General features: G+C 42.7%; 1 protein-coding gene and 2 long non-coding RNA genes across 13 annotated transcripts; 1 reads left to right on the forward strand and 2 right to left on the reverse strand.

Annotated features, from left to right (window-relative positions):
* Positions 1–36,642: 36,642 nt before the first annotated feature.
* On the reverse strand, positions 36,643–37,869 carry LOC311444654. Of its 2 annotated transcripts, XR_014697986.1 has the most exons (3): positions 37,772–37,869; positions 37,535–37,666; positions 36,643–37,234 (listed from the first exon to the last, which is right to left on the reverse strand). It is a non-coding gene; the product is annotated as an uncharacterized lncRNA (long non-coding RNA). The 2 variants fall into 2 exon arrangements; XR_014697987.1 differs by lacking the exon at positions 37,772–37,869 and having other exon boundaries at positions 37,535–37,739.
* Positions 37,870–37,977: 108 nt separating this feature from the next.
* On the forward strand, positions 37,978–52,678 carry LOC311444656. The gene is made up of 4 exons (XR_014697988.1): positions 37,978–38,097; positions 44,602–44,678; positions 50,320–50,467; positions 51,838–52,678. It is a non-coding gene; the product is annotated as an uncharacterized lncRNA (long non-coding RNA).
* Positions 52,553–98,867, reverse strand: MACROH2A1 (macroH2A.1 histone). 10 transcript variants are annotated; one of them, XM_084535935.1, is made up of 11 exons: positions 98,765–98,867; positions 95,443–95,502; positions 92,437–92,509; positions 90,397–90,597; positions 76,478–76,584; positions 74,763–74,960; positions 72,790–72,897; positions 66,343–66,442; positions 60,816–60,905; positions 57,535–57,709; positions 52,553–53,271 (listed from the first exon to the last, which is right to left on the reverse strand). In XM_084535935.1, exons 4-11 carry the CDS (start codon positions 90,566–90,568, stop codon positions 53,106–53,108), a joined length of 1,116 nt encoding a protein of 371 aa, XP_084392061.1. In that variant the 5' UTR covers positions 90,569–90,597; positions 92,437–92,509; positions 95,443–95,502; positions 98,765–98,867; the 3' UTR covers positions 52,553–53,105. The 10 variants fall into 10 exon arrangements, with proteins under 10 accessions (XP_084392061.1, XP_084392069.1, XP_084392068.1 ...); XM_084535943.1 differs by having other exon boundaries at positions 72,790–72,900; XM_084535942.1 differs by lacking the exons at positions 66,343–66,442; positions 92,437–92,509 and adding an exon at positions 64,779–64,869.
* Between the last annotated feature and the right edge of the window lie 45,312 nt (positions 98,868–144,179).

Consider the following 144,179-nt stretch of genomic DNA (forward strand, 5'->3'; position numbering starts at 1 on the left):
ATAAGTCAAAAACTGCCCAAGCTGTTCCCAAGTGTCTGAATTCTGTTGCTTGAGTTTGCTACTTTCTCAAATAGCTGTGGGCATTTGAAGAGAATATTCCACCTTGTGTGGAAGCTGTGGGCAACTTTTCGTGAACCTCCAAGATTTCTGTTGGGGTGGCCAGAACCCACTCTGGTGCCTGAGAAATCTCCCAGGTTCTTGAGAGTCAGTGATCGACTGTTAGCAGTAAATTAGGATAAAGCTGACAAATACATAAAAGATTGGTGGAATCGTGGTGATCAACATCATTCTGGAAGCTCGTTTTATTTGCTATACTTATATCTGATAACAGAGTAAAACTATTTAACCATAGTTTATTGGACATTTCTCTGTAGTACAGGTGCTGAGCTCCAGATAACTGCGTTATGTGGCTCAGTGCTTAACCTTATCATTCAGTCATTTTTAGCTCAGTTGACAGAGGGATCACTGGTGTAGCTGTAATTGGAGTTTACAATGTTTGCAAGTATTAGGTGACTTGTAGCTTAATGCCATAACTATAGGGACAATAAATTACATGGTCATTAGAGGGCTTTAGGTATTCATATAGTATTAAGCATAAGGAGGACAGTAACATTTCTCTAATAACACATAAAATGTATATTCCAATTAAAACCATAATAGGATAGACCTGGCATTATATTACAGCCTCTCATGAATTTCACTGCTTAGAAATTATTACCGTTAAAATCACGGTTTCAAAGACTTGCACACAGGGATAATAAATTCTCCCAGGCAGGTTCAGACAGAAGCATTGCGCCCCATGGAGGAAAACCGTGTTTCAAAGCTGTGAAAATTCGGCTAGTGAGCATAGGGTTGAAGGGCTGGATTCCTTGCTTCCCTTTTTGTTCTCCACATTTGCCTGGCTCTCCAAGCCAACTGAGGCTTAATTAAAAGCAATTGAGTAAACAGAAAGCAGTCAAAAATATATTTAGAAGCTTTTATCTTCTTCTCAAAGCAGTTCTGCCACTGTATGTTAGTGTATACTTTGCTGTGTTCTTGGAGATTCCTTTGAAAGGCTATTGAAACCATCTTATTTTCAAATCCCAGTCCGTATCCTGTCCCTGGTACGTGCAGTGTTTCTTTTATGAAGAGGCAGATCCAAAGAGGGTAGTCAGGAGTGGGCTTTGACTGGGGAACAGTTTCATGCAATATATTCTTCGGTTTTAAAAGACAAATTTTTTACCTCTCTTTTCACTCACCATTGACATCCCCAAGGACAGCACACAGCTGCTACGTGTGTGCATTCAGACCTCACAGCTTGTTAAATTCATTATCCCAAGGGTATGTTTCATTTATGTTTGAAGGTTCTGAGTCCTATGAAACTCAATCATTTGCTTCACTGCAAAGAAACAACTCTGTGCTTATATGACCTTCCAGAAGAAGGCTGCTGGTCAGAATGGGACCCCCCTTCTTTATTTGAGATTAGGCCCCCTTGTTTGTTCATCGGTCACTTCATCCTTGTAAAGCTGTAAGAGATACGGAGCTGTTTGGAAGACAAACTGAACTGTGCTTCCTTGGTCAGTTCTTCACCCCTCTCTCCCTGCCCATCCTGCAATAACCTCCATCAGTCTTGGTTGTTAAAATGGTTATAAACTTGCTTGGAGAGATTATGGGTTTGCATCACAGTCATACAAAGATTATTTGAAGTGTGGTTAACATGGACTTGGAATTATCTCCCAAAGCTGTTTCACAAAAAGCAGAACTACTAAAGACCTCATTCCAGATTGTTAGGAGATTAGAAAGGAAAGTTAAATGGGTCTCCGGGGGGAAAAAAAAAAAAAAAATCAAACACCTTTTAGAAAACAAGAATGTTTCTTGAAACACAGTTGCAGCAATGATTAAGAGACGGGTTGACTATTTTTCCTCAGGCACGTTCAGCACTAGAAAGAAAGCAATGACAAACAGGCAAGGCTGAAGCCACCAGCAAGACAAAGAAAAATATCAGAGCCCTGTAGTGGATAGGAAAATGCTCTTCTCCCTAGGGATTGCAGCAAAGTGGTCTGTCAGGGGATTCGTGTCCTGGCAGCTCTGGCTTTGAGGCCCAGGTTGCTGACCCTGAGGACGCGTTTTGTTCACTTGGGAATGAAGACATGGGGCAACTGTGCCTCAGATCTCTTCAAGCACCAGCCTGGGTGCAAAAATTGTTCTTCTTGCACTGTTGAGGCCTTGGAGGAGCAGTGTAGGCCGGATAAGGCCAATCTGCTGCGAGTCACATCCCTCTGCCACATGTCTCTGTAATGGACCCCCTCCCAACTTTCAGAGTCGAAGTGCCATCTGCTCTGCTCTTTAGTACAAAAGTTTCTGGTATATAATAAAAATAAACAAAGTATAGTCTACAGCGCACAGGCCAAAGATCTTATAGTTGCTGTAGGAAACATACACAACTATCTCCCAATGGAAACAATGTGATGTCTTCTTGCATGTCCAGAAATTTTTCATCCTGTCATAACACTGTAGTCTCTCCACTCCTCTTCATAAGCCCTTCATCCCTCTTTGCTAATGGTTTACAATATAGGACAATTTAACTGTATATGTTGATGTAAATCATGTCACCTTCTCTGTGAATTATATAAAATAATTCATACTGAAGAACTCATGGAAGGGTTTTTAAAGCTGCAATTAATCTGCTCTTTTCCATTACTCCAGGCAAGAATAAAAGCCAGATACAAATTTTGCTTTTTCCCTCGGAAAGGAAAAAATGCAGTGATTTAATAACTGAAACGAGGAGTTCCGCTTATTCATAAATTGGACCGTGCAAGCTCTGAGGAAGACTTGTCAGTCCAGACAATCTCCACTGAAATCAGTGGAGACCACAGACAGGGCAGTTTTTGTTTTTTGTAAGGTGCCAGCTAGACAATATTAAAATAATTACAGATAAAGCCAGCTTCTTATCAATATTTTGACTTCCTGCCCAGTCAGAAAATCATTTTGTTTCACACCAAGTCTAACCTTTTGGTGCCTATACACTTGGAAAATGCCCCTTTTCCCATCCGTCTATGTATTAAAGTGGATATTAGTGAGGTTGCACCAGGCTGCATTTCATTCCTTGCCACGGGCTAGCTAAGCTGTACTAAAAACACAAGAAAATTTTGGGTATCTAAGACTCCAGCTTGTTGTCACTGCGCACAGCTCCAGCACCCTTGGGGTGGCTGTACTGAGTGGTACCAGCACGGCTTTCCAAAGTGCTGTGAGAAACACCCATGAATTCCCTCAGCAAAAGGAGGGAGGAGGTATGGGTTGTAGAAACTGCATTGCTTTGGGAGTAGGGAGCGGGGATCCTGCCCTGTGCTCAGCTGGAGGCACAGGGCTCAGATTGGTGTCGTGAGCTGACCAAGATCACCCACTTCCCTCCACCAGCCCCTGTGGCTATAAGCAGGAATGACCCTGCAGATTTCCCAGGCTGGGAAGAAACAATTTCATAATCTTTACATCCTTGTAGTTATTTGGAAAGTTTCCAGTCTTCTTTTAGAAGGGTCATATTTTATTCAATTTCTATTTTCCCAACCTCCAGTTGCCAACATTAGCCCACAAGGCTGGCAGATTTGCACTTAAGATCTGATACTGGAATACAGGCACTTAAGCAAGTATTGGGCATTTAAACGGTCTAATTTAAGTATATGAAATAAGACTTTCATACGTTTTTTCTCAACCTCACCACCCAAAAGTGAGATTTGGATACCCATTTAGGTGGCCACATCTGAGAAACTGGCACTCAAAACATGTACAAGCTCATTAAGGACGCAATTATGGTCACCTAATTGTGGTATTCTACACAGGGGCAATTGCTTGGATTTCCTGTGGGGAAAAATGAGCACACGTCCGCTACAGAACAGAACATTCAAACTGTGTGCAGCTGTATGCGTGAGCACAAAATGCATGGAAAACCCTCGGTGTGGGGCATCTCCGTTAAAACCAGAAAAGAACAGCTCCAGAAACTCAGGTATTAGGAGTTAATATTAAAATAGCACAACTTTTGAAATCCCTCCTTGTACTGTCACTTTAAATGTTTTATTGATTAAGGCCTAGATTACTTAACCTAAAGCCCTATATTTATATTTAGCCAAGGTAAGTTATGAGTCACGAGTAATCCTTTTGATCCAGAGGTTGCCATGGGTCACCAGAGAAATGAGTTGAGTTATAATATCCTAGCAAACTAGCTGTGTGTACAGAAGAATAAATTAAATAAACTCTCCTTTAGAAAGCCTCGGCGATACCATACTCTGTTTCTGTTTAACCAGAAAATGTTGTGTTTGTTTTCTTTTCTCCTCCCATCTAAAACCGAAATATATTTGTGATGACAGATGCAAATATGGTCGCTGATGTTTGTAGCCAGCTGAATTGTCTTTCTGGTAAGGGTGTCAGCACTTTGCTCTGGAGCCTTAGCTGCTCCAGCAGAGAACTGCAGCCTTCAGAAAGACATGTGAATGAATTTGACTCAGGTTACTTATTCGTCTTAAACTCCAAGTTGAAGTTGCATTACTCAGGTGTGTTCACATCTGTCTGCTCAGGTCTGCTGTCTACTACAACTGCAATTCGAAGTTGATCTTCCTAAGCTTCAGAACCTGTGAAGTATGTGAAATAGAAGCTTGGGTCTAAGTATTCCCCTGTGCTTTCAATCCAAATGGATCTGCAATGCACTAAGTTATCTAAGTTATTTCAATACTCAGGCAGGCCAATCCTGCTGACCTTAATGAGAATAAGAATTTTTATTTTCTTTATTCTTTTATTTTCTCTCTTTTTTTTTTTTTTTTTTTTTTTAGTCTTTGACCCCGTTAAGCAGGGTGGTGAGTACCCATAACTCCCCTTCAAATCCTGCAGGCCTGTTTTTGCATTAGCATCCCTGCCTTACAAAGACTGCCTGTGTCAGCACTGCATGCAGAGTGTACCCTCAGGGACTCTGTTGAGTGTGCTATGTGTCCGCACACCCATTCCCCATCCACAGTTGGACCATGCACATATAACTTTATGAGAAGACTGAGGTCTTTGCATACACTGGAGAAAGATGCAGAGTTACTCTGGAGCCCTGCATGAAGCTGTGCTTGCAGGTTCCCTCTGAACACATAGGAAATTTTGTCTAATGTTGCCTTGCTGTCAAGTTCCAGCGCAGAAATAACTAAAGTCATAGGTCTGAATTCACTTTGAACTGAAATTGGTATCATAAAGTAGTAGAGGCTTTTTGTTTACTTTCTTTGGTGTGATTTATTTTTAAAATGTATGCATATTTCCAAAAAGTATCTTGAAAATTTATTTTTATCACAGAAATGGAATGCCTCCTGGCTTTTTTGAGTGTCATAGCACAGGCTGATGTCCTTGATCAAATTAGTGTTGGCAGCTGTGTACAAAAACCATGTAGGAGAGATTGAAATTGATGTGACTTCCCTTCCAAATCATGTAGAGCTTGCCCATATGAAGCTGGATGTCCAGAAGCTCAGGGGACCATCCACTGGGTTCCTTTGACTCAGTCTAGTAACCTACTGGGAGGGACATTGAGCTTTGCTGGGCTTGCTCAAAATATGAGATTCTTTATCGTTGTCAGAAAACAGATGATGAGTCCCAGATGTTCAACACTCACGGATTACTAAGGAAAGCAAATAGAGAGAACAACTTTTCAGGACCTGAACAATAAAAGTCTGGTCTGGTTTAGGTTCCCATCTTGCTAAGGGAGTGAGTGCCTGCTCATATCCAAGTAAGTGTGGGAGCACCAGGCCTGTAAAATCATTAAATTAAAAACTCTCTGTGAGCTGGGACTATAGATCACATGCAAGCAGTGCAGCTGGCTGTGTATAACTTCAGCCTCCGAGTCTTTTCTTAACAAGCACTCCAATTCTGTAGCAGAAATATCAGATTCATGAAAGAATCTGCATCCCAAGAACCGGGGGAGATTGGGAGCACTCATGGACCACTGAAAAAGTGTTGGCTTCAAGGCTTTTGAAGGACATTATTATCAAAACTTCCGTTCATTTATTTATTTGCTGTTCCATCCATATCAGCTTGTGGCTGTGTAATTTAATGGGCTTAGTTGCACTTGGTCTTTAAGTATAACTCAGTGAAAGCCTTGACCTCGAGAGATTCCTTGTTTCCTAGCGGTCTGTTTCTGAAACAAGAGAATAACAAACCAAGCAGTACTTTAATATCCCACTTCAATGAATGGCTCCATAATGACAGACTCCAGTATCCAGAGATGGAATGTCCATTTTTTTATTATTATTATTATTATTTTTTTTCATATACCAGCAACATTTTCTTGTGCTGTCCATGGGAATCTGGGTATCAGCTTTAAACAAAAGTAAAATTGGTAGACCAGAAGTCTGGCAAAAGAGTCCCATGCTTTCCACCTTTGTGTACAGCCAAGGAGCTCCTCTGTTTCTTTAGGCAACTTCTATCTTTCTTTTGCATGTTCTTTGGCACCCGATTAGAGAGTCCAAGATTAAAATACAGAGTAAGAATTCAACAGATCTGATTTGAAACTCACAAAACTTTCTGCTTAGATGTGTCACTGAAAACTCTATCCCAAATCTGAATTTCTGTATTGCAATGTTCAGTTTTACTGGTTAATAGTTTGTTACTTGCTTGAACACACAGGAACTCATTGGCAATTCATCATTCTGCCTTAGCTCCTTTCATTGAATAGGCAGGTCCTGGTACATCTGACCTTTGCACAGGTTTAATGTTTCCCCTTCACACCTTCAAGGCTGAGGAGTTTGACTGACATCAATAATTAATTTTTGAACAAATACGACACACCTTTTCCTATGGTTCCTCTCAAAGATATGAGTCTTTGTGCATCGCAACAACAGGCATGTTACAAAGGAGGGAGTCCAAAGGACACTGGTGGGGACTGAAATATAAGACTCAGCCTGCTCACTTCTGCTATTCTGTCATGTCCTTTTGGGTGCTGTAGACAAGACAGAGAAGTGTGTGTGTGCACTGAAGAGTTCAACATAGGGCATTTTTCACCAGCTGCATGCATGGAAAGCCAAATAAAAAAAAAGATCCAGTCAAAACGTTCACAGGGGTAAAGGAGGACTCTGTGTGGAAGCTCCAGCAGATGGTTATGCCACTTCCTTTGCTATTCTATCTTAAATGGCTGGTGCTGGTTTGCAGGACCACATTCCAGGTGATGTAGATAAGATGTAAACCGATTACATGAAAGAAAACCCCAGTCTTCATGGACAGCATGATGGGAGCTAAACACTCCCATAAAGAAGTAGAGAAAAGGCGAGAAGATGATCCATTGAAACATAATGTTTCATTCTCCTAAATGGCTGACCATTCCTCATCTCTATTTTATTGATTTGAACTGGTCACCAGTATTGGCACAAACAAAGCTTTTAACTTTAGGAGTTTGAAAAACTTAGTAAGTATGAAGGCAAATGATGTAAACTTTGAAAAGCTTTTTGTTACGCTTGCCTTGTTGACTTCTCTAACCTATGTCAGCATGTGCTAGCATAAAGGAAAAAGAAGCTAAAACAAGAAAAAACACAAGTAATCTGTCACATCTTTTGTTGTTTTGGTACTTCTTATTCCTAATTCTGTTCTTATCAGGGACATTCAGACCAGACAGCCCGGCTAGCTCTAACCATTATTTTGTCTCTACAAATTTTGACTTGAGTCCTCCGTTCCTGTGTACTAAAAACCACTAAAGTACCCCCTCAAAAATTTGTCTAAGCAACTATCCTCAATGTTTTCAGCTTGCAGAATCTCGTGATCTGAATGCTAAACCATGCTGGGCATGACTTGACATTGAAGGAGACTGGTCTGGGGAGAAGGGAAGAATCTGGACAACAGGTGCTCTTGTCAGCATCCCTTGCCTTTGAGGAAAGCATAACTTATGATGCAATTTGTATTGCAACATAAATCATGGCTGCCTGTAGCTCAGTGTAAATCCTCTGGTGCAGAGTCTGCAGTTCATGTGATATGGTGGGGGCTGAGGGCTGATGGTGCAACAGATGTTGGTGAGGAGACCAGGGGACAAGCGATTGCCTTCATGGCATCCAGCCTCCAATAAGTGACGGACAAGGCCAGCTTTCTGACAGTGGCAACTCCTCAACAGAAGATGGGTCAAGAGCAATATTTTGGGACGACTTTAAGGTCCTTCAGTTATAGGAGGAGGTACACAGATGCTTTGGAACAGCCCATTCAGATTTCTACCTGCCTATTGAGAAGCTGTTAAAAAAATGAGACAAAATAGAGGAAACCTGAGATGAATAAGGTCAGCCTTTTTCTTCTGTGTTCAAAACAGAGGAGATTTTGTTTGGTTTTGGACATATAGCAACACGGCCCTTCTTTTTACATACAGAAAGGGAACATTACTGTGCTCAGATGTCCAAGAGAGCTTCTGAGCATGTAGCATGTGACATTATGGGATCTTTAGGGAGATGTTCAGTGAATTCTGTTGCAGGTGGCGATTTCAGCCTCCATGTGCAGGAAGTGGGAGAGGCCTTCTAAGTAGAAGGAGCCTGGACTGAACAGTCTCTGGGAAGAACTCTACAGCCAGGTCTGGTGAGGAGGCCTGTGCTGTTTCTGGTATTATGTCATTAGGAAATACCTTGCACATAAAGCTGGATTGTAGCAGAGGGGTCCATATGACTGTACAGTGTCTGTGGCTGCTTTAGAGAACACAGGGAAAGCCATCTGCTTCTAAACACTCTATATTTCCCTCTTGTCAATGCATACATATGAGTTTCTGGACAATCAGCACCTGGGTCTAACTGAGGTGCTCAAGCCTTCATACAGAGCAAACTCAGCATGAAGCCAGATCACACTGGTGACTTATAAAGCCCAAGATCCCAGTGTAAGACATTCAACCACCACCATTCTCTGTACTTGAGTATGACAATGCAACTATGCCACAAACCCATGCAACGATTTTGAGCACTGAGGCAGAAAATCCCTCTGAATCTTGCCGTCATGGTGTTTTGACCTCATTCGAAGTTAACTCTTGTATATATTGTTTGAACATGATGTGTTGTAATGTGCAGACACCAAAAGAACAGCAAAGGTTGATATTTCATGGCCTTTGTAGAACTAACTCAAACATACAGGCTATGGCTAGTTAACAACGACTAGTGTTATTTTCTTTCTTAAGAATATAATTCCAGAGGGCTGGAGAGGAAACTGAGAAGTAGCCACTACTCCTCTGGATATGAGAGGATACTTGATCTGAAACAGCTGATAAAATAGATGAGTGTTCATATAAAATAAATCCCAGCTTCTGAAGAAGCTGCAGAAAATGGATTTTTCGCAGCTTCCACAGTCTTAGAGCAAGAATCCAGAGGATGGAGGTGGGACATGTTTCTCATCTAGTCATGCTCTTAAGTAATGTTCTTGTCACAAAACCCTCAAAAAATGGCAGTCACCTGACACTGGAACAGATGTCATTGTTCTTCAGCCAAACTCAACTTCTAATACTTTTTTTTTTTTTTTTTTTTTTTTTTTTTTTTTTTCTTTCTTTTGTGTTTGAGACAGATTATAAGCAAAACAGAAGAGAGAAAAGAAAGTCTGGAGGAGCTTAGAACTTTACTGCACATACCACGAAGAGGCACCAGAATGGAAAGCTCTGCTGAGCTTTGAGGAGCCAGCAGGCCTGGAAGCTTGTAGGCAGGGTTGAAGGCAGCTTCCCCTTTTACTGGGACTTGGAAAATTCATTAGACCTGAAAATTGCCAGATCTACTCCGAAGGGAAGGGAGAAGGGTCATGTAAAGTTTGGAGAAAATTCAAACTGCTTTTTTTTTTTCTTTTTTTTTTTTTTCTTTTCTTTCTTTTTAATTTGCAGATTGTGAAAAATTGACCCGAGCTTCCAATTGTAAAATTTTGTCTAATAATAAAGCTGGGTGGGGCTGACCCAGGCAGGAGATACAATGATGAAGTGTTGCGCCTGGGCAGTTTCCACTGGCAGAGATCTTCTGGAAGCCAGACTGGATTTTAAAGCTCCCCGCAGGAGTGAAGCTGGCCACTAGTGCTCATTCTGTTCTGCTGCTTTGTCAGCATTAATCCATACATGCAGCAGCACCCCTGTTATTTATAGTTGACCTATATTTGAAAACTGGTTGCGATGGTGTATAAGAAAGACACAGAAGGTAACCTGTAGGACATCTAAGCCAGAGAGGTGTGCAGTGTGCGTATCCAAGGGGAGAGTACGGAACAGGTTGATAATGAGTTTCGAAGGCCAGGATTTGTTGGCCAGTGATTAACAAAATGAGAAACTGAAGTATAGTGCAATTAGGAGGATTACTGTGAGCTCATAACTCCTCCCCAGCTCCTGAGAGAATGATTTGTTAAACTGACCTTTTCTAGGGCTGGGCTGGAAAGATATAAATTAGCTCATAATGCGAGAATATTTTTGTTTAATAAAACTACCCCCAAATTTGTTTGGAGTTCCCAGGCTTCTCAGGAAAAAAAGAAAGAGCTATTATGTTCTACAAAAACAATGACATTTTACCCTCTGTATTTACTCTTCCCCATAGAAAATCTGCAGTAGGCCAAGGTCTGTATGACAACGATGCTTGGCACTTCAACCGTGTGCTTCACATGCCCTTACAAACAACCAAACATGCCTGGAGAAGCACTTCATTAACCAGTCACTGCTCCAGCCTTCTCTGCCATAAAACAAATTACTTGAAAGCCTTGATGGTAAATAAACAAGGGTGAAGAAGGGTGGACTAAACATAGATGGAGAAAGCCACTCAAAGGCTTAAGTATTAAAGCTTTAAGGTGAGCTATGAGCTGTGTGAAGCCATCCGTCCTCACTGCTTGCCCCAGCTCCTCTCGGCCATGGCACACACAGACGTTTTGGGAAGATGCTGGCCAAAAGGCACTGGCCAGAAATCAGCCTATTGCTTCTTCAATGTCCCCAGTTTAAACCCTAGTTGCTGTTTCAGGGCTCATTTTACAGTGCCTGAGAAGCGCATAGCCACAATCTGGCTGTGAAAGGATAAAAATGAAGGAGCCATTTTACACCTAGATGGAAAACAGCAATCTGACCAAGCCACAGGCTCTGCCACCTCAGTCACCCTTGCTGGATCAGGGCTGGCACAGAGTATACAGCAAGGTGCTATATGGAGAGGTGTTTTAGTAGCTTTGACAGCGGTATCAGTGTTTTATTTTGAGCACAGGGCAGGAGCCATATGCATAGACAGGCTTCAGGTGGGCTTCAGGCCACCACAGGCCCAGGCGGGGCCTGGTGTCACCATGGCAACCAGCGGCCTGAGGCGAGCCTGCGGCCTGTGCGCCTCCTTCTGGGCTCTGCCTTGTCTTGCAAAAGTTTAACTTTTATCGTCTTTGGCTGAGTAGTTGAGTTGTTTCTTCATTTCAGCATTTGCTCCATGCCCTTAGGAGGAGAGGTTGCCACTGCTTCCCTCTTCCATGCCATATCCATTGCTGGTGTGCATGTTCAGGGCTGTTAGCAGAAAATGGCTGCCTTTACCTCAGGAAACACAGGAAAGATGAGGAGAAACGTGGCATTGAGAGGGGTACTAAAATATCCTTTGTCCTATGAAAACCTCACAGTGTGGTTTGCTTGAGTACCAAGCAACTTAATTGTTGAATGTATTTAAAAAATATTAAGCTCTGCTTTTTTTTTTTTTTTCTTTTTTTTTTTTCTTTTTTCTCCCATGTTCAAAGAGAAAGAGCCTGTATTGGTATAATTCATTTTTTTAAAGCCTTTTAAAAGTTCTCTTTGGCAACACCTCTTTGAAGTCTAATCCAATTTGCAATATATGTCTTCCAAGTTAATCCCAATTTTTTCAAGGCAACCAGTAATGTTACATAAAGGCCTTCCAAAGAATAACAAGAGTGCAAGGCACAATATAGTTAAATCTCCTGATAAGGGGAACAATTTTGCTGTTATTTACAACAGCATAAATCAGTCGCTCAGGCAATGGTCTGCCCATGCAGGATATGCCTTGTGGAATCCGACATTTCTTACCTTTGCCGGGCTCGCTCTGTATTTACCACTCAAACTGAGATTAACTTTAAAATGTTAATTTTTAATGAGGCAGAAGTTTTCTTTTAGAAGGCTCCAGGAACTCGTTCTAGCTTGTGTTCATTGCAGAGCTTTATAGCTTTCCTTAGGATCCCACTAGACGTTTCATATGCGTTTTCTAAATACATTTCTATGCAGTCTGAGCTGTATTAAGTTTGATCACCAAAAAGGGAAAGTTAGGACTTCTTTTTCTGTACAGAAGAAGACACTGATTAAAAAAGGGTGGAAAACCTGATATGTGGAAAGAAAAATACATCAGAGGAAGTGAACTACAGGGCTGCACTACCAATCCTTAAATATCATAAGTAGAAACCTGTTTAAGTCTGGCAGACAGAACTCCCTGGCTCCAGACCAAAGTTGGAAAAATCAAAACTAGAACTAAAAGGTAAACTTTCAAATGCTGTAAAAATTGTTAATGGAACATTTTCCCAAGGGACACAGTAGAGTCTCCATCACTTCACTCTGGTTTTATTGTACATGACAGTTTTCCTCACACAACCTCCTTCTCCAGATAAGCCTCCAGAACTCCAGCTGATCATCTGTCTTGGCTCCTCAGATACCAATACTCTTTTCGCTCTTACTAACTAAATTACTAACATAAATATACCACAAAAAGATTTTCTCAGTCCACATCGAGCTTGATGTCGATTAGTTCTACAAGGGCTTTTGTACTCCAAAACTTCTCTGTTGTCTTAGCAAGACTATTTGGTCTAATGAAAAAATGTCTCCTGCAAAATACATGCATTGGTTAAGCCATGCTTTAGTGAATTTGGTGCAAAAATAATTGTTTTGAATGAAGAGAAGGACCATCCCTGTTATTGCTATGCTGCCTTGGTCCTTCAAAATGGACAACTCTTCACTCAGTGTTGATATCTGTCTGCCAGCCTGAAGGTTATTCTGGTAAGATTTCCCCCAAAGTACTTTAAGCACTGGACAACATTATTGCTTCTTTGTCATCCGAAAAAAATCTAGGCAAGAGTGGTGTCTGGTTCGAGGTGTTGCACATGTGGTTGTTGCACTTTATGTTCCTGAGTGGTGGGTGCAGCGGTATGTAATGCTTGTGAGCCAGCTTTTTCTGAGCCATAATGGCTTTCCAGGACTTTCATTATGTGGCCCATGTGTTCTACATTATAACTCATTTTTCATTCACACGGCAGTAAGAAGATAGGGCAGTCCTGCTTATAATTGTCTTTTTTTTTTTTTTTTTTTTTTAACAAATAATCTCTATTTACCCTTTGCTGATGGCTCATTTGCACCGTGAATGGTATGATATGTCTAGTAACATGACCCAGCAGATTTACTGCACAACTGGCAACATTAGAGCACCCTGAAACATCAGCCAAAAACCTATGACATCCAGAATAGATTAGGTAGATTGTTATTGCAGATACAATATACTTCTACAACATTGTTCTCAGGGTTCTTTCGGATACTGTTGAGTGCATTTGGCTATGAAGCATAAATCTATTTCCAATTTGTATTTACCTTGCAACATGTATATGCTATTTGTGTGTGCATTATACCCATGTACACACAAGTGGCTGTGTCTTCATGTGTTTGGGTATAAATACATACACATGTATATCTCTATCATTGAAGTATTTTTTTAATTCAAGAGCACCTCACATGCCACTGCAGTTATTCTCTTTTGAAGATTTGAAAGACATGTCCACTGAAAACACTTTATTTCCTGGAAGATGTGCTGTTGGTCTGCAACGTTAAGAGAAAGTAATAAAAATGACTATTGATGTGATTGAGAAATGAATGAAAAAAACGTATCATAGATTTTAGAAATAGAAATTAGTGATGTATGGAGCTGATAAAATACTGGGCAAGATTTTTCTTCAGAAAATGTGATGAAAATAAAGTTTCCATTAACAACATCTTGTTGGCAGGAACTAAAACATAACATTTGTACTTCTCAGCAGATACGTTTCAGTGCCCAGGTTTTCCTTTTTCCAGTGAAAAGGTGAAGTTTTTAGCAGAAGGAAAGCACTGTCCATGAATTTCCTCTAGTTGGAACAACATTTTTTTCCACAGAAATACATACTTTGATTTTATTTTATTTTCATTTTTAAATAGGACCTAGCTGTGTGGTTTTCTGGCTTCAGACAGCAATTCAAGAGCTGGCTTATACTAATATCTGGCTAGATGAACAAACCTCAGTTAGATTTAGGTCATATGTTGAATGCTTATTTCCCAAATTATTGCCTTGTGGCTTGTGAGACTTAATAATGGTTCACTAGCTCAATCTGATCCCTTTGTCAGACTGTTAAACAGCTCATTAGGTCATGCCACAATCTACACAGTGGGCTGATCCCTTTTTCTGGTCAGAAAAAAAAAAAAAAAAGGTCACTCGCTTGTGATAAGCACTTCTTTTATCAGTTATGGGCATAGTGAGTTTGTGTAGCCATAGCAGGGCTGGACATAACCCCTACTCCGATGGTTGCACAGGTATGATTATAGACTGGGAGATCCTTAAGTCTCTCCTGGGTGTGATTTTCCCAAGTACTTACTGCAGGACGATGTACGTAAACCTAGAAGTTGTTGGTACAGATCTTCTGGGCAACCAGAGGCTGCTGTGGCTATGAGAGTCCTTGAGTGGGACATGTTGAAGTCGAGAAAAGGATTAAAATACATCTCCGGTAGCATATATCTGTGTCATTGTCACCCTCTTCTCTAGACTTAATCACACCTGGAGACTTTTCCCAAATTGAAATAGCTATGGTTATGTTTTGCTTTTTTGTTGTTGTTGTGTTTTTCCTTTCTCTTTTCTTTTATTCTCTTTTCTCTTGTTCCTGGCTGCAAAAGACCAGGCCTTGCGCAAAGAGCAATGAACGAGTATCAGCAAAAGTAGTTGTTCTCCCTTTACCAGAGTTACATTTCCAAGAACACGGTCCCCAAAGAAAAGAAAACGCAACTTATCCTTTTAATTTTAAACTGAAAACTGAGATTCTACTTCACATTTTTAGGTCTCCTTTGCCAAGAAAAAAAGTTAGAAAGGCCAGTGGTTTGCAGACCTACAAAATCCACCCCGAGCTGTTCTGAAAATAAACAGCATCAAAACTAGATAGTTTTGCTGAAATATAACCCTGAAGTAATAAAACAAATGACTAACACTTTCTATTGGTCTACGTAGTATAGCACATGAAACATACATGTAAGCAACTCAAGATGAATGAGTCATCTTGACTTAATAAAGCTTACAAATACTTGCTAAATATTTGAGAAGTCACATGCCAGGAGCCTTCATCACTTGTTTTGTTAGACTCCTGCTTTGCCAAGTCAAAACAGTCAGAAATCATAAAAAGTAATCCACACAATCTGTCTGAAAATGCAGTTTTCTAGCATTATTTTCCTTGGTTTACAGCAGCAAGTCCTCCTTTCTGCCATCAAAATTTTGCAATAGAGAGCATGACTTCCTCTTCTCATAAGGTAAGCAAATGTTTTGCATTTATCAAGTTCCCAGAGTCTAAATGGAGATAGAGAGTCAGCAGACCTCACATGTTTATGTTTCTGTACTGGAAATGAGCCACAGGAAGTTGCAGTTAAAAGGCTGCTGTGTCTCGAGGTTCAAGGGACACAATAGACTTCAATGCCTTTAACATAACCGAACATCTGAAGCTCTACTTGCCTTAAATGTGAACTGTAAGTGCTCCGAACATCCATAAACAGGGCCAGAAAACAGAAGGCTACACTTATTTGTGAAGCCCACTAGTCCGTGTTGTTTCACAACCTCATTTTCCTCTTAAAAAAGCCCCAATTACCCATACATGCCACCCCCACCAACATAAACCCATCCAGTCTAGAGAAACACTCAATTGCTGTCTGGAAAGAAATAATGCAACATACCACAGAGGTGCATGAAAAACCTGCACTGGTAATGGGAAAAATCTGATACTTTGAACAATTTGGGCAGGTGGAGGGATTGAGGTTTCATTCAGTAATTTCCCTTCAAGTTACTGATTCAGGCTGAACCTGTTAGTCACTAAACAAATGCAGTAAGCAACAGTCAACCAGGCTGCTCTTCCCTTGCAAATGTACTCTATAAATCAGAACTCAGGTGTGTCCCTTTGGCAACAGAGATGAATACATGATTGAATGTCAGAGGAGCAAAACAATTGGTAGCAAGGACCAAAAGTTATACATGGAGTTGCTGGGTAATTAAATTGACTTAATTGACCGTGGACAGATAACATTTCTCTTGTGACCTGGCAATTGTGTTACATTTGCCAACTAAGGGTTTAATGCAGACTGAGCTCTCTGCTGTGCACATGCTCAGTGCCTGGGAGGAGTTGGTGCACTGCTGAGGGGACTAGCCAGAGGCCTGCAGTTATAAACAGGAAGAAATCTCATTTGGCTTTTACTATAAAATTTGTGTCCCACAGCCTTCCTCCCATCAGAATGCATCATTTGTCTCTGGCGCAAAGGAAGAGCTGTAACATTACTGGAAAAAGGAAAGAAGTTGCTCCTTTTTGGGGATGGCTTCTCTCCAGTTTTGCTCCAGTTCAGCCCTTGTGCATTGCAACAGCTGTATACTGAACTCCAAGCCAATTGTAACTATGAAAGCCAAGTTTCTAACTGATTGATCAGCTTTCTTTCTTTTTTTCCCCCTCTTCAAACCCCAAATGTTGCTAGTAATAATATAATAATCACCTTTATACGTGCAGATTGTGGCTTGTCCCACACGGTGCCTCTTGTTAAGGTACCCCTTGCAAATTAAGGAGGCATATACTCCTTAAACAACCTTGTGAAAAATAAAAATAATTGAAAAAAAAATTGGCACACTGGTGAGAAATAATACTTCCCAAGCCCTTATCCAGAGTGCAAATCATGTTTTCCACTACATCTATTCTCTATTGGGGTGCTGGTATGTGCAATGTTTTCTCTCTTGATTTGTTTTGGGGTGCTAAAGGAGGCCACAGGTTGTGCATTACAACTAATTCCCTGTGTCCTGCTCTCCGTGGTGCACACAGAGAAAATGCACAAAGTTAAGCAATGTGCAACTAGAAGAAAATGTACTGAAAACTGAAATTTATTTTCAAGGTTAAGAGTACCATGTTGGAGCTACATTGTCCTGTGAGGATATAGGGCTGCTTTCACTGCAGTCCATGAGCAGTTTCACTGCTCCACCTCTCCAAATGTTGTTTCCAAACACATTTGTTTTAGACAGCCATACACAGAGTCACTTCAGTGTTTACATTTTGGTGTTTCAGGCATTAAAAGAAGAACTGTAAATTTCTGGGCATTTTGGGAGGATCAAAAGCTGAACGCTAGGGATGCAAACAGGACAACCCTTTCTAGATAGCCTTCATCCATCGTGTAACCCCAGTCCCCAGGACCTTGCACCTTTCAGCACATACAGGATCTTTTGTGCACAAATCAGCTTTTTATTGAAGGGCTGCGGACCCTGTTCTTCGGGGGAGATGGCTAATAGTAAAGAGATCTCTGCCAGTCACACCCATACCAAATAAATTGTAATGGAGGTAATTGTGCCGGAAATGCATGTGGATCATACATAATTTTAATATACTTATTTATTTTTTAAAAGGAATACAAATTATGAGTACATGTTAAAAATCCCCTTTGCTTTAATTGGTGGTCAGCTCTTATGTGAACTTTCTCTTTTCCTGAACCCATTGCTAGTGTCTGCGGTATTTTTAACTTCCCAAATCCTTGCCTCAGGCTCTTGAAAAAATTGTGGTTTTGTACCTGTGGCTCGATGTTGTATCATCTCCTTTTAGCTGTAAAATTTCGCAGATGGGAATGCAAAGAAAATGGAAACGTAGCAGCTAAGCACTTTTGCCTCCTTCAGTGGAGGAGCTGTGTTAAACAACTGTGTGTATGAAATGAAGACAGCACAAAGCTCTTTAAGATGTATTAAAGTTATTGGCTTTTCCTTTTAATTAAAACAGGTCTTGGGGAGGAGGGGAAATGAGCATCACTAAAGCATCACAGTGCTAGAAGTATCTGTGGAAATGACGTTGGTTATTTTTTGCATAAATTATTATATGCAAAGGTGTGCCTGTCTGTGCATAGTCACGGAATGTCTACAGGAGGGAGAGATTTCCTTAACTGCACAAAAAGATAATGGGACACGAACGGGGATTTTAGCAAGAAGCACACAAAAAGAGAAGATTTTGTAGTCCCACCAGCTAACGGATCAGCTGGAACATGCACAGGGCGCTTTTGGAGCAGAAAAGCAGACCTGTGCACTATTTCTACGTGTCTTCATGGCAATTTCTATCTCCCAAGGAAATGGCACTGCTTGTGTGAGGAAAGGAAAAAAAGCAATGGCTTGTCCTTTTGGAGAGAAAATAAAATGTGTTCTTATTCCCATCTCTGTTTTCAACATTTAGAGATACCAATTCTACTAACTTTGTCAGTTAGTTTTAAAAAGCTTATGTGGAGAACACGCAGGCAGTTATTAAGTCATTTGTCTGTTGCAACAGAAAATTAGGAAGGGTTTGATCTTCACTCATGTAAGGGCATTGTCTTTACTCACAAAAACTTCCCTTTGAATGTGCAGGGGTTCCTAACCTGGGGCTGGATCACACCCCCACCCCTCTCCTACTAAATCCCAAGAGAGGTTTTCCTTGTGGACTTTTCCATACATCATCCAGGCAAGAGGGCAGTGGTTGCTGCCCTTCTCTTCCCCTCACCATTATATTTTCTCCCCTCACGGACTGAGCTGTAGGGCTGCTTTGCAAGCTCCAGCCCCACCCTGGGATCCAGAAAGGCCTGGTGCCTCCCCACAGGAGGCCTTTTTCTCCAGATCACCTCCAGGGCTGCCCAGTATATCTTTGCTTCGGAGCTGACTTCCAGAGGCTGCTCCCTGGATCATCTGGGGCTTTCCCTTTCCACTCCGGAGATGGAGAGACAATATTGGTCCATGCAGGAAGGTGGAAAAGCAGACCTTGTCTTGGAAACTGCCTCTGGGGATTTTTCAGGAATACTGCAAAGCTATGTAAACAGTTGTGGAAAGGCAACATAACCCCACAGCAACACAAACTCAATACAGGGATTTATAAACACAGATTTGGGAATTCTTTTGTATTTCGTGGCTGCTTTCAAGGAAATCACTCAGTGCTACATATCAGTGACAATGCATTGGCTCAATTAGGTTTTCAACTACTGAAAATCAGTGACCAAACCAGAGAGAGTAAGATTAACACAATTAGTTATTTATGAGTGTTGGAATTGCAGTGAATAAGACTCTCTTTCCTCCACCGGAATGCTTAAGTGGAACGATATTTTCCTTTTTGATAGTATCTGCCTTGGTGTCTCCTTCACTTCATTAACAGGGACACATCAAAGATTTTATACTACTGTAAAACAGTCTGAATTATATTAATACACAGTGCTGCTATATGTCTGGTTTCCTACCATTTTCAGAATATGGAACTTATTTTCATTTCTGAGTATCTTAAAAGATTTAGCACCCCTTCCTTTTCAGTAATCTTCTTTGCGTTTGCTGTGCACTATGTTCCTTCCAATAAAACAAAATATTCAGACTCCCATTTTACAAGCTTTTAAAAGAACACCAGACTCCAGCAACTTGGTAAAATCTCTTTTCTACCAAAGCTTTAAAAAAAGAGTTGTAGATAACTTGGGAATGTGTGGCATTCTTATTTGCCTTGAAAGCCTTTGATTTGACAGTATTTGCAACCAAGTTTTGTAGGCAGTTCTTCAAGACAAGCAGTAACGGGACTTGCTTATCTTGGGCTGTGCAGCTCCTCGGTGGGAATAACCCTCCTTACATCCAATCTAAGACATTTCGTTAGCAAAATGTGACTTTGCTCCTAATGTATACTTGCAATCAGCACAGTTACGTGGCTGTCAATTTTTACATAACGATGGTTATGTGTATAGTACGGTGATAGTATATTTTTAATTCAATTTTAATGATTTCATTGATTTTGTTCATGAGAAAGATCTTAAATTGGGCCTGAAAGGAGAACATTTTGTCAGTACAGCATTATTACCTGTAATATCATACTTTACATTTTTAAATTTCAAAATCATTTAAATCTAATATATATATATATATATATATATTATGTTATGGTAAAGTTGTGTAAGCCTCATTAAAGCCCAGTTAAATCTTTGTAACTCTTTAAGGTGACCTCAGACCCTAAAATGCTTCAAATTAGCTGGAAATACAGTGTCAAACAAAAAGAGACACAACGGAAGGCTAGCCAGCAAATTCTACAAAATCTAATGACTAGAAGACACATTTCCCATTTTCAACAATCTTTTCTAGCCACTTCCAAAATCTTTATTTGATTTTGTTCCTTGAGGGTTTGATTTCTACAAACTAAAATAAGAAATTTCGAAATTGAGATATGTTGTTAATTTTCACGGAGAGACTTACTTAAAACCTACTTTTCTTAAGTCAGTAAGAATAAAAAGATTGAGGCTAGCTGATCACATTTATCTTATTAATTTTACACATGGAAAGCCCCAACAACCAAATTGTGCTTTTTTATTTTTATTTTTTATTTTCTGTTTTATTTTTTTCTTATAACAAGAAATAGATAGAGGTTTTGAGTTAAGGAAATATTTTTTTTTCTATGCACCAGAAGGAATAACAGACAGAGCAACAGCTTAAATATCACTTGTGGATCATAAGACCCTTCTCATGTTAGTCCACGCAGCTGAACTGCATGATAGCAGCTTGTTAGCCCATAGGTTTTTATTGAAATGCCTATTGAGTAAAACATAATTCATGCTGCTGTTCACCCTTAAAACAGGAAATAATATACCCATTTAACTTAATCACAATTTATATTACATGTGCATATTTCTAAACAAGTGCTGTAGATGGAGAGTTTGGTAGCAATAATATTTATGAATTACACTTTTAGTTAGCAAAGGAAAATGTGTGACCTCTTACATTTTGTTTGACATTTGAATTTGGTATCCCGTATATGTGACATGGGTGATGGATGCTTATTAACACAGTGTATAAACAGGAAATGCTTCTAAGCTGACCATTTATTAGTGCTGTATGTGTTACAATTTGAATTTTGGTTGCAGTATCCTTCTCTGACGACTGCAGAGCTGAAATGTAAGGCAGGTTTCTTTTTCTCCTGCTTGCTCCCCTGATTTAACAGAGTATAAAACAGATTTAACAGAGTGTATTTTTTGTACCTAAATCAGCCTTCTTTATGGAACCTGAGTAAGTATATGAACACGCAGGTTTTCCTATGAATTGTCAAAAAATATAGTCATAAAAAGTGTAACTGCTGGAAGGATTCTGTTGAGTTCGTATTGAATTTTCCTATGTGAAATAATTAAATAAATGCTCCCATGTTCCCCTTTGTGCCCTGACGTATGCAATGAGCCATTTCCCCAGTTACTTCATTACGGCAGAAATGCTGGGAAGAAGTATCATTGACTTCACCAGAGCTTTGACAGTTGATCCACTTATGATCTATCTTTTGCAGGACTGGAGACATAATAATTTTTCATTCACACTTAATTATTTTTTCTTCAAAAAAAAAAATACAAAAACTTTCTGACAAATATCTATAAAACTTTCTCAGTAAAAGCTTCAACGCTTCATTTCATCAAAGCAGAAGTGAAAAACTCCACGTATTTAGAAGGATTCTTCCAGCAGGGAACAACAATATATAGTTTTTCTAGAAAGCAACCCCTCCCCTCCAATCTCCCTGATGGTTTACTGGGGAAAATATAGAATAATACAGAGAATTTGTTTCCCTTTCTGCATCCCATTTAAAGCCAATCCTCGGGAGGGAGATCTTGAAGTTACTTTTTCTAAGCACAGACTTAATATTCCAAAGCATTTGGATAAAATTATTTTTTTTAACAAAAGCACTACGATGAACTAGTAAAGTATTTCAAAAGAGAGATTTTATTTCAAATACCTCTGCTAAAAGAGGTCCACTGTATTGTGCAGTACAGGTCAAGAAAATTGTTCTCCCTTTAAAAAGCCTGCAGAGTATCTCCAGTCAGATATTATAAGTAGCAAGTATAAAACCATCTTGACTGTTACAATTAATATTAAATACCTTTACTAAATACACAGCTTTCCACGTTTCGGGACCCAATCACGGGAAGGTTAGCAACCTGGAAATTGAAACTGCCAGATCTTTAATCTAACATTCTGCTTTTCGATGGAAAAAACTAACGTCTTTATAGATGAGAGTCAAAGGTTAAATTTAGTTTGTATCAAATTACAAAAATATGCTTTTGGTGAGGTTAGATTCTCATGCTCAGAGCAATTCAAACTGTAATGAAAGCAAACATTGAAAGAGATAATCCCATTAAAGATGAACTATTCACTTTAACCTCAAATATTTGGTAACTAAAATAAAACCATCCTAGTAGAAGGAGGATGAAGTTCAGCTTCTTAAGGCTGAACTTAAGCCTTAAGGGAAACTGGAACTCGATGTTATACCTCAGACTGCACGAGAAACAAAACAGCACTCCTGTTTCTAAAAGAAAAACTGATTTTGAGGGAACAAATTAATCCATGTTCTCCTCCTGAGGTCTACACAAAACGGTGGTGACCCTTTTGATAGTATGTCTTTGGACACTGCGGAGTAAATCGTGCTTTTCTCCAAACAGCAGCTCTCCCAGTAAGAGCACAACCCGCGCAACGCTGTCGTACAGCGGGAGGTACGGAGCAGCGAGGAGTGCCTGCAGCTGTGAGCTGGCTCAGACCCACGCGTGACATCCCACAGCAGACATCTCTGCATCCCAGTCCTCCGTGCCTCCCAGTACCAGCAGCGCCAGGACGTCTTTCTTTCACATCGATCCCCTCAGTCATGCGTCTGAGTTCTGAGAGGGAACTAATTCTGCCAGAAAAGTCAGGTCTGAGCACAGAGTAAAACCTCACAGCAACCTGATTTCAGTTCCCCCAGTCTATCCCCTCAGCCAGCACAGCCTAGCACAAGGAGGGAGCATAGTGGGGTTATTTGTGTGGGGTTTGATCAAGGTACAGAGTGTGGTTTGGTACTAGTAGTTTAAAACTACCCATTTTTGAGGCAAGAAGCAGAGCAAAAATACTTTCAAAACCCCAGTGCTAAAGAATTGAGCTCTTTGATATAATATGACAAAGCTTTTGCTTTTCAAGATATACCAAAAAGCACCTTTAATCCCTGAACTTCTGATACCCCAATGAAAACTCACTCTGTAATGCAGTCACAGCCAGAGTCTTTCTTCATTCCCAGAGGCCTAGATGCCATTTTCAAGAATTTAGGAAGAGTTTCATATTCTTGCTTTTTACAACTTAAAATAGACTGAAGAGAGGTTTTTTTTTCCTAAGGTTAAAAAAAAAAAAAAAAAAAAAAAAAAGAAAGAAAACAATCATAGACTGATATTTCTTTTTTATGCCAAGTTTCAGCCTGGAGAAAATTTTATGGCTGAGTTCTAATCCACCCCAACCCTGGTTTATAACAGAAATGCTGACACAATGATAACTATAGCGTTACAAATGCTGGCGCTATGATATTTATTGCTCCCCAGTGCCAGCATGGGTTAATCCTTATTAAACGCATTCATTTTCTGGCCTCGTGGAGAGCAGATCCTTGTGTGATCCAGCAGGGTATGGGTCCCTGGTAGCGTTAATGGAAGATATCACACAAGACATAGTAAGAGAGGAGTCTTTAAGGGGGCTTCTGTAGGTGTTTCTCAGGATTAAGTGGCCTTCTCTGGGGGCTTGAGTTCAAATCCGGAGTGTCTATATCCATGAAATGTCTTTGCTGCAACAAAATAGCACACACACGGAGAGGAACTTTGTTCTTTTCAGCTACAAGGAAGAGTATGGAAAGAAACATGGCATTGTCATGTATTTCCACAGTCAGCAGTGGAGCAGATCCCCTGGATTAGGAATTATCAATCTCTTCCATGCCTGGACATTCTAAATCCTCTTCTACATTAAACTGTCCTGTTTGATAGCATTGCGAGAACGGAGCAATAACAAGAGCCCTGTTAAATATTATCTGCTAGCTGATCCTTCTATTATTTACCAGAAAAAGGGAAACTTACAGTTAAGTCGCATTCAAAATTGTTCACGTCCCTTCCTGTTCGACATTTATTTTAGCAGCACTAGGAACTGAAAAGCTCCAAACATTTTCTCCATAAAACTATGCGGGATGACGGGTAGGCTTTTTCCAGAGATTTACACACTGACATCATGCTTGCTATATCTATATGATAAACTCTAAAAAAAAATGCAGGAAAGTTTCAAATTTGGGTTAGAAAAGAGGAGGTTACAGCAGGCATGCTAGCATTTTGTTCTTGCTCTAGGTTCTCCAGTATAAGCCTGAAATCACCTGCCAGCATCTCAGCCTTAGGAGTCAGTCTGGGGACTTTAAGCAAGGGGGCTGCTTCCTAGGAAAAAGATCTGTGGACAAAAGCAGTCAGCGTGTGTGCAAAGTTCACAATGAGTTCAGTGAATGATCATATTTTCCCCACAATAATAAATACTTCTATAATTTATAAATGCCTCGAAAGGCTGAGATATGTGGGGGATGCAGAGTCAAAGTGTCTTGACAGGAGAGAGACAAAGGAATGAGCCAGAGAGTGGACTGACTACTAAAATTCCTCATCTTTGATTTGTTTCTTTTAGAACTTGTCCCTAGAGGAAAAGCTGCACTTTCTAGAGAGGCTTAAAAAGTAAAAAAGAAATCCTCTGGGCTTGTGAACAGTCAAAGAGAATTTTAAAAACCTTAAATTTGAGCACAGAGCCAAAGAGGAATATCCAGGACTTTCTCCTCTTTTATTAAGTAATTGTTATTTAAAATACAAACATTAAAAAAAAAGTAATGATTTTTTCTTGTTCAAAGGACTAAAATCAGAGATTTGTTTTCTTCTTTTCAAGCAATGTTTTCCCTTGCTACATGGGGGCTCTCAACTAAGAGAGAGTCAAAGTAACTCTCATCAGAAGTACTTCAAACAAAAACAACAGTGCTTGAGCAAACAGAAAGCCATGTCTTCATCGTGGGGAAAAACATGTTTTCATTTAAAAGCCATTTTGAAAGAAAAGGGGCTAATGTACATTCCCTTGATATTAGAATGAACTGGAAATGTAAATGAAAATAAAAATAGCTTTATTTTTGTTTGAATTTTCCACAGGGTAAAATAAAATGTCATGGCCTTCTCTAACAGAGAGAAAATAGTAAAATGCTCATGTGAAGAAAGCAGCGGCTGGAAAATTCAGAAAGGTGCCCTCAACAAGGACGCAGAAAAGGTTTGCCTCTATTTGTCCTTCTGGCAAGTACAAAGGTTTTGTGCTGAATCACTGAGCCCAGGGAAGCAGGCTAGGTGCAGCACAGGGCTGGGAGGTCTGGGGCATTCCCAAGGCCCATTGGATTTGAACAGGGGCTGGAGGAGCTGAGTGCACCGCACGATTATTTGGGATCCACAGGAGGTAGTGGTGAAAAGCAGGGAGGTCGGACACTGCCACCTCACATCTGGCACATCCAGAGCACTGTCCCAAAGAAAGGATGGATCGGGTACGGACGGGCACTATGCAGTTGACTTGAGCTTGGTAGCCTGCCAACAGGGGTTCACAAAACTTCTGGCTCAGAGAAAGTATTAAAAGGAGGAAAGAACAGTATTAAATCCCATTGAAATATTTGCAGGGCTGCCAAGAGCTTTCATGGCCTTCTCCGCAGAATGGAGGGGGGAATTTTGAGGTTCGTTCCTTACTTCTAGGGTTTCTTTGCTTCACTTAGCACTTGGCTGGTAATTTTTTCTCTGCCTTCATTTTGAAGACGGATTGAGCTCTACCACTGGAAGAAATGTTTTCTCACCTATTCCCCATTTGAGACAGAGAGAGATTCTCACAGAAATCAAACGCAGCCTCTTCCTATCTGCCCCACCAGCACAGACTGGTCCAGCACAGCTTTGTACATCTTTGAAGTTAGCAGCAGAAGTGAGCCAGGTCTTTTTATAAGGTTGCATGTGAAATTGTCAGAAGAATGAAACCATTTGCAGATGGTGGAGTGATAAAGATGGGACAGTATCTCACTTGTATTTGCCCCTCATTTCCTTGGGAAGAGAAGAAAAGGAAAAAGGGAGGAGGGGAAAAAAAAAAGGCAATGGAAGGAAAGAGAAACTCCAACAAACGAAATTCTTTTGACAACACAGTGTTGAAGGAGTAAGTGAGATTTCTGGCAAAACCACCAGGACTCTGAAGACAAGCTGACTGCTGCAGTATTTATTACTTTGCTTTGATGAAGCCTCTGACATCAAGGACTTTCTTAGTGACTGATTTTTGTCAGAATAATGCTGCAGGAACTGGATGTGACAGATGATTTTTTTGGACATGAAGCTTGTGCATAATGGCATGAGAAAGAGAACATAAAAAAGTCTGCCCTGAAGCAGCTTAATGTGGCCCTGGAGAAAAGAGCTGTTATCACTGCTTACTGATGTAGTCGCAGCAAGAGAAATGGTTACCAAAAAATGGATCTTGAAGGCAGACGGTTCAGCACGGGGCAGATTTTGTAAGAGCTGTGTTTCCTTATCACAGCCTGGCTGGAGGAAATCAGGCTGAGGAATGCACCTCCAGAAAAGAAATAAAAATTGGCTTTATCATGTCAGATCTGTTCCCTGCATTGCAGTACTGCAACAGCATATGCAGCAACAATAAATGTGTTGTGCTTGCTGCACATTATTGGGCTTGTGACAACTGCGGATGCAAAATGCGATGTGCCTCTGCTTTCCCTTTGGTACCTCTGAGTGCAGTGCATGGAGGGTAAAACGACACCGTGATGTGCCTGCTGGATGAGGACTGTAACCCCTCAAAGAAACACAAACCTTCAAGCAGAAATGTTTTCAGACTAACTGTAGCATCTTCTATGTTCCTGTACAGCCAATTTTTCAAACATCGTTATGCCAGATACAGAGCATCTCGGATTATCTCAAGGTAGAAAAGTTGGTGAATAATTAATTTAAGACATAGTCTAGAGTAGTGGAGGATTTTCCAAATTAAATAATCAATTAAAATATTAACCACCCTTTTGTCAAGCCCACAGGACTTTGAGATAGTAATCTTGGAGAAATCTGCAATGAAATCTCAGGTTTAAAGCAGGTACCCTGCTTGTTCTGCTTGTCTTTCTGTCAAATGGTTCCAAATGAAAATCTGACACAGAGTTACAGTGCTCTGCAGCAAAACTGCTATTTTAAAACCCAGAGGACAGTGTAACAGCAAAATACCCTAATCTTCTCTGGGTATGTCAGTACATTTCTGTGTGCTGTATAAATACACCTTCCTGCTTCGATTGCACCTCATGTGGTGTTTGTTTTGCTCATGCTTGTTTTCTGTAAGAATGCTGTGAGATTTATAGTTGATTCTAGTATATTTTGGTGGAAGAAAAAGCTACATTTTTTTCAGATGCCAAACTATGAATTTGTTAACATCCTATTTTGGTTTGACTTGCCTAATATTGGCTGTACCTTGAGATATGGGCTTTATTTAATGCATAAGTCTGCCTGAATAATAATAATAATAATAATAATAATAATAATAATAATAAAAAGATCAAAATGCTTTATATCTAGTTATGTCATAAGTGTAGAAGAATACCTTACTGAATGACAAAACATTTAGCAGTGTAGGGCAGTACTGCCACTATCAGGCAATAGATTAATTGGGGTATGCTGCAATTCCTGCTCTCTTTTTGGTTACACAGAAAAAGAAAACTAAGCTGGCTACTGACTCTCGAAACATCTGTATGTGTGAGGTCTTCGGCAAGAATTTATAATTCATACTTTCTCAAGGAATGTGACAGGATTTCCAAGTACTGGAATGGCAAATGCTTAGAGATGTTGTAAATTAATCCATGTGTGAACCCCCCGGTTCTGTTCTCATTGTTCTCTCACGAGAAGACCTCATTTCTGTTCATTGACTCATTTCAGTTCAGCTGACAAGACAGGATTTCTCCCCGGATCTTGCTACGTTACATACACCTGTCAAGCAGAAGCTTCAAGGCAGCCCCGGGGGAGCATCTTTAAAAGACACTTCTGCAATAACAATGAACTCACCATCCATTTGCAGCCTGTTTCTCTAAAAGGATGAGCAAGCTACGAACACGCTGGCCGAAGCACTGCAATTTTCACGGAGCATTCTCTGGAGGAGAGTGTGCTAATACCTGAGGTTGGACCTGCACCTCTTCTTGCACACTCACAATTGAGGGCAGATCACAGCAGAAGCCAAAGGGCAGTGCCCTGCTGCAAAAGTGGTGCGAAGGGGAATGGCGGTTGCCTCATCAGACAGCATCTGGTGTGTTTGCGCCAGTACCTTGGCCTGAGGGAAGCAGTAAGCATGCTTCTGAAGGACGTCTGGCTTTCAGTTATACAAATATCTAAGTCGCCAGGATTTTACAGTAACTCCCCTGGGCGTTGCTGATATCTCCTAGACAATATGGCAATATTCTGGTCCTGCTGCTCAGCTAAAACCTGGGCATGCAGAGTGCTTCCAGGAGCTGCAGTGAACAGCCTGCAAGTTGCTTCCTGACTTCTTTTTCCCGAAGACCCTTTTGGTGTGTGGCAGCATTGCAGGTGTGAACCTGCCTAACCTGTGGCAGGGATGATACACCAGGGTTTCAGGGCCTCCGTTTTGTAGCTGCTGCTCGTAGTAAGGCTGCCTCCTCCTGTGCATGGGTGTAAGTAAAAGGGCACAGAGAGCTCATGCAAGATGCCTCAGCGTTCACCTGGGTGCAGGGGAGACCCCCTTCCCTCCTCCAGAAGTGGGGAGTCAGCAGGTCTGCATTCGGGCTTCTCTAAATCCTTGTCAGGAATGTGGATACCAGCTCAGCCATGGGCTAATAAAGCAGCTGAAACGTCACCCTGTGTTTCAGAAAGAACACCTTCACCCCAGCAGGAATTTACTGACTGCCTTTATATGAAGTGCTTTGTGCAAGACAGGAGGATTCAGCTGGTAGATAAACTGCACTAAAATACGTCACTGACTTTCTTCGATTTTGTTGTATTTTTGCAGCATATGCTGGCTCCTAAATTTATGAACTCTTTTTAAAGGACCCCTTACTAAAATAATCATATTTAGATGGTTTATATTTGTCATATAACTATATATATATAAATATATAATATATACATATATTAATTTTATACATAATACATAATATAAATTTTATAATATCTATATACTTAGAGAAACTGCATTTTTATATGAGCTTTCCAGAGGATGATGTAGTCAAGCTCTGCAAAGAAATCTGGCTGATAAAGCTGTGAGGCAAAGCACGGCTTTGATAAATGCTCTGTTTCACTATTGCATTCCTACCAAGTACTGCTGCCACTCACTAAACAAATTTATTGAATTTTATTCTAAAGTGTGTTGGACTCCAGGTGTTAAGAATTTTCCTCCCAACTCTCTTATCCTACTCATAGTTTCACTGTTTTTTAAAAGAAAAGATTTAACCACTTGTAACTGTAGTTTTTTAACATTTTTAACAAATTAACATTTTCTAATTGTGGTCTCTCAGATAGGAATGAAATCCCAAGGAGCTGTGGATGCCCCCAATGGATCCATAGATGCAGGTAGCACTGGCATAAGTAAAAAACAAGTCTGGGCAGGACAGCACGTCCTGCAAAAAGAGCTTTCCAGTGAGATCATTGAGGCACTGATGTGCTGAGAAATAGTCAAAGGGAATGCCAGGAATTATTGTGAAGCGTGGCCAAGGCTAGCATCAATGTAGGATAACTTTTGTAAAACAGGCAGGCTCAGTTCCATCACTTGACACGTCTGCTTGTGTAAGTCTGTCTGCTTTGTAGAAAGCAGAGATGTCAAACTATGTCATGTCCCTGTCCTGTCGCTGATCGATTTTCCTAAGTGAGTATTTTCCCAGACCACAATCCATGGCTGGCTGGAAGCAGCCGGAAGCTTATTGTCAAGTGGTGCTGGCTTTTGTACTCATGTCCACCTGTTATAATGTAATATAGACTGCTAAATGCCTGTTTAAAGGTGACCTTGATATATCACTTTTGCTGTAATAGTTACAAGGATATTATGTTAGTGAATGGAAGGAGAAAAGGCTCATTTAATCACACTTGAATAGACTCATGGAATGGCAGAGCTTTGAAAATCCTTTTTAGACCCCGTGTGGTTACTCATTGATTTTATCTACATTGGAAATAATTGTGTACATACCCAACTCTCTGTCTGGGCAGGACCTTGTATAGATTTCCTGTTATGCTCTTTGACTGGTCAAGTGGTGTTGCTCTTCAACACCAAACATGACCCTCACCATCATGGCACAAATGGCACAAATCACCCTGACCCTTCAGTTCATCTCACTTGGGCTAAAATCACTAACAAAAATTACTGGCATTCTGCTGACAGTATCACGGTACATGGATTCACTTTTTTATTTTTTTATTTTTATTTTATTTTATTTTATTTTATTTATTTTTTTTTACCATCCAGATCTTTCTGTGATCTGTAGAAGAGTGCTTACTAAGAAGTCTGCAAACAGTGCCACTTGCAGTGTCCTCTTGTATGACATAGCTAGTAATCGAAGTACAAACTCAAAACCTAGCTGAACATTTTTTCCTTCTGTAGTTATAAAAAGTAAGAACAGAATGCAGTGCTGGAGGAAAGCCCCAGGAAAGATTTCTTCACATCAGAAACGTGGATTTATTTATTTATTTATAAATTTATTTATTTATTTCTGGCTAGTGTGTTTGTGAATGGTTCAAAGATGGCTTGACTATAAAGACTGAGACCTAACTGCAAGATGGAAAACACTTTGAGATCATTTGTTTTATTTCTATTTTTCTCTGTCAGGTAGTCACCTTTGAGACCAAGACCTGGAAAGTTTCAGCTAGGGAAATGGTGCCAATTCCACATCTGGAATCTCATTTCTGCTGCGCACACTGTTCCCCCTGTTTGGAGTTTAGGGGCTTGCTTGGGCTTCCCTACAGCTAAATGCTAGCCAGGAAAGTTGGGATCCAGGTACGTGTTTGGATTACATTACACCACCTCTATACAGCATGCAGGGATGCTGAGACTCCCCACTTGCATGGTGCATGGTGGAAGACTCGCTGTCATTGTCAGGACCTTGGTGTCCCAGTGTGTAAGGATTCCCTGTGGGCACTAAATTCATCGTTGGGAACCGAATCTAGTCAAAATCATTGGATCTTCCTCTTGCCTTCTCTTTTAAACATTTAAAATTTTTATTAGCTTTGCTTACTACCCAGATTACCTTACTCTATACCATTTATTTAGGAGTTATTCCATGTTGAAGAACAGATGCACATTTGTCTGCTATGTAGAACATCTCAAAGGAAGTAAATTATACCACTATTTTAGAGTCCCTGGTGGTAAGAGACAATCAGCCTCTTCCCTCTGGCCCAGTCTCCAGCTATTCCTGCAATCACTTCATTGCAAGAAAATGAATCAGTTAGATCCATATGAAGCAATTCTGAAACCACACTTGGCTGAATGATACATTTTAGCCTTTTGGAAATATTTTCAACATTCAAGATAACTATTCCTTTGAGGGCTCAAACGATAAATCCCAAAGTGCCCGCAAGCAGTTGGGTAGCAGCCAAAAATGCCAAGTCAGAGGAAAATAATTGTTTTCAAATGGTGACAAACCTGCAAGGTCGGCGGAGAACAGAGGACCTGTGTTGCTGCCTGAAGATAGCCATGTAACTCAGGACTGTGAGCTGTGTACACTAAACAGAGCCTAACATCTCCGCAGGGTGTTCAGAGGCTGCAAAAGCAGAAGGGAACTGGTCGGCACTGGTCTAACTCACAGGGCAGAAATGATATTGAAAGAGAACCCGAGGACATTGGGTTTAGACAGAGTGCACGCTGCCGGTGCTTTGGGTTGCTCTGTGTTTGTTCCTCGGAGGTGAGGAAATGATACACTTTGTATTGCTAAAGCCATTGCAAGGAAAATAATTTGACAGCTTGGACTTGGAGATTTCTGTGCCATTATGAAATGAGGTTTGAAATTGTCCAAGGCAATGCAATAATTACAGAGTTAACCATGTCTAAGGATGATGGATACTTCAAGTGGAGGCTGGGAGTTTGCCACTGGTGCTGCTCTGGACTCCTTTGTACCACGGACAGATGCCTACCCAGAGGGAACGTGCTGCACAGGGAGCCGAAGCTTTGGGAACAGCATTGAGTCAAAACTGCAGTTGCAAGTCATGTGGAATCAGCTTGAGGGAGCCTGGTGATTACTTTCTAAGGCTATCTATGTATAAAAGTCTGCCTGGTGGTATAAATCAGCACGGTTCTGCTGACTGCTGTGTAGCTGCATCCATCTACTCCAGCTGAGGATCTGGACGAAAGCATTTAGGTAAAACAGAGGGCTGAAAACTACCAGAACACCTTTAAAGCTAATGTGCCAGCAAGCAAGAGAGGCATTCGGTTATGTGGAGTAGACTTCTTTCATCTGTGGTATTTAAAGCAGAAAAGTGAACTTTAGATTCTCACCATTTTACTGCATCTGTTAAAGCAGTATTGGCTTTCAACAATGAAATGAGTATTCAGGCCAAGTGTCTCTGCAGAATTTCGGGCACTCCACGAACGGATAAAATTTCAATTGCAGAAACAAGAGAAAGTACCAGACACAAATGCACCACATATTACATTTAAGGAAAGACAGTGAAGTGGGCAGGTTATACCGTGGGAATAGGCAGCAGCTGGTGGCTGACCCTAGTGTTATGGCAAAGTCACTGACGAGGCCACAAAAAATTAAGAAAATTAGTAAGCAAAGTCTTTAAGAAACCCAGCCTTTAAGAAATCCACCAGGGCTGCTCTGTGGGCTAGCAGCAGGGAACCGCTAAGCTCTGGGCTCGGGCTCCAGGCCGGGTCCCTCGTTCCCAGGCAGACAGAGTTGGCAACAGCCCGTATCGCTCTCTGGTGGCCCCTCGGGCCAGAAAGAGGAGGTATATTGGCAGCCCAGCAGGGGAGAGGCAGCCAGCTCCCCTTGCCAGAAGTCAGGTTGCTACATTGGCGGTGAGAAAAAGCCTAAAGCAGGGCCCCTTCGATGCAGCAGGCTGGCGAGGAGCAGCATGGAACAGACCTGCGGCTGCGCCACTGGGGTGGAGAAGCCCGGGCCAGGTGGGACTCACCGGTCGGAGGCTGCCCGTCCTGCGGTGAGCGGTCGGGGACGGTCGTTGTGGGGCCATCGTTGCAGGTTGAAGTGTGGCTGGGCACTGGCACGGCCCCACGGCCTCACCCCGCAGCCACGTGTGGATGTAGCTCACGCTCTCACCTGGTCACAGCTCTTTGGGGTGCCCCGTGGAGGGTTCCTGAAGACATCTGTGCCTCGGCAGCTCCGGGGTCTGGTTTCGCCACGCGCCGGGCTCCCTGCGTGTGACTTTTCTCTTTCCACTGCTGTTCTGGACAGGCCTCCCGTTCATCCTTTCGCTTCATTAAAAGGGCTTCAGCCCCTCCTCCAGCATCTTAAAAGACAGTGCTGGGAGAGGCAGCAGTGACGGGAGTGACAGACAGACCTGGAGAAACTACTGCACCCTTTTTCTTAAAGCCCCTGCAATTACCTTCCTTCTAGTTGGGAATCTCTCTCAGTGATTATCTGGCTCTTCTGATTTCCATCAGCTGGAGAGCTGCATCTCTGGGATTATCCTCTCAGCATCCTTGCCTGCCCCTTAATGTCACAGGCTTTGGCCAGTTAGTCCAGTTATAGCTTCTCTCAATTCCAGCCTCATCCTCCTGCAAGAGTAACTCACAAATAAAGCAGAGTGGGAGTTTCCATGTTAACGTGCTTTTCTCGAGCCCTCGGGAAAGGTCCTGAACATGATTTCTTCCGCTTGGATGGAAAGAGGTATTCCTGCTAGAGCCTCCATGAAATTACAGTCTTTTTTTTTTTTTTTTTTTTTTTTTTTTTTATGAAATGTAAAACAAAGTAAATATTACCTTAGAGTCTCTTATTCGTGTTGCAATAAAATGAGAGACTTCCTTGGAAATAAGTTTTAAGACACAAGTCTTGTAATGTTCACATTTATTGGAGTGGAGTTCACAGCTGACCCGAGGTCTGGAGGGTTTGGAAGCAATAGCCTGTGTGAACTTCCAATTCTTCCTCCTCCAGCACAAGGTGCAAAACCGGACAGTTATTCAGAGACTTCCCCACCCTCTGTAAGCTTGTGTGCTCATATATCTCTCATGGTACATAAAGAATGACATATTGCAGTGAATCTGCTGAGAATAGCTTGTAAAATACATCATTATATGAATCAGCCTCATTAGAAGTCTCCCTTTCTCATGATTTAAAACAGACACAGTACTTGCAGGAGTGGAAACCAGTGCTTTTTTTTTTTTTTCTTTCTTTCTATTTTTTTTTCTCTGTTGTTGGCGTGTTGTGTTCAACCAAATGTTGAAACAGAAAAAAAATAGTTCTCTGAACTCAGGGCCAGAATTAGAAAGCAAATACTGCATTACCCTGATGCCTCTCCGGCATAATTAAGGTCTCGGGTGTTTCCCTGGATGTATGACTTTCCAGCTTTGTTAATAAAATATTATTTTGCTCCTCTAAACAGCACAAAGCTGCATTCTTTGCATACTCCAAATCCCCCTGACTCTGGACCCTATAACACCTCACATTCAGCATCCTCAGCCATTCCAGGCTCTCCTCCCCCAGCTGCTGCTGAGTTTATGAAGGGGATTATCCGGCATGGTGCCTGTGATAGCAGGAGACAAGGCTCGGTGACCCAGGGCCTCTATCAGCCCAATTTTCTATAAGGACTGGTGTACCAGGTGCCTCCCAGCCCCATGTCTCAGAGCCCGTTCAGGCTGCCCGTACGCTGGTGCAAGCACTTGGAAATGAGCTCAGTGGTGTCAGTGTTTCACCTCAGACAAGGCTCCAGCAGATGCACTCCAAATGAGGCACCGCAGATCGCGGCAGCTCTGGGCTAGTGGCCATATCATGCAGGACTCATGGCAGAAGGGATGTGTCTTTGCTCCGAGGCAATGAAACAGCCTCCTCCAGTCCCCTTTGCCCTCCGCGTTTAGTAGAGCACGCTGAAAAACTGCAGGTACAGCAACTTTTTACTGTTTCTCTCTTGTCACTTCAACATCAGGGAATATATCACTATCATTTCTTGCAAGCCCCAGCAACACACACTCTCTACAGCATGTTTTGCCTTATAAACCTCTGGCTGCACTCTTCTGGATAAAATGGATTTTTAATCAAATGTGATAAGTGCAATTACTCAGCTACCCTCAGGTCTGGCCTCCTGCTGCTCCCAACCCTGCAGCCCACGATCCCTGCCGGGATGCTCTGCTTGTGGGCTTGTCACAAAGAGCCTCACTGGCTGAACACCGTGGTACATTTTTGTCTCCCACCCGAGATGTTGGGCCATGAACATCGCCAAGGGTCTTGTCACGCTCAAGGCTAGGACATCACAACCTTACAAGGAAGTCGTATTTATCTTGAGCACACTTTTTTCCTAGACTCCACTCTGATTTTAGAGGTGATAAGCAGCTTCTCCTGCTTTACCCGTGTGAGCTTCCATGGAAACCCCACGTGTTCCTGTTCTACCCCGGCTCAGGCAGGTGGTGCCACTTCAGGGCACAAAACAACAAAAAAAATCCACTCTATTTCTAGCCTTGATCTTCTGTTCCCAAACATTTTCCTTATTTGTCACAACCTGAAGGATTTCTTTTTAATAGCAATTCACATAACCTTTGTTTCACTTCTGGTTCTGCCCTGACACAAGCGGGTTTACTTCTCCTTATCACTCACTTTGTCTACCAAATGCCATTTTATGAGACCTGTTGTGCTTTAGCAGAGGTTTTTTTTGCCTTGAGGACTGGGCAGCCCTTCCAATGCCAGTCTTGCCTCCTTCCTCCTGGATTTGCTGGGGAGGATCTGGTTGCCAAAGCTGGGATTTCACAGCTGTGGTCTGACGGGCTTCCTATCAGCACATACAAAAGGAGCGAGCACACAGCACCAGCTAAATGTCCCCTTCAAGGCTTCTCAGCTGGAACAACTGCTGCGGTTTGAAGTTGTTTTGTTAACTTCTTTGGCTAATTGATAACATCTGCATCTCGCCACCCTTCCTTGCGTCTCAGGCTACTTCCAAACAGATCAGATAGATAATGCTGCGGCAGATCTCGGTTTCTGTACCAGTGATATATTGTTACACTTCACGAAAATGGTATTAAAAGCTGGGGGATGTCTTCAGATAATGCTTCCTTTATAAAGGTTTCTTTCACACAGTCGCAGAAACAAGCCCAGAGACAGTAATAAAACTTCAGGTTATTCATTTGGTGTTTCCCTTGTGATCACGATCAGATAAAAAAAACTTTTGAAATATTTCACGCTATTTTCCTTTCTTTTTCCCTACTCTACTACCTAAGTTTAAAAATTACATTTAGGCTTTAAAACATTGGAATTAGCTTTTATTTTTCATTATTTTTCATCATCCTCGTATTACAATAGGAGAATCAGGAATACATGTGATATTTTAGTAAATAAAGTCTTTGTATTCAGGATCACTCTTGAAGTCTGGTAATACACAGTGACACCATATAGGTCCCAAGGAGACATTATGGTTGTAATGGAAATATCGTATATCTCATATCTCAGGTCTGATATATCAGCTCGGCCATAAAAAGAAACAGGATATTTGCAACTATATTTTAACAGGGATTTTGCTGTTACCATGAGAACATGGATTACTCAGAAATTTTGGTGAGAAAACTCTTAAATGGTTTCATCAGTGTCTAGTCCCAGGAGTGTTCAGTTCTTTCGCTGCTATCGAAATAGCCATTAATGCAGTGAAAATCAGAAACTTATGAGTGTTTCATGGGTGTCTGACTGTACATCTCAGACTTAAGTCTCAGCACAGGTCAGATGGTCCCTTCTATCATATTTCAGGATTCCCAAGATCAAATCTGGGCCGTGCCTAGAGACACATGTCAGCTATGAGTTCTCTGTAGCTTGACAATTTTCCATTTCTGGCTGGGCAGAGGTTCCCTCCTCCACCTCTCAGTTGCTCTTGGGACAGTTCGTGGTGTTGCTGAGCAGGGCCCGGAGATGTCTGCAGGCCCTGTGATGTGCGGGGAGCTGATGTAAGCCAAGGCTCAAAGACTCGAAGTTGCTCAGCCAGCCAGGAGAGCCTCGTGAAATTTCTTGTAAAAGGAATTTCTCAGGATTCGGAGAGACCAGTGTTACATAACGCCTCAGAAACAGCATTCGACACAGGATAGGGCTATCCCCTTTACGAAGTCCCCAGAAGAACCTGAAAGATGCCATGAGAACTATTATTACTGCGATTCTTTTATTTTGTGCCATTTCAGCATCGGTAACATCTACAAAAGAAACATAGATAAAATCCCAAACACAAATCTCTCATGACTTCACCTAATGCAAGCTCAACACATTTGGTCTTAATCTGAGTATCTGGGCTGGGATGAGTTCTGCAGAGCTGTAATAAAATAAATATTTTTCTGCACTGAGAATGGCTCAGCAAAAGGTTCAAAGTCAGGTCAGCGCAGAGTTCTTTACCCATGTTTTGCTAGACATGGAAATTTATCCTCACCTAAGGAGCTGTGAAAGCTCCACACCGGCTGGTGGAAGGGAAGGGACTTAAATCAAGTATCTCTTGCTCATTTTAAACATCAGATTCCATCAGAATTTGAGGAAGACTAAGCAATAGGTACAGCCCCAGATTCTGGAAACAAAAACATTTCCACCGGAAAAGTTAAAAATAAATGAATGGGGGAATTTCCATAGGGCTCCCTTTCCTGCTCTGCCCCATTCAAATTGGATTGCTCACAGAAACAAAGGGAACAAGCAGCCTCGTTACAGCAGACTCATCCCAGGTGAGCAAGTGTGAGCTACTCAACAATTAGCAATAGAGTGAGAGCTCTTTTAATTGTTTTTTCAAACAAACACAAACCACCTGTTCTGCCATTTTTCATGCAGGAACAAAAGGAAGCATGATTCACAGGTACAGCATAAAAAGGAAGGCAGAGAGGTTTGGAAGGATGTTTGTCACTTTGCTGCAGCATGTGATAGAGCTTCAAAATTTAGTGACCAATTGTTTTATGTCATCGTGTGATTGAGGCAGAAATAATATGAACGAATGAAGAATTCATGGAGGTTAGTAGTTTTCCATTTCTTTGCAATTATGTTGTCTGTTAGCCTACTGCAGATGAGAGAAAGTGCCCATCTTTTAGTTAGGTTGTTCCAAAGCTGTTCTTGAAGAGACTGTACAAAAAGCTCTCATTATCTTAGTGTTTAACTCTTGTCACCTTTCATACAGCCAGGTGCTGCTGCAACTATATTGACATAATTCCCTTTTAAATTAGTGGGAATTGATTGTGAATTCCCAATATAAAAATCTACTTTCAAGTGGTAAATCCTTAAAAAAATGTGATCTAACCTGTAACTTTTCTGAAGGTTGATGCTTTCCTAGTGTGAGAAGTGATCCATCCTCTACTTAACTGTATATTCAGTTACTGTTAGCTCTGTTTTGCTAGATAGAAATTCTCTATTTCTTGTTTCCAGGCCCACACTAGCCTATAAAAAGAACTCAAGAGTTTGACCAAACTTCTGAAGAGGACTGCAGGCTGAGCTAGATGTGGATGCAGGAGTTCCAGTTCCAGGTCTTGCATCTCTGACTAATTATTAATTGTTTGAATCAGCCTTCAGAAAGGTCAGCCATAAGCACCCCAGATTATCTCAGCTCAAAGCAAAGGTATCAGGTGCACCCTTGCAGACCCAGGTTAGCAAGAAAACCACTGTGTGCTCATAGTGGAAGTAGATGACACTCTACACCTGGACCCAGAAATTTTCCACCCATTTAAATTCATCAAGTGCAGTGGAAGTAATCTTATCCCTCCTGGTGGTCTCCAGCTCTCCTTGTCCCATGGCATAGTAGTTTACTGAGTTGCTGCAGAGGCCCCTCCAGGAGGAGATGTCTCTCTTGGTTGAACTTACCACAAACATCATCAGCTGTGATGTCTTTTCAGAAGAGGACTTTTAAGGAAAGATTGAGGCAAGTGTGTATTATTTGTTCCCTGGCTGCCAGTAGAGAGGTTGATGTGTCCTGTCCTTGCAGAAGCAGTGGCTGCTTAAGTGAAAGTATTTCTTTATGGCCATTGCCATTTATCCTTTCATTTTGAAGCAGCACTAATCTCTCTCCTTTTAGGGTGTGTCAGTACATTTACAGACTATGATAAGTTGCCCTGAATTGAAGGGTTTACAACCATATGTATATTTTTTGATTTTGGGACACATATAGATCATGTTAAAAACCAGAAGTCCATTGTTCAATCAATCAAGTTAATCCTGGTGCTCCTTGATAACTATAGCTATCGCATTTCAGAGTGATTTTACTGGATATTACTGGGATTACTTGTAGTAGCCACTCAGTCTAGACAGGGGTTTCTATTACAGTGAACACAGACAAAAGGGTAAGAAATATTAATGCCCAACATCCATTAACCATGCACAAACTGCATATCAGAGAGTGGATCCTGTTCACTTGGCTGTGGTTCCCCTTCCCTTTTGTGTATCTCTCAGGAGGGCACTGGCTTTTTTAATTAAAAAAAAAAAAAAAAAAAACACAACAGGTTGTCTTTATGATTTTAAAAGAAAAAAAGGAAAAGAGCTGCTTGGAAATCTTGCCATTTAGAGATAAGGGGAGTTAGAGATCTCTTGTGGGACTGTACCAATATGGAAAGGTCCACATGTTTTGGCTTGAGAGTTGTCTTCAGGACGGCCTGTCTCCTATGGCCTCTTCTCCAAGTTGTGAGCAGAGTTGTGGTCATCCTGCTGAAATGGACAGCTTAGAAGCTTGGAGGATCTCCGAGAAACCTATCATTGTGAGACTATGGTGAAATCGATTCCAGGACTGTCATCAGGGCCAGATAAAATTATACTACCCGTTGTTTCTGAAACAAAGCCACTTAGAATGAGAAGCACTCCAGGAATGCTGGTTCTTGAATAAATGTAATGTGCCAGTGACATGTAGTTCCCACCATCCCTAGAAGATAATTCTGCCGCAACTAAATTAGGACAGTTGGCTGATTAAAATTAGACCTAGTTAATGGGGCACTGAGTGAGGTAATAAAGTTAAACTTTAAAGCATTTCAAACTCTCATTGTTATTCTACATGTCCAGGCTCATAATGTATGGGCAAACATTGTATTTGCTGCTTAGACTGCTTGTTGTGTCCCAGATGTTATTTTGGGTATGCCATACTTCAAATTGTTGTCAGACTGCCTGTGATAGCTGAACTTCCACCAGGTCTTCCCAAGTACATTACGAGTTTGAGTATCAGTAGAAACACTTAAACACTTCATTTACATACTACCTGTTGTGCTGTACTCACTTGCCTAAAGATGTTCTCTTTCTTGGCGTCCTTTTAAGACTTCGGGAATTAAAAGCTACCTAGCTTGCTGTTGGAAGGGTCTGAAGATCCTGTGGAAGTAGAATTTTCTAAAAATTTTTCCCCTTTAGACAGCACAAATCAATATTTCCAGTTATATAGGAAGCTTGAAATTATTGCAAGATTACCTTAATCCCTGGGTGATGAGGTCAATTTGGTGCTATTTGGGTATATAAATCAAGGTTTCCCCGCAAAACTTTAGGTGTAGGCCTAGGGAACATGGTCTGCATGGCCACTGCTTTGAAACCACTTCTATAATCTGAGAGCTGACTTCAAAACATTTGAATGTGATGGGCGCTGGGTGCTGTTACTGTCCCAGTGTCTATCTTTCAGTTTCCAGGGCTGGGCACTTTTCACCTCAAATCTTCCACAGTAAATTTGCCCATGACAAGAAGCTTTGTCTGCTGGTTGGCATAGCTCAGCAGAGCCTTTGGTGGCTCCCAGATCTTCTCTCCAGTCAGAGGGAAATAAGTAGTGGATGTGTCTTAATTAGTTAGTCCCTGTTGCTGTAACTCATTCTAACCTAATGCTTTACAATCCTAAATATTTTTATACTGTGAGACGAGGATTGTGTTTATATCATTGTCTTACAACATGGAAAAGGCACCACTGAGAAGTTCAAGGTCCAAGTTTGTGTAAGTACCCAATTCTCTTGGTTACTTTCCTCAGCAGTTGGTCTTTTAATACAGTTATGGACATGTTGTATGGGAGCAGGGTGATGCAGCTGGACTCTTGTAAATTTTAGGCTTAAAATAAACAGATTTGTCTTGCTGTGTACATGTCTATCTGGATCCAGCAGCTGAAGGTCTGCTTACACCTCCTCACTTGAACTTTCATTTCATTTTTGGCTGTTTCCCACTGACATTCACACCTGGTTGGTGGACAGAGTCGCTGTTTTCAGACTTGCTGAGGAAGTTGGAAATGCAGGAGGCTTCTTTGTGCATGGTCCCCTGTGATCCCTTCTCTCCTGCCTGCTGCTCACTCCAGGAAACTTGGCTCTGTGGGGTCAGAGGATGACCAGAACCACTGGGAACCACCCATGGTGGTGTGGGATGAACTGTTGTGAAGAATGGTGAAAGTCCAGAGATTTTCCTGACCCATAGCTTGGAGATCATCCAAGCTTCTTGATAAAATCCATTGTTTGACTGCACTGTCACCTCCTTCAGTCCCTGCTTCCTGGCTGCACAGCTCAGCACTGAATTCGAGAAGCAAAATCTTTTTCAGGCCTAGAGACAGTCCAGAACTGCACTGATTTACGTGCCCTGAGATAACGGCCTCATGCTATCCTTTGAGGTTTTCTGTTTCTTTCATTGCTTCCCAAATGCCACTCAGATTCCTGCAACCCCAGCAATCAATGGTACTATATCGGGGTTGTTAACTTCAGATTAAACCTTTGTTAAACTTCACTGGTGGTGTGGATGTCTTGGAAGCTACAGAGTATGAAGGAGATCATCTGTGGGAAAGGCTGGCCGATGGCATTTCATTAGCCATTTGGCTGGGAGATCCTGATCATCTTTACAGTTCGTGAAAGGCTGTTGAAGTAGAAGTTTCAATGATAATTAATAACAGCATTCATCTCAGCTATTCTCTTGGTGAAGCTCTTGCTCTAACGTTGGCTTTCAATGAAGATATGCCATTGTAAGCTCTCATTTTATGTAGAGAAAAATGCTTTTAAAGTTCCAGATTTAGAAGCTTTTACAGAGCTTAATAAAAATTCCCTTTTTGGGCAAAGTGCAGTTGACAGCTGTACTGGTACTGATGGTTTCTATTTAAAAACATGTTCCTTTCATTTGCTGCATCTTGCAGCTGCTGAGAATCTTCTGTTTTGCTTCCTCTGAGTTTCTCTCTTACCATCGTGCAGGCATTGGAGTTAGGGGCCAAGTGCCTGGAACAACACCAGTGGGGAGAGAGAAGCTGCTTTTAATTTCTCTCTCCCTTGACTCAGCTCTGTATTGATGTGGGAAAGATCTGGACAAGTACCAGGTATTTGCAATATAGGCTTGTTGGGACAGAGGCTACTCATCATCTCCAGAAATGTGCAATTTCTAGGATAATAAAGTCCTATAGAAACAGTAACAATGGTGCTATGGGACTCTGCTAAAGGGGTGTGTGTGTGTCCATCCAAAGAGGGCTTGGTTTCTAACACCCACCACAAAGTCTTCATGTTCTGTATGTAGCAAATATAGATGCTGTTGATTTAGACTTTTCTTGAAAGGACAGATAAGCAACAATAACCAGAGCAAGATGTACTATTCTGACAAAAAGCCACGTGAATTTACTGGGTAAAACCTCTGTCTGGGGAGTCCAGGGCTTGGCTCATCCTCCTGTTAGGTTTCTGGGTGCCCCTTGCTTTTAGGAGGCAGTCAGCAATGTGAAGAAAAGGCAATCATGTTAATCTCCTGCCTAACTAGTAGCTGGATCTCTTTACCAGCTTAGCACTTCTGGGCCATATATCCATGTAGGAACCCCAGTTGTACTTCTTTTTATGTGTATTGACTTAGTGGAGTGCAAACATGTTAAAAAGTTCACTTTCTCCTTTATACGAGTCTATAAAAAAGCTCTTAAAATGGAGTCATAGGGTTTCAACGAGACAAATGAATGATCAGCCGAGAGCTAGCAGTCCTTTCCAATGGATTGGGTGCTTTACTGTGAGGAATGGTAAGATCCTAATCAGCCTGGAGAGTTTTCATGCCTCCAGCACTATGTAATGACACAAAATATTACGATGCCTCCAAGTTACAATGGGATAGGCGGGTAGGATGCAGTAATAGGTATCACTCATGATATTTGATTCCAGTTAAAACTACGTTCTCGAGTCTCTAGGCAGCAGAGACTTCTTATGCATTTATGGGAATTTGAGTAAAACTAAACATACACACGCTAGCCTGGAAATTTTTCTAACAGTTATTTGGGCACAGTAACATGCAGAAATAATTGTAAACACATGCAGGAGTAGATCAGTGTGTTTTCAGTGCCTACTTTTAGGAGAAATAACACATTAACATATTTTCTGAATTTTGCAAATGCACTGCAAGGTTGCAGCTCAATAAACCTAACTTTATATGTTCTTTTAAACTGATGACACGGTATTATATCAAGATGTTTTCCAGTTGGGAGTTGGGAAGCCGTACGACATGACAGAAGTGTTCGTAATCAGACATTTCAGCACAATTTTTGACTCACACGGAGCTGATCAAAAATCATCTCTCCGGCAAGGAACAGATCTGTTTACAAGACTTGCTGTGGACGGAATCGATCCCATGGCCAGGGCAGTAAAACACATCCACTGCAATCGCACAGGAGCAGGTTGCAGTTTACCAGAAGGAATCACTTACTGTACAGAACTGCTACACTTCATTTCTGCACACTGGGAAATGTTGGGTTATGTCCTGGAACTTACATTTGTGGGGATGTGCTTATATTCTGTGTTGGTCACTGGGATCACAAACGTGGTCAATCAGTGAGAAAAGAAAGAAAATGGAATAATTCATCTGCTCACCCCCCAAACACCCAGAAGTGGTGGTGTTATTTTGGGGAAAGAGAAACACAAGCATTTGGAAACAGCCCCCAGATAGCTCTATTTCTAGAGTCTTTCTACAAACAAATGGTGAAAACAGGAAAATTTCACTACAGGCACCACAAAAATGATTTATTTTTTTCTCTCTGCTGGTAGCTCCTGGAGGTTTTCATTGTGAGTACCACCTGCTGAGCTTTGAAAGGATGCACCTGAGCTAGTGCTGGGGTTTGCTAATGGTGAGGCTGGAAATGGTTAACTCATGCTGTTCATGGGGCTGGAAGATCAACATTCATCCCTGGCACAACTCTTCAGGAATGGTGCCAGGAACCAGTAGCTGAACTTCTCCCTAGGAACAGAGGACAGCACTGCTAAATGCCTGCAGTCTTAAATGGTTGCTCGTTTGTCAAGGTGGTCTTGTTGAAGCACGAGCTGAGAGACATCTCTGTTACCCAAAGAAATGTGTAGCCAATGGAGCCTGAGCACTTTCGTTGTTACAACAGCAAACGTTATCTGCATAATTACAAAGTTATGTTCTGATAGGGATTCTTACTTAAGCCTGTTACATGCTCCAGCAAAGCAGAAAATCCCTTACTGAGTACCGTTAATAATGGAGCATTAAAAATACACTGTTTTCTTTCCTTGCTTTATACACATCTATTTATTTTTCAAACGACTGTATTTTGGTACTTTCTAGGATTTCTCTCCTGGGTGCTGGAAAGGTCTTTCCCCTGGACATGACAACAAGAGGCAATGTCACCACAATTGTTTCTGGTAAGGTTCCCTTTACCTTTTGGGGACTGGCTCTCTCCCTCCCACTAGGGTCTGTGAGGGGCTGGGACTGGGATTTAACTGGGAGATGAAGTGTGGGGAGTTTGTCAGCTCTGGAGAATGTGCCTGGCCTTGGAGAGCCTGATAACTTTCAGAGGTTTTTCTACAAGGATTAAACTGAGCTTTCTGGTGGAGAAATTAATGATGTGGTGCCCGAGGACTAAGACACCCCTAACTTTTGTGAAGTTTTAATTTTCAGGTAGTGCTGTGTGGAGCTGGGAGCTGGACTCGATGATCCTTGTGGGTCCCTTCCAACCCGATATGCTGTGATGCTGCTCTATGATTCCTCCGGTGATCTAACTAGAAGAGTCCAGTGGGGTTAGCGGGATCGTGGATGTCCCAAGCATGGACCCCAACCCCAGGCAGTGCTCTGGTGGTGGTGGGAACTGCTTCTCCACGTAGAGCTGTGTGTAGCTGCGGGCACACACACGTTGGAAGAAGCCACCCGAGGGACCCAGCTTCCTCCATGCTGCAGATTTGGGGACGGTTTAGCTGTGTGCTGTACCTACCCCGCTTCAGGTAAGTCCCTGCTAGGATGCATCTTCCCCCTGCTGTGGGAAACAAGGTCGTCTCACCAGTTTTAAGGCCCAGCAGTAAATTAAGCAATGGAAAAAGGACCCGGAGTCAACCCCTTTCCTGGGCTGGGCGCTCTCAGAGCCGGTGAGTGTAACACTCACATTACGTGGCTTTATTACCAACATGTGCACACGCAGACTTAAAGGCCAGTGGCTAGACCAAGCTAGCATTTAGTGCGAGTGGGAAGAGGGAAAGAATCTATTTTTGTGCCAATACAAAGGATGAGTAATGACTCCAGGAACAGCTGCGGTGCCCCTGAAACTGCAGAAGGCCAGCTGATTCCTGCCGTGCCTCCCCAGCCAGGAGGCAGCACCTGAGGCCTGCCAGGTAAAAGTTGGGCTCTGTGCTTTGTCCAGGTCCTTAGAGCTCCACTTGGAGGGAAGTGAGCGGGGAACAGGCTTTGCTTCACTGCTTAAAGAGTTCCTCAAAAAGGAGAAGGGGGGGAAAAAAAATACCTGGGAGAAATATTTCAGCCCAAAGTAATATTTACTTGGGTGCTTAAAACTTTGTAAAATGCCCCGGAGGTCACGAGCCATTCATCCTGCTGTGTATTTCTCTTTAAGAAGGTGCTTGTAAGTAGTACTGGAACACATGTGTGATGAGGGGTTGCCATGGCAAACAGGTTTTGGCACTGTTTAAGACAGAGTTTTATTGCACAGCAGAATAAATAAGCATGTTAAAGCTGCATACAGTAACTTGTTGGCACATACATTAATGCTCCCAAGGGTTGCAATAACTTAAGCACCCTCCCTTTAAACATTTTTCAGTGTTTTTTCTTTTTTTTATTGACTACATGCATTTAGTATTAGGGCTAGGAATGTCCCATTTCCACTCCCTTTTGAAGTGAGTAATTGAGGCAAAAAAGGAGGACTGTCTAATAAATCATAAAGGCCCATTGTACCCAGACAGGAGGGATGATTTTTCCTTTCCTAACCTGCGTGAGGATAAGCCAGCAAGGGACCTGACTGCGTGCTAAATCCCAACCTGCTCCCTCTAGACATAGGAGTAGACTGTGGTTGTACTTCTGATAGAGCCAAAATGATCAGAAATCGTTTCACACCATTTTCTGCAGTTTCTGCCTTGCTGTTTTGTGCCAAGCCAGCCTCCCACCACATCACAGCAGCGAGGTATTACTTCAGCCTCAGCACTTCTGGAACTACCTGTTCGGTTCCATTTGGCTCCCAGTTCGCACCAGTGAGTCCCCAGCAGGTCTGGAAATACTCCCAGCTCCAGGGAAGTGCTACAGGGAGGCAAAAGGCAAATCTGGGCCTGTAAGAGGGCTCAGGCTTGTGGTGCTCTTAAAGGTGAACATAAATTACTCTTTATAATGAAAGCTCTGGTTTAAGAAGAGTTATTAGTGTATTAGGCTGGGCTTTATTAGCTCAGAGCTTTCGGAGCCATGTGGGAGGTGTGACACTGGCTCCCTCTTCTGTGGGAAGCAGCAACCTTCCTGCGTGGAGAACTTTAAAGCTGCCAAAAGCAGGCAAAGCCCGCAAAATCTCCCCCATCTCCTCCCACCTCGGTTAGGTTAGCATAAAAGCACATTAGTGCAGACGTGATCAGATAATGCCTGGCTGTAAGGCCAGTGGCGCAGCACTGCCTCTGCTCCTGGGGAGTGAAGGATGGCTGAGGCCTTCAGCAGAGCTGGCAGTTATTGTTTCCTGTTAAAAAAAATAAAAATAAAAATGGGGAATTGGCAAGAGCAATGGGCTGAATTCTTTGTTTTATCGGTGAGTTGGGCAGTTACTGGTGAAGGGTGACAAAGTAGAGATGCTCACCTGAAAAGGAGATTGCAGTCAGTACTGGCTGCTATTACACTCTGAAGTCAAATGCTTTGCACACTCCCTGTGTTTTTAGGATGAGGACTGTAATATATTTTATTCTTAGGGCCCTTTTTGCCTCTCACCATCTTACCAAGAAGAGCCCACGGCCATCAATGTGACCATCAGAGCCGCTCATTTCTCCTAAACTTTTTGTGTATGTTCAGCCATAGCTGAACCACTCCTGGGCTCCATGAAATGGGAAAGGGGAAAAGAAAAGTTGATTATTTTAAATGAAATGTATATGTTTGTGACACTGCAGGCTGATAGGCTCATTATGAGAAGTAATAAAAGAAACTGTGAGGGAAGGATATTGTGTTGAGGGAAAAAGAAAGGAGGTGATTTATTTTTATTTTTTTTAGATGTCTTTTAGGCCTAGAAAGGCGTCTCCTGGGCATAAGCAGAGTTGAAGAGCTACCACTTCCTTCAGGTTGCTTGGATTTGCTTGCAATTAAAGCCTAGTGGAGCTGTCAGGGGCTGTTGACAAATATATTATAGCCAACTTAGGTTAAGCGAGAATTACTTAAAATTAATCCATCCCTGCACAATATTCCTGTTTCACTTCAGAAGAATGCGCCAGGAGGAGTAAGTACAATCCTGACAATGTTCGGGGAACCTCCTCAAGGTGGAAATTTGCAAATAGGGCTACTGTAGTATGTAATGAGAAGCTGCAGGGCTTTCAATTATCCCACATAGTCTGTCTCTTTGCAACTTGACTGACAGCTAATTATGCTGGTGCCATTTTTTTGGCAGTGGAATTTAATCTCCCAGATGGAAAGCAAATCAATCTGCCCATCGCTGCAGCTGAGGCATACTTTGGCTCAACTTTAATTTATTCTCCTAAGCCTGAGAAGGCGAGTCATTTCAAGGTGCAGAAATATCAAATTTCTTCTGTTAGCCAGGCTGGCGAGAAAGCGGGGAAGAGTTGGGATTTCGTAGGCTACGCTGCGAAGCGGTGTTGCTCCTTGCTTTGTATTAGGGAACGGCGGAATCATCTCCCCTTGATTCCTGTCCGAGGTGTCTGACAAGGAGGAAGCGCTTATGAGCTGGGTGCTAGTGATAATGGTTAAACATGAGTTGTGCAGGCATTAAGTAGGATTCGATGGAGGAATGAACTAAATCTCTGAAGAACTCAATACAGAAAGGAATTGGTGGCAATTTTCAAGCACTTCAGCCAGTGTGCGATAGCCTGGTTCCCATTGGGTTTCACGCCAGGGATATAAATACAATCCTTCTACTTACCTGCACTCTTCAGGCCTATCAATTATGCTGCTCCCTCTGGGTTGCCACTGCAGCTTTAGGTATTACCGTCCTCTGTAAAACCACCACGGAGCACGGTATGTCACTAGTTACCACGGGCTACAGACCTGATCTTCGAGTGCCCGGGCACCTGCAGCTCCTGTCAATGTTGTTTTTCAGGCTAGAAAACCCAATTTTAGCTAGGATCAAGGGGAAGGGAGCTCACAAAAAAACTTGGTGTTAACACAGGGAAATTGGAGCCTTGTTTTTCTGCAGACTTCTGCTTGTTTGGCTAACAAGAAGTCTTCTTGCTCTTTCAGCCTATGTGCCTCAGTTCCGTGCTTTATCTTACCTTTTGGGGTACTCTCTCTGAATTCTTAGCTTCTCAGATGTCTGGAGAGAAACAAAGTTCCTGCCTCGTTTTTATTGAGAAAAGCATTTCTACAAGTGCTCTGCTCAGGCCTGGTGAGTCAGATTCCAGCCTTCCTCACACTTGCACAAATACTTTGACTTCACCAAGGTATGTCTGAATGCTGAAGGGTTAGAAGCTCTCCCTTCTAGCTATTAATATCTTCCTATTTTCATATAGTGCTTGTAATCATGCTGATGCTGCTCCTAATGAGTCCTAGCGTGATATTTTGTAATTACAATAAGCTTGTACATAAGCAGCATTTGTTGCTGGCAAAAAAAAGCCCCAACACATTCCTGTGCCTCCCATCACCCACCTTTGTTGGGATCAAACTTTGCTTGGCCACCTTGCTTTCACTCTGTTGCAGGACAGGACGAGCTGAAGTAGCTTGGGGCATACCCAGTCCTTTGTCTGGGGTATGTCTAAGAGCAGTAGGAAGATTTCAGTTGGGGTTGTGGGCTGGATGTGAGTGCTAGGAGCCTGCTTGTACCTCCGAATCTCCCAAACTGCTCATCCAGACTTCCAAAACGTTGAGATCCAGAAAGGAGCTGAAGCAAATGCAGCAAGTTTTGTTAGCGACTCTTAAATAAATCATGAGGTAGGGAGGGCTGATTCAAGTGGGATGTAACATGAGACCCAAAGTCTAACCTGTCCATCACTGCGCTAATCATCCAGAAGACACATCTGTGCTGCTGTTCCTAAATAATCTGCCCTCCTCAAACTGTTTTAGAAAACTAAAGGTTACACAAATGTTGTTCATTGCTTCCATTTCGGGGTGGGGTGGGAGGTGGGGGCTGGACCTCAGGAAGCCAGGACCCAAAGAGGCAGAGGAGCTGCAGCAGGACTGTGAGCTATTCCTCTTCAGATGGGGAGTTAGGGGAAAGACCCCAAATTTGCATTTTTGCTTAATTCCTCTCCAGGGCAAATTAACACTTCTGTCAGCAGCTAATTGCATCTAAAACCCAGCCTGGCAACCTGACCATGACTGTGGTAGGGTAATTATACCTGCTAATCACACAGCCTGTCAGCCTAGGATGAGAAAAGCTTCGGGAGGGTGATAGCCTGCAAAATCGGAGAGAACTGCTGAAGTTATGTGACTTTTGATGCACCCAAGAACAGTATTACAATGAATTTTCTCTTCCACAGTGGAAAAAGTCAGTGGACTAAAAGCAGAATAGTAGTGGAGAGCAAGATTTGAAGCAGTTGATTAAGAGTATTTTGTTGCCAGTAGCATTTTCAACCTTTTAAAGTATATGAATTGGTAAAGAGAGGAGACTGATTTTAACTGTTGTTTTCAGATAAGATCCCAAAAGGTCTTACCAGGAGAAGAACAAGCTGTAAAGGCGCTTTGACTGAGACTTTCTGTATGCAGCCCTCCTGAAATATGATTAATTTATTTTTGCATGGAGCTTGCACACTTAACTATAACAAACAAAATGCTAGGAGGATTCCCAAAGTGGTATCATCTTGGTCGCAGTACATGTTAGCAGGAATTTCCTCTGTTTTTCTTATGCATGTAACCAGATCTGTTGCTTTTTAGGTACTTGAATATGAGCCATAATCTACTCGGGCTGCACCATGTGGCTGAGTTCAAGCTTGCTCCAGGATCTTTGGCTTCTGCTTTCCTGACAAAGCCTGCTGGATTTCAGGACCTCAGAGCAGCATTCTTCAGGCTGTGGGAAACGTGGGTGAGTGCTGACTGGGAGGCAGGGCTGTGTCAGAGACCACCAACTCCTCCTCCAGGCAAATTTCCCCTGCTCCAAGTGCGGTAGGGACCAGCTGGGCAGCAGTTCAAGGTCGCTTTCAGAGCAGGCTGGGTCAAAGCAATGGAATCACAGTATTTACTGCAAACACTGCAAAAGCTTTATGAGCTTTTGAATAAATGCTAGGAAGGAGGAGGAAGCTCTGGTGTTTGTACAGGAGAATACAGTGATGCTACCTATGAGACTAGCTTCAAAATTGGCAGAGATTTTAAACAGGAGTGAAAGATGCTTCAGTTATGAGTTAGAATGAGAACAGGCTTCCTGAAAGCTCTCAGGTTGGGGCCCTGCCCACTGTGACCCACTGTAAGCATGGTGTTGTCCTTCTTAGTTAAGGCACTGTAAGAAGCCCTGATAACTGTTCCTGTTCACTGTGGTGCTGAGAGCTCAGATCCTCACCAGGTGGGAGCTGCTCATGGGTCTTTGTTTGCAAAAGGACCTGCAGTCAAACAAGGCAAATTGCATGTCACAAGCAATCCGATGGGAGCAGTGGAACTGTTCATGGAGCCAGTGGCTGAATAAGCAGAAAAGATATGAAGCCAGGAGAAACAAGTCCATGTAATTTGAGTTGCATTACAATTTACTTCAGGATTTTCTTGAAAGACAGAAGTTGCCATCCCTTCATTTTGTGTAACAGTGTAAGTCAGATTTATTAAATACCACTGGGTGTTGTACTTTTAACTGCTTTGAAAACACCCCTGATCAAACACTTTTCATGTTATTGACATGAAAAATTTTGGGACTTAAAAAAACATTACAGTAAATTCTACAGTGCAAAGAGACCAAGAAGCTGTTGGTCTGATGTGTACACTCCTGCATTAAATATCCCCTCCTGAGCTTAAGAACTCAGGGCCCTTTTCATACCAAGTGTTTCCTTATGACCCTCATCCATTGTCTACTCTTCAATCCTTTCAGTGACACCTAGTGAAATTTATGGAAAGTGCAGCACCCCTTCCACAATTAAATCTTATCTTACTGCATCTTATTTATTGCCACTTAACCTGCTGTCATTAAAGACTGATACCAGATGCATTTGGGCCATTTAAAAATTTAAAGTTTGCATTCATAGTATGGTCAAACACCTTAACTCCATGCAAACATGTAACTTATTCTCTGTTCCTCTTAACTTTGTGTACATGTTTAGAACAGCATTGTTTTAAAGACATTTTAAATTGTCTTCTAGTATTGGTACTGTTGTTCCTCTGGAGCACTCCACTTGAAGCAAGTATTCTGAATTCTGTGCAAAAAACCAAACTTGCAGGAGCTTAAACTACATGTTTTTAATATTTGATAATCAGGATACATATACGGAGTCCTGAGCTTACTGTTAACAGTCAGTCACATTTCATCCACTCATTGCTCTGCATCAACCCAGGATGGATGTGAAGTACTCTTTCATCAGCAAATGAAGTTTTCCACAGAAATCGAAAACGTATGCCTACTATCTAGAAAGTAGGCTAAAGACTTCAAAGGAAGAGCTTCCTCTTCAGAGAGAGCATTCATATGCAATAGCTTTTGAACATATAACCTCTTCTTTCTCAAAGTACAAAAACAAGTGGCTTCCGTAAGGTTTATGTTGGTATGGATTTCAGCTGTGCAAACTATATGGCAACCAGTACAAACTGGGCTCATAAAGAGTAGGAAAAAAAATACAAAATGGCTTCAAACAAGCCAATATTCAATGACTGGAACTAGTTCAAAAAAACAAACCCTAGGCCTTACTTGATATAAAAGGCTTGGACCTCTCAAAATAAACAGCCAATTAAGTCAGATTCTGAACAGGAGGATCTGAAGCACCAACAGGAAAGTCTGAATGCTCACTGCAGAAAGTTCAGTTGTGGGTGTCACCAAGCATGTAGTCATCCAGCTGGTACATGTAAGGTGCCCAGCATCTCCAAACAAGTTTCCAGGCTGATAGTTCAGATCTGGTTTCATCATCCTTCTCACAGCTACCTTTTCAGAATTTATAAAATAAAGACTTAAGGGGAAAATTAATTCAAGTACACTGACAGCAACAGTTCAAACATTTTACTAAATCAATTCACACGATTTCAAAATTGTAAATATAATTAAGAACAACAGGGTTTCTGTATCTTTTCTTCCAGATTTATCATTAAGACAATAAACAAACACAAATTAGGTTTATAGCATCTGTTCTTTTAAAAAATGAAAGGAACGCCACTCGATGTATTGATAAAGCACCACAACACAGTTACAAAATAGGGTCGGCCTGTTTCTTTCACAAGTAAAAGACTACATATTCCTAACAGCTTTCTGCTTCAACCATACTTCATTAAAATAAAACTATAAAATCTCCTAGATTACACTAAGTTCAGACGATGCCTGGTATACAGTGCATTAACAGCAGTAATGCCAACTATCAGTGCCAACATAAAACATTTTAGAAAGTAAAAAACAAAATAAAACTAAAACAAATCCAAAAAACCACCTTTTTATTTCCCTAGATGAGCAAAATTTAAAATAAGGGATGTTCTGCTTCACAATGAGTTAAGGATTTTGGGGAAGAAGATGGGTAAGAGGGAGCTGGTACTGTAGCTTTCTATGCTTAGTTGGCATCTAGTTTGGCCATTTCCTGCACATATATCCCTATACTCTCACTGTCGAAGAGCACGAAGTACACCGTCTTGATTGAAGAGGACATTGTTGACACAAAATAGCTGGAGATGGCTTTCAGGATCAGCTGGGCAGCCGTTTGCTTTGGGAAACCGTTTCTAGTAAGAGAAACAGGAAAAAAAGAAAGGAAATCAAGACCTGCAGAACAAGCTTTTGATGGTATAACCTTGCAGGGAATGCTCAGCCTTTTCTCTAATGCAGCACAGTAAATAAAGCCACAAAGCCAGTGTTTACAGGCGGAATTAGAAGCTACAAAGTTGTTTGTTTAAGCAAGACTTAAAATGTTCAAACAGAAGAAAGCATTCCCAATACGCGAACACAGAGTCCACACATTAATGTGTTGAACCTTTCACCATCCGAAGGCTCAATTATGCTCATTTAACAGACGAGGAAACCAATGGCTGGTCAGCCTGAAGTGTTCAGGAATCTGCATATACCTTAGAGTTGCAGAGTCAAACCCATCGTGAAAGTAAACCAACCCCTGAAGAAAAATAAAAAGGGACCTGGAACTTGGTATACAAACAGCACAAGAGAAAACAGAAAAACCTTGCTGCTTTCTCAGATGACTAAGCTGTGCATGGCCAAATTTCAAAGCTGAGTACCTAGCCTAGGAACTCTGCTTACAGTTTTCTTTCCTCATTTATCTCTTGTAGCTCTTGTCTGAAAGTTTCATCTGATGTTAGGACAGGTCAAGCACAAGGAGAGCAGTCTGAACAAAGCCATGACCTCAACTATGAAAAAGTTTTACAGGTCATGGCAAAAGCCCCACATTACACCTGGTACTGGAATATGGTCTACGCTTTGCTGCTGTATTACTCAGGAAGTATTTCTGCCCACCCAGAGGGTGGTTTTGCCCTCGTCAAAGTCTGAGCAATCCCCAAGCCACAGTAAAGTACACGGAAATAATCAGCCTGAAGGTGATGGGATGTCATCCTTCTGTTAAGAGCAGGACCCAAAAGAATTTGAAGAGGCTGTTGAACATCACTTGATTGACTGACATACACTTACAGGTACATGACAGTCAACACTCCTTGTAATAAAGTGTGCAATTATGCAAATCTTTCTTAGACACAGGGTGATAAGGAGATACTAAAACCACTTTCACGTGAATTTTCAATACAGAGTGGCAGAGATGGATGGTGACTTAACAGTTCTAAGTTTGACAAGTTTCCATCTTTTTTTTTATTCAAAAAGATTGATAACATATTCTTTCATTTAAGCCAACAAAAGTGTGTTACACTGTCGTATAATATTGGGAAATATTAATAATTTAAAAATTACACAGGTAGGTGAGTTTGTGTTTCCTCAGCAATTCAAAGAAGCTGGACTAAATTCACCTCTGGTGTTAACAGGTGCAACATGACAGCATTTGCTCACTGAAGCACCAACCTCTGCTAATAAAACACTGTTGTACTCTCCCTCTCATTACATGCTGCAAGACACAAAACGAGAAAGGCAATTGCCTGTGTCACGGACCGCTTCCTGCACATTACCTGACCATAAAATACACTGTGAGAGCAATTCTGGGGTAGTGCTGCCTGTAATGGGGTATTACACCTGCTGCCTGAGGACAGTGCTTGTGATATTTCAGAGATGATGACATGAAATAGCACATCTCGCTGTTCCTTTCTTTTCTGAAAATGCCTATTTTGTTCTCTCACTGAAGAAGAGAAAAAAAAGGAAAGAGCACTGTGAAAACACTTGTACTCTTCCAAAGACAACTGAGCTGCTCAGGCAGAACCAGCCGTGTGATAAAGTAATCAACTGGCAGCACAGTTTTGACATCGGAGCTAATTCCTGCTGGTGGCTTACACAGAGAAAGACGCCTCCACATCTGACCCCTTGCTGGTTACTTCGGAATGCTGCATCCTGGCATATCAAGAACAGACCTTTGAGGAATTTTGCTCCTGAACAGGCCAGCATCAAAATCAGGGTGCATGCTGTTTCTGCAGGGCTGACGAGGACTCTGAAGCCATACAATTTCCAATTGAGCCATGTCCCAGTAAAGTGGTAGTGACAAGGCAAACGAAAGAAGAGCAGCCTGATCAAAGGGAGGCATGCACGCAGGGAAGCTGATGCAAATGAGCTGTTTAGGACCACTTGCTAAAGAAGGGAAAGAGAAAGTGGAAAAATCAGAAGTAGGATGCTGACCAATGGCCATGTGTGGGCTGCAAGAAGAAACAGAAGCCTCTTGCATCGATCTACTGGTCTGAGTTAAATTCTTGTGAATAGGTGGCTTGAGGCTTTAGCCAAGCTAGTGTCAATTCAGATCAAAGTTGGAGCCTCAGAACGAAATCCCTACTTTGAGGATGATTTTGTTTTCAATCCCAAACTCTTCTTTCCCTGTTCTCCTGCTGGCCCTACCAGAGTGAACTCCAGGCTACCTTTGTACAGCACCCAATTTGTGCTTTCCACAAGTTGGCTGTAGCTGAGCATCTGGCCCACCGAACACTACAAGTATGCTATTTTATTTTCCCCCATGATTTATTTGAACTGCCCTCATGTAATCCCATTCCTCCACTATAAAAGAGAAAGAAACTGTTTATGTGGGTTTATTGGGTGATGTCTGCTTGACAGATGTCTGTACTAGAACAGCTGCATACATGTGGTGTCTTTGGCATTTGCTTTCTTTAAAAGCTTTACTTCTTTTAACACTTCTGACTTCATAAAAACAAGTAGAGTATTGTCAGAATATATTCTGTTTTCTCCAAAATTCATTTATGCTTGAATAACTCTAATTAAAGAGGAGAGGGAAAATATACAACCTCATACATGTGCCTGTTGATTCCTCTCCATCTTTTCAAAGCACCACTTCAACTGGCTTGAGTAGGAGCAACATGCACATGCCAAGCTGAGAACATAGCCACAGATCTTGCCTGTCAGTAACCAGATTTCATAACAGAACGTGGATCTCATGATTATTCAGGGTTTCATCATCTTCCAACACCACTCAACTACTTTGCAACAACAGTTTGGAAGGCTCTTCACTGGGAGCTCTCCAGAAAAGAAAGGGCTCCGTGGAAGGTATTTTTTTTGTAGCCTTGCTTTATCCAACAGATAATTCACCAGGTCAGCATGAATCCTCCACTGTATTGCTCTACCATTCCATAAAGTTTGCTCAAGTTACCTCCTTAAAATGCCACCCATCAAAAGCCACCTTATTTGGAGCTGTCTGATGCAAGTCACATTTATTATCCTAATAAAACTTCGATTTCTTCACTGTCATTCACCCAAAAGCTCAAATAGTGCTTTCTGCCCTACAAAGAATGTGCAGGAATTAATCTAATGTTGCAACATGGCACAACGGGAAGAAGATTCTTGATGAAGATCAGCCAAATTCTTTCACAGCAATTTCAAAAGTGGCAGTTGTTCAGAGTTAAATGCACCACTGTGTGATTCAGCATAGATTTGGTTTCTCATTCTGAGCAACCAAGGGCCAAGTGCTCCAAACCTCCCTATCCTTTCCAAATGCAAGAGCCTTAAATTAAAATGCTAGTCCATATTTAGATTCTTTTTCCTGAGAGAGTCTTATGATATAAACTGTGTGGAGTTCAGCTTGAAGACTTTGGGTGAAAGCTTGAAGTGACTTTGGAAATCCAGAGAATCAAGGCACTTCAGGTCTACTGCTTAAACAAATACTAAGACATGTAAAGGCCTCTTTATCAGGGAGTGTAGTGATAGGACAAGGAGTAAGGGCTTTAAACTAAAAGAGGGTAGATTAAGATTAAATATACGTAACAAATTCTTTACTATGAAAGTGGTGAGGCACTGGAACAGGTTGCCCAGAGAAGCTGTGGATGCCCCATCCCTGGAGGTGTTCAAGGCCAGGCTGGATGGGGCTTGGAGCAACCTGGGCTGGTGGGAGGTGTCCCTGTCCTGGGCAGGGGGTTGGAACTGGATGATCTGTAAGGTCCCTGCCAACCCAAACCTTTCTGTGATTCTGTATCTTCAGGCCATCCTACAACATGCAGTAAAACGAGGTAAGAGAGACCACTTTTCTTCGTGCTGTCCTCCATATCCCCAGTTTATATGAACAAATTAATAGTCTGAAAAAAAAGGCTTTTAATATATTCTTAAAAAGTTATTTTTATGCTCTTTAATCTATTTGTATGCTTCAAAGGTCTGCAGGGATCACTGCTAGACACGCTGAAGTTTAACTACTACTCAGAATACTACAGGCTCCATATGCAGCTTGAAGAAACCCAGAAGAAACATTGCATTCAGGGAACTGATCCAAACAAGCAAGAATTGAGTCAGCATTGTAGAAGTGAGTTTTGTACATGAGAAGGGACAGGTACAGAGGAGATGGCACTTAGGAAACATAGCCTGTATCAACCATCATGTTTATGCAACAGCCTTACCTGCCACTGCCAATTGAAGGAAATGCAATTGATTTCAGCTTCTTTTCATCGGCCAGAGCCAAGCAGTTCTTCACTGTCTTTTCCAGCAGCTCCTCGCATTTGTCTGAGCCCCAACCTGGGCTATTACAGTGGATCACAAATTTTGCAGGCAATCCGTGGCCAGCACTGACAACAGCTAGTAAGAAATGAAAGTGAAACATAATTGCTTTCCTCTCATTAGGATTAAAAGAATGCGTATGTGATTAAAATAGCAAACAATTGACAGACATTCCTTCAGCCCCCGTGAATGTTTTAGATTACGAATCACACAGCCTTAAAATATAACAACATGATTACAGAGACTTTTCCACTTCCAGCTGTACTTTGCTGTGGTAATTTATAAATCATAGTTATAATAGAGCTTATTTTAGAGAGAGCAAGAATTCATGACTGACATCAAAGGAAACACATTCCTACTGGGGACTGTGCAAACTCATCTAATGTTGGAGGAGAAAGGCAGTAATACACTAGGACATAAACCTGTTCAAGAGATGATCATCCTTCGGTTCAGAGTTCACTGCAGAGCTACAGTAAATCCCAGGATGCTGCACTGTCGGTGTTATGACTTGTGTGACCTTCAGCTACTCCTGCTAAACACACGGTTTATTTAGCCAACATCTGATCACACTGAACCCAAATTGGCTTACTTCAGGGCTATTAGTGTTCTGCAAACTGATAAGGAAGGCTGGAAAAGGGTTGAATTCAAGTATTTGCTTTATTTCCATCTTTGTTTCTGAGTAAGTACAAAGAAGATTTTTTGTGATTTCAAAACTTTGAGCCTGGTTTTGTTCAAGCCTTTATGTGCATGGGTCATCCAAGACCGCTTAAACAATGCCTCTTTTAGTTAACTCTTTTGTCATATTTTTGACAGTTTGACAGGATGCATTTACAGATTTACAAAGTTTGATTCATTCTGTTTATATGCCAGCAGGTGAGGCCTTGGATGTACAGAGAAACGGATAACTTGTACCATACTGATCATACCACCAGGCTACTCTCAGGGACAGGTGGGGATTACAAAGACACACGAGGGCCTGCTTACAGACTACGTACAGTCAGTGTCCAGAGCAGTCCCTGTCTCCGTAACAGAACACATGCTGGGTTCACTGCTTCCCATCGCCGGGCAGCAAACTGTGCTCTGCCTGCCAGAAAACTGGGAGAGAGGTCCCTGCCATTTCTGACCTCACAGCTCTGCGGCTGCAGATAAAAACTTGTACGCTTTGGTTGTTTAAAAGTAGAGACGAAACTAAAACACCTTATTAACATGCTCATGGAAGGAATAAACCTAGTCTGTCTCGCAAGGGCACACACCGAACCTTCACAAACAGGCTTTGGGATATAATAATATAAAGCCATAGAAGCACCAGAATAAAATGGGAGTTTGCTCAAAACAAAAAGAGGTAAGAAAAATACCATTTTTTAATTCAAAAAAAATCAGTTTTGCAAAGGTGCTTAAAGACCAGAAATCCTCTACTCCATTCCGGAATGTTTATGAGGCATTTTGTAATTTAAATATAGTAGAAATAACTCTCGGAGCACTATCATCACATATGGATACTATCCTGCAGCTGCTGAAGAAGAGAGAAAATAGACTCTGTCGTGTGGCATTCTGACAGGAGGTTAATCAGGAGAGTACACTTTAAAGGACAATGGAAGCACAAGGATTTATGTCCTTACGGGTTTGTAAATTCTCAACATGTTGAATAACCTCAGTGTTAGGCAACTTTAATTTGTCCTTATATGCAACTAAAACGTTGGCAGATCCAGACTACATCATAAATCCAAGAAAAATCTAATAAAAGCAGCTGACATATCTCTAGTCAGATGTGAAATGCTGATAATGTCTTCACACTGAATTAATAAAATACCGTATTGATACGCATCACCTACTATAATGCTTCTCAGACTGAGAGTGTATTCTAGGGCAGCCGTTAATTAACTCATAAGGATTTTGTTGAAGACAACCGTTAATTACCCAAAGTGGCCATTCCTTACTTCAAATGCAAATGCTCTGAATGGGGAAGTTTTACTTTTGGTATAGAAATGAACAGAAAGAACACGGCCACATTCTGTGCTAGTTACAGAACTAGAACCAGGTGAGGATCCCGGTTGTTATATTAAAGGGGATAGTCATGTCATTGGGAAATCTGAACAGCAGATATCCATGTGATGGAGAAATTGATTCGCGTCAATTCTTCTCCAGCAGTCCAGCGTCTGCTGGGGTAGCAGAGAGCTCCCTACAGGGTCAGGCTGCCGAGCAGCACTCGGATCTGAGGGATGCATTGATGTTTGAGAAAAAAAATTTTTCTCTCCAAGTTGTGATCTATTTCTTAGCACAGTTTGATCAACTCATTAATAGGTTGATAAGCAACAGCGTACATAAGCAAGTGAAAAAAAAAGTAATTGATTCTACATATTTTTGTAGAACAATTCCAAGAAAAACTTATTAAAAATTTTAAAAAGCAAGGAAAAAATTTGTATTAAGCACCAGAAGTAAACAGTCATATTTTTTCCTGCCATAGCTCAAGTCTTACATCTTCCCCTCAGTTTTAGTCAAAATTCGTTTACAAAACTGCACGCACTCTATTTATTTTTATAGCATAAACACAGATGGCAGCACCAGCGTTCTATATGAACAACATGTATCAGCGATATCACAGATGGTGTCAGATTGCCATTACCAAACGTTAGTACTCCTATAGTAGATTTTTCTCAGATATTACATAAATTTTGATAACCAGACATCAAAAAATCATAAGCTTCTACAGTGATGATTTTGGCACTGTTTAGACCAATTATCCAACAGCTGCTTAACTTTAAGCACGTGCTTAAATTCAGTAAAAGTCAGTGACTTTTTAGCAAAGCAGATGTTTAACAGAGTTGGACTCAACTGTTCTGAAAAATAAGCAACCAATTAATTGCTTTTATGACCTGTGCCCTCAATAATCAACATTCTTTGTGTATGGATGTATCCTTGAACAGCCCTGTTTTTACTTGTAATGTTACGTCACCACACCATTTCCTGGCTGCTTTGGTAATGGTTACTTAAGATGCACGGTGTGTATTTTAACTCTGGAGAGCACAAGTACCGTGTAACCCAGCAGAGTTGCCTGGGGACACCATGAACCCGAGCAGTGTGCTAGAATGAGCTTGGCCAACTGACTGCAACGAGGACCGCTGCAGACGTTGAAGCTCGTGACCCCAGTGTATTTTTTCCCTGTTTCCGAAGCGCAGAGCCTCACCTCCAGCTATGTCCAAGGGCCCGTTCTTTTTCCGAAGCTCAATGACAGCTTCCACGAACTCCTTGCCGCCTTTCTTTTCCAAAGTGCTCCCTGAACAGAGAATTGTTATTTTACTCCTCTGATCCCAGCTTTCCACAGCAGACACATGACTCATCATTATTGGCAATTACATCAGTCTAGATTTTTCTGCCCAAACGTTTTTTGGGGACTGCAAAGTAAGATCTAAACCTTTTGGGACTTCAGAATTAGCTAGTCATTAAAAACAACAACAACGACAACAAAAATGAAAAACCAAAAAAGACAACCCTAAGAACCCAAAAACCTCACGTCTGTATCCCTTGCTAACATTCTCAGACTGTGATTTTCACGTCAAAACATCTGACGTGCCACCCCTATCTCCTTCCTTAGCATAAGCATCTGTCAGTGTGAAATGCTGCAAGAGAATGTGCTAGCTCAAGGGTGGTTGAAGGTTCATAATTCCTGCCTTCAAGGTTCATTTCCCCTCTCTCTTATAAATGGTTTTAAAGAGCCATTTGCCACAATAAGAATTTGAGACTCACCTGATCTTGGTCCCTGACCCCAACAGGTGGCACCAGGAATGAAACAGTCTCGTGAGTGCAGCGGGCTGCTTTACTTGGTAACTGCCCAGCTTGTTGAGCCACCTTTAACCAAGAGGAAGAGCCTCAGAAATAAGGAGAATCTCTAAGGAACATATTCCTCCAATGAACTTCTCTATCTACAGCTAAGGAGCTGGACAAAGTCATTTTGGGAGTAGAAGAGCTGTGCAGTGTTATCAGGGCAACCAAAAGGTACGCCGTTTACAAAGGCAGTCCATCACTAAATGGTTTAGATCTTATTTTGCAGCTCTAGTTTTAGGTATTAATATAATAAAAACAGCCCAAGAAAGCATTTTCCTAACTACATAAGCATCCCAAATAATTTTGTACTGTGCATATTAATTATACAGGTAAATAAGTAAAAAGCAGTGGTATCATAAAGGCTCTTATTTGAGACATTACTTTGAAAACTGATTTCCAAAAATTCAGAATAGGATCTCTAAAGATCTAGACATTCATTTGGTGAAACCCCTTACTTTCACTGATGAGGAAAGAAAAAAACGCATTTTCTGATGGAAGTGCACATATTGTATGCTCAAGGAAGCAGAGCCCCTCCTCCAAGATTCAGTTTAACATACAGAGCTATGGCTCTAGGAACTAAGAGGACTGCCAGAAGCTTTTGTTTTGACACCGTTGCTGAATTTCTTCCGACAGGAATATTAGAAGTTCCTTGTTTCTTGAAAAACAAGGCATTTGTTCGTTCAAAAACTGACCGTGTGACCCTACCTCTATTTTGCTATTGGCAGCTTATTGCTTTTGGGGTACAAAAGCTGAGGCTAATTAAAAAACACATCCCATATTTTGCTTACTTCATAACCAATTCACAACTGGTGGTTGCCAGAAGTCAGACTGCGAGGTCAGACTGTGTGTGTCAGAGCACAATTTGCTCCTTGTACTCATTTAAACTTATTTGTGTAAATACTTTAGTCTAAGTTTATTTAGACAAATTCCTCACCGAGATTGTTTCTGAAACTCAAAGCTACCTGTCCAGCAGAGCGGGAGGCACCACCCAGCAAATCTCTCAGACAAGACAGCAATGGCTTTATCGATAGCAGCAAGTCCTAGGAGAGGGTGCTCTGCACAGAGATCCCCCGGGACGGAGGTGCTTCGAAGGGCACTGCCTTTTGCAGATGGCAGCACGACGCACAGTGCCCTTTGCTGAGCTTATTTACCTGGTGGGGCTGACACCGGGCACTTGTGAAATCACTCTGACAGGGAGGGGATGGGGAGGGAAAGAAGCACTTTTCCATCCCAGTTAGATTCTTGTTTGTGTATTGCCATATCACGCTCGTGCTCGCACTCGTGTATGTATCCCAGTTATATTCCCCATGAATCCATGAACTCAATCAGTCCTAAACCCCATGACAGTCATAATCCTTAATTTCTCTTGTTTCAAGGCAAAACATAATTAAGCCTTGTACAGAACTTAGGAACAGAAAAGATCTATTAACTGGGTCATCTCTTTGCCATTGCAAAGCTGTTGTACATTTAATGGAATTTAGCCTAGTTTTGTTTAATTCAATCCAGGAAGACCAGCTTTTCCCCTTCTACTGGGAATTAATTTATAATTAAAAGCAATGAACAACCTTGTCAGTTTATTTCATGGAGCACTCTTCTCACAGATATAGAGCAAAGAAGAGCAAGAGTAGTATGTGCTGTGAATCAGTGCTGGTTTCTGCATTTACTCCTAAATACGTTCTTCTGCTTAATAGTAATGCTCTATATTGAAATTATATTTCAGAACTAGATTGTAAATTAGCTTCATCTTGGAAAGGACACACTGTATTTAGTCATTTTCCACTACATTAGCAAGTTTCTTGATGGAAGTCTTGCTTCACAGCTTCAAGGTTAGTAGCTTATTTGCTCACAGGCATAAATATGTGCCACTCCCATGAGAATAAGGTCATTATCTCATGCTTTCCAAGCAGGCATCGGTATCAGTGTTGAAAACAGCGTTAGCAGAAATTTAGGCTCTAAAATTCTCAGAATAAGCCCCCAGTACATTTAAATTGTTAGGGAAAAAACAACGAAAAATTAAAAAAAATTTAGATGGGTAAAAGTTAATCACTGGAAGCTAGGCATTTGTGCACTTCCATTCTTTCTTACAGCAGTCAGAGGCAACAGGAACCTACGCTAAGGTATGAGCAGTGCGGCTTTGAGAGAAAATTTTCTTTGTAGGGTAGCTTCTTAAGCAGTTCTTTGTCAAAGGGCAGGAGACGAGCACATTAGCTAAATGAGTCTGACAGACTTTAGAAGCACATTCTTTAGATACAGGGTATTATGACACTTGTCTTTTATCGTCTCTGCATAATATTTAGCCAGCCAAGTCACAGCTGTTCCCGCTCCAACAGGCTACACAGAACTACATTTTTCTGCACGTTACTCAGAAAGTAGCTCCTTCAGAAACAGCAGCTGTGTCAGGCTTGCTCGCCCTGTAGCAGGACAAGCGCCCTTCAAGCCAGCACTGAAGCAGGGCCTCCGGCACGAAGGGAGACCCCTTGCACAGTGGCTGACACAGTGTAAAACAGAGGCTGGGATAATTTCCTTTAAAAAAGCATGGTGTGTCATCACCCTCATCAGCAACTTCTATATTCGGCCCAAATTCTGATTTGCCTTCTGAAATTACTCAGCAGTTCAGTTAAAGTGTTGCTGCCTGGTTATGAAATCCTTCAAAATATTGTGCTTAGAGAAGGGTAATACCCAGACAGGAGTTACCCTGAGCAAACCAGAGATACAATTTATGACGTCTGTCATGCTGTATTACGATGCCTTCTTACATCAGTGCAGCTTAGATGACTGACCATATGAAAAATGTGTGTTGCATCTCTAGCCATGTGCTTGTAAGGACCATTGAGCAGGGCTACAAAGGTAATTGGTCTATAAGCTAAAGCCTGAAAAAAAATAATCTTAAAAGAGTTCAGAAAATACAGGTGGGGTAGATCCAGCATGTCAGATGTGAACATCTGAAACTTGGCATGGAGAGAGCATACTGGAAGTGGCCAGAAATCTAAAGATCGAGACTCAAACTGTATTGAAAACAGGCATTTAACATGCCAAACAACCAATGTGGTAATTCATTTTCCTTGCTCACATGCCTGCATTGCACATATATTGTTCTTGCACTTCAAATTTTGATAGTGCGTTCTATCGTTACTTCTGAAAATCTGATTTGGTGATACAAATCAGAAATGCCTACTGAGTTGGCAATAATTAATTTCTTTTTCTTATCCGTCAGGACTGCTGGAAGTGAGAAATAAATGCAAATCTGCATAGCTACAACAAGCTTGTGGCTGCTGATTGACCATGCACACACATACAAACTCCGCAGCACTGAACTTTCCATTACCTACTTCACCACCGGTGTAGAAGTCAGAGTTTGTCGGGTGAACGACAGCATCACTGTCGATCGTGGCAATGTCAGCCTGTACAACTTGCAACTACAACAGGTAAACAGATGTATATCAACCACGTTGGACAGAGACCCAGCACAGGCTCTACATTTACACATGTACCAACGTCCATAGTTCCTACCTTTACATCTCCAAACCTTGCGCCAAAGGAGTATGCTGAGTTGTGTGTGCAGGTGTGTGTAGAGAAAGGGGTGTAGGGAACAGGAGGAGGAATATTGAGTACGACATGATCAAATCAACGTTAAAATGACAAGTCAGAGCAATCAAATGAGATCATTTCCAAAGCTTTAAGATCAGCTAATTCCCCATTTCACTTTGCAGAAACCTAGAACAACTAGTTCCCCACAGAGCATGACACTAAAATACGGAATCTGTTTAAAAAAAAGAAATTCAGGATCATCAAGCCAAACAAAATAACTAGTTTCTCCATTTTGTCAGCACCAATAAGCTGACAAGCGCTAATCTTGATATGAATAGCAAGTTACCATTTTGTTTCTAAAAATGACAGTCTCCTTCATATGGAAGAAACCACGTATTTGCAGGGCCTTACTGAATATGATTTCAAATATGTAAGTGATCAATCTTTATTTTAAAGGCAAGACATATTCTCTATATGTTGTAAAGGCTGAGACATGTAAAAATATACATATCTCAGAGAAATACCGACTTAAAAATTAGCCTTAAGTCTTTTTCTTATTAAATTACATAAGAACATTCCCATAGGAAATGCAGTAGTAGGAGAATTATGGGTTGCATTCCATTAAGGAAGTTTAAAAAAGAGACAGCAGCAGGTATAATCAAATAACAGGGGAAGGCAGTACATAATGCAGGGATTTTTCTTTTTCTTTTGCTGAAGAGCAGACAGTTGAAGAAGGATTTGGTTTTCAATTTGTAACAAGATAGACGTTTAAAAGTGATACCCCATCGATGATAATATCTGCAAGTTCACTGTTGGTGTAATATCAGTTTTTGTTTTCAGCTGAATGTGAATGTGACGGAGTAATTTAAACACAATGGAAACATAATTTGACTGAATCAAACATGGAATCATGGTAGAAAAAATTGGGGGATAGTTAATTATTTAATCATTCCTCTTTAAATAATGTTACGCCTACTCTGATTATAAGAAAACACAAAACCAAAAAACACAGAGATTGCAGTTAGAATGGAGAAACTGCTTATTTTGAAAACAACCTGACAAAAAAAAAAGTATTTTAGTCCTCAAAGAAGCCACATAAGAAACCCCCCAAAATAGCTAACAGTCACATATGATCATTATGGAAAAGAATTTAATTTGTTTTAACTGAATTCAGCTTAAAGATTAGCAATAGCTGCAAGTTTTCAGGTTTGGTAATGACTTTTGGCTATAGTTCTTCAACAAAAGAGAACATGGAAGATTTGAATTTGGCTCTTATTTGATGTATGAAGCCCTACAGAGTAAATTCTGGGTTCCATAATTTCCATGTGACCGTTAGTTGTGTCAACCCATGCCCCATTTACCTAGGTCATCTTTAAGGTCAATGTCAGCATTGGTAGGATTGATAATGGCCTCCACCTCGAAGCCGGCTAAATTACTGATTTCACTGTGAATAAGGTTCAGCTGAAAAGAAAAGCATGAGGTGGGAAATAACAGGACAGCTGGGAAATCACAGAGAAGCTGCAGAAAAGTGAGCTTTGCAACACAGATGGAGATAGCATCACTGCAAACAAATATGCAAAATAAAAGGCAGGTCATAAGGAGGGTTTGTTATCCAAAAAAAATATTCAAACGCAAGACTCAAACATTGTTCACACCAGGAGGAAGTAAATGTACCTACTAACAAGGCTCTGTCTCAGCTTTAGGCTATCCTCTATCTGGAATTCTAATTTTGGCATTATAAGAGGCTATTTGTTTTTCCTGAAAGGATAGATGAAAGACACCCTAATAATTTCAAATGCGTTAATTACATTAGTCACATGCATGTGCTGTGACTGTTCAGCACTGAAACAGGAAAAAAGATACCGCTTCTCCTTATTTAAGCTAGCAAACTAGGAAAGCAGGCTTTTGGCTCCAGAGCTCACTCCACCCCAGCAAGGGGCCACAGTTTTGCTTCCCATGCTAGTGGTCCCCATACTCTGTGCTGCAGTCCCTTCAGATTTCACACGCCCACTTCTGCCGGCTTTGTGACCAGCAACCTACTGCAAACAGACACACTCGTGCTTACCGCTTCTAGTTATTACTTTATTTGCCTTACTTCCTTTTGTTATTTATGAAAATAGAAATGTTAACCCCACCCATTAATGCCCATTAACTCCAAGTAACACCCCTGCATTTTAAACATGCCTCTCAATTGCTATTTGTTACGACATCAGGAAGATTTCTGACGGGCACAGTGAGGAAGTTAGCATGGATACCTAGAGATTAAGCTCACATCCACACCATGTGTTCTCAGAAGAATTAATGAAATGTGAGAGATTTCAACTCCTACCATCACATTTTGAGCAAGATTTACAAACAGATAAGAAGCCAAGGAAATATACAGACCATCAGCAGTAACTGACTGGATCTGAGGTGCAAAGTAATGGCATGATTTCCTTTCTGCTGATGGTTTGGGTGTCTCCTGTGACCCATGTCACAGAAACAACTCCATAATTTGAGACAATTTGATTAAAATGCCTAAGTCAGCAACACTAAAACTGCAGTACACTGACAGATACGTAAGGAGGCTTATAACCCGGGGTTTGGACCACTGCCCTGAAGCCAACCCTGGGAAGTCTGATTTCACATGCACCAGTTTTACTGGCCCCAAAACTTTGCACTTTACAGAGGAAAATAAAATCCAGACTTTTGTATATGGAAATAGGCTGTTTCTATCATACATTATGCTTAGATCTACAACATGCATATCCATTTAAAATCACTGTTTCAATTGGTGATTGGGCAACAGGGAAAGCAACTAGAGAAGGGAAAGTTCTCATTTATTTATGCAATCCTGAAGCCAGCTGAAACTAAGTGAGGCTTTCCTTCTAATCCAAAGCCCACTGGATTCAACATACAAAGCTTAACATAAACATTCAGGCGCGGCAATTAATCTCATCAATAACTGAATTTCATCTTGTGGATTGTAATCCACATTCTGTAAAACTTTTTATATCTTCTCCATGTATGAGTTTATTAATAGGGAATACAAACCAATTCATGAAACCAATATAAATGAATGGTCATTTAAGGAGGCCAATGTACATTGATTTAAGTTTTATGAATAAAATTATTTCCATTTCATTCATATGATTACATGAATTGACCTTCCTTTTCTGCAATATCATATATTTTGCATATGTTGCATGAAAAAATGATATTCCCTTAATATAGGGTGATTTAGGCTAAAAATCAGTGTAATTCGGCCCCATTTTAAGTATGAGTCTGTATGGGAGTCTGTAACAAATCTAAGAAATCTTACTTTCCAAATAGCTTAGAATCCCTTATTACTTCACACTTGGTGAGTTATTCATACTCGAGTTTGAGTCTTGAGTTTGACTACAAGCAACTGCTGTTTAAAAAAAAAAAAAGTCAAACCAAGTCAAACCAAAATGTTAAAGAAACTATGAATTTTGAAATAAAAAAACAATCAACAAAATACATGCACACACCAAAAGACTGTTTTGTGGAAATTTTAGTATGTTCCTAAGCACATTTCATCCATTTTATAAGTGACTTTCTGATCCCTAATGCCCTATATTCTAAAAGTTTTTGCCCCAGATTTATTGGCTAACTACCATCTTGGTTTCCAACCTTTAAACTATCTCTGCACCTACGCAAATATGGGATTTGCAAAGCAACCAGTTGGCAATTAAAGCTTCAACTTAAAAGCAACAACAAAATGCTCAAAAAGCTGCCCGTAACTGATGACGTGTTGGCAGCTAAGCATTATTTTGCTGAGTTTTGCATTTACTGTTCAACATACTGTTAGCCAACTGTCAAGTAGTACAGTAAAAAACAAAAGTTTTCCTATAGATTTAAATACTACATTGAATAATTGCTCAATTTTACTACTCAACAGTACGAAGCATTTATTTTAGACAGAAGAAATTAATCCCTAGAGGGCCACTTAAAAAAAAAAAACATATGACAACTTGCATATACACGTGTAATAAAGAATGGATGTAACTTTAGGTAACATTTACATTAAATGCTAGATAAAATGCAGATGGCACTTGGCACATACATGAGTACTTTCTACTGAGCTAAGCCTTGCATTTCTCAGTTCAGACAGAATTACCTTTACATTCTTAGAACTTTTTCTGATTTGAGCTTCATACAAAAAACTATAGATGCCTTCTGCAGACCAACAATCTGAGATCTTTCTTAAAGTCCATACCCTGGTGCTTAGGCTTGAGGTCTTAAAAGTCTGCCTCTGCTCCATAACAGTCTCAGGGAAATTAAACTAGTTAATGTGCAGAATGTCACATTTCCACTGGGATGTCATTTGTAAGATGTGCAATCACTTAAATATTAACTGGATTTTAATATTGTATAGTGTAGAACTAACACATTTCTGCAAGTATAACTGAAGGGTTCTGAGCCATTTCCTGATCTCCAGGAACTTCTAGCTGAATGTCAGCAGCTGTCTTAAGATTTAAAGCAATAACAGTAAAAAACTGAACAATACTCAGGTTAGCAGTATTTTCCATTGTGTTTTTCATTAATCAAATCTGGGGATATTAGACATACGAAGAGCCATTCTTGCAAGTAAAACCTTTCCTTTTGCCTTCTGCAAATGTGAGGCCAAGGAAAAAAGATATTTGCTTTAAGCTCTGAATTATGTGCTACTAAGAACGAGATTATTTTCTTCCTTCTCCACATCTACCAAATTATTTCCTGTTCTAGCAGATAGTGGTTCTGCAGACTAAAGAGACATGCTGTAAAGGTGTTCAAGGATATCAAGTTCAAAAGACACCGATTGTTTGATTATTTTTTGTGTGTTTTAAGGTTTCTGTGTTTGCACTGTAGTTCACATCTCTATTAAGAACACACAACATTAAAATATGCTGAAAATCTGTAAGCACAAGTTCAAGACAAATTAAATAGCTGTGATCAATACGAGCATTTTTGCGTTCCAACTGAACAGCTTAAAATGTTTTAACACGTTAAGCTTTCCTGCCATCCATGTAAAGAGTGTAGTTGGGTCTCCATTTCACAAATGAGGAAGACAGCAGAAAGATGAGGTGATTCACAGCATCTCAGAATCAGCCAACTCCAGAAGGCAGGAGTCGTATTGCCAGGCCTCCATGTGAACCATCTAAATGTGCTGTCCTCCCTGCCCAACGGACTAGAAGGTTTTCCTTCCTTCAAAATGCTCTTTAGAAGCGAGGCTATCTTAAATGGAAGAAAGGTCCTCCTCCGAACAGGCAATCAATCACCTTTTGTCTTCACGTGCTTTGAAAATACGTAACGTGCACAAGCCTAAGACATCAAGCCACAACGCTTGTCTAGGCCAGCTATTGAAGGAAATTCTTTTATCATTGTGTTTATGAAAGTCATGTGGCACTAATTTAAGGCAGCTACAACTAAACATTTCTTTCTCCTGTTAAGCGTCAGAATTAACAGACTTTGATGAACATTTTAAATATCACTATTATCCTTTTAAACAGCAATTGCATGTAGAAGTGGCTAAGTAGAAGCACTTAGTTGATTCAAAGTCTCTACATTTTTTTTTTTTTAAGATTGTTACATAGCATTTGTAAATTTCCAAAATAAAAAACCAATTATTTGAGATTACCACATGTCACAAACGATTATCGACCACCACAAGTGAGCACCCAGTCTGCTAACCCTGCACTCAGCAGCAGACATCCTGGCTCAGCCAGAAACCCCCTGTCCCATCAAAAATTTAGGAGACAGGAAGCACTGAATCCATGACTGGAAGTTTTAGCTTTGCCCTTTTAAACAGAAGAAAATCAAAAATATGTTGATTTGGAAAATAATTTCTGTAGAATACTTTAAAAACTTTTCTAGGAATGAGCCACCATAACAGGGTTGTATTTTTGTTTTTATGCTAAATGAGATGTTTTTGATCACTGCAGTGTGAAGTTGTTTTTTTTTTTTTTTTTTTTTTTTTTTGCATTGTAGGATTTCCCATTTTCAGTCTTAACATGAATGCTTGAAAGAATTCGGGTTGGTCTAAACATGCTTCTTTTGGGAGTAAGTCATAACAAACAAGAATTTCATTTTGAACTCCCACATAACAAGATACAGAAAATTTGTGTATTTGTTAGACATAGCCTACTTTTTATGTAGATTTTTATACTAATCATTTACTGCTCCTAAAGAGGGTTTCTCTCATGGAGTCAAAAGCAAAATATAATCTGTGCTAGAAATATCTCAACAACATCTGTGCATTTTCCACCCCTGAGAAAATAATCCATTTCATTTGGACTGTTCCCTCACAGGAGCCAAACTGGTTTTCATTTTTCTCTTATTTACATGTACTGTATTAGAAACACAGCTTAACACCTGACCCCTCTCACGTCAATGGAAAAAATGTGGGGCTAACAGACAAAGAACCAGTATGAGGATGGGCACATAGCACCCCATGTCTTTACAGGGGCTGCACTCCAAGGGAATGAGAAAGCCAGAAAGTCCGTTTCCCAGCACAAGCTACTCACTGGGAAGCTCTGACAGACACTGGCTGTGCTCACCACTGCTTAAAGCAGTCCTGCAGTTCATCATTTTCTTCCTCTGAGCCCAACAGCAAAGCCCCATCAATTTGTAGGCCAGTCTTGTTAGAACACTTTAGTTCTGATTACAGGTTTCCTATGGTAACTAACTAAAAGGGGCTCAAAGTCAGGTATAAAACTCTTTCTTACTTGCCTTCTTGGCAAGTAGTGTCATTTATAAGTTTCGGGTTCCAATTTAGTCATCAAAATGTTTATAAAAATATGCTCTAAACCACCCCCTGTGGAAGTACTCAAATAGCAAAAAGCCTACCAAAACATAAAAATCTACCAAACCAACAGTCGGGCTCTAGCTGTAAAATTAACTGGGGAAAACAAGAAGTCTTGCAAGAAATAATGTTACTTTCATGCATTTTAAACTTAGTAAGCAAGTTGTGGAAAGGTAAATGGAGAACAACCTCAACACAAAATAAAAACGAATCAGAGGATACATTCCACAATGGACAAAAATGGTTCATCTTTTATGGCTTACAACACAATGATCTGGTTACCGAATGATAGAAGAAAGATGCAGTTTTACTTAATAAAATTTTGTATGGCAAACTAAAGGCAGATTTCAAGATAAAAGACCAAATTAATTTATTGAATTGTCTCTTTAAATGAGTTGTCTCTTTAAACAGGTAAGTATTTGTATTAAACCACCCCATGTCCTCCCAAAGCATATTCACAGGGAAAAAAGGATCATTGACTTATAGCTTTTAATTAAAGCATCATTCGTTATTATGCAGCATTAACTTTTGTAAACAAAAAAAAACAAAAAAAACCAACAAAATAAAACAAAGCAGAACAAAACACAAAGCAACTACTATAATCAAATGTCTAAAGTAGGTTTTGATTAAAATATATAAATCCTTCACAACAGGAATGAAGAGGGATGCCCTTCAGAAGAGCCGGTTCATTCTTAAAATAATTTCACTTTTGGCAACAGATTAGCAGTACCAGTTATGCTGTCTGTGAATAAGGTGAGATAAATTACAAGCACACAGGCTTTCCTTCTATTTGAATATTTAATTACATAGGCACAAAGACTCATTCATGTATTTTTAAAGTGTTCTAGAAGTAGTTTCAAAGAATTTATTTCTTCAAAAACTAATATCACACACCCCCACATGTGCTCAGTAGGGAAATACCAATTGTACCTAGATGTTTTGGGGAAAAAGGGGGTGGTGGGAAGGGCTATTCCCTAAGCAGCACTGAAAATAGGTATTCATTTATAAAAATGTAGAAGCATACCTTCTGGCCAAGAAACAGACTTTTTGTGGACAGGACCGTGAAACCATCTGCAGGAGTTCCCTCTGTTGTACTGTCAGCACTGGCTGATTTGCTCACTTCTCCCTGCTTCTTCTTCCAAAAATATAGTTAATTAGTTAACTCAAGACTAAGAGAAAAACACTGTTTAATAACACTAAGATATAAGACATGCCATACATGCTTACCAGGCAATAAAATGTCAGTACAGAAACTGGCATTTGGATTTTATCCTTAAGTCTAAAGTAACTGCTAAGAACTGAAGGAATCAATAACAAAACCAACCTCAAAGTCTGCATATCTATGCATGTGCTTTTCTTGTCTATGATTGTCCCGTAAATAGCGTACTGTTGTCTTAAATGTTGTAGGAAAAATATAAACAACCACACATTTTTAACAGCTTTCTGAAGACTTGTGTACAAAAAAAACCCAGCCAAACAAAAACCCCTACATATCTATGTGTGGGCAGACGCTTGTTCTAAGGTTAAAACTGGCTTGTCAGAGTGCAAATTTTGTCCCTCTGTGAAGGGAGGTGATTACAGGTTTCCCAAACAGTTTTAGAAATATGGTTTTGAAATCCGTCTGACCTTAGAGCTAATGTCAGAAGAATACTTCTACTTTCCACCTGCCTAACAATAAGAAAGAGTGAACAACTTTCTGTCTTGCTTAACCTGATCACTTTCCTTTATCTCCAGGAAAACTGTAGAGGTGGAGTCCCCTCAATCATTCATTTTTATTTTTTTATTTTTAAACAGAAGTAAAATGATAGGCTTCAGGAATGCATTGATTTATTGAATAAGAATGAGAATAAGAACATTTTGATAAGGATGCATCATGAAGACAGTGAATTGACTGTTGCAGTTACCAACTCAAGTGGTGCCAAAAATCATTTTCAATAACACTACTACTTGTGATTTCATATAAACGTTTGTTGCCTCAGCAATATCTATACTGAAGCTAAAAGCACACCTGAATCACTAAGCAAGCCAATGTTATCCTGTTCTTCCTTTCCAAAGCATATAAACTAAATCTGTGGCAGACCAACTAAGATGACTGATGCAAAGGTATGTTGGTGCTTCTAGGAGCTGAAGCCATGTTTTACTTTACACAATTGTTTTGAAAATTAGATTTTCAGGGGTCTTATTTCAATTCCCCTGGAATTTACTGTTAGCTGAATACCAATATAGTAAGCAGACAATGCAGTTTATTGTATGGAAGAAAAACAGAACCCCACAACAGACTTCCTGCTTTTGTAATCAAGCAGGAAAAAAAAAAATCCAGATTTAGGAAAATTATTAGTGCTTGGTTATTAGAAACACTGAACTTGAGATGTCAGCTTCTAGGTGTTCTAAAAGGGAAAATTAAATTCAACAGTTCAAAAAACAAAGAGTGAAACAATCAGAAGTCTCTAAGTAAACAATAACAGAGACATACAGCATGAATATAGAAGCTTTGTTTGAAGGCAACATTTTCAAATACACTGTTAATTTCAGGTAAAATATATGTACTTTTCTTCCTACTTTCATAACCTATTGCTTTGCAATAGTTTTGCAGAAGGAATTATCCTTGATTACACATGCACACATTAGAAAGATTCTCTACTCCTACAAACTGAAACTAAAAATGGAAAAAAGGCAGTTACACGTTCTTTCTAGCTTTCTAGCATAAGAAAAATCATATTTTGGTCCTCTTGTTCTTTCTGTCACCTCCACACTTCCTTCTGAATTAGTTTAATTTCTTCCTCAGAGTTAAAAACACCAAGTCTAAACACTGAGGAGTCTTGCCTGCCTGCCCTGCAGACCTGTGCTGCTACTTCCACCTACCCTAGGTACTGGGCTGCACTCCTCCTTTGGCATTTGCTTGTACTGCTACTGAAATCCCTGAACTACCCTACATGATGCTCTCTACAGCTACTATGACTGAATTTGTTTGTGTTTCAAATAAACTGATTACTCTACCTTGGATTTCCTTGCCCCTTTCTTGCCGCCTGTTTTCTTTGATACAGTTTTTTTCTGTGATGGAGACTTTGCCTTCTTTGCTGGAGGTGGAGTGATGATGGCTTCCAGTTTTCCTTTTGACCCCCGCTTCTTTGCCAACAGCTCTGGGTGAATATTGGGTAACACTCCACCACTGGCTATGGTGACCCCTTTCAATAGCTAATAAAAAATAAAAGTTGTAGATGACAAATTCCAGCATTTACTCACCAATAAACAGAAAATGGCATTTACTGCAAATTTTGTACATTGCCTTGAGTTTTAACCAATTATTTTATGTTTCTCCACATATATCTTTGAAGAGAGACACGAAACGTGTGAAATATCAGAAAAAGTTGATCATATACTAAGGTGTAACTGTAAAGGGAATATATATTCCTCTTGTACATATGCTTGTTACTGTGAATGTCACTTGGGCTCACAAGAGAGCTGTTTCTTCACTTAGCTGTGAAGCCATGCAATGAAGACTTACCCAGCTACTAGAAAACAGGCTGCCCTGCAATGCCTTCATGTCTGTGGCTGGGGCTGCCCTGTTTTTTGAGGGATGGGGCCCTGAAAGTCCATGGTACAGGACTGCAATAGGTACCATGCTGTGGGCAATGCAATATTATGTTTTTGTTGCTGAGTTTTCTTGAGCGGGCATTTTTTTAAAACAGAAATTAGTTCTTAGAAAAAGAAACTTCAAATGGAGGGTAACATTTATACAAATCTCTATACCTGGAAGTCTTTCTTCAAAAAAATCTTTATGTAGTTGAAGAAAAGCTGATCAATACTCAAAAGTGTGCAGTTCATTCAAGCCTTTAAAAGCAGAGGTGAAATAAATCATGTTCTGCATTTAAAACCACTTTAATCCATTTTTTAAAAACATCTAATTGGGACTAATTCAGTTTTAGGAAGGATACAAATGGTGATATCAAAGTCCCTCAGGTATTCCCACCTTCTGATTCATGGTTACTGCTCCCCAACCACAACCCACTGAGGCTCTGAGCTTACAAAAGAATGATGAACGGAAAATATTAGCAATTTTCAGGCAGAAGGAGGATGGTTTGGGGATTTTTTTTCTGCTCCATCATGATACATAGGGTTGGAAAAAGTGTCTTTTTAGGTGTATTTTTACAACACCTCACACAAAGAGACATTAATCCTAGCCAGTGCCTCTGGCTGCCACCACAACACTATAATAATAATGCCTGAATTATTTTTTGGCTAAGTTAGACATCTTGAAATTTGCAAAGGACACAGACTTGCAAGAGTTCCAGAGCTCTTCATTCTGTGGTTGTCATGACAGACTTCAGTAGGAATGGGATAGGTCCCACTGAGTCCTAAGCTGCTTAAGGGGAAGACAAAAACCAACCAAAGAAGTATGTACAAGATTCCACCACTTCTCTACAGAGCTTTTAACAATGTTCCAGTCTTTAACAGAAGTGGCTGTAATAGTGCAAGCAAATGTCACACTAGAGCTCCCTTGCATTTTCACACATTTTAAGTGTCCTGAAATACGTAATTAAGCTGAGTGCTCTACTTAGTTACATAGCGAGTGTGCTAGCGAGTGAATGAGCTGTTTCCTGGTGGGCTGTTCAATAAGCAGAGGTCTTGAGTTACTATTCAGCTATATGGAAAGACAATTTAAAAAGCCCTGAAGGAAATCCCGGCCCCCACACAGTGGGGTTTTTTCTTACCTGATTTAATTCTTCATCATTTGCTACAGCCAACAGGATGTGTCTAGGAGTTACTCGACCCTTCTTGTTGTCCCTTGCTGCATTTCCAGCCAATTCCAGAATTTCCGCTGGGGGAAAAAAAAAAAAAAAAAAAGCAAGCCCCTTTTAATTACATTGTGATCATTAAGAAAAATCAGTATGTGTTATTTAGCATTCAAGCAAAAAAGGTATCTGATTTGTATGGTACTCCTCACTGCCACAAAATACACTGAATGAGGCATCTAACCCTAAAATTTTTATTTGCTTTTTTATGTAGAATCACTGATGGCAGAATGCACACATTAAGTCCTATGGTCTAAACTACAAACTATGTTTTTATATATATATATATATTTATATATATATTTGTCCTTTTAACGCAGTTCCTCTAGATTTTGGACTTTTCAGTGTTCTTCTCAAGGTTACTGTGTGTTTATTTCCTGCAATCCCCCTTCTACAAGGGATCCCCCTACTCTACAAGGGTACTAGATGTAAAAAATCTTTATTTTTTTCTCAAACCTGTCACAAATACGACTTCTGGCTTGCATTGCTTCTATTTTTTTTTTTATTACTGGAGAAGCTCCTATTCTCAGTTCCTTCTTTGTAACATTACAGAAGCAACGTCCAAGTTAGGGTACTAAAAATACAAACTCAGTTGCTACACGGACTTAATGATTTTCTGTCTCTTGAGAAGATGTTCTTGTCCAGAAGAGGTAATTGATAAGTCACGTTTGTTTGTTCCTTGTAGATCATCCTTTTAGAAAAAATCTCCACTCCTGACAAATTATGTTTAACAGGTGTGCATATGATGACTGTTATCGAATTAGGAAAGATTAACTTGCTCTCCTGTAAGGATCTGTGAAGTGCAAGGCTGGAGCTTTACCTGCTAACTTATCTGTCTTCAACAAAACAAGCCTTAGGCAAAGACCAAAATTAATTACAAGAAAGTCTGGGGAACAGTAAAAAAAGATGGCATATGTTTATTTGACTTTGCAATTACATGCTGTTGCTGTCTCCATTATACAAAACCTTTTCATCCTCTGCATAAGCCTCTGTTTCACTATTTTGGTATACTACCTTCTGTAAACCTGTAAACTTTTGGAGAAAAAGAAGAAAAAAATAAATGAAAATGCCCGTTTATACATATATATATATATATATATACACACACACACACACACACACATATATATAAAACATGAAAATAAGTTAAAATTTAACATCAGAACTAGTGTATGAAATTGGTTTCATGTTTAACAACTGACTACACCATGAAAGCCCTACAAGCTTGCTTTAGAGACAAATAGAAGTAAATTAGGACAGTAATCTTGAAGTGAAAGCCTAGAATCAAAGGCCAGGCAACCACATGCCTTTACTGCAACACACAGTAAATCTTCAGCAGTACTAGCACAGACTATGGCTTCTTGTTAGACTGAGTTTAACATGATTCACCAATCAGTTTTCATCCTAAGTCCTATAATAAGCTAGTTGTGACACCTACTGTAAAACTTCCAGCTGCTTCTGGATGCTCTGCAGTTGAGTTTCATGGTAGGCCTTTGATATTTTTGTGTGCTTTCCAGTGCACAATTTACTGTATTACAGGGCAAGACAGAATACAAAACTAAGCCCCCAGAAGTACCTCTTACAATGTTTCAAGCTGACAAGAATTACTTTATTTTTAAAGCAGGATTAACAGAGTAAGGTCAACCTGACTACGCTTTCCACACCTCCAAAGAACAGAATTAAGCTGGCATAATCCTTTTCACGTACTTCTTACAAGCTGCAGCTCAGACATTTGAGGTCTAGCTTGCATTCGGCAGGGCACGCAGCTGCCTGTAGTGATAGTAGACATTCAAAATCTCATTCAGAAGACCCGTGTCACATTCAGAAGGACAAGCTGTGCTCTGGGGTACACCCTGCACATCCCCACTGACCTCAGAAGCTTCTGTGTCACTGCAATAACATCTCCATCTCTCCAGAGCAGGACTTGTTTTGTTTGCATCTCAGACTTTACTGCTGGCTGCAAAGCAAGGGAAGGCTTTGCCACAAACAGCAGCCTACTTTGCAGTTTGCCCCTGCTTCCCCCACCTCTCCGCTTCTTTACTGTGTCAGGCAGGGCTGAACAGTCGGGCCGTGTTATTCTCTGCAACCGATCAGCATAACTATGCAGACAGGTCATTTCGTAACTAAAGGGCCTAAGAAAGTGTTACGCCTGTAAAGCACAGAGGAATGTTTTATTTGTTCCTCATAAAACTAAAATGTCTGCCCTGTACAGTGGAGAACTGTTCTTCTAAGTGCTAAGCCCTCTTCCTTGGACAGGAAACTCATTTTGAAATTACAGTTTTCTAATGGTCCTTTAGGGAAGTTGAGGTACCCCACTTCCTCTGCAGGAACAGAACGCTTTGCAATGGTGTCGAGGACCACAAAAGAGGAGCTTTGGGAGAAGAGGAGGAGGGCACGGAGGGGGGAATTTTTCCTCTGGCCTCCTCCTCACAGCTCTCCAACAATAACCGAGCACTGCTGGGGCGTGCAGAGAGCAGCAAAACTACGCCGGGTGAACAAATCTGACCAAATGGGGACTCTCAAAGGGGCTGACGCCAATACAGGCAGCAATGTTTTGATTTATCACTGACAGAGACAAAACTGACCCAAACCCAGCAGATCTGAGCACTTATAAATGCTGAAATGAAGACTTTCTGGATCCGGATGGGATCCGAACTACTCGGCTGGAGAGGACGTGCGGCCAACTTTCCTTTCACATCTGTTTTATGCTACTTCAGCTCCAAGGATTTAAATGGTGTTCCAGCCATGTTTGAAACCAATCTTAAATGAGATGAAAATCTAGCTTGCTCTGTAAGGGAGAATCCGCTTTTCAGAATAATCTCTCTGGATTTAGGCATGTAGCTGAAAGAGGAGTAGGTGGGAAAAGGTATTTAAAATTGAGATTGGACCTGAATTCTCTGGTCAGACCCTTCTCTGGGGCAGCTTTGGAAGTTACTTTCCACCAGATTCAAAGCTTTGAGTCATGAAAGAGTGAAACCTTACCTTTACCTTCCTTAAAGGTAACTTTCCAACAGTAGGAAAAAAGTGTGCAGCATCCCTGGACAGAGAGCATCAATAGACTGGGACACAGGCAGTCAAATGGAGGGCCCAATGCATTGATTTTTCTCCTCTCTCTTTAATACTGTAGCAAGTTTAATGATTTAATTACATCTAAGTTTGCAATTTATAAACACAAACCAATTTAAGTCTACCTGAATATGCAAACCAGTAAATATCAATCACCTACGAGAATTCACAACAAATTGATACTCAAAACTCAACTCACACAACTGAACATAGTCAACATAGAAAGCTTTGTTTTTGTCAAAGTAAAAAAATCTTAAGACCTTCCATGATGTCAGGAGTTACTTGGCACGTACACATCCAGCCAGAAGACCAAAACAATATAGTTTTAAAAAAGTGAGAGCTCACAAAAAGGATGCAAGTAAGTTGTATAACGTCTATTCCACTCCTTTCACATATTTACTCCACACTAGGGAATAATTGTACCACCACCACTCAGGCAAGAGGCAGCTATGAGATACTTTACTGAAGATTCTTCTTAATTCCTAAATTCTTCGTAATTCTTCTTAAATTTGAAGAAAATATAAACGTATTTCAATATTATAAGCTTTCCTAAGAACATTTCTTTGATTTTTACTTACTGAAATCTCAGGTTAACTAGAAAAGATACTCTTCATGTTTGACTTACCAATGACTTTTTCTGTGCTATTAAGTATATTTCAAAAAAGCAGAACAACATGCATTGCTTTAACTGCAAATGTAAGGAAAAGTTTAGTAATAAGCTGTGGAAAGCATATAATTAGGAAAGAAATAACTAAGTAGGAACGTAATGTCAGCATGTGATAGATTCACGTATGAATTACTTCTACATTGCAAGTATAAACACACTAGTTTGATTCAAAATACACGATTATACTTCATATTTTTCTTTTCTATCTTTAAAATAAATGGTTAAAGTGGGAAGAAAATCTAATGTTAGGAAATTTTCTCATAAAAATTAACTTAAACGTTGTCATTTATATCAAGTGAAAAAATTCTTTGCAATGTTTGGAACTAGGCAAATGGATGTTGGTAACAATAACTGGTCTAAGCCTCTTCTCAGCACTTGAACAAAAGCAGTTTTGTGTTTTTTTTTTTTCTCCTGAGCTTTTTAAAGCTCAGTTAAACATTTTAAAAGGAGAAAACAGGTTGTGTATCTCTGTACTGAAGCCTGAGATAAGACCACAGGAAAAGCTGTTCAAGGCATTTCCTACTTAAACACAACCAAGAAGTGTTAGAAGTCTCCACTGATACCTCATCCTAAAGCAAATTTCCAGAACAAGTTCCTCATCCTTTACTTGGAGACTTCTCTCCTCTGATCATCTCTGGACATCCCACAGAGCTCCCAAATTCACTATCTGTACTTCCCTATTTCACAGTGGCACTGCTGCGCCTTGAGTACTGCTGTTTTGGTGTTTCACAACACTTGCAGATTTTGGGACAAGAACTCAACACTGAGGTTAAAATAAAGTAAATTACTATTAGAACCTAAAGCAGGCACATTACCAACTGCAGACCTATATGGAAACAAAAGTAACTGCATTCTTCTGCCACTTGTATAGAACACACCAGCTCAGTCATCCTAATTTTCAAAGTATTACTGGTCATTACTGACTAAAAAGCTTAAATGACAAAGCCTCCAGCTTAGCATGCATTTTAGGCTGTATTGCTTCCTAAATGTAAATGTTCAATCTGGTCTGAGTTCATCCCAAAATTATTATTTTATTTTTTGGGGGGTTTACGTCTTGAGCTAAACCACCGCTGTTTGCATCGAATCCTTTTGTCCACCTTTTCTTCCGGGAGATGAAATCATAGCTTTGAAAATTAAGCTCTTAACAACTAACAGGTGACGTGTTGACACAAAGCCAATTTCTGAACACAAAAGTTCCAACAAGGAACAAGTCCGGGGTCTCTGAAAAATTTTGAAGCCTCTCCTCAAAATAAAATTGAGAACAATATCCAGAAATGAAAGCAAAATGAAATGTTGATACAATTCCATTGAGAAAACGTGCACTTACTACAAAGCCAGCTACATGACAAGGAGTCTGTTTATTGTACTTTAAATTAATCATCCTTCCATCAGCGTTTTATTGACTTCAGAATCATTTTACATGATTCCGGAAGGTTTTAACCCAATCAACCCCAATCAACCAAGATTGTTAAGAGTTTCCTGCATTCTTCTCTCTGTGTATTCCACCCAATCCCCCTGGAATCTGCAGCCCTAACAGTGAAGGCAGAATCATTTAATAACACTTTCCCTCGTATGCATTCCAGTAAAACAGTTCTCAGCCTCGGTTCAAAGTCATGGAAATTTGATGCAGTGAAAATCAATTCAAGAAATTTTACTGCTTTGAACAAGCCTTGATGAAACCTCAACTCTCAACAGAGCAATCATTCTCTTAGGATGCGATAAAAAAAAATCACTTCAGTTTTTAGTCTCTGAGCTGTATCGAAACTAGGCCCCTCGAAGGAGAAACTGTTAACTTTGCCAAGTTATTGTAAGTTTTGCTTTTCTGTGAGGCAGATGACAGACTGCTGTTTACATAAAATCCAAGTTCAGGCCACAAAAGCCACTTCCACTTAGAGCCTTCTGATCTGACTCACACTTCTTTTCAGCTCTTTTCTCATTTCCACACTTTAATACAATCCGTTACTTTTTTTTTTTTTTTTGGTAGGAGATCTAACGCTATTTAACTTCCTTTTTTTTTTTTTTTTTTTTTTTAATTCTTGGTTAAATATTGATCTGTAAAATGTATGAGTTCACTTTCTGATGAAACTTGAAAATGAACCTCAATCTCAAATGAACTTAAATCTCAAATGTTATTTATTATAACAGTCACACTGAGAACTGATTTAAAAAGTGATAGCCTATTCCTTCTCCACTGACTTAAAGAATCCTATCCAACCCAAATTAACCCTTTTGTTTCTGTGGAGCTTCCTCTACCCAGCATTTTACACTTTGCTGTTACTGCTAACAGTTTACATATGTTTTAGAAATACACTCAAACATGATTAATTTAACTGCTGCCAGACGTCACTTGATCAAATGCAGCACGTATGCTTTGGTCTGGCTGTTACAGAGCGCAGGAGACTACTGATGTCTTCTGACTTGGTCCTCACTTAGTCTTTGACCTTTGCAGGCACACGTTAGGAACCTGCATTTCCAAACATTAAAGAAGTCAAGTGGCAGCTGACAATCATCTGCTGACACTCCGTGAGCACGAATAATGTTATTAAGCAAAGAAAAGGAGGAGAGGGCTTCATATTGAAATTCTGGATTTTACTCAAGTGGCTCCAAACCCTGGGCAGAGGAGGGATGGTTACATATAGCAGGGGTGCGTGCAGCCAAGCCCACGTAAAGAGAAGAAAAGCATCCAAGTCACTATCAAGGACTCTACAAAACAACGACCTGATGCAATCCATATATGCTGTGCTCTTGTTGTTGTAGCATAGTCATTTCAGCAAGACCTGGCAGATGGTGATGATGGTTGTATTAGATACCGCCTCTGACAGCAGAGGAGGTAGGTTTCCAAATTTATTATTGAAAATACTACGACTCATTAAATTGCTGTTGTCGCTAAGTCCTTTCACCACTCCAAGCCTCTGTTTTTTGTATCAAGATGGCAATGGAAGTCATAATAAATACATGCATCTGCACACAAATACAACTATTATTATTTAGAAGAAAAATAGTTGCAAATCTTTCTCTCTATTACTTTGTGGAAGCAGTACAGGAGAGACTATACAGAATATTCAAAAATGTGTGTGTTTTTTTTTTTTTAAAATCTATGCCTGGAGAATATATCATGTAAAATGTTCTATTACGTTGAGTGTTCAAGGGTAGTCTAATCTAGCTATAATTTCATCAGAGCAAAAAAAATGCATCTAACCTGATAACCTGTCCCCTGCCAGTGCCCAACTGCAGATTCTCCGGAGGATTCAAGGAACTGGCAAACTTAAAAAGCAATTTTTCAAGAACACTACCAGACATCTGCAGCTTAGGGGCTTCTGAAGCTAGAAATGCTATCTTCATGTGCATCTCCCAATGGAATTTATTTCGATAGATGTGTCTAATTGTTTTCTGCAACCATTCAGATTTCTGGAATCCATAACATCTTGCAATAACAAGCCTCACTACATCACAGACATTTTTGCAATTTGGAGGAAAAGTACCTCCTGTTTATTTAAAAAATACTCTATTTCACTGCAGAACCCCTATATTTATTTCTTCCCTGAGGAAGTTTATGTCAAGGGCAGAGCATTTCATCTGACTGCACCTAACAATCTATATGGAATTTCATCCCTGAAAGAAAATTAGGGATAAATACAGTGTGGAAAAGAAGACTGAAGACCCAAGGCAAAAATATAACGTGAACAGAGTTCAGGCATTCTTATAGAATCCCTATGGAAAAAAAAAAAAGAAAAAAAGCATTCTTACAATACTTGATGAAAGAACCTCTAAACTGAAAAAAGCTGAGGAAAAAAACTAGCTTTTACATGTGATGTCATAAAAAAACAGCTGACATATTCAAGTGAAAATTAATATTACTCTTTTAAACTCTCCATCAAAGTTCATAAAAGTCTGTTGCTATACACTGCTGAAAACCTGTTTCATAGCCCTGAGCCAAGATCCCTTCAAATTGTGAACTCCCATATAAATTCCAACCCTGAAGATTAGCTGCTTGCAACTGGACCGCTGTTATATACCTCAGACATTCAAGAACAAAAAATAAATGCAGCACCCGTTCTGAGGACAGAATAAAGAAACTTATCATGAACTAATGAAAGCATTTACATGCATGGCTGTAATGTCGACAGGGTTAAAAACACCACGTGTATTTTATTTCAGTGTGCTATTACTGCTAATTTCTCGCAGCAATATTCTGTATTACTTCATGTGGTGTACAAGGTGGGGTTAACAAGGAGACCGTGTCAGAGAAGGAAGGCCTGAAGGAATGACCAGCGATGCTACCAGCTCTCTTGTCTAATGGGACTGTGGCAGTTACCCCAAGTTCTTTCCACTTCAACTGTAACACACATTTCTTAGAAAACAAATCCAACATACATTTTTAAATTGCCTACGACAAATTGAATTTATCAATGGTAAAGTACAGCTTTTAAATTACATATTTAATTTCTCATCTAGCATTATGCCCATTTCAACCCTCACAGGGAATTTCTGTTGGTGTGTTCTTCAGTCTGGCATGAGTTTTCTGCAACACCCTTTCCCCTTATGCACTTTTGAATGATGATTGTACCACTATTAAATTGAACAGTAACTTAGGCAAATAAAGAGACGTAACGTTAGTAGAATTCTATGTTTTCTCTTTATTCTACATCTAAGAATATTAAAATGTAACCAGAATTTAACAGTTATCAATGGGGTAAAGTTATTCATGATTAAGATGTAAAAACAAAAAAGCCCCAACAACCCTAACCTACCATTCTGTACATTTTCTCAATATGACACACCACAATGCAAATTTTGATATTTACCCTTCTGAAATAAATATCTGCACTGGCTAATCAGGATGCATTGCAAGGGCTTTTGTTTTGTGGCAATACTTTCACTTATTTTTCATCAACCCTGATCTGTGTGGCTTGGAGAAGACAGTGGGACCCTGACCTGGCAAGTCATGTTGTGTAAACTCAGCTTCTGTAACTAGAAGAGCCAATGAAATTTATGGGACTACAAGCTAAGACAGGCACATGCTTAAGTGTTTACAGGTCTGTAGCCAAAGGAAGTCTTATCAGTGAAAGAAAACTCCTCATTTACATACATCTGAAGCAGACTAATTCATGCCTTTATTAGTTCAGAAAGAAAGTTAACCACTCAAATGATAACAGTGCAAAGTTTTAAATCTAAAGTGGCATTTCTTGAAAGCATAGCTGTGAATCTCACCTCTGTTAAGAAAATGACTCAAGCCCTACATAAAAGAGAAATCTTACAAAGGAGATTTCTGTAATGGTATTTTTCAAAGGTCTCTGTGACCCTGCTGTATTTTAGGCCCAGTATTAATCCATGTTAAAAACACCCTGCATCTGAAGAGGTAGTTTCATGCTTGCTTAAATAGAGCATGGGTCCTACAAGCCCCTTAATTTATTTTAAACCTCTTCTGGGACACAGTTTGTGGCACAACACTGTAATAGGGATTAGCGTTTCTAAAGCTGCCTGTTTAAATAGAAGAAATGTATCCTGGTAGTGAATACGTTTCAACTGTATCAAATAGATACTGTCAATTAATTCCCTTCTTAAATTTCATTACTCCCTAAAGCCCGCTATTATGTTGTCTAAAAATGTCTGGAACTTCAATCTGCTTTTAACCTAATGTTTTGTTTTTTAGCATGGCCCTCTGAGCTACCCCTCTGCCTCAAAGCAGTTGAGCAGTACTTCTGCTTTGACAAACAGGGCAAAGCATTGTTTTCCTCTGTGACCCTGTAAAAATGTTCAGCAGCGAGCAGAACACGAGAGGTGAACAGCAGTTCAAGCTGATTAGCTTGCACGTTGGAAAGTGAGCATCTGAAGCGAGCAGTTAAACTTACTGCATTCGGGAAGGACTTGCATTTTGCAGCCAATCGGCAGCTGGCCTAAGAAAGTTTTCCACATCGAAAATTAATCAAGATGAAAATGCAACGAGCTGAGCTCCAGCACATGAACCTCCATTAAGGGATTCTGGTGACATCAGTAAGCCTGAAAACAAAAACTCGGGTAAGCACCAGAATGCCTCAGATGCAATTTCTAACCTTGGGACTGAAAAGGTGCTTAGTTTACATTTTGACAAAATACATGATCAACAATACACAATGGGCAATAAAATCCCACTGGAAAAAAAGTCTAATGGAGAAAACAGACATTTTTCTCCTACCTTACTTCAGTAAGTACAGAACAAATATAAATCAAAGTCTTATTTCTTCTGTATTTCTGTTCTCCTGCTGTTTTATAAACTTCTCCTTCTCCTTATTTGCTATGACATTTTGGCAAATGAAAATTATTTACAGCATAGAGAAAGTGACTGGGGGCAGGGGGAGCAGAAATCGCTTGCAGGCCTGGTTCTTGCTACCTCTAAATACACTCAAGAGATTTTTCTTTTTTTTTTTTCCGAGGGCAAATGAGTGTCTTTTAGTAAGAGAGTTTGGACTATGCTGTAACCTCTGCAAGCTATAGGTCTGAAGGAAAGATAAGTGTTTAGTTGTAGGGCTGGATCAGTTCTGCCAAATAAAAACCATACATCATCAGAGCTGCTACGATGCCCCAAATGAAGTCTGACCTATTGACTGACTCAGTATTTTATTTGATATTAACTGATGTGTACTACTTTGCAGAGAAAATAAGGAGTGGCTGTAGTTTTCCAAACTACATGTATGGGGAAACATGCAATGAACAATTGTAAGGAAAGCGCCACAATAAGGAAAGACAACAGAAGGAACTAGTAACACTGAACTTCTTGCCAGTTTAAACTAGTTAATAATGCTTAAGACTAGTTCTATAGCAGAAGCAGAAACTAGTCAATTACTCTATGTCATCTCTCTACAAGATAGGCAGCACTGCATGAACTGTTACTGCCAAGAAGAAACAAGAACCACACGTTATAGTCCATCATCCACGCTATTCCTCCAGGGTAAAGAAAGGAAGTATGTCCACTTGCTTCAATGCTGGTAAAACACAAATATGCGTGGCACAGCAAACATGAAAAGTTTTTAGTTTACAGCAGCTGAAGCAGCCAAACTAATTTCATGTGCTAAAACAGTACAGATTCCTTCTCTTGGAGCTATACAGTACACAAACATGCTAATACCAAGGCACGAGAAGGACATAAATGTAGTTTGAAAAGCACTTTGTTAAGCAGAGACTGAAGCAGGGCTTAAAGTCCAAATGGACACACACACTACAAGAAGCTGCAGAGTGTGTATTTTCACTTTTTGATGAATAGCAGCGTATATATGGTAACAGGAAGCTACCTTCAAAGGAAAAAGCAGATAAAGCCATACCCGCAGATGGATCCAGAACAGAACTGTAAGTCTGAACAGCTGGAAGTGTTATAAAAGTTCAAATCCCAAGCTGAATCAAAAAAAAAAAAAAAAAAAATCCCAGATCTGAGCACATTATGGCCTAATTTCAGATTTACATCCAGAGTTAAACTTTCGCACAGGCCAGCAAAATTTAGCACCTCATCTTCTAAAGGATTAAAGCCAGTGCCATATTCTGTACACACATGAACTAGTTTTCAAACCTTAGTGGGTTCCTTCCTATTAGGTCACGTTTCTGTCATTTCCCTTCCAAAGATCTTCTTTCCTGCAACTGCTTTTGATATTTTATGTTTCTCCTCTCCTTCCTGGATGCACAGGATTGCTTTTTTGATTTAGCCAGTTTATTATACCACTTTGCAGGGTGTCATTTCTATTAGGTCACATTCCTCCTTTTATTTTGAAAAGGTTCAAACACTTTCATTTAGCCTCAGATCAGGTGCTGACACGAGCATCCTTGAAAACTCTCCCATAAAGAAGTCAAGATTTCTCTGGTTTCGTGAAATAATAACTGCCAAGAAGTTAAAAAATTAAATAACACCACACAGAAGAAAGATGTCTAAGCATCCCATTTCCAGGAAGAGTTTCTGAATCATACTGAAAACAATGAGTTACTTGAACTTCAGAAAATATACTCATTATTAAAGGTTAATAAATTAAGCTATATAGTGTAAAAGACTTAAAGAATGGTGGAAAAAAGTCACCAGATTGAAACAGTCATAAAACAAAACTATTACTAACTCAATAAGTATTTATGTTTTTGAGATGTATCTATGTGTAACAATGAAAGAAAATGTTGAAGTACAGGATCCTCAGATCCTTTTTTTTTTTTGGGGGGGGGGGAACGGCAATACAAAAAGTTTAAAAGTGTTCTGAGGGAGATGAACAGAGGTACCTTCCCCCATAGCTCTTCTTCTTCTTCCTCCCCCCTTTTTTATTTCCTGAAGGAGTGATGGGTATACATTTATTTATTTTAAATCTGCTCAACCAGTTTCCCAGGATGCATGGCAGTTAAAGAAACACCTCTATTTCCCCAGCTTATTCTCTGCTGCCTAAACTGAGAAAACCTTTAAATCAAAGGGTTAACCAATAACATGTGCTGCTCATTAGCAGTGCCTTGAGCTCACCTGTACTGTTCTGTTTCTTTAAAAGGGCAGTATTCAAAGCCCCATTCACCCTAAGAAGCATTTTATTTGAGTTGTTATTGCTCTAAGCAGGAACCTAGCTGAAGGAAATGTTAATTTTTAAGGCCATCTATGAAGTTTAAAAGCATTCTTTTAGAGAAAAGGCTCAAATAAATAAAACTGTGAACATGAACAAGTGAAGAAAAGTCTGATGGCTTAGAAAATAATGTAATATAAATACCTTACAGAAATCAAGTATTCTTAATTATTCTCTGATGTTACCAATCTTCGTCTTTAGGGTTGGAAGCTTTATAGAAAACAAGCCTATTTCTATCCTTCATTGTCAATATAAATTATGAGGTGTATTTAAAATTGCCTTGAATGTGTATGATCATAGCTGTCAGACTCAGGTCACGTTATACATACTACATGCTTTGCTCAAATCAAAGTTAAAAAAAAACACAAAACTGATTACAGCTTAAAGACCCTGAAACACCTGCATCTGTTGCAACCAGAACACCGAAATGAGCAATTGCACTGTACAAAGAACTGCGTTATGAGACATGAGATCCAATACGAGCTTTTCTGTAGTCATGCTGATAGAACCTGTCTCCCAACACTCATCCATTTAGCGCTTTTGCTTTTTGCTAAATCCCTTGCTTACATGTTTGCAAGTCGATCTGGCCATGTGAATGCAACCTGAATTGATCCTTTATTCTTGTCCATTTTTTTCCAGAAAAAAAAAAGGTACTCCAAAAAAAGTCCATATGTTGATGCTATTGCAATTAGGGTTCATTTTCCTTCAGATGACTACTTCATATGCTCTTTTGTGGGGTAAATTTGCAATGTCTTAAGTCTTGTATGAGCAAAGAACTGCTATGTAATGCCCTTTACTTGCATATCTAGTTGCAAATCTAGGACAAAGCACTTTCTTCCATTGAAGTTTCTTTCTAAGCAGAGGACAAACAATACTTTCAGCCTCCAAGAGTGCATTGTGAAGATGGAATAATCATTTAACGTGTTCTCATTCAATTGTGATGAGAGAAACAGAAAAACGACTACAACCAAAAGCAAATAAGCTATGCTGATCTGTGGCAGATGAATAGTGTGCATTTACACACAGACCCCTTCAAACTGCAAACAGCCTACATAGTCTCAAAAATAATCTGCAAATTGGGGAAAACTGCTTAAATAACACTGTAGTAAGCTACCTTAGCACTGTGTAAACACTGAGGAGCTCTCCATTTAAAAGGAATGTATTCCCTTATCAATAATTATAACCCAAGCAAATCCACGAGGCACAAAATCAGAGCAGGAAGGACTGCAACACTGAAGGCCCAGTCCATACTCAGTGATGTCAGTAAGAATCCTTCTGACTGACAATGTGGAAAAGAGTGTTTACAACAGGTCAAAGCATAACAAATACTGCAATGCACAAAAGCCATCAAAGCTCTGAGGCAGGGGTAGCTGTACCTTAGTTTTGACTAAGATGCAGGACCAACATAGCCCTTACTTCAGCAGTAACGTTTCATTTAGTCTATAAATCAAAGGATCTGTTAATGCTTTCCCATTAGCATACTGTGCCAATTCAGTTTATGTTATTTCTTTCACTGTTTTCACTATTTCACATTGTTCTGCAAAACCTACCAGTCAGATATTCCAGTACAGCAGCCATGTACACTGGAGCACCTACACCAATTCTGTACTTCGGGTGGCCTTTCTTTATGTAACGCAGCATCCTTCCAACAGGGAATATGACCCCAGCCTTTGCAGAGCGCGAAGTCTTGGTTGACTTCTTCTTCCCACCCCTGCTGGACATTTTGGCTGTATTGGGTCTGGAACAACGCTCTATATATTAGGGAAAAGAAAAAGATAAAAGGTTATCAATAAGGAATACCACATTTAAATGATTTCAAATGGTAATCAGAGAAGCAACTTCACATAAATTGGCTTTGGAATTACTTTTCTGAAATTCCTAACGTGTTAAAACTGGCACCATTAGTGGAGCAAAGTGTGATAACCACCTAAGATGGAAAATAGAACTTTAGCATGAAGGCAGAGGATGCTTTCTGCAGGGAGAACTGTCATGAATCTCTGCTCTCCTGGAAAAACTGTTGATTTGGCATTTGAACAACCACGGTAGGACTGTTATACTCATGAATAACTATGTTCCCAACTAGGAAACCATACCCACACTAAGGTTCTTGTACATTTTATTTTATCTTCCTAAAAAAAAAAAAACACATGGATTTTCAAGGCTGTGTGGATTTACAGAACACAGACCTATGCATGGTAAACTACATTTCCTGTAAACTAAACACGTTTTTTAGAAAGACCTGAAATGAACCCCTTGAGATTCAAACCTACCAGCATCCAGCTATCTCCATGCTGAAGTTAATCAGATTCCTAGATGGCATGTTGCAGCAGTACAACCTTCTGTCTGCTATCTTTCCCTAATATAACAGTGGTCTAAACACCCAGCAGCTATCTGACAACTGCATCTCGGTTTATCTCTGTGAAGAAACCTGCTGCTGATACAGCTGTCAAATATTTTTTTCTCTCTTTGATTTCTGCTCAGGCTGTAATATAGAAACTGGCAAACCCAAAGAGGTGGAGATTTTGCAGACTCCCAAAGTGTCTTTGAAGGTTTAGGCAATGCACTGGGGTTTGAAATTACTGAGAAGGAGACTGTTCTCCCACTCCCTCCCTCCAGCATGTCTGAACTCTAGGGAAACCAGTGGTATACATCAGTGATACATCCTGGCTCTTTCCTGGATGCCCAAATTTTACCTGATATGAATGCAAAGTTGTTGTGTGTTTATATACTCAGCAGAAGCTCTCCAAGCCTGCTTTCCCATCACAGCACTTAGTTCTCTGTTTCCCTACTTTTTTTTCTCATGTTTATGCTGAATTCTCTCCTTCTCCATATGAACTTAACTGTATTTGCCAACCATCTGAATCCGTGATTGCGTGAACTCAGAATTAGGCAAAACAGGTTCACCAACTCTAATTTTGCAACTTCTGATCTGTACTGACATGTCCTGGAGTCTCTTAAACCTCAGTGAGTCACTGAGATACCGACTGCGTAAGTATCAAATCAAGACCACTCAGGATAAAAGAAGCTCACAAATTAAACATTTATTTTCCTTTCCACCTCCACACTTTACTCATCAAGGATTCTGTAACTGCACAGCACATTAAGTAAAATAAATGCAACAGGTTTATGGCTTGTTAAAAGTAAACAGAACAATCCCACCTTTTTAGCTCAGACAAAAGTCAGGCTATGTTTATGAAAGGGATGTCAAAAACCAGACAGGAAACTGGAAGTAGGAAGGCATCAAAAGCCCTGCTCCCCCTTCCCTTCACTGCAAACTCGGCTCTGTAACAGCTCTGACTCTGAAGAGGACATTTTCTTCCCTAGAGAAGCCTCCTAAACTGGAGCTCACAGCTGGTTTACAAACCTTTCAATTTAGCTGCATTTTGTCATCTTGTTAGCTCTGCCATTGTTCTGAGAATGGCTGGGTGGGGCTTTCACTTGGCTACGGGCTTTCTGCCTGTGAATTCTTATGGTCCATGCTCTGTTTTCAGCAGTGCTACAGATGTTTAGTCTCACAAACGTGAAGAAGTTCACTGAATTTAAGCAACAGGGAAGATGGGCATGAGAAACAGCTGTGCTTCTAGCCTCACCTGGAATTCCTTTGTTTTGTAACTGACAGGTGAATGACAAAAATCAGATATTTTCCAAGGGAAACCTGCAAGCCTTAAATGGTAAATTTATATTAATCATTTGTAATCGAGTTTTAGCTGTCACAATAAAGTACATTTTTAACACATAACACTTCCAAAAACAGGTCATTAATCCCTTGTGAAAATCCTTTCCATAGCTTTAGTGAGGATCCTGTTGCAGAACAGGGTAGCTTGGGGAAGAAAAAGCTGAAACTGAATGCCCTGCGTTAATTACAGACCCGACCTCCTAACTGGTATGAGTCTGAGAAGTGGGATGGGAACAATTAAACAATCTACTCGCACTTCTGCTGAGGGGAAAAAAAAGGAAGAAACAATTAAATTCAGTTGAGATGTTCCAAAAGGAACATATTTGTTCTGGACTGCCTATTTTCCCCAAAATCAGGATATAGAACTTGCACATTCCATGTAGAAGGAAGATGGGAAAAGAGTAGAAAAAGGAAGCAAATAATGGAGAAGTTCTGGGGCTTCTTGTCTCCCCTGAGCTGAGCAACTGGATTAGGTCTTTGAGAGTGACACAGATGTGAGCTCTCACAAAGCCTCTCTGCAGACAGCTGTGGTCTTGATCTATGGAATCCAGCTCACTGAGTTTATGGGATGGTCAGGCTAGCTGGAAGACAATATGGAAGTCCTTATTTCCTGATGTCCTTGGGTTTTTTTGTTTTCCCTTGGGAGAACGTCATCCACCTGTGACCTGCTACAACATTTGGATCAAAGCACGAGTAAAATACGGGGCGATATAGAATTATTGCTAAAGCAGCATGGGAGGAGCTGCCATAAATACAGCTCTCCCAGCCTAAAAATCCAAATGGAAGACATCCACAGATGGCCACAGTGTAACTGGCAACAGGAGGAGATGAAAGAGCACTGCCCTTTCATTTTCAGTTCCAAGAAAAAGATTATTCACAAAGTAAGGGAAGCAGTTCCTTTGTATGTAGAAACAAACAGTTACTGTGAATCACTGGCCCTGGATAAATATCATCTACTCAAAGTGATGCTAAGTTTGTTGTTAATGTAATTGTCTTTGATCATGCTCAACCAGTGTCCTTTATCAGGCTTGAGCAATACATTTTGCTTTTAGTTTCCATCGTTTTTGGAGATTGGGAAGTGTTCTCCCCTTTAACATGCTATTTTCTTCTTAATACCTTCAAGTTTCCTATCATCTGTAACCATCTAACACCTACCCATATATAAAACGGTATATTTTTTTCTTGTAAAAAACAATTATTTTACCTCTTCTACAAAATCTAGATGTTCATTTCCCCTTTTATTTTATACTGGTCACATTTCTCTCAATACTTAGGATGACCCTGGAAATATCCTGACACGATCCTCTCCTACTGTACGTTAAGGAGCTATCTAGTTGTAAGGTTATTTACGAAGAAAAACATTGCCCAAACCAGAAAGCCAGGGGCTTGCATACTGAACAAAGCAAGCACTTTTGTAACTTTTAATATTAAATGTAAAATGTGATAAAGTGAGTTTCAGAGCATCCTGCCTCAAGGACCCCATCCTTGCCAGATGTAAGGAATTGCTATGTCTTGACATACTGGGAGCAAAGGGAGGGAAATTCCAGTTAAGTTCTAAGCACCACTTTTCATTTTGCCAACTGCTTAATTTGGAAGGGGAAGGGAGAACCTGGAATGGAAGAGCTTTTCTGGGGCTTAATCTTGGATTTGGGATCATTACTTTACAGAACTTGCATGTCCTGCCTTTGAGCAGAGGGATGGATGGCCATGTGGGCTCTCAAAGACTTTTCTCCAGTTCTGGTTTTCTATGGCAAAAGAGAAGGAAAAGGAAAAAAGATTTCACTTGCAGAAACCGCAAAGAAATTTATTAGAGTTAAATGTAAAGAGCAGGGCAACAGATCAAAAACCAAAGAAAACTATGTGCCTTACATGTTTTCAAATGGTTTATCTTTGTAGCACCAGAAACTCTGGCTCACAGCCAACATTAATGAACCAGGGCTGTTTGCTGAGTCACTGCTAGCCAGCAGATGAGGGAGGCAGTGCTTGCCAAAGGGAGCTTTATCACATGTACCACAGCTCAGACAAGATTTGGGCAGGCAAAAAAAAAAAAAAAAAAAAAAATCCCAGTCAATGGACCAGCCTTTTCCTTTCTTACTCCTCTCTTGCCTTTGCAATGCAATTACTGAGAAATTCTGTCAAATGCTTAGCATCTTTAAAGGTTTGACAATAAAATGATATAGTTTCAAGGTGACAGTTCACAGAATTATCACTGGGATAATCATGGGATATCACTAAGAGGTAAACTTAGATAAGCCCACCTTTGACTCGGACTAAAATTTAATGCTGTGTTCTCCAGTGGCTCTGCTGTGCTTGGACATGGATTGCCGCAGCTGCAGAATGCAGCACCTGACTCACGGCCTTCTGAAAGCCTCTTAAAGGCTGTAGCAAGATTCACGCCACTTCCTAATGTTTCAAAATTTACAGAAACGAGAATGTGATGGTATTATGTTAGCACACAGCAAAGATTCTAACAAGGCTCCTCTGCTGTCATGTCTTTACAAGCCAGAAATAAGTAGCCTAAGAAACAAAATAAAATTCAGGTTTAGAAAAGAAATCGGCATAATTAATATTTTTCTGCTTGAAGCTGGCTGTTGGCCATAGCTTTCTGTATGAAGGTAGATACTCCACTACAACACTTTTAAATACCATCTACATTTAAAGGCCAAAGGCATCTGTTTTTCTGAAAGTTTACCATCAGATCGTTCTGGAGGTACTGACTGCACACCCCAGTCAAGTGATGCCTGGTTTCTGATAGCTCAGACACCACTTCATTAACTCAGTCACTCTGACCCTTTTATCCAGCAGTAGCAGTAAAAGAGCACTCACTATTAATAGTTTTCAGGTACTGCTTTTTAAATACTTAATAAATTACTTGATTTCCACTGCCGTCAGACAGGGATTGTTCTCCTCATGGGCTTACCTTGGTGTATTAACTGCACTCAGCAAACAGATGATTACATTTAGAGCTACAGCATCACATCTGTAAGTATAGGGGAATGCAGGAGACCATTACTACAACAGGACAAATACTAAAATTTAGTAATTATTTTTCTCCTCTTTCCTACACAGAGACTAAGCTGAAAAGTCCACTTTTGTATCACAAGGGCTTAACTGCAATGCTATTTTCTTTCCATTGTTTCAAAAGATTAACAAGTAAGTGCTGCCACTCCATCTTAAACCTATTTATGTACTGTAATAGCTGCTCACTGAACTCTCTCTGAAAAGGTACACTTGAATTTGCTTTGACAACTAATCTGCTCTGTTCTTGGCTAATCAGAAGCTAGTCTGACATATTTATAAAATGCACTGCTTACAGAGTCAGTAAAAAAAAAAAAGTCTCTAATAATGCTTGCCTAGCACTACAGTGTCTCAGGCTGTGACCGTGGTTTCTAGGTACTACAGTCATAAAAGAAGAGCTAATAACTCAGTAACTGTTTCGTCTGTCGTGATTTCAAATTTCAGCTTAAGTGCTTTATCAAAGAAGCAATTCTTTGTGGTCTGGAAGAGAGGAGTGAAACTGGTTGCACAACAGCTGTTCCAGCACTACAGTAATTTCTTATCTGCAAAGGTAGCAGTATACATTTATTTTCGCATGAAAACCTGAAAGAATACTCATCTACCAGTGCCCTCATGAGAATGCAGAGCAGGATGAAAAGAGGAATAACATTTTCACCAAATCTGTGTGCAAAACAGAATACTATTGCACAATTTTATTCAACTGGCAGAAGTCCCTACCCTCCACAATGGGTCTGAAACCTTGAAACAAATATCCTCTTAATGTGCAAATGTCCTCTCTGAACAGTGCTGGGAGTGTGACAAGAGTTTTAGCTGGGCACCCTGCCACCAATAGTCAGGAAAATGTAAATACAATTGTATTCGCTGACCGCTGTTGGGAGTGCTAGCATGAGAACAAGTCCAGTTGTGTGTTGTAGCTTTTTGTAGAGTAGGTAGGAAGTGTAAAATTTGGTACAGGACCTGAAATCACCAGACTGTTTATGAATCCGGTGTTCTGGAAAAATTGTTTCAAAGAACAGTTTGAGAACTTGTTTGCTACTTGACATTTTGGACAGCAGTGAGAACACAGTAAAGAATTCACATGGATGCTTCCAAATCCAAAAATTTAATGAAGATGTTGTACTTCTGAGGACAAGGAGTGCAAGAACTCAGCCCACAGATGGGGCCATGAGTGTTGTGCTTCTAGCATCACCCTTTTTGCAGCAAGGGCCACAAGCTGAATCCTGTCCATCTGCTCTTCTGGGTGGGTCTGGGCAAGGCACTGTAACAGCTCTGTGCTCAGAGAGGCTCTTGTTTACATCCCTCCCTAACAAATGAGGGAGCACTGCGCCTAGAACACTTCTTTTCCAAACTCACCTCTCAGAAGCACTGCGCTGACAAAGCCTAATGCTCACTGATCTGCCCCGGATCAATACTCTTCTTCCCAAGGGAGGCTCTCTCTGGAGGCTCTTTTTTTTTTCCTCTTGTGGCATCAATTACTGCTTCCTGCTTCTTTATCCCTACTTTGCCAGTTTGCAGTAGCAGGTTTTTCTTCCTGCTAATGCTGATCTATAAAGCAAGCAGTGCTTAAGCACTCTTCCTCTATTACCATCATTAGGCCAAATTATAGCCTTAACTATGACTTCTTCGATCAGTTATGGCTTAATTTGCACTATCAACATTTAGTTTTACTGGCAATCAGTACTCTATGCTTCATACACAACAAAACAAAGTTACTCTTTAGGAACCCAAGGGGCCTACAACATTTCAGCGTGCGAGGTTACAATATATAATACAGCAAGGTAACCTGCAACTGCTACCTGGCACACACAACCACCACCACAATGTAGCAACACAGCAAAATAACCTGGGAGAAAAGCAATGTAACTCCTTTCTTTCAGACCACTTTTAGAAATACACTCAGGAGTGGGCTAGGGACTGCTTGATACAAAATACATCACGTTCGATTGCTAAAATATGTTCGTGGAAGCAACTGTAATTGTCCTGTTCACGCCTGAACCTTTTAACTCAGTGCTGTGCCCAAGAACCCAGATTCGGGTTCCAGTAGCTGCTGACTTGCTGTTAGCTCCTTTACTTCGACCGACTCTCAGGAACGGGGGAGGCAGCGGATCTGCAAAGTTCCCCACAGACCTGTTGCTAAGTGACAGCCTCACATAGTCCTGGGGAAAAAACGGTCCTCTACTTCCACAGTCGAGAGAGAAATAACAAGCCTCACCCAAACCCCTCTCAACAGCCTTTTTCTTTCCATCAGTACAAACGAAGCAACCTGGCTTACACCACCGGGCTCGCAAACAAGCTGGCTCCAAACACCTGCTTCAGATGCGAACGCCCCGGCCTTCTGCAACTTACTTTGGGAGATCAGGATGGAAACCAAAGGATTTCAGGAGATGCGGGGTACGGAAGCAGCCGTTCCTGTGGCCGCCTGCTACGTGCACAACCGTGTCGGTCCCTGCCTAGGTCTGGGTGCTGTGCAAGATGCCCTAAGCCCCTACACCCACCTTTCCTCACAGCCCCTACCAGGGACAGCCCGCGGGGCTGCCGGGCTCCTGCAGGCAGACATATTGCAGCTACTGGGGAGGTGACAGCTCAGGAAATCACGAGGGGCCCCCTTTTCCAGCCGAAAACCGCTGTTCGCTCCCTCCTGGCTGCCTCTGACGGCTCTCAAAACGCCGCTCGGCTCCGTTTGATGCCGAAGCCGCTCGCCTTGGGCAGGTAACTTTTACGCCACGGGTTCCTCACCCGAAGCCGAGCCGGCTGCGGACACCTCCTGCTTCTCGTCGCCTGCAGCTGGCGGCGGTGGCTGCGGCTCCCCGGGGCCGGGAGCGCTGAGGCGAGGCCGGGACCCGCCGGGCCCAACGCCCCCCCCTCCCCCGGTGCAGCCCCCACCCCGCCCGCCGACCCCCCAAACCCCGCTGCCACCTCCACGCCGGCTCCCCCGGCCTGAGCAGCGCCAGGCCTCCGCAACCCGAGCGAGACCAACAAAAAAACCACCCAAATTCACCTCAAAACCAACACCCCCCCACCACCACCACCCCACACACACAGCCGCCTCAGCGAGGGGGCTGCCCCCCGGGACCCCTCCCCAGCACCACCACCACCACCACCACCGCCTCCTCCTCCTCCTCCTCCTCCTTCAGCGGTGCCGGCAGCGGCCCCAGCCCTCGGGGAAGGGCGGACTCGGCTCCCCCGTCCCCACACGCGGCCGCAGCCCCACGGCGGCGACTTACGGCGCGGTCCCGGCCGCAAGATGTCTGCCGGCGGCCGCCCCGCTCCCGCTGCCTGCGCTGCGCCCGCGGGGCCAACGGGAACGGCTGGGCGGGCTCCCACAGTGCCCCGCGCCGCGTCCCTCCCCTCCCCTCAGCCCCTGCCCTCAGCCCCTCCCCGCCTCCTCCGCCCCCCACGGGGACGCCCCCGGTCCCCTCGGTCCCTTCACGGTTCCCTCGCAGTCCCCTCACGGTCCCCTCACGGTCTCCTCACCGTCCACGGTCCCCTCAGCGCCGCCACCTTCGTCCCCTCTGCCGCCCACCCCCGTCTAAGCGGCGCCCGCCGGGCTGTGGAGGCGGCTCTCCCCGGTTCCCCTCAATTCTCCTCAGTTTTCTCCTCAGTTCCCCTCAATTCTCCTCAGTTTTCTCCTCAGTTCCACTCAATTCTCCTCAATTCCCCTCAATTCTTCTCCGTTCCCCGCCGCCCAGCCCCAGTGTGGACACAGGACCTCGGCCATTGTGTACAAATCGTGCGCGCTCCTCAAGGAGGGGAGCGCAGAGCATGGGGTCGGTGCCGCATCCTTCCCCGAGCGAAGTTCCTTGTTCGGGGAGCGAGGAAGGAGCGCGCCGTGGCGAGCACTGCTTTCTCCTGCTGTACAAAAGTGGCTGGCTGCCATCTTGCCAAGGCCCCAGATGGAGCTTTTGGAGGAATTCCTGCTGTGGTGGCACAGATGTCCTTCAGCGCACCTTGCCGCATGGGGAGAGCCGGCTCCCCGCTGCCCGCGGCCCCTGCCTGCACCAGCTGAGGGTTACGGGGCAGGGGCTGGTGTCCCCTCAGCACCTTCCCTGCTCCTGCTGTCCCCCAGCTGCTCCCAGACCCTTCTGCTTCTCCCTTTCTCCAGTGCTCAGTGCAAGATGAGGCCTGTGGCCTCTTCCCCTGTGTCCTTGGTGCTGTTGGAGCTGTGACAGGTGACGGCAGTGGCACAGCATCGTTGCCATTAACCCCTAGGGGCGAGGGGTGAGAAGGGCTGAGGGACAGTAGGTGGAGGCAAGGAGTTTCTCTCTCATCAGCACACCATGCTCTGGCTCTCCTTGTTTTGCTCGGCATCAGCACATATTCACAGAAGCTTTGTCATATGATAGAGAAAGCAGAACAGAAGGGACTGGTATAAAGGAAGAATGAAAACCAGAGAACTGGGGGAGGATTATAGAAGAGAAATGAGGGTTAATATTGCCCCTGGCCTGAGATACATCACCCAAAAAAGTTTCTGAAATAGATGGAGAGAAGGCACAGTACAGGCAGAGCTGCATACAGTCCGTGTGGCCCCCAATAGCAATACCATGCAATTCCGCTAACCAAGCTCAGTAATTATAATTTTGCTGTTCTCACCCATAAAAATGGCCAGGATCGGTCTGGTTTTTAGTGCGGTTAAACTCCTGCTCTCCCAAGCCATCCCTCATTACGTTGCAGTGCAGCACACAGTCAAATGCAACCGTGGTCTGGCTGTGCTCCCTGAGCGCTAATTGCAAACCCAATGCTATCCACACACGCAGTTTTGCCTAACAAAGACTCCCCGCTAAGTAAAGCACCGCATAGTCCCTGACTGCCCTTAACCTAAGGATATGGATACAGTACTTATTAGGCCATCTGCCATGGCTCATCTTACACAGCTGAGGACACACTCTGCTTTCCAGGTTCCCATCCACACACGCCATCTCCCTCCCACCTCCTCCTCCGCGTTCACACCGCAGCTCTGCTTCTCTTCTTTCCCCTTGCCTACTCCTCTTCCCAGCCCATTTTGCTGTCACCCACACAAATGTTATTTAAAAACAAACAAACCAACCCAAACATCTCTGTTGACATGAAAAGCTGGAAAGGTCTAGATGGAATCTAAAGAACCTGCAATATTGTCTAATGGGGCTGATACACAGCAACCAGGTGAAGATAGCTATCTGCAAAAGCAGCACAGGTCTATGCCTTTCTACTATCATCGTTCATGATGTCTGTTTTTAAGGGCAATCTCGATCTTGTGCCTTTGAAGAAAGCTTTCCAAACACAACTGGTGAGAATTTCTGAAGTTTGCCTGAGTTCTGCCTGAGTTTGCAGAAAGCCTGAACAATTTGTCCATGGAATAGGATGCTGGCGCAGAGACTGATGTTGATCATCATAATGTTAACACCGCCTGCCTCACCTCCCACCAACGCACAGATTTATCAAGCTGAATGTCTGCTGGGTCTGCAAAGATGGCTCATTTTGGCTGGCTTTGAAAGGACATAGAGTGGCACAAATGATTGTATAAAAGGGAGCATTGCTTACAAAAGTCTGTAAAACTACACTACATAAACTACCTCACTAAAACAAACTTTAGCTCGGGTTTTATTCCCTTTGCCAGATTAGTGATGTATTTATTTAGATATAGGATGATAAAAAACACCTTTCCAAGAGCTCTGCTGCCTTTATGATTAATATAAACAGTTTGTGTTCTTACATTTTTGTGTTTTTTCATTTTGACATCCTGACTCTATAATCAATTTGAGCAGCCTCAAGGGACTACTTGCAGAAGATAGTCTTAAGTGATTGAGAATCTAAACACCCAACTTGTTTATGCAGCATAGGTGGCAGAGGAGGAAATACTGCTTGGGAGGGGAAGCAGCAATGTGGGGAGGGTTGCAGCTGATGTAATTCCCTTAAACTTAGACAAGCATTTTCACTTTGGGATAGCTATCTTAATTCTGAATGTGTCACCTCATTTGTCAGTGGTGCTTTTGTGTGTTTATTATATTGGATATTCAGAATACATGGCCTAGGTTACTTTGGTTTGCTGAAATATCTTCTCAGGATTTAGTGTGCAAAGCCAGCAGATCCCTGCTGGTTTCCTTCCACCTTCACATGGTCAAGAGAAAGTTCAAATTCCTCAGGAGTGACCTACTTCTCTGGAGGGGCTATCTGAACCTCCTTCAGCTGCTTAGTCTGCTCTCTTTCTGCAGACTATACCACTAATCCGTGCCTCGGTTAACTCCTTAAAGGCAGGCCACAATCACCTACATATACCTGTAATTTGTGTAATGCTATTGACATCCTTGCGTTCTGCGTCAGACGGCCACGGTGACCTCCTACCAAATCCAGTCAATGCTCATCACGCTTTAATGCATCACACAGAGCCAGTATCCGTCCCCGCTGAGAGCAGAGAGCATTAACTGTGATTTCCAGAGGGCCGACACTGGCCTCGATACAGGTTGTTATAACCCACCGTGGTTGTCGGGAGAAATTCTGCACTACAGGAGTTGGATGTGTGTGGAGCAGGTCTTTTCGTTCCCTTTGCTCTGGTTTCCTGCCACCATAAAGATATGCAGATTGCCCATTACCCAAAATTAATCCATCAAGATCAGGAGCTTATGCAAGAGAGATTGACCATAATGCCTGGAACTGATGCTGGAAACATTTTGTGCAGGGTCAGAGCCACTGATCATAACAATCCCCTTTACCTTCACTATATAGACAAACAGAGAGCTGCAGATTGGTTTCCAGCATCCTTCAAAAACCAACAGCTGGCTTTGTTGAAGCAAGCTGCTCTTTTAAACCCAGCCATCCTCTACCATAGGTGAACAGAATGAATCCCATTTTCAGATAGCCACTCCTTGCTTTGACATTCAGGTCCCAACAACTGTGAGTGTACTCACCCTCTGCTGAATGTAAAAAACAATTATTTTTTCCTGCCTCAGTGTTCTCAAGACACTGTCAACTCTATATTATTGCCAGACATGTTATTCTGTAGCAGAAGCACCAACTGGTGCTAATATGTTATGGTTAGATTAATACTTTCAGAGCAGAAGTGGGTGTCTGGGATTCATTTTCCAGGCTGGTAAACAGAGAGTTAGTACAGATAATTGACTTCTTTTGTTCAAAATCCTTTTTTTGTTGTTGGTTTTGGTTTTGGTTTTGGAGGCAGGCAACCTTTTGTGTTTTTCCAAAAATGAGATTTGCAACAACCTAATTTTTGAATATCTATGCCATTGCTGTAATGTTGCTGTAATTGTTTTCTTCTAGAAAAGTATCATCTATGCAACTTCTTATCAATGTCCCCTATCACGCACACACACACAAATCCTTAATTGCTTTGAAAATTTTTAAAACGCCACTTTTTAAAAAGGAAGGCAACTTTTTTCCATTTTAAATCTGGGAGATGAAAACCATGATGATACTTGCACTTCTTAACCCAGATTGCGAAGTCATTTATGCAGCTAATGGATGCTGTGATTCAAAGACACGCCAAAAATCTGTAAAGTCATAATTAATCTGAAGAGTTGGGAAAACATTAACCTCCCATATAATGCATTTCAAAACCTGCTTCTTCGAAATAAAAGCGACCTAATGCGTTTCAAAACGTACTTCATCAAAATGAAAGCAAAATGCTGTTTTGAGTTATCAAGTTGTCAGCAAAACTGCAGTGTGACGCAGTGACATCAGGAAGCATGAATGCTTGTCTCCCAGCAGTACGGAAGAAGCGTGCTCTAAAATAAGACTGAAGCATGCTGGAGCACACGGAGAGCAGGCACACTTGTCTGCCTCTTATGTGTAGTGTCAGCCTTCTGCTCGGAGCGTAACCTGGTTCAGGTTGTGCATTAAGCAGCGCAGCTCATTTTCTTCTGCTATTCAAAGCAGCCTCTTGCATGAGTGCATTCTGAATGTCAAGTGGCTGGGGAAAGTTCTGTGTTATTGTGCAAATGAAGTATTAAATCTAAGAGCTATGATTTATATCATTAAGCCAGAGGATTCAAAATTACGTCCCATGGTGGTCTGCTCTGTGGCTCCTGGTAGCTGGTGGAAAGCTTGGTGGATAGGCAGGGAGTAATAACTCACATCTCTTATTTTTAGTTATTAAATCCCATAGCTTCCCCAACATTAATTTTCCATGTAAGCAATAGCTATAGTTGCCAGAGGGATTTTATGTAATTGCAGATGGTAGGAGACAGAGTTGGTAATTGCAGAAATGCAGGGGGAGATGTCCAGGAGATGATCGTCTATTAAGATGTGGCTGTTGCTATGGCATACTTTACTAACTGCTCTTCTGCATGAGAGCTCGCTGATGCATCACTTCAAATAGCAGGTTATTTTTAAAACGGACCCATTTCTTTGCCTCCAAGAGAAAAATCAGATCACCCCTCTGAGGAATATTAATTTAAAAAGCTCCCATGCTGGACAACAGGTATTGTATAGAATATAGTTCATGAAGGAGTCAAGAGATTTGGCATCTACCACAGTACCAGGCAGCTCTGAAATCAGGGGCTTCCATATTCATCTCATAAGACAAACCCTACTCCTTAAATTCAACAAAATCCACAGATATGATGATCACTCTCACAGCAAACAGAAGATTGTTAGGGGCTAACATCCTGAGTTTAAAATGCCCTTTGTAAATTCATTCATATCAGAGCCCATTGCATCTCCTGTTTATTTTGAAGCGGGTTCTCTGTGCAGGGAGAAAACAAAGCAAGAAATGATGGTGCTGGATATTTGTGTGGATATGAATTGTTCTTGTATGTTTGTGTCCAAGCAGAGCCATGTGCTGCGGTCACAGGGGACTTTGGGGAAGGACCTGAAGTGCTGGGGGTGCTGCTGCAGGCCACTTGCTGCCTCCAGCCTGGGAGACGGAGCTGGGGTGGGCTGAGGAAACAGGCATGGCTAAGGAAACAGGCACGAACCGTAAATGTGGTAATGCTGGCTCAGCAAGATCTGCCGTGTCGTTTTGTAGCAGTCCACCTCCAGCTGCTGGTGGAGCAGAAATCTGAAGAAAATCTGAGTGTGAGGACAACAGACAGATTTAATTCAGAAATACACACGAGTAATGAGTTCTAGTGCTTGTTTTGCTCCTCCTAAAAATCTGCATGCTGCGAAGCATCAGTGCAATGAGTGAAGCACATGAAGGTTTTCTCATGGTGGGGCTGGAGAACAGCAGGAAGGAGCAAAGCAACACCTCCCTCTGCACTGCACCCCTGCTCCAGCCAGGCCAGCAGCTGCCCCAGGCATGGACCGTGACCAACTGGGCCTAACTGGAGTCCTGGTTTCCTGACAACTGTTCAGAACCTCTGCTTTTAAAGAGCTTGCACATATTTGTGAGAAACCCAGTGATTATTGCTGGATTATTATTATTATTATTTACTTTATTGTTATTGTTATTGTTATTGTTATTGTTATTGTTATTGTTATTATTTAAAATATTATTATTATTATTTTATTTCTCGTGGGTTTTGTGATATGATTGTGCTCATACGTACTGCTTTTGATGGGGTAACCAGCATCCAACTATGTACCAACAAGCAAACAGCTCCATTCTTCTACATAGCCCTTGGAAGAAGGAACTTATTATTTTCCCCATTGTAGAGGCAGAAAAACATCAATGCCCTGAACCCAAGCACCAGCCTAGAGATGTGAGACAGGCTTTTTTGTGCTTGTAATGTATAAACAGAAGATCTTTTTTTTTTTTTTTTTTTTTTTTTTGACAGAAAAATATTCCTTGTTACTGTATTTACATAAAGCCCCACAACTTATTTTGGGATATGGCATTCCCTTCTTCTTGCTTCTTGCTAATTCATCTGATGACATTTTTGCTCATAAAAAAGTGGCTTATGGAAAGCATTGGGGTGAAGATCATGGAGAAATATGCCAGGATATTTATTTGGAGGTGCCTGGAGGGTCATTGCGGGGCTTGTGGATCAACCAGGCAAGCAGAATTAGGCTCACGTGTCAGTTGACCCGTCCAACGACTCAAACCATGGAAATCAAAGCATTCTCCAGGTGATACTTGTGGTGAACACTTCCCAACAATTCATAGGCTAGAAATACAGTCACATAAACTGTTTATTGGATAATAAACGAATATGAAATATGAATATGTAACAAAATGAAAATCTAAATCTATCTGCTATTTTGAAAAGGAAATAGTATTCAGTGACTTGCTGACTGTGCTGATTGTTGTGGACAACCCCCCCAGCTTCGGAATATGCCTCCTAAATTATTTTTTTTATTTCCCTACACGCTATGCATTGAATTCTCAGAGGTTTCTGTCTCATTAATATCATAACATTTTTCTAAGGTCTGGCCAGCTTTTAGAAAATAAGAGATGTGCAGTTTTATGCTAAATTACCCTTATCACAGATGGAAACATTTAGTAGTGCACAGCATTTCTCCTGAATGCACCTCGTATTCTTAAATGGCTCTCTATATATTGTTTTTTCCACTGAAGTTGCTTTTTTTTTGGTGCTAAAATAAAGAAAAGAAAGCAAAATCCTAATTTTCTTTCAATCCATGGCTTTATAAAAACATAGGCATGCAGGAATCCTCAGTGAACATCTACTTTCTGCACCAATCTCATTGCTCATTATCACGATATACTTTGTGCTCTGCATCTGTACACATAATTAAGTCCACTGTTATATAATTATTTGAAAGATATCTCTGGAAACTGGATTTGGCAAATGAAGCAACATCTGGTTACTCAAACTACTATCTCAAACCTTGCTCATAAAATACATTCTTTCTTTTTTTCTTCTTTTTCTTTTCTTTTTTTCTTTTTTTTTTCTTTCTTTTTTTTTTCTTTCATTAAAAAAAAAAAAAAACAAACGCAGAGGACTTTTCTCTTGTCTCTCCTTAGACTCATTTGCATTTCATTATTTCTATGCTGTTCTGCCCAGCGTTTTCAAAAGCGATTAGTGATTTTGCAAATCAGATCTTTTAGACATCTGTCTATTAGACAGAGCTACGAAAACCATCAATCACTTTAGAAAGTCCTGCCTGCTGCTTTTCTCAGTGGGATGTACCATGAGATTTTTCTTTAGCCCCTAAGCACTAACAGGGGATGCTGGAGCACCCTCCCTGTGCCGAGATGATGCCGTTAAGGAGCTCAGCCAGCAGGTGGAGTTTAGATTGCGTTTAAACAGCAGAAATTGTGACTCGGGTTTAGGCTGAGCTGGAATTGTGCTGCTGGAAATGCCTCTTACAGACACTGCTGGAAGAGCTTTGGGTCCTTAAAGCCTCCATCAGCTGCCAGGCCACTCATTTGTAGGCCACATCACATCGCAGTGATGGCACAGGTAGCTGATTAACACACTCATGTTGACTTTGGAGTAGCTGTGGAGGAGTGCCAAATAATAGTTATTATGTGTAAATTAATAAAATAGTCAGCTGTCAGTTTTATACATACCTGAACCGACAGGAAGGCAGAAGGAGCACTCAGATGACCTGAATTCCTTACGTAAGCTTTTTTTTTTTTTTTTTTTTGTTCCCAAGAGGAAAAAGATCAGATAAGATTTGATGGCAGTACTTTGCTAGGAGCAGCATTAAGCGCTGAAAGAAACGAGAGGGTCAAGAAGAGCTGACAAAAATCATAACGTTCCTTGGGTAGCAATGGGAGGCAGATGAGAGAAGGGTTTATTGCATCTGTCACTGAGCTGGATTCTGAATCCAGCGCTGACCAACAGCCAAAGCACGAGAAGCCAGCACTGGCCGGCCCCTGCGAGCAGGATGTGTCTAGGGCTGGCATCTGCCCGGGAATGAAGCCAGGCTCCGAGGTTTATACCTCCGTCTTCGGGATGAACTGTGTGGTCTGGCACCACTTTATCTTACGCTGAGAGCTCTGGCTTAAGGTTAAAGGCAAGACCTGATTTATGAAGGCTGCTTCGATAAGCTCGTCTGTTCTGGAGGCAGCTTCTGCTGCTATCCAGAGGTCAGGGCGGGAGGCGTGCAAGGCTGCGAAGAAAAATGATCATGGGCTGTGCTCCGGGTAATGGAGATGTAAGCACTGCTGGCACATTGAGGGGTCCTTATGTCACAGGCTGCAGCCAAAAAAAAACAAAAATAAAGGGAAAAAAAAATTGCACTATGCTGTGGTGATTTGAAGGGTGAAATTTTTCTGAAATTTTGAGATTTCCAGACTTGAGTGGCTTGCAGAACCTCACAGAGATGCAGCCTCCAAAACCCAGAGTAATGCTGGCCATGAAAGCAGGCAGGAGCATGCAGAAAGGGAAGGGAAAGCCACTGAGCCAAGCAGATCGGGGCCTGCCAGGTTAGCCTGACTTCCTCCGAGCTATGTGAAAGAAGAAAGGAAATTGGCAGCCATTAACAGCAGCTGATGACACAGCCCTATTGCTGCCGAGACAATGCGGATTACAGGCAAAACACGCATCAAAAATGTGCAGGCTGAGACTTCAGCTTGCAGAGGCCACAGAGAAGCTACTGCTTTAATCCAAACCAGATCCATTACTGCGCTGGGGGCACTAAACCTGTGACAAAGGGCTCGGAGGAGAGATCCAAACAAAAAGTGTGTTCAAAGCCATTGGCACGGGCTGCCAAAAAACTGCTGAAAAATGCCTGGGTTTTGGAGGAGTTGAAATGTCTTTCAGGCCCTGGTGTCTGCATCCAAGCTCATATACTGCGATCAGCAAGGCACCTGCTCAGCAGAATGCCTGGGAAGGGAGAAAATAATGGGAGCCATAAAACTGAGGGCTGGGATGCTGCTGATGGCTCAGCACCCATAAGGGCCGCAGCAGCTAGTGAGCAGATGGGCAAACTGTGCTGGGTCCAAGTAATGTTAAACAGAGCTCTAGAAAGAATTTACTACCGAGTAACCTCAGCTCAGCCAACGCCTTTCACCTGGCAAAAAGCAAAAATTTCTCCAGCCCGAGTGCCAAAAAATGAAAGTTGGCAAACGTTCAGGGAGAGGCAAGCAGCTGTGGCTGCAGAGCTGGTTCCCCCCCCTCAGAGAGCGCGCCCTGCTCTGCTCCTGCAGCACTTTGCCTTCCACCTTAGGAAACTCCATGGTCTGAAGTTCTGTATGATTGTTTTCTGCCACAAAAATGGGCTTTGCTGCTGGGGGGATCTGTCCCGGTCCTGTATCTGGTGTTTTGGTTTGACACTGTCGTGTGGCACAGCTCACAAGGAGGTGATGCACAGCCGGCACCTTGCGCCATGGAGGCTTCTTAAAGAAAGCTACAAAAAGCAAAGAAAATGTATGGTGATCCACAACACCTTCCCCATCTCCCTGTGCAGTGCTTCGTGCCCGATGTCAGCATGCCATGTTCTTTGTGCCTACCAACCTGACAGCTTAATGCCTGCCCGTATGGAAAGGAAAGAAAATGTGTGGAGGGTGAAGGCTGCTGGCGAGCTCTAAACCTCCCTAAATCAGAAGTAGGATATTTAGCCAAGATCAGGCTGTTTCTCTAACTCAGCCTTTCCTCGTGTTATTTTCTTCAGACTCTAAGCAAAAGCTAGCAGCCAATGTGTGGAGTATGAGGTCTTTGCACCTGAAATCAGATGGGAGCCCAACAGGAACGCGATGGTTGGGTTCCCACGCGTTCACTGCAACCTTTCCAGCACGCCGAGTTTTATTTCAGACATCAAAAGAAGTGAGCAGGCATTAAAAGAGATAAGGGGGAAAGGATTCCAAGTTGCTATATAAGATAAAAGGAGGGCTGGGGGGGGTGACATATGATTTTACCTTTGGAATTGCATCTGAACCCGAGTCGATCAATGCTCAATGAACTCCGGTTTTACTCGGGCTTGCTGCATACTCGGTGTGATCTCAGCCCTCCCTGGGGAGGTGGAGACAGCTTCCTTGGAGAGCATTGCACAACTGGCTCTGCTGTAATGCTTCGGAGCTGGGGCTGAAGTAACTTGGGGCATCTCACATTTTCCATGGATGAGGAGTGTTTGGGCAGCCACCTGGGAGGGCTGGGGCACCACAATCCACCCGTGTGTCTTTGAGCCTGGAGGTGTCTGGAAGAGGCTGGTGGCACTGCAGGGGTGTGCCAGAGCAAGGGCAAACCACGCTCAGGCTGGGCAGAGCAAGGCTTCGCTTCATTATTCAGTAAATTACAACAGATGGTTTTAAAATTACATCATCTGCAGTAACTTTTTGTTTTCTGCAGAGATCCATGCCATCACCTCAGCCTGAAGACAAAGCAGACAGTGGATGTTTTATTACCCCCACATCTTGTCCCGTTTCTACCAGTCAGAGGGTGTGAGGAGGGAGAAATGTAGAATGAGGAAGCACCATGGGAGAGGGTTGTCAGAGATCATCATTTTTGTTTTCTAGGAAATTCATGCATTTTCACTGAGAGCCCCCTGCTCCCATGCTTGATCCTGTAGTGCATAGCTTTATGATTTCAGGAGACCTATGGCAGGTTGTCACCCAGGGCTATTGCTTTATTTATTTACTTTTTTTTTTCTCTCCACGATGCTCATGAAATTGTCATCTCCTGCTGCAGAGAGAGCTGGTTGTTGCTGGGGCTGCTGCGTGCATGCGTGCTGCTCCCTCGCAGATGGCTGCGCTGTAGTTGCTGTGATACAAGCGCAGCTCTGATCTGCACCGCTCCCTGCTTTAAATCCGGGATATAACCCAGCAGGCCACGGAGAGCACTTGTGCAAAAGACAAGTGGAACCCCCTCATTTTTGCTATCTGACTGGATTAGCTACTGGAGTTAAAATAAGGAGGTTGTGATCGGTTAGCGTTGTGTGAGAATTGCCAGTGACTGGTTTATAAGAGGGGATGATAGCGTGAGAAGCAAACAGATTTAACGTTGCAGCTGGAACGAGCAGATATGAGCTACGGAGGCTGCAAGAGGATTCATTTGAAGAGAATTTGCTGGTTTTATCTAATAAAGACCTCTGTCAGATACACGTCTTGAAGATGGGCATTTTCTCATTGGGCGGTACTCGCAGTGTATGTCATAAGGTAGCTGATGTTTTGTTTAAACTGTTATTTGTCAGGGCTCTGGGTTGTGTAAACCATGCCTGTGTGCAGTGCTCTCCCTGGCTGCTGGGCTCCCAGTCTCCAGGCAGCATTACCTGCCCTACATCTGTTCCCCCAGAAGCCATGCAGGAGAGCTGGCTCCCTATTAAAGCACCGAAAAGCACAACCCCAATGACCGTATTTTGGTTATCAGACAAACTAGCACTTATAAAAGCAGATTTAGCATAATTAAATAAAAGACAGTTTTAAAGTAATAGAGAAACACACGGGGAATATATCAGAATGTGAAGACAGCTCCTGTACCGGGAGGCAAGGGAGGTGATGGATCAAACCGAAGACTTAGTCCGGACTTTCAAGAAAGGAATAAATCCTGAGTGCTGTTGCAGGGCTGCCAGGGAAACGGGAAAGGAGAGATGCTGGAACACTTCCTCAGGGCTTGGCAATAAATAGTCTGAGAGTTAGAGAAATTATGATTAAGTCCAATATTTTAGTGGAAGTGTCCCTGGTTTGCTCAAGAGCCTAAAAACATTCAGTCCCTCTCAGCACTTTTTTTTTTTTTTTTTTTTTTCCTGAGCACCAAATCCAGGGAGACCTCACTGCAGAAGGTTTCGGCTTTCATCCATTCCAGAGTCCGTCTGCTGCCCACATATGAAAATTGTCAGGAACATGAGCTGGTGTTGTCCGCATCCAGCTGGTGAGCAACAGAGGAGGGATTTTCATTCCTGGGAAGTATCACCCTTCCCTCGAGAGCCAGCTCCGTTCCAGCCTGTGCATCTCATGTTTTCATCAAAGACGTTCCGATGTGAGACAGAGCTAGCGCGTTTGGCATCCCAGAGATGCTCGTTATGGTTTTAGGCAGCTCATAGCAGGATAATGCATGTGCAGCCAAGATTTTCATGTAGGTTTCAGGAAAATACAGGGTCAAACTGATTTGTTAAAGAAGCAGATTTAATCTAAGCCTTCTCTTCCTAAGCCTCTCAGCAAGGCTGCCATTCAGAAAGATCATTTAAAGCAAGTTTTTTTTTGTTTGTTTGTTTGTTTTTTTTTTTCCTGATGCCAGGAGGGAAACCTACCTGCATTTTCCTAACGAGGGAGTCATCTCCTTTGCAAATGTGTGAGAACATGTTGCAGCTCCACCCTTCAGGAAGCAATGGTTGCAAGACACAGCCTTTTTCAGTAGGGGTTGACAGGCTTGCCACACATTATTGTGTTTTTCCAGTCAGTTTGGACTCGGGAAGACAAAAGGAAACCAAAATAAAACTGGAGAACAAAGACATTGTTTTTCCTTTTTTTTTTTTTTTTTTTTTTTTTTTTTTTTTAAGCTCATTTCTTTCTAGAGGCATTTGTCATGTTCTGTAGAAAAAGCAAGTCATAGCAGACAGCTAGTGTTGGTCCAACTTCGAACAATTAAAGGCCTTTCTGTGGCAAGCCTTTATGCTGTGCTGAGCACTCCTACACAGCAGCTAGCTGCCTGTGCTGGCATCAGAGCATTACAGAAAGAGTTACTTTCTGATATAGTTCTTTAGATCAAATTTACCCCCACCCCCCCAAAGAGACTATTAAAAAATCTAAACCCCCAACATAGTGAGGTTTAAGACAAAGAAACAACTGAAAAACAAAGCAGGACAACAGGAAGGTTTCCTATACTGCTCTGTAGATGATGCTCCAGAACCCAAACGACTGACCAGATGTGCTGTCGAAGAGGCTGATCTCTGCTGTTTGACTCCAGATTTTGAGCACATCAAAATCTAAAGCTGTCGTGTGAATGGCAATAAAGACAACTGACTTTGGTTGGGGTAGTCTCACTTTCAGGCTGACAGCAAAGACAATAAACAGTGAGGAGCAGAGGGCAACTTTTAAACTGCTTTTGCTTAATCTAAACTGGCCTCATAAATGTAAGCAAGCAACTACGCTAATTGGAAATATATGGCACCAAGTTGTCAATTGGAGCAAACCAGCACAGCTCCACTGAAACAGCGCTGCTGCAGCATTTGACACCAGAAGATGATGTGCTCGTGGCATTTTACCCCGGTGGCACTTTGAAGATTGCAAGCCAGCCATGTTAAGGAGATGCTCATGGCTTAATACGGAGCAGATGGCATCTACCTTTACCTTCACTTCCCATCTGTGACCTACAAACCCTGCAGATTCTGTCCCTGGTTGGTGAGGTTTATGATTCCTTGGCTGTGGTGTGGAGGCACCGGCAGTGTGATACATTAGCTAGTAGGCATCGGTTTTGGGGGAAGAAAATTACAGCTGTGATTTTTATTATCGCTTTACCACAACCTCTTTTCCTAGGATTCATATTGCCTTAAGAGATTAGTTTTCTTTAGCATTTAACCTCTCTCAATATTGCTGCCTGAACCAAATTTATGTCTAGGATAAAGCTATGTCCTCTTTTTATTGAATCCAGGTACTTTTCATAATGAAACCAAGGTCATGTGATCTTTGATTGTGGTACTTTGAATTCTTTATTGAAAATGTATATTATATATTTTTATGACATTAATTAAATGTCTCAAAATAAATGACAACATAAAAAATAATTAATGTCCCTGTTTGGCTCATTATCTCTTTGGATATGATTTGTGTTCAGAGAGCTGGAAACTCATCTGACCCATACAGATTTAGATATTTGGGAGCACTGCCTCATGGCAAAATTTAGGACTGAAGAGAGAGGGCTTCTTTCAAGAGTATGGTACTGTATATATATATTTTTTATTTGCTTGCAAGCTCCTTGGGTAAATTGCATTCTCATCTATACAGGATGTTATTCCACCTTCATCACCACAGAGTATCTGAGTGCCTTCCAGCTCAGCATTATGTGATCCAGCTAACATCTGCCATGTTCGTTCTCTCTTTCATCCTTACCCAAGCGTGTGCATGTTTTGTTGTTGGTTTTAGATCTGCATGCTGCCATGTGTCAGTGTTACAGAAAGTCATATGTGCATCAAACAGTCTTCTAAATAACTTGCATATTGATCCTGCAATACTCCTCTGGTTTATGGCCTGAGATTCAGAAAGCTGAAAAAGGGTTTTGAAGCTATTGTAATCTTGCAAGACAGCAATAATTATTAAAAAAAAAAAAAAAACAAAAAAACAAAAAAAAAACACATCAGGATTTCATTACCTTTATGTATATTTTTATATTATTCCAGAATCTTGGAGGTCTTTAACCATGAATTAGACCATTTGTACTAGAAGCTGTACAATCTGTACTTTCGAATCATTTACAATGTAATTATAAGACAACAGATCTTGTCTTTTGATACATTAAACCATCTTATCATAGAAAAAGGATGCAATTTCCTATCAAATCTCATAGAGAACTAAATGTCTGCAGAACTCAATTTCTGTTAAGTCTTACAAATAATTTCTATATAGGTATTATTATTAGCATTGTTTTTATTATTCGCCATAATAAAGATGTGCTGTATAAACCCAGAGAGCTATGCCCAAAAGGTGCTTTAAAGCTCTCCATGGTGCATGGCAGGCAGGCAGGTGCTGTTCAGAACCCAGCTCGAGCTGTGCTCGGGGTGTCCTGAGAGAAACCATCTGATGAGGTACTGCAGGGGAATGTGGAAGTGCTTGAAAGTCAAGTCCAGTGTTAGAGGACGATTGACATTTATTGACTTCCTGCACCATCTAGTGGGGATTAAAATTAATTGCTCATTTTATGAAGTCTCTGAGCTGTTCAGGTGCCCATGCTTTCCTCCTGTGGGCACTGGAAAGGGCTCTGGAGGAGTCCTCCGTTGCACAACAGGGCCAGGCCTCCTTGGGATCATCAGTGCCACTCGAGATGGTGTGTAACTGCTACTGGAGCACATAGCATCCAGAGACAGGGATCAATCCAGCCGAGGTGAGCTCCAGGAAGGGCAGGCCTCGAGAAGGAGCCACTGTTTCAGGTGGCTCATGGAGCTGAGGACACGCACGGGAGCTTGGACCCAGGCAGGCCTCCAGGCAATGAGACACAGAGCAGGCCATGGAGACACAGAGAAAATGTCTGCACACTGTTCTGCTAGGCTCTTTGTGGGGCTGTGGCACTGGGAATTCAAGAGGGCTGAGTGTGATTCTCCCCTTTCTTATGTGACCTCGTCTGGGTGACGGCTCCGGAGCTCTCCTGCGTTACAAGGACTTAGCAGTAACACTTCTCGTAAAACACGAAGGTTTTCTGGCTGCCCAGAAGAGGAGCCAAGATCCGATCCTGCAGGTGGAAGCAAAAATCACTGCTGCAACCTTAGTATACGGCATTTCCTTCAACATAATTTGTCTAATTATCAGTGAATGGGATGACACGAGGTGATTACCCTCACGGTTTTCTGCTCAGGAAGCAGCAGCCAGCTTTCTCCTGTTGCTGAGCAACAGCCATGCTTTGAAATGTGCTTAAACTGGGGAGTGATAAACATTTTTAAACAGACATGATATCACTACACAGGCAACCCTAATTGCGATAAACAGCCAGGAGGTTGGAAAATCCCACCTACAGAATAAAGTTTATGAATTAAAAAATCGCCCGGGGTAAACGAGAAGGAGGAATATACAGAAAACCTTGAGGAAGGAGAAACAGTTCTCCTCCCCTGGGGAAGAGCTCTAATTATTTTCAGATCATTGTGTTTGTTATCCCTGCTACTGTTCTTGTTCAGTCAATGCACTAACCTCCCCTTCCTAGAGCTGTGTGTTGGACGTGGTCACCCATGGAGGCATGTATGGTGAGAGCAGTAAGGAAAGGTACACTCTGTTGGGAATCTGTGTGTTGTAGGTTGGAAATGCTCTTCACTCTCCCCTTTTTGAGCTGTTATTTTGGCAGGTTTTGGTCCTAGTCATGGGGACCAAGAGGGTTTTAAATGTTGTCCTTGTGGTTTAGCAGCTCGTCCTCTGTCTTCTCCTGAATGAGGTCCCTAGGAGTAAGTTGACCACTGGGGAGCTGGGCCCTACAGAGGCATCAGGCCAAGACCCTCCCACTCTTTCAGAAGGCCCCAGCAATGCATAAGGGATGTAATGGTGATATTTCATGGCTTTGGTCAGTTTTGTAGCATAACAGAAATGAGAAGAGATAAAAACCTGAATGTTCTCTCTGCTTGGTTTTCTCCTGGTGAGCACAGGATTCCTGTTTTCCAACACGAATTCCACTCTGGCAAGCACATCACTCAGTTGTTGCCATAACACCCTATTCTGTTTCCTAAATTACAGCGGCAGAATCTCCTGTGCCTTTGCCTCAGGTTTTTTTCCACCTTACTAATTTTGGGTTGTCGCTGCCTTTCCCTGCAGGCGCAGACACCTGTTCCATGCTTTGTCTCAGGGTTTGCAAAGGTCTCAGCTGCCTTGCACCGATCTTGATGCAAGAGAGGCAAGTAGTATGTGCAGGTTGTTACTGTGGGGCTGTCTGAAAATAGATGTGCCAGCAGCCTCGCCGCTGCTGCTGCTCAAACACCACTAACATGACTGTTCTAAAATAGGCTTGTCTTAAAAAAGCCCACACTGCAACATGTTAGAGACAATTCGTTCCTTAAAGATGCTTCTGATTCACAATAACTAAAATTTCCATCTCAAAATAATTATGAAACGGATCAAGAAGAAAGTTATATATCTCTCCTCACCCATACAGCAAAGGCTTTCCAGCACAGAAGTGTGTGGTTGAATTTCCCAATATTTGGGGTGCTGAAGCTGCAATATGCATTATTGGATCGTTTGTCTCCTGGGACCTGTTGATGAAGCTGCGCTGGGGGGGTTTGTTGGTTGGTACTGGCAGCTGTCGGTTAGCACAGCTCATAAGGCTGTTGTCCCCTACCCAGAGAGGACAGCAAGCTTCCTGGTTTTAGATCTTCAGCTGTTAGGAAGCTGCCTAGTAAAGCTTCTTCTTAGCATAAAGAATCTAGTTTTCATAGGCATTTCTGAATATTCATATTTATATTTACTGAGAAGAAAAAATGAGTGTCAGCAATTTTTGGTGAATCTTCTGTGGCATTCACTTTTTTTTTTTTTTTTTTTCTCCACGGCTTTTCTTTTTTCTCTCTCTCTCTCTCTCTCTTTTTTTTTTTTTTTTTTTCTTTTTGCCAAAACATCCTTTAGTTGTGTCTGTTGCTTTGGCAGGTCTGGCAGAGCTGCAAACAGAAATGACTGCAGATGCCGTGCTGAGCATGTAAAAATAGAAACTCCATGAATATTCCTCTTAAAAACCTGGCTTTAAGGATGTGCTTTAATTTGGGGAAATTTCTTGGCATTTCTCTTGCTCATTGCTTTCCACGGTACTGCTGTCTATTCAGCCTTAAGGTATCTGTCCAGCTAACACCTACAGACCTTGCCTTCTTTGGTTTGAATTTTGATTCTGATCACAAGTACAGAAAAAGCCGTCCTGGAACTTGGATGGGTGTTAATAACTAATGGGACCCCACCAAATCATCTGAAATACAAAGGTGGGTCAGATGAATGGTTCGTATAAAAGTAACTCCCGGTGAACCATCAGGTGGGAATTAAAATTTAATTTAGAATGTACTATCACTGCTGCGGTGGTGGTGGTGGTGATTTACTTGATTGACTGCTGGTTTCTTTCACCTTTGCGAGCCTTAGGTTTTTACTATCTGAGGAAATTAAGGCTGAATTGCAGCAGGAAATTCCTTGTACCCAGGTGTTTCTGGTTATCCGACAAATAACTCGGCTAGTGGGGAGGCAAGGATTAGGATGGGCTGGTTTGGAATCTAAATGATTCTCAGTGCTCGGTACCACACATTGACATTCTGGCTGCTGCTGGGTTTGTTCTCGGTGAAGGATGGGAAAATCCTACCGAGCTAAGTAACAGTCTAGCAAGCAGCGGTAATTTCATTGTTCTTTTTCAATAGTTAGGGTGAAAAGCTACTTTTATAGAGTTGTCCTGATTTAATGGACTGCTTTTAAAAAAAAAACACTATTGAGTTCTGTTGGGTTGCGGTTTGAGTTGCCTTAATAATACAGCTACGTCTTCTTTTGCTCCTGTTCTCCATCTGATTCGTGCTAATTTCCCCTCCCAGATGCAAGCACTGCCTGGGGGATTGAGCAGGCCCTAGTCAGCTGGAAGGCCTCCGAGTGGCCAAGCTGCTCTTTTGTGAGTGAACACAATCAAAATCTGCTCTAATTCAGTTACTGAGGACCCTGTGCTGGACCTAGGTGGTGATGACAGCCTTCATAAATTAGCTAAGGAGGCGAACAAAGAGACAAATAGCTCTGGATGAAAGCAATGCGTTCTGACCCCAATATTCATGATACACTGGACAAACCTTGCAGCATGGTTAGCATGGAAAACACACACTGACTCCAGTGAGGATGGCTGTGAAAGAGCAACACACAGCTGTACCTGCAAGGTGCTGGGACTGCGGCTTGTCCTGTGGTGATGGAGCAGACGGACCTGGAGCAGGCACCTGGAGGTGGCCCTTGCTCAGCCTCAGCTGGGCGCTGCACAAGCCTGGTGCACGCAGTGCTGGTGCAGGCTCTCACAAGAAAAAGAAACCTGAAGTGCTAAGTGGAGTCACCCCAGGTTAAGCAAACAGGCCAACGCTCTTCATTAGGGCAGAATTGAGCAGCTGGCTTGCGAGCAACCCTCAAGGATCTGAAGGGAAACGCTCTGGAAATGGCAGCCAAGGGCTGCAGGGCCGGGGCAGCGTCAGGCCAAAGCTCAGGGCTCTGCCTGCCCTCGTGCACAGCCCTTGGGCTGAGGTTTGCCCACAGGGTGAGGTTCACCAGGGGGACACAAAGGTTACCCAAACGCAGGCTTTTCCTGCTGCCCCAGGCTCCTGGGCCCTCCGAGCTGTGAGGCCCTGGTTCAGAGATCACTCGGCACGGTGGCAGTCGGGAAGGTGCCTCCCAGGTGCACTTCTCAAACCTTGAATTTACCAGAAGTAAAGCTAAACAGTAAGACCCGTGGGGCTGTTGTGGATGTGCAGGCTGGCAGCCTGGCTTGTAAAAGAGGCAGAGAGTAAGCAAGCGAGGGAATTATTTCCCTGAGCCCACAAAGTTCTCATTTCTACAGACTCCTGGGCTTGGCTGCGTTGGCAGAGCCAAGTGGATGGTAATGGGATGATTTCCCTTAAGCAGGCATTAAGGAAAATGACTTCGGATTGTTCTGGGTTCCAGGCAGTGCTGCAGCAGCCTATTGCAGTGCTAACCAGTCGCATCCTGCTGCTCCGTGCATGTGGACGCAGCGCTGGATTTGTAAAACCACCAGCCCCGCCGTTCCCTGGGCGTATCAGCTCTCCTCCCTAGTGCCACAAACTGCAAACGAAACAGCCCCAGAGCAGAGCAGAATGATGCTATGCAAACCACCTTGGGTGACAAATGGAAATGTAATTTGCAGGCATATGTCAGCAGAGAAAGTCCTTTCCTACAGGAGAAGAAATCCAAGCGGCCACATGGAAATACTTTAATTTCAGCGTTAGCCATCAGAGGAGATGGCTGTTGCAGAGCATAGGAGCCAGGTAATTTGGTTCTGAGCTTTAAATATGTGCAACGCCAAGAAATATTAGGGGATGTGGAATGTTTAATGCAGCACTGCAGAGTCAGGAAGGGAGCTGGAGCAAAGCTTTTGCTGAGCTGATTGATCCGTTCGTCGGAGCCGCAGCATGAGATTCAAACCGAGAGCTGGCTTCAGAAAACCTCTTTATCTCTCGGTCACGAGGCATAAAACAAGCCTGGGGGCTGCCACCTTCTCCGTGGTGTGATTCGGTCAGCCAGCAGCCTGTGTCTGAGAGGGGTGAGGGATGCAGCTGATGCTCGTACCTGTGCCCCCTCCCAGCCTTCAGCCCTCCCTCCCTGCCCCCAGACCCGTGAATCCAAATAGCTCCGGGGTAGGTGGATTTTTCCACCCTGTTCCAGGTCTAATTTCTCTTTCAAACTAGTACCGTATATCTTTCCCCACCTCCCACTTGTCACTTTATGGCTTGCTGGATCTGTTTCTTTTAATGCTTGAAAATATACAGTTAAAATCACCTTAAAATTTACTAATATGCCTTTTTATTTGAAAGGCTTATTTCCCCGAAAGGCTTTCCCAGTCTTATATGAGGGCATGCTCTCTAATATTAAACATTTTTTTTTTTTTTTTAAAAATGGGTGCACATCTGTTTGATATTTAACTCAAAACAAATGGTGAGAGTGGAGAACATGAGCAAAATTACGCTTTAGATAGCTATAAAAGGTCATTTTTCCTTTAAACTACAAAGGATGAATAGGGGCATATGACACACATAATAAAGACGGAGATAGGTTTAAAATGCCCTCAGGCTGTGCTGAGGTCAGCTGCTAGCTTACAAGAAAAGACACATTTTGCCCTTCATTTTTTTTTTGCCACCCAAAAGAAGCAAGCTGGGGTCTGTGTGCGAGGAAGGTCGCTCAGTCTCTGCTTCAAAACACATCACATTTTTCTCCACCTTTTTCCTGCTGGACACCAAACACTTGAACCTGATAACTGAGTAATTAGCCCCAAATTACCCTCTTTTTTTTCCCAGCTGAAAATTGGAGAAAGGTTTCGCTTGCCTTGGTGAAGGAGCCATTGCTTGTGCCTTGCCATACACTGAGAAATTTGATTTTCACTATGATTTGCCAAAAAGCAGGCAGAGAGCAGTGACTCCTGAGTGGTGCCAGTGCAGCAGCGATGGGCTGAAGAGCTGGCATTTGCTTCCAGCTGCAGATTCAGCCCGTGCTGGGCTTTTTGGCCAGGGCTTGATTCAAAGCTGTCAGGCTTCCCTGAGCACTCTCTGTGAATTTTGAGAGGGAAATGAAGCAAGAAATGGGCCATTTCTCATTTAGAGCTGGCGCGGGACCAAACCAATGGGAGCAGATGAGATTTCCAATAAAACCCTCCCGAAAGGCAAGGGAGTGGGGAGACAAGGCGCTGGTTGCGGTCTGCCTCCAGCCCATCTGCTCCAGAAGCACTGGAAATGTGGGGCAGGGCACGGCTAGCACCTTGTGCTAAACGTGGGATGGAAACGTCAGCTGGGATTTGGTCATGGGGTGCCTCTTGCATCTGCCAGAACATCGTTTCTGCCATCAGAGAAAGAGATGAGCGAAGAAATACGGAACAAGAAGGTCAAGGCCTTACACGGAGCTCCATCCTTCTCAATCTGCAGCCAGGCTTGTTTGAAGCCTCGTGCTCGTTTCCGTACCGAAGGAGCAAATTTGGAGTCTTGCTGTTTCTTTGTAAAATAATGCTGCTTTTGAGCTGGGTGCCTCAGCACACACGCAGGTCATTTATCCCGGTGGGAGTTGTTCAAGCCCTGTCAGGGGACCGACAGCAAATAATGAGATATTTCTACATTTTAGACATGACATATGTGTGCGCATTTAAAGCATTTGGAGCAGAAACTCGGTGCATTTTCTGAGTATTACTGAGCTTTGTACTCCAATCTGCAATCGCTAGGGAGCAAATTGTCCGTAGCTTCGTCCCGTAACACGTAGGGTATTAATGGGAACCAGGTACCCTCCTTCAAAGGGATGGGAACATCAAGAATCCTTTCTGCTTCTCATGTTCTAGAAAACATTTTGCAGTTTTAATGAACATCCGAAGGGAAGAGAAAGCAGGACGATAAATTCAGGAGCTAGCTCAGTTACGGAGAGGTACAAACGCATCCTCTGGCCGAAATGCCTCGGAGGAGAGGCTGATGTGCCGTGCTTTATCACACCAGGCACACGAGTGCCCAGCTGCCAGCATGAGGGCATGCTGGCAAGCAGCTGCCCAGCTGCCTGGGCTATGGTGCCATTATAAACTTTATTTTTGTGCGCTCAGCGTGTACCGAGAGCGATCCCTTTGTTCCATATGGCTTCCATATAGTGACACTGCATCCTGTGTAGGAGAGGTCAAGGAGTGGATTATCAGCAAGTGTTTCAAGTCAGGAATGAAGGGAGCTGGCAGGGCAGATCTGCACAAAGCCTGCTCTGTGCTTCTCATCGGCGCAGTGACCTCGGGGTTTCGGTGCCTGTGTTCGTCCCCCCCTCCTTCTCCCTTCATGTGCCGAGCACAGCACTGGCTAACGTGTTAGCACAGCGTTTCCCTGGCAGGTTTTTAGAGGCAGAAAGGAAACAAAAGCAGCCCAGAAAGCCTGGCTGAAATGCTTAGCTGTGAGCAAGGAGGCTTGTGAGCCAGGAGCAGGATCTGTCCCTGAGGACACTTCTTTCCCTCCTGATCTCAGAGCATCCCTGAGCCATGGGGGGACATCAGGAGTGGCCTCTGCTTTGAAGAAGAGCTCGGCTCATCAATCCACTGCTGTGGATATCGAGAACTTGGCGGTGGGTCCTGGTCCTGCTTGGGGTCTGCTAAAATTAATGCTCCTCACTAGAAATCACTATAGGTAGTTTTGGGTTGTTTTCTCCCAGATTTAGGACAGTTCAAACACTAAATTAATTGCAAGACCTTCTTTTGCCATGGCTGGAGAGAAACACTTTTAGAGCACAAGCTTGGCATGAGAGATGGGATCTGCTGGGGCAGGCAGGGCAGCATCCCCTCACTGAGGGCAGGATGCCCCCTGAGCTCTGCCCGTCCCCTCCAGCAGCAGCCTTGATTTCTTTTCCCATTTCCAAAATATTTTTCGTCTCTCGGAGCGTTACACCAGACGTCGGTAGGTATGCAAAATTAATAACCGCATTTTAATAACTCATGACCTGCGAGACCTGAGCAATTACAAACCTCGTCGGGTTATTACCGACCGAGTAAAAATTATATTCCATTTAAACATTCCTCATCTAATATCCCCTCTGCAGTCAGCTTCGCAAGAAAAACAGTGTTACAAGTGCTGGTTCTCTGGTACCTAATGAGTTAGCTTTGGCCGCGGATCAGGAGCTTTTGACGGGTGTAGGTTACATTGACCACTCAAAGGCTTTAGATATTTTGGACCCTACCTAGATGTTTACTGACAGAAAGTCAAACCGGGGCTGGGGGGGCGCAGTCAGCTGGTTGCAGTGAGGTGAAGAAATCCCGTGCTCAATCTTCTGAAGGAGCCCACAGGAGCTGGGGAGGGATGGGAGCAGGGCTGGGGACAGGGCTGTGTCCCCAGGTAGGGATGGGGGGACATCATCCCTGTCCCCTCCCGTGGCAGCCTGGGGGACAGGAGGGCTGGGGCTGTTACAGAGCTCCTGGTTTAGCAGCTACGCCTGGAGGTGGGGGCTGCTGGAAGGCTTTTGCTCAGGGGAAGGTCTGGAGAAAAGCGATGCAGAGAAACAGAAATATGTGACTGCTGCCAGAAGAGGAGAGGCCAGGCAGAAGGATTTCAGCTCGGGAAGGAGCTGGTGGAGTAGGAATAGGGCATGGATCTGTGAAGCTGTGTGTGGATAGGGACATCGAGCACGGGACGATCAGTCCTTTTGGCTGTAAGGCAACAGGAGGGAGCACTCAGTGAAATTACCAGGCAGTACCTTTTGTACCAGCAGAGGTTTGACTAAATCCTAGTCCTGCAGCTCAGCTGTTGGTGTGAAACACGGTGCCTTGGGCTTGAACCTCAGGCCAGGAGACCCTGAAAGCCAGCTTGCGGCAGCGGGGAGAGGAGGCAGGGGAAGCAGCACGCTGCACCCATCCTCTGCCTCCTCCTTTCGCAAGCCTGTGCACCAGCCCCTGTCCACTGCTTCATCCGCAGTGGGGCCCATTATGCACATTTTGTGTGCTTCTGATTTTATTTCTATTTTACCATTAGGTCTTTGTTCGGCCGTGAAAACAGAGTACCATTCTCTGTAATGTTACGTGTCGGAAGGAGCAGATGTCAGCAGAGAAAACAAGTCCAGAAAGTTCTTCCCTTATGCTCTGTTTACACTGGATCCTCTTCTGAAATGCTTTCAGCATCAGTATTTTTCCATCTTACCCTTGCACCATGCAAAAAGTGGAGATACTAAAAGGGGTGGCATGATTATGTTCCAGTAAATATTTTCGTGTTGACTTTGCTGTGCAGTGCGAATAATTTATTTGGGTTAAAAAGAAATATTATTGATCTTTGCTGCCTGGGGAGACTGAAGCTCATTTGGAATAATAAAACCTAATTTTCAGCTGAATATCCTGCAGTGTTCAACATTTCTGTCTTAATGATGTGGTAGATGAATCTCAGACACCGTGGATACTGGGTGCCCAGGTGCTAGAGAAAACCCTGCTAGCAGGCTGCGTGTTTCAGAGTGCTCAGATGCCCAGGTGGCTTACACAAGCATTCAGCTTGGCAGGAGAATTAGGAGTAGAGGGAAAAATTCTTTTCCTATTTCCTGAACCTTCTTCATTGGTTTATTTTTCAGGAATTACAGAAAAATCCTTAGCAGGTGGCATTTCACTCTGCTGCTTAAATATAAGAAGTTTTTTGACCCTGGTGGTGTTGGCTCCTTTCCTGTGGACACAAGCTCCAGCATCTGAGCAGGCTGAGGTCTCCCCAGTGTGAGAACGAGCAGAAGTACCTCGTGGTGGTACACTGAAAGGAAAAGTTGGGAACCTTACACTGCACGGGGGATTACTGCCTCGCCAGGGTGCAAATGCAAAAAAGTGAAGATGCCCCAGCTGGCAAGGCACTTCAACCCTGCACAGAGTATTTATTTGCTTAATTTGAGCAAAGACGCCAGACATTTGATTTAGACTTCCTGGGTGAAACCCTTCATGTTTTTTTGCTCAGAGATTTGTGGCATGGGAAGCGGGAGGAACATTAGATTAGGTACAGCACCGGTACACCTCATCTATCACGGGCCAATAAACGCTGCCCAGCTGATTTCTGCCTGGAACCTCATAACTTCTGCCTTGCCAAAGCACATCTTCCGGGAAGAAACACATCCTGCCTTGCTCTGAAGACCTCAAGAGAGAGAAAATCCAATTCTTCCCTTCATAATGTGTTAATCAGCTTCGTCACTTGGAGCACAACTTTGCTTCTGGTGCAATTTGGCTGACGTGCAAACAGCCACGAGGTCTTGTGAGCGCATCACAGCTAAAGGACTTTGCTCTGGGCTCGGGGGGACCGGCCCTCCGTTGTTGTATTCTCACTTTCCTGAAACTGTTTCCAGTATTTCAGCATCTCAAGTATGTGTTTCTCCTCTGTGTGACCCCAAAATGTTTGCAGACTTGCAGAGGATGGTGACAATCCGATGGCTTCTCTGGGAGCGCATTATCTGCTTGTCTGTTAGTTTTGTTCAGACGTACAACTTAGTTCTTGGTCCCAGTGTAAATGGATCTCTCTAAAATCTCTATTTTTTTTTTTTTTTTTCTGTGTCATGTCAGCGTATTCAAGTCTGCAAGATCTGGAGCACTTCTTTATCGTTATTTATAGTTGCTTATTATTTAACCCAAAACCACCGTCTAGATGCTGATAATGCCCTTGCTTGTCGATTCCAAAGCAACTTGATGCTTATTTGCTATCTCAACCTGAGATTGTGAAACATAAGAATAAAATGGGAGCAATTTATTCTCCAGATCAAATTTTCGCTCAGCAGGATTAAAACTGCCACAGCAGTGAAGAGTTTACAAACTCACTAAAGAACTGTAATAACTTCCCTTCTGACTGCCGGGTCAAGGAAAGGTAATACATGTTTCCAATCAGCTTTGAATTGAACTCAAATTGTAGGTTTTATTTCACTTTAATCCATATGTGAGTTCACGTTAAAGGTAAGAGAAATCACAGGACTAAAAACATGGAGTAGAGTTAATTAAATTCTGCAGCTCCTTCTGGAGGAAGCCCTGACTCCACGTGTGCAGGAAGGTTTCAGGGTGTTCCTGAGGGCAATGGGAGCCGTGAGATCGCCCGTCAGGACAACAGCATGTGGAGTTACAGTGCCTGAGTGAAGTACATTGAGAGAAACTGCAACATTGGGGAATTTTTTTTTTTTTTTTTTTTTTTTTTTTCTGAGCTATCCACAAAAAACTTCCTTCTCTCCCTTTCTCCCCTCTGCTCCAGAAAAAAAAAACTAATAACCCGCTGCTGCCAGCACTGGAGGTGGCCCTGGGGTGACATGGCACATCCTTGGCTCAGACCCAAAGATGATTTTTCTCCGAGACAGCAAACACTGCTTCGAGAAGTGAGGAACGCTTATTATTATTAGACCTCCTTCTCAGTTCCCCACTTATTGTGGGACTTTTTTTTTTTTTTTTTCTGGTTTTCTGTCCAATCTTGTTTAAATGTGCTCTGGAAAAGAGCTTCTAAGTAGGAGAGACTCTTCCCATGCTAAACACTAAGTCTGTATTTCACTGCCTTGCAGAAATGGGACCTGGGCTCTGGCCCCTTTGCAGAATCAGGAGCAGTGAGCCCTTCCTTATCCTCCAGCAGGGCTCGACACTGCAGCCCCTGCCTGCCTGCACCTGAGAGAAGATTCTTCTTCAAGCAATAAATGTTTATTTAACTTTTTCTTCTTATTTATTTATTTTTCCTGCAGCCAAGACAGTCTTGGAGCATCTCCAGTACTGAAAGCAGCATTCGGTGCAACTCAAAATGAAGGCTGCAGCTCCCCCAAGACCTGCACATCACCAGAGCCCCAGCTGGGGGCCACGATCAATGTCCCCGTGGGGGACACCGAGCACTGGCAGATGTGTTCTGGGACCGGAGCTGGCTGCTTACAGCAGGGGGGGGTGACACACCTTGACTTCTGCATGTGGGCATCCAGGGAAACAACTTTTTTCTTCCCACACGGAGCTGGCAGTGAAAGGGGTTTCTGTCTAAAAATGAGTAGCGTTCCAGAATGAATTACACGCAGAGTGTGAGATTCTGAAAAAAAAAAGAAGCTTTCCTCACTGAGAGGTGACATTTTAAAACTCCAAAATCTGAAGTAATGCACAGTACATTCATTTGGCTCATGCAATAAAATAAAAGCCTCCCTCAAACTTGCTCCCAGGCTTCCCATGGAATAACTGGGAGATTCTGAGGCACTCGAGCATCCCATGCCAGATTCAGCATCTCCCGAAATGTTTCTTGGTGGCTTTACCAGGTCTTGGATGGGGCTCGGAAAGATCACGTCCTGGGCTGCCTTTATCCCCTGGCCCTTCTGTGTGGGCCTGGAGCTTCTCCTCCTGCAAAACCTGAGCTGCTCTACGGAGGAGTGTTCAGAGCGACAAGAGCTGAGCTCATGCCAATGAATCAGAGCCACGTTAATAGCAAATTCTCATTCCCCTCAATTCCCCTGCACTCATGCTTGCAAGAGTGCTTGAAAGTTATTTGTCCTCAAGGCCACGGATCCGTGAAGAGGCTTTTTTTTCGAAGATATGCCTAGCAGCCTTTCCCCGTTTCTCATCTTGTCCGCTTAATTTTCCCTCTACACCGAAATGTCCTTGGCTGTTCCGAGGTTCTGTTCCCTCAAGTTCTTCTTCCCTGGCAAACTCGGATGCTCGAGTGCTCTGTCCTCAGCGTTTAGAGGTGATTGCAAAGTGGTTCGCCACAATTCTCCTTTTTACATAAACACTTCAAAATTACTTCAGCAAACTGAAATACTTGCACATCAGCAAAACAGGCGCTGATGGTGATCTTGTGCTCCGTGCATCCAAGTGCTTGGGCTCGGAGGGTGTACTTTTACATTACTTCTCTATCCTTTTATGTAACAAGCTTTTCTCTCTCAATAATTTTCTGCCTGTAAATTGAAGCTTTTCTTTTAGCAGACTCTTCAGATGTGAACACAGTCCTCTGGTTTCTCTGTTAACACTCAAGTGTGTTAAAGCAACAGCCCTGTTCTTCGCCTGGAATTAGTCTGGTGAGGTTTTATGTTGGGTTGTTCTGCAGAATTTTCCACTTATTGAAACAAAGCTAATTAACTCTTGCTGGCCCGGCTGGTAGCCACTCACACAGCGTGTTGTTTTCTGTTTGAATTTTTGGATGTTTTTTTGTTTTTATATAATTCACCTCTGTTTTGAGCTGCACTGGCCCATCAGCCCATTCCAGGTTTGAGGCAAGAAGATTTCTTCAGAAAGCACCCATGCCTGCATCTTCCATGCTCGGGGCCTTCCACCTGATTGCAATCACAGCTTCTTCTCTTACATTGATGGCTTTCCTCCGTCCCCTTCCTGAGGTCAGGCTCCAGGAGAAGGTTAATTTCACAAGGTTCAGGGCGAGTAGGCTGACTCCATCCCTCCAGCCTGAAGCTGCGTGTGCTCTGGCCATGACCAGATGATTAACTCTGCAATGAGCAACGTCTTGAAATACTTCAGCTCTCCGGTCAGGGTGATAGCAGCTCGTTATAGCAGCGTCTGAGCCCTCTGCATGTTCAGAGGGGCTTTGGGGATCATGGCCATTTCTTCTTTATGCTCCATCAGGACGAGGAAGGAAATGGAGTCTGGCTGATGTTTTATGGCCCTGTGCAGGACGTGGGGTGACTGCACCTGTGAAGACACCCCAGTCCTGTGGCCAAGTGAGCCACATTGCGTTACCCAAACCTCAGGGCAGCCTGAGTTAACCCCAAAGAGATTTCCTTTCTGGGAGCTGCGCTGGGGAGATAAGCCCAGCATATAGCTATAGGAGCTATCTGATACTTTCCAACAAACTGAGATTTAAATTAAAAGTAGCAAAATCCATCCTTTATTTCCTTCCTCCCCACCACTTGTGCAGCCCCCTGCAGCTTAGGGCAGGGGGACCGGGTGGCACCCGAGCCACTGCTCCTGAACTCGTCACGTTGGTCTCCTCATCCAGGAAAACTGCATAAACAGCTGACAGAAGTCCTCTTTATGAGCTGATTATAAGTATTCATCATTACCTGGGGCTAAATATGTCCATATTTTTGGCACATGTTTGATCCAGACTGGACCTGAGGATGCTTTCTCCCATCGCTCATCCCATGTCTGTGCACGCAGGGGCTTATCCTATTACTGGTTATGAGCAGCAGGCAGATAGTGGCATTAGAGGAGATTTGCTGGGGTTCCTGCAGGAAATATCTAAGAGGGAAAGCCATGAAGAAATATGGCAGGTATGGCTTCAGCGCTCCCCAAGGCGCCCTGTGAACGATTAGGGGTGGATTGTGTAAATGTCCAGTGAGCAAAGGAAAGCCAGTGGCCGTGTTTCCTCTGGGGTGCCTGAGCAGATAAGCTCAGCCTTTGCTCCTTCTCTGAGATAATACGCGTGCGATGATATCTACCTCCTGTTTGTAGAGCATGAATTATTTGGGACAGGGCAGGGACGTGTTAGACACAGCTCCCAGCTACTGTGCTTGGGGAGGTGACAGTGGCCTTTGTCCCCAGGGGCATGCATTGATTTCCTCAGGCTCCTCCAGCTGAATTTCACCCCAGCAGCCCCTTAGCAGAGCTTTGGGACCAGCGCTGGCTGCCAGCGTGTTTCTGGGGGGGAATTCCAGGTCTGGAGGGAGCTGGTGAAGCCTTAACCATTTGGTGAGCTGGGGCGTAGAGAGAGGGAAGGGAAGAGGCTGAGGGAGCTCCTCCTCCTCCCAGCGAGGGGCTCAAGCATCAGCTGAAATTCAGAATGACCGGGGGAGTATCTGGTGGGGGCTCCTCGCCGCAGCCCCCTCGTTCTGCAACCTGCTTCCTCTCATTTGGCCCACCAGACACCAGATTTATTAAACTCACAGGCGAGCTGCAGGAACCATCTGTTTTCCAGGGACTTCAGGGATGAGTGGAGCAGGGAGGAGAAGGTGGCTTAAGGGCTAATTGAAGGTCTTGCGAGTACGTCTGGTTTTCTTTGAGGGAAGAGTGGCTTAGGCAGGCTCTTTGTCTACAGCTAGCGATTATAAGCGATGTGGTATATTTTAATGCATTGCTGGGTGGTCGGATGACATGGTGAGGCCTGACAAGGCTTATTTCACAGCTGACATAAAGATGTAGTGCTGCTCCTGCAGCGCGGCTCTGTCAGGAACAAGGGGGAGACGAACGGCCAGGAGGAGCCGAGCACAAGGCTTGGCTGGGCACCAGGGAACTCGCCTCGAGTTGGACTTTTGCCGTGAGCGGGACTTCTTCCAACTTCTCCCCTCCCTTCCCCGATCCCAGGCTGACACGTGGTTGGAAGGTAGGAGGGCAAAAGCAACCCAGAAGCAAAAAACAGGACACCAGGCTGAATTGGAAAGGCTGTAACAGGCAGAGGGAACCTAAGACACAAAAAAGGATGGCTTCAGAGGGTTAAAACCTTTCTTCTTCTCTCTGGTCTGCAGCCCCCAAAGACGGCTGAGGAGCAAAATCAGAGCTGTGCTTTGCTGTTTGACAAGATTATTGCTTTATGGAAGGTTGGAAACATAAATTGTATTAATTTCCATTTCATTGTGTCTGAAACGACTTGAAATATGCTTTTGTAACCAAGCAAGCTCATTCTTAACTCTCCCTGCTACACATTCGGGAAGAATTTATAGGCAGTGGTAGAAGTATTCATAACCTTGCCTATTGTTCGTGCTGTAGCCTCTCTCTTGAAAAGAGTTGCACTTCCTAACACTCATCACCAACGCTGTAAATCAGGAATGGGCGTGAGTGCACACTCACCCTCTCCTGCGCTGGCCATAATGTTCTGGGAATGTTTATTTTTATGAATAAGAGCTACTTCTCTTATCTTGATCCTTTCATCATCTGCGGAGGGATCTCTTGCCCCTCTGCTTTGATTCCCTGCGGTGTCCTGCACGTGCTGAAGGCTGCCTTGGAGATGTGCCCATGGCTCGGTGCTGCGTGGTGCTGAGCCCAGTGCCAGTCAGCACTGCCCCATGACTGCACCCCTGGATTAGCAGGTTTATATAGGTGAGAGGCCCATGGATGAAGGAGAGGACCTGCTTCTGCTGATTTGGCCCCAGGGTGGAAGGACCTGGCATGGACAGAGCTGTGCAGATGCTGGGGATGCTTCTAGAGCAGAAGTGGCCACCCCGAACCATATCCCAAGCTCCCATCTAGGGACATGAAACATAGCAGGCAAGATAAACAAAGGAGATCACAGGTCATGAAGGAAATCTTAGGACAAGTGAGAAAAGGAAGGGATCCAACCCAGGAGGGGAATGCCAAAGCTGCAGTTCTCATTGTTTTCATCTGCTTGCACTGGGCAGAGGAAGGGCAGCGCTGCTCCCAGGGAAACTGGAGCAGCTCCACTGGAGTCTGCTCCTTCCAGATTTACCTTGATGAATTTGAGAGCAGAAACTGGCCTGAAGTACGCATAAAAATTTATTAAGGCTCTGGGACAGATTGTGCTTTGAGTGAGTATGTAGTGGGGGAGGGAGCAGGAATTTCCCTCTTCCTTCCCACAGGAAAGTGCTATAGTCTCTGGCATTAAAAAATGCAGGGCTTAGTGCATATATTTGCCCAAAATGACATCATTGAACAGCTCGGGGAAGGTCAATTTGAGAGGACTGGAAAAGGGAGGAGGCAATGTTCAGCCTCCCTTCCCCAGTCACGTCTTCTTCATGCCCTGGCAGCGCTGGCATCCTGTGCAGCAGCTCCCCAAAAGGTGCAGAGCCTCCGCCTCCACCCATGGGGGAGTTGAGTCTCTTCCAGGTAAATGGAAAAACCATGAGTTTTCTTATTTTAATGTATTTCGGTTCTTCTAGGATGTGATCCTGCCTCAGCCACAAGCATGTTTCTTCTGACTTGTCTGGCGCTTGGTCTTCTCTTGCCAGGAGGACAATAAAAACTCGTGGTCCTCCAGCCCTACCCAGCAGGGCTAAGTGGGAGAATGCTGCTTTCCCAAAGATGTAGAAAAAATGCTAAGAGTGGTACTGAAATAATACATAAAGACAAGAAAATGACAGAGATGATGAGCAATTCCCCTGGCATCACAGAGTTCTCCCTTTTGGCTGATCCTGCCTTGCACCAAGGTCCCCAGCACTGCACGCAGTGGCTCTGCTGGTGCTCCTCATTCCTTGGGATGCTTCTGGCTTCCCTGAGCCTGTCCCTGGCAGAGGAGATGAGTCCCGAGGAGCAGGAGGATGGGCAGGAAGCATTTCAGGCAGTGATGCAGGGACGACTGCTGAGTGACTACAGCTCCACTCTGCTCCTCCCTGCGATGGGTTTGAAAGCCCCGAGCTGTAAGATTGCAAGAAAACATTATCTGTCCATAGAGGAAAGCCACCTGATTTCACCCCGAGGGGCTGCACACACTGCCTGTTGCTGGGGCACGCTGCCTGGTTCAGGATAGCGACAGCGTTAGCTTTGCTTCGAGATTTAACATCTTCTGTACGGTGTTGATTTACTTCCCGAGGAGTAAGTAACATAACACATGCTATTCTCCTATTTCACGGTAATCCTCGCTCTTTGTTGTCAGAATACAAGCCAAAGGTGCACATTTTTCAATGAATTGTTTGAATTACTTTCCTCATCCTGATTACTTTTCTTCACTTTTTCCTTCATCAACCATCCTTGGGGTATTAACCTTGTATTTATGCTCACATTAACCAGGGTCAGCATCAGAAAATGTTCTTGTGCTTGCTGTTGCTCAGCCACCTGGAGAAACAGAGAAAGGAGACAGTACCAGACATACACTAATTTCTAACATGTGTTTCCTGCCAGTCCTGGCCTCAGCAGCTCAACCACATAAGTCACTGCGGGAATAATTGCCATTTGAATGCAGCTTTTGGATGTGCAGGAGGCTGAGAAAGCTCTGCAGTGTAGTCGGTGTCCTGGTGAATATTAGCAGGCTGAGAGCAAGGAAGAAATGAGCCTTGGTACGTACACACCAGACGTGGATGATGCTCAAAAGATTCCTAGGTTGGCTTCCTCTGGAATATTTCCATTAAGATTGTGGAATAATAAGCAGAAACAAATGTAAATTGTGACAAATAATTATATTTATTGTAAAAACACCCTCTGAATATTAGAAGAGAAGCCTGTGAGGCTGGGCTTCCTGCTGGCCATGCTCTTTCCAAAATCATCCAACATCAGAAGTGCTTTTTGCTGCACTCAGGGTTTCCTCTGCATGGAAAGGACACATGGGGTAGGCTGTGGGGTTTCCATGCCCGTGGCTTTTGGGGCCAAAAGACTTGTTCAGCCCCAGGGATGAAGGCATCTGACCCACAGCAGCAGGCAGACAGAGGCCAGAGGTTTGGTGGCATGAAAAAAATCCTGTCAAACCATGAGATAATTCTGCAGCTATTTATTCAGCCTTGGTCTGCAAGTGGATAAATGGTATCTCATCTGAGCAACCTGCAATTTTCATCGCCATCTGTAATCATCTAAATGCCTAGATGGAGTGGGATTTTTCCAAAGTGTTTTGCTCCGGCCCAGCTTTTGCCCTCGCTGGAGCAGAAGGGAGTTTTAGTGTTGACCTCAGTGCGAACAGAGCTCGGGTTTGGAGAACACAGCAGCCTCCCGTGACAATTAGGTCACGGCGGGTTGTGGAGGCTCTTTGCTGCGTGCTGAGGGCAGGGTTTGAGGATGTGCCCGGTTCTCGACTCGTTGGAAGCCCTGATGACCTCAGAGCTGAACCTGGCCAGGAACACCACTCACAGAGGACCGATACTCCTCATAATTGGGGACAGGATAACACTGCAGATGCTTCCCTGCTGTTCAGAAATGAAGGCAGCCTGGGTCAAGCAGCCCTGAGCCTGAATTACAAGTGAGCTTCCCTGCGCTCCTGTCTCTACCTGTGCCTGCCCTCTCCCACCTCTCCTGCCCACCTGCAGCTTCTGAACCCAATCATCAATTTATCCAAATTGGGCAAGCAGCGGGAGAGAGTTCAGAATTAAATTCTTAAAAGTGTAAAAAATAGAAGCGGTGTATGTTTGTCCTGGTTGAAAACTGTTACAGACTGGCTTATGCAGAAGATGCTCCGGAGCCCCCACATGTGACAGCTGCTCTGAATAGCCCAGTCCTGGAAAAGAGCACTCTTCCTTGACCTTTAAAATCAAAACCAAGGGAAAGTATGGAGAGACCCAGGCTTTATTAATTTTGCTGTTCACAGCATAAATAGCCGTGTTAAAACTCACAAAGTTAATATTCTTGATTTTCTTTTTTTTTTTTTTTCTTTTCTTTTTTTTTTTTTTTTTTCTTTTTTCTCTGTTGGGCCAGCTTTTAGTAGTGGGAAGCTGGTTTCTTTTAAAAGTCTCTGCCAGGGCAAGGGGCTGCGGTGCCAGGAAACTTTCCTGCTGCCTTTCTGTGGGGCGCGCCCCGCGCAGGAGCGAGCTGGGCGGCAGCCCTTGGAAACTCACTGCGCTCACCAGGAAAAGCCAGCACAGGGACCCAGCCTGGCCAGGTTTCCATTACGCTATTTGTTACATCTTCTCTTATTTCAGCACATGTGAAACCTTTTTTTCCAGAGGTAAAAGGATCCTGTTGGAAATGCGGTGTTGGAGGGAAGTCCTTCCCCACGCAGCCCCTCTCCCCAGCCCCCGAGCAGCGGGGACCATGAATCAGTTCTGACTCCATTTCTTCCATGCGGTAATTCCTACAGAAGTGACCCTGCTGTAAGCTGCCTTTCTTGCTTTTGGCGTTTCACTCCTCCTTGCCTCACTGCAGGGATGATGAGGCCATTTTATGGCTTTTCATTTTCCTGATGTGAGCTGTGGCTGGTGCTGCTCGAGCAGCTTTCCCCAGGCAGCGGAGAGCTGCATGGGCTGTGCTGTGCAGCTGCCACAGCACTTGGCCCTCCCTTCTTCAGGGGATGCATGTGTGGATGATGGCAGGAACAAGGGAGAGTGGGAGGGGACCCCAACCTGCCAGGTTCACTAATTCTTTCCATTCCCTTGATGTGTTTGCTCTGCCAAATTTTCTTCCCTGGGAACTGGGAGCCACAGCCACAGGAGGGTCCTTCCCCGTTCCTGTTTTAAAACCCTCCTGAGGTGCAGGCATGGGCAAGCACTGGCCATGGGGACTTTCCAGCTGTGTCCCCACACCCACTTGTCCCCACTCTGCCCATTACCATCAGTTGCCCCTGTCCGTGTGTCTGCCTGCCCAGGGAAGGAACCCGTCGCGCTCGGCTGCCTCTCCATTAACCTGGTGACCAGGGCTTGCTGCAGACCAAGATCCTTGGCGATTTGTTAACAACTGTCAGAGTTATTCTTTATGGGCCACCGAGCAGGCTTTCCCTTGTTGGGTCAGTTCTTAATTAGCACTGTTTAATACAACCTGGTTTTGTCAGCCTGAAACCAGCTTTGCTTCCACCAGCAACAAACCTGCAGCTCTGGCTGCTGCTGCAATAGCTGCAAACTGGGCTGAACTGGGCAGGGATGGTATGGAGACAGCACGGGAGTGGCTGGGCAAAACCAGCAGCATTAAACGTGCTCCAAAGTCTTTCCCTTTTCACCTGCAGGGCCATTAGCAAACAGGCTGAGCCACAGCCCTGCTGCTGGGGACTGGGTGCTAGAGCCCAGCAGCTGCACATTGCCATCATGGGTTTGGGCGTCACTGGGCAGGATTTTAAAGCTCTCTTTTCAAGATGTGTTGGAACCTACAGTTACTCTTTTATGTCCCAACATCTGCCTGCGATACGGAAACATCATTTATTATGTATATATATGTGTATATATATATATATATTCCTCAGTGTTTACCCAGCAGCAAGCAGATTTCCTCTGCTGCAAATCCAGCAAACAGATTCCCACTGCAGTCCTTCAGCTCAGGTCACAGAGGAGGTGGGAGAGGAATGCTTCTTTCTCTAAAAATAAATGCTCGGGGAGGCTGGCTATCAAGAGCCTTTCGCCTTTCATTGCCAGCTCAAAAAGCTGCGCCATCGGTTGTGGGATGCTGCATCCCCAGGAGGATCACTGCATCCCCTGCCCTCTGTGGTCCCCAGTGCTATTGAGGGGCTCAGCAGGTCACATTTTGGGGTGAAAAGAGGCACGAGACTGTACCCATGTGTTTTTCTGCTGCAGTTTGGTGCACGTTTGAGAGATCAGGAGTGCTGAAGTGATGACACAAAGCTGGCAGCTACAACATGCTCGCTCCCGAAGACCCCGGACCTCGGCACAAGCTGTCTGTGCAGCGGGGGGATTTTCCTTTCATTTTTACTGTAACTACATTCTATGGTCCATAAACTATATTGTTTTCATTTAATTCTGGGAACATAATGAATTTCTGTGGGCTTGTTTCCTGTTCAGTGTAATATCTTTGCTAGATGTGAGGTTTATTTCACAAGCTAGTTATAAATTTACTCAAACTTCCAATTGTTTCATCTTGGGAGCAATCAATAAAAAGAAACATGAGGGAGATTTTAGACCCTTCACATCCACTGAAATTCAGAGATATAAATCCATCGTCTGACTTTTTTTTTTTTTTTTTCCTGAGTGCTGAGTAATGCTGAAAAAATGTTAAACCTCACGTTAGTACCTCGCTGTGCCTATGTAATGGCTGAAGCATGAGATTCTCACTTTTTTTATCCCCAAAAGAATATTCTGCACAAAAAATCATGTCGAGTGTTGTGAAAGGGCAATGGGAAAGTGCCAGAATTGGAGGGGGCCTTGGCATCAAGGTGTCTGGGGTGGCAGCAGGGGGGCAGCAGTGCCGGGAGCTGCAGTCAGGGGCAGCGCGCTGATGGAGAAGGAGCCGCCGTGAGGGCGAAGCATGACAGAGAGAAATCATTAGGAATGACCAGATTGCTTGAAAATGTGATATTTTGTGCAAATACCTCATCTGAGCACATCAGCAGGTTGGGAGGCAGCCAATTTTCAGGGTGACAACGGCTCTGCCTTCTCGTTGCGTTTTGCCTGGTGCTTTTTAGAAAATGTCTGCATCATCTGAAAGGATCTGCTGTTGCCCATGCAGCTCTCCTCCATTTCGTGCCCTTACCTCAGCCCAACCTACTTTGTGTCATCACGGCATCAAATGGGTGATATTTTTTCCTCAGTTTCCTGAGGACTCGATGAAGGCCACGGGATAAAAGCGAACCTCCCTGTGCCTAATCTGTAGCCAGCCCTTCTGTGCCTCCTAGCTGAAATACTCAGATTAAAGCTAACATCTGGCTATCAGCAAATAGATTTAGAGCAGCAGATATACATTTCATTTTCTAGATTTATCCCCTTTATTTTTTTGCCAGCAGCGAGGACCCTGGGAGCTGCCGAGAGCTCTTTTGAAAAGCCAGCCAAAAAAAATGCTGAATTCTCTTCTCACTCATGCAGGCCTGTCGGGGGTCTCTAGCAGTGTCAGTCTGGCAGAAGGGGAAAAGGAAAGGGAAGCCGGGTTCCCCAGGTCCCCTGGGATGCTCACAGACCCCGACCAGCCTCACACCCAGCCTGTGCCTGCTGCGGGACCACCAGCTTCTGCCCAAGGGGGTGCAAAAATGCCATAAGCCAGCCCTGCTCTCCTCTCCCGGCCACATTTCCTTTGTCTTCTCCTGGGCATTACGCTACTACAGAAGTTCTCAGCCCTTTTATAAACACAAGTGTGTGTGTGCATGTGTGTGAGTGAGGCTGAGGCGTGTGCCCTGCGGATAAAGGCAGGCATTGAGGGCAGCAGCACAGGCCGGGTGTCGGCGCAGCCCCACCAAGCCACCTGCAGGCCTCGGACAGGCCACACATAGGCCCCTGTTGTGCTCTGAGCCAGCTGATCCCACTTTTTTTTTTTTTTTTTTTTTTTTTTTTTTCCATTTCCATGCCACTTTTCCCACTGCATTGCACAGAGCCGCTAATAAACAAGAATTACATTGTGCCTGGGCTGGATTTTTTATTTTATTTTATTTCATTTTTCTTGAAGGCAGACCCCAGCAAGCTTGTGCTTTTTTTTGCCAGAGGATATTTTGCTCTGTTCATTGTTGGCTTTGACAACTTGTCTTCTCTTTCGCTTTATTCCTATGTGCTAAACACAGAATCACAGGGCCTGCTTATGAGGCAAGAGGTAATACTGGCTCATGAAGCAGCAAGAAAATCTAGCAAGGTCCCTGCAACCACTCTCTCGAGAGGCTGTGAGGACAGTATGAGCACTCTTCTTCTGTTCCTGTGCAGAATGAGCTAAATTCACACGAGCCATTATCAGAGTAGGGAACTCTGTGGGCGAGGAATTAATTTGCAGGAGCTAATTCTGCATCCAGGTGTGTTGCCAGCCATGTGACGCTTTCATAATAAACCAGCTCCTGCCACTGGATTCAGGCATAATGTAGGATATGTTGTTGTTAATTAAAAGTGGGTTTTCGTTATATCCCTACACAGAAAATGAACTGATTTGTGTAGATTTTATGTTTCTGCTGCCGGCTGATCAGCTCCATTAAACCCCTCAGCCCAGACGTGTAGGGATGGGGCAGCGATCTGGGGCAGGAGCTGCAGGAGCTGGATCAGATGTGGCTGTTTGTAGGCTGGGCTCTATAAAATTTCCCAATGCGGTTACATCAACACCCTTAGGTGGCTTGGCAGAAATACAGAAACAAAAAGCAGGGATCTTAACAACCCTGCAATTAGCAGTGGCTGTTGACATCTTCAAACCACATATCCTACACACTGCCTGGGAAGGGATGAGGGACATTAGCACTAAGGGACAAAGGGCATCAGCACTAAGAGATAAGGGACATCAGCTCGAAGGGAAAAGTGCTGCTCCTGTGTGAAAAGCATGGTGTGAGGACTTACACATCTTGTCCAGACTGCTGGGGAGCAGCTCGGCCTCTGAAATGTGGATCTGAAATAACTGCTGAGGGATCCTGGGTGTAAATGCAGATGTGAAAGTATTTTATTTTATTTTATTTTATTTTATTTTATTTTATTTTATTTTATTTTATTTTATTTTATTTTATTTTATTTTATTTTATTATTTTTCATGTTTGGAAACATTTGCTATCTCGGGAGGGAAAAACAAACAAACAAAACCCAACAGCAGGCTCTCTCCTTATTCTGCCTGTGTTTAGAAGATGTCCCAGCACGCGGCTGTCATGGAAACGTGGAGGAGCACGAAGTTGGCCGCGAGGCTGCTGGCGGGGGGCTGCAGCTCCAGAAATCACCAAAGACACGAACAAGTTCCTGATGGTGAATCCTGGTAAAACCAAACCCTTGAAGAAGGTTGGAGAAAGATCCAAACCCATCCTTTGTGCTCAGCTCTGACCGTGCCGTCTTGCTCTGCCAAACCAGCCCAGCAATGCAGCACGGTTCCCAGGGCTTTGTTCCTCCCAGTGATGGGGAAACACCACGTGCAAGCTTTCTGCCCAGTGGTATTTCTGTGCTTCCATTTCCAGTTCTGCTCTAGACACGCAGGAGGGAAGATACGTGGTGAAATCGGTGTGAGAACAGACTTAGGGCTGGACCAGCTGGTTGGATGGTTGGTGGAAATTTGGGCTTGAAAACATTTCCTTATGAGCTCGTCTTCTGGATGACTGTCCTCCAGGATTTGTGGAGGTTTACATATATCTATATATATTGCCTTCTTAGGGGGGATTCTTGGTAATTTGAATTTCAAATCCCAGCCCACTGCTCTGTGGAGATGCTGGCACTCCGTGCTCCAGAGGAACTGCTGCTCTGCATCACGTCTTCCACCCACGGGAGGCTCCTCCATGAGCATTGAGAAGGAATTCGCTCATGGAGAAAGTTCTCCTATAACTGTAATAATTATGGGCCAGTTAACACCCACAAGCACACCGATGGACACCGTCCTTTCCCACATGGCCACATCCTTACCTGACCGGCATCAGCAGCAAAACTCTCATTCCCTGGGCAGTTTTATTGCCACTTTCATTTCTTGTTATTCCTCACGCATTATTTTCGCCTTCTTCCTTAGCCTGAAAAGCTTTCTCTTCTGACTCCCCATGTTCATTTTGCATGTCCGTGCCTGGTCGGGTTGTGCAAACACCTCTTCTGCTTGCGGTGGGCTGGCCATAAATCAAGCCTCGGGTGGCCAGCAGGGCAGCTCAGTGTGGCTATGGCCAGCCCTGCTCCCCTCGCCCCCCTGCCTCCTCCTCGGCCTGGTCCACAAAGCCGTGATCTTGCCTCGCAAGAATCTGCGGTGACTCATTGCCTCTCCCTGACCTCCTGCCAATAACACGCTTAGCTATAACCAGTTAATTAACTGGAAAGTCTAATTACTTAAAATTCAGCCTTTTCCTGGGATTTTGCTGGTGCAGGAGAATGCCAAATCATAACCGTGCTTTTCAATATACCCTCATTTTATTTTTCTTGGGAAACATACAAGAGTTATGTGTAAATATTTCTTTCTCCAGTGAGCACACTTTATTATCCCTTTTCCTTTAGCTTTCATTAAAAACTGCTCCCACCCCTTCTTTAACTCCAACATATAAATAAATAATGCCTGATTCAAACAACCTCAGCCATAAAAACCTGCTTGAAAAGAATCTCAGGCAACTACCACATCTGGAATAATAGTCAACATATTTTAGAAAGAGACTTCATTTTTCTCACACAGGATACTAAATCATGATGGCTCCATGTGCCAAAAATAACACAGTGGGATATGACTATGGGAGGACGTGAACCTATAATGAGGTTCAATAAAGTACTAATCTTATTGGGTAATGCAATCTGGTTTGCTTTTGCTTATAGAAAAAAAAAGTGTGTGTATGTGAGTGAGCGTGTGTGCAGGCGTACATGCTGGTGTGCTTTTAAACAGGATTCTGGTATCTTCTTTCAGTCCCTCTTTGCTGTTTTGCAATGCAAATAAATATTTCAAATCTCATTAGTTTTGTCCCAGATCAGCCTCATTCCAGGAAGGACAACAGATTCCACCTGCCCCACTGTTTCAATGTAGGAAATTGTAATGAGACCATCTACTCCTCTGAAAGAGGACAAGTTTTAGCACTTACGGAACGTCTCCCAGGATTATCAGTGGTGCAACACAATTTCTTCATGTTTGACACGATCCCTTTTGCTCCAGCTCACCCCTGGTTAGAAAAGGAACCACTCTTTAGAGGGCCATGTATTAAAACCACTCATGAACCTGGGGAAATAACAGACGAGTCCCTTTTGCTGTGTACAGCATGGTGGAGTTGAAAGGCGACAAGAAGAATGAGAAATATGGGACAAAAGGAAGCAAAGGGCAACTCCAAGTTACAGAAAACTCTATCAGATGCTGAAATCCCATAGTCTGGGCAAGAGCTGCTAGAGGGAAAGGGCAGCAGCCTTATTCCTTTGGCTGCTCTTCCCTCTGAAGTGGAGATGGCTGTTGTGTGCCCACTGAGGGCTACCAGACCTCGTCCCCATTTCTCCTGGAAGCCCATCTCCCTGGTGCTGTCCTCTGCCATCCTATCTGGATCCTGCAGGGTCTGTGACTGGGGAAGGCAGCACTGAGGTGGCTGTGCAGTAGCCTGGGGTGGAGGATCCCACCTTCCTCCTCCTCCCCTTCAGCCTCAGCTCTGACGGAGGGGGGCACTCTGCTCCAGATGATGTGAAAACAGCTTGTCCAGGTCACCCCCCTGGCCAGGGACAGAAAGGGGAATAAAATGCAAGTCTCTGGAGCTCTGTCTAATGCATTACAGTTTTAGCCTGCAACATTCTTCCTTCCCTTCTCCGATGTTACCCCTGGGAGGCCGATGCAAATGTTATTCAGCGCAGGGTTTGTTGTGAAACAAGAAGACGCAACAACGGGCGCTCGGGCTGTCCCAGGTGGCTTTTGTCAAACCCAGCTCGACATTTCCCCAGACATCTTGATCGCCAGCACAGTGCCAGCCCTTCTGAGCAGCCAATTTACTATGCTGTAAATAAATCTAGCTTCAACCGATATATTTTTTGCCATGTAATCAGTCTGGTTTCATAAAAATTCACCTCTATTGGCATTCATTCACATATGCCTTACAAATGTGCACGCTGTATTGAATCAGATGTGTGGGAAATGTATATTTTTTCCATATGGATCTCAATATACTATAAAAGGCTTTCCCCTGCCCCCCTCTCCCCTCCTCGCAGTCTCTCGAGGGCATATATCATAACAATTGAAATCTGATGAGAAAATGAAAAAACGCTCGGTGTTCATATCTTCCAAGTAGTTTTCCAGAATCCTGCTGCTGAAAGGGACATAAATCATTTGCAGCGCTCGGATGACGTTGTTACCTGAATCTACAAAACAAAACACGCTGATTTCCTTGCTACTGGGAAGGGGAAAGCGCTGCAGCCGCACAAATGTCTTGACGTTGTTTATCGCTGGGGTTACATTTAATTGGAGAAGCTGGGTGTGCTGGAGGAGCTGGCAGCAAAATAAAAAGGGGACGCAGCTTACGGGAGGCATTGAGCTGGCAGGAGGAACTGGGAGGGCACATTGCAACTTTGGGATATTTTTCCACCCACTGCCTAGGCTGGCTTTATTCTATGGGATAAAACAGGGGCAAGATCCCTCCCAGCAGGTGCCAAGGGCACCAGCCCACACCTGCTTGCCTGCTGCCATCAGGTTTTAGCTTGCAGCCCTGTCGGGAAAGGAAAAGGGAAGGGGAAGGGGAAAGGGAAGGGGAAGGGGAAGCAGAGCAGCCAGCGAGAGCTCTTTGCAGAGCAGCAGAGCCTCCGAGGTGGCAGCACTGACACTTTCCTGCAGGCATCCTCCTCGCACACAGCCTGGTCCAACCCATCCTCAACCAAATGGAGCAAGTGAAACCAAAAGAAGTACAAGAACACAATAAACAGACTTTCACAAATATCCAGCTGAGCTTTTCCAGTGGATTTTGCCTATTAAGTTTAGCCTGTGCTTGAGTTGCAGTGGTAAAGAGGTTGATTCAAATGAATTTTAATCAATATTAAGTTTTTAATCCTGCTATCTAAGAATTTAAGTAGCTCATTCCTTTAGGGCAAAAGATATTAAGAAATTTCTTTCCCTAATCATAGCTGAACACCAGGACTTACTGTATCTCAATAAGTGGAGTTTCTTGGATAACATTTTTTTTTTTTCCTTTTTTTTTCCTAATTTTAACTTTGTAAGTGAAACATCAGAACTTTAAAATCTCAAAGACCTCTGCGGACAGTAAAAAACTATGGGTGATGGCTGTTAAAAAAAATACTGCCCGAATCATTTACTTTGTGAGTGATTATGAAGTTCTATTATTATTATTTTTATTTTATTTTTAAGAAGTGCCTTGAAAACACCCATCAGGTTGCCCCGTCCGTGGCTGGTGTGGCCCAAGAGGAGAAGGAGGAGGAGGAGGAGGAGGAGGAGGAGGAGGAGGAGGAGGAGGAGGAGGAGGAGGAGGAGGAGGAGGCGGCTTTCCCACGCTGCTCCAACTACTCCCGGCTTTGGAGCCCCATCTTCTGGAAGTGAGACAAAGTACAGATTTGTCAGCTCCCGGCCCTCTGTATGGAGCTTGTACCAAAGCCTGCTGCTTCCGTGGGCGCTGTGAAATATCTCCCATCAAAAAATCCCTGCCATAAACTTGTCATTAATCTCTATAAACGCTCTGAGATAAGGAAACCCCATGGCAGGGGGTTGGAGCCCGGGGATCATTAAGGTCCCTCCCGAGCCATTCTGTGCTGCTGTGACTGAACCCCAGGCTTAGGTAAGGAGCAGGTTAAGCATTTCAGGGCTAGACCATACAGGGTGGCCATGCTTTATTATTATTTTTATTTATTTACATATATATATTTTTTGAAATATCAAGTGACATGACCAAGAAGGAAACTGCATTTTCCATCTCCTTTTTAAGTTTTCCCCCTTTCTGTGGGGGGAAGCAGGAACCATAAAAGCCCTCTGGCCACTGTGTGGCCTTTTGGTTAGGAAAATGAAGAAGAGAAGTAGCTGAGAAAAGCTTTTAGAGCCCGGCTGAGCAGGTTGTGGTGATGGGAATTGCTGCCAGCAATGCCGAGATGGGACCTGCCCATAAGAACCTCTCCAAAGGTGAAAAGCCATCAGGCACCTCCCCAAAAGTGAAAGCCCAGGTTTCCTATGGCTTTCTGGTTGCTCAGGGACTGTACCGAAGGATGGGCCATCCCAGGAACCACCAGCCCAGGCTTTTTGGAGCCATTTCCCTGGCACGGCTGGGATGCAGGGGGGAGCAGTGACCCCTGCTGCAAAGCAGACACCCACTCCTCTGCATGGTTTTGGCTTTATGGCACTGAATTTAGGTACCTGTGCACTGGCTCCCCTTGACCATGGGTGCTGCTGCTCCAATGTGACAACAAAGGAGGCCAAGCTCATGTCCCAGGAGCAAGGTTGAAAAGGCTTATGTCACTCTTTTGTCCTGGGGTGCATCATTCTTGCACCTTTTAGATCTGCTGCTTAGTTGTATATGGCCATTGAGACTCCTCAAGGACATCTTTCCCCCTTTCAGGCCGCAGTGCTATGCACAACACACCTGCCCTGCTGTCACTGTGCTCAGCGTGCTTTGCAAAGCAGAGTTTTATTCCTCTTTATAGAGAAAAATCCTTCCCGTTCTCCCCTCCAGTTTAGCTTTGTGCCAGAGGGTGGTGCTCGATGCATGTCTGCTGAATTTGCTGCAGCTGCTGCTGCGTTTTCGGGCTGGTGCAGGGCACAGGGGGCTTGTAGGGCAACCGAGCAGGGCTCCAACAGCATTTGGGGGACATCAGCTGCTTCTGGAGAACTTGATTTTAAACCTCACCTTCCAGCCCACTTCAATCAAGGCTGAGTAGCAATCAAAATCAGCAGCACTTCAGAGGCTCCAAGGGCAACCCCATCGCTCTCAGGCAGGGAGGCCAATGCTGCCACACTGTCAGGCTTCTTTTTTATACCCACTGCAGTGGTTAAGCAGATTATTAACAATTACATTATTTAAAAATGGACTCAAGTAACACTGTCATTTTTACGCTACCACTACGTTGCCTATATCTCGATCCCCAGGAAGAGCCATGTGGGGAAAATGAAACACGTGAGCACTGACACTCAGCAGAAAAGCTGCAGAAAGAATTCTGAAATCCCCAGGGATATCCCGAAGATGTGCAAGTTGAACTCCCACCTCTTTTAAATGGCTGTGGAAATCTAATCCCGCAGACATTTGGGGAGTCTCGCCTCCTTTTTCCCCATCCTTTCCTCTCCATGTATA

This window comes from Aythya ferina (assembly GCF_964211825.1).
Source record: "Aythya ferina genome assembly, chromosome: 14".
Taxonomy (NCBI): Eukaryota; Metazoa; Chordata; class Aves; order Anseriformes; family Anatidae; genus Aythya; species Aythya ferina.

Coding starts and splice junctions, on each gene's coding strand:
- MACROH2A1 (XM_084535936.1), bottom strand. CDS start 90,568: ATGTCCAGCAGGGGTGGGAAGAAGAAGTCAACCAAGACTTCGCGCTCT. Junction 76,585..90,396: donor TGTACTGGAATATCTGACTG/GTAGGTTTTGCA, acceptor TTTTTCCCCCAG/CGGAAATTCTGGAATTGGCT. Junction 57,710..60,815: donor GCCCTTGGACATAGCTGGAG/GTGAGGCTCTGC, acceptor ATTTCTTACTAG/CTGTTGTCAGTGCTGGCCAC.